Source organism: Mustela putorius, unplaced genomic scaffold (assembly GCF_011764305.1).
Source record: "Mustela putorius furo isolate JIRA1106 unplaced genomic scaffold, ASM1176430v1.1 tig00000561_pilon_pilon_pilon, whole genome shotgun sequence".
Taxonomy (NCBI): Eukaryota; Metazoa; Chordata; class Mammalia; order Carnivora; family Mustelidae; genus Mustela; species Mustela putorius.
In genome coordinates, this window is record NW_025421415.1 from 391,186 (window position 1) to 505,741 (window position 114,556).

General features: G+C 41.3%; 1 protein-coding gene across 6 annotated transcripts; it reads left to right on the forward strand.

Annotated features, from left to right (window-relative positions):
• Positions 1-43,617: 43,617 nt before the first annotated feature.
• On the forward strand, positions 43,618-101,345 carry LOC101674446 (zinc finger protein 474). 6 transcript variants are annotated; one of them, XM_045081408.1, is made up of 5 exons: positions 43,618-43,802; positions 53,817-53,971; positions 69,726-70,972; positions 96,392-96,572; positions 99,468-101,345. In XM_045081408.1, exons 3-5 carry the CDS (start codon positions 69,938-69,940, stop codon positions 99,617-99,619), a joined length of 1,368 nt encoding a protein of 455 aa, XP_044937343.1. In that variant the 5' UTR covers positions 43,618-43,802; positions 53,817-53,971; positions 69,726-69,937; the 3' UTR covers positions 99,620-101,345. The 6 variants fall into 6 exon arrangements, with proteins under 6 accessions (XP_044937343.1, XP_004761418.1, XP_044937346.1 ...); XM_004761361.3 differs by lacking the exon at positions 53,817-53,971; XM_013060863.2 differs by lacking the exons at positions 43,618-43,802; positions 53,817-53,971 and adding an exon at positions 67,509-67,586.
• The last annotated feature ends 13,211 nt before the right edge of the window (positions 101,346-114,556 follow it).

The following is a 114,556-nucleotide window of genomic DNA, read 5'->3' on the forward strand; positions in this document are numbered from 1 at the left end:
AAAATGTACAGTTTTCAAGTGTATAGTTTGAAGAATCTTTGCAAATGTGTTTGTGCTTTTGAAACCAGCACAATTAAGACTGATCATTTCCATATTATATCATAAAATCCCCATGAGCCTGCTTCACCCCTGCGCCAAGAAACCACAGTTACAATTTTTTTTTCCCAGTTAGACTACTTTTATCTCCTTTAGAAGTTCATGTAAGTGGGAGTTATACAGCGGGTACCCTTTTGTGTCTGGTTTTTTTTTTTTTTTTCTTTTTTGCTCAGCATGTCTGTTAAACTCATATGTATTGTTGCTCAATCAGAGGTTCATTTGTTTTTCTTAGTGAGTAGTATTTCATGCTATGAAATGACGTGTTTTCCAGATGGGGCTATTATGAATAGAGCTGCTACGAGCATTCATCTACAAATTATTTTCTGGTTGTATCCTTCATTTCTTTTTGGTAAATACTTAAGGGCAGATATATGTTTAATTTTCCAAGAAATTATAAAATCTTTTTATTAATAGTTGTATTATTTACCTTTACACCAGCCACATTCAGAGTTCCCGTTGTTCCACATCCTTGCCACCCCCTGGATATTTCAGTCTTTTTTTCCATTTTAGCCATTGGCTGTGAAGTGGTATCTCATTGATGTTTTAATTTGCATTTCTTTAGTGACTAACGATTTTGAGCATTTCTTTCACGTACTGTTTTTCATACGCTACACATATGTGAAATATATATTCTAATCTTTGCCCAATTTTTAATGTCTTATAATATTCTTATTGAGGAGTGAGGGTTTTTTGTACATTCTGGACATAGACTTATTTATGTATGACAAATATTTTTCTCTATCTGTAGGCTTACCTTTTCATTTTCTTAATGATGTCTTTTGAAGAACAGGAGTTTGTAATTTTGATAAAATCCAATTTACCAGTTTGCTTTCTTGTTTGTGTCCTGTCAAAGAAACCGTTTCCTACCCCAGGTTCACAAGATTTTCTTCCACGTTTTCTTCTGAAAGCTTTGTAAGTTAATTTTATCTATACGTCTGTGATCCATTTAAAAATATTTGGAGGGGGGGACACCTGGGTGGCTTAGTGGGTTAAGCCTCTGCCTTCGGCTCAGGTCATGATCTCAGGGTCGGGGATTGAGCCCCGCATCGGGCTCTCTGCTCAGCAGGGAGCCTGCTTCCTCCTCTCTCTCTAACTGTCTCTCTGCCTACTTGTGATCTCTGTCTGTCAAATAAATAAATAAATAAATAAATCTTTAAAAAAAATATTTGGGGGTATAGTGTGAGATAGGAGTTGAGGTTTATTCATTTCCACATGGATATCCAGTTGAAACAGCACGATTTGTTGAAAAGACTATTCTTTCTCTAAGACGCCCCTTGGCAGCTATGCCAAAAATGAGTTTACCTTATATGTGTACATCTCTTTCTGGACTTCCTATTATTTTTCACTAACGTGTTTACTTATTTTCATGCCAGCACGACACTGTCTTGGTTATCGTAGGTAGTCAGTCTTGAAATTAGATAGTGAAAGTCCTTTGATTTTATATTTTTTTACTAAAAATACTTGGATCCTCTTAAGTTCTTTGCATTTCCACGTGCACTTCAAGAATATTTTGTTAATTTCTACCTAAAATACAACTGGGATTTTGACTAAGGTTATATTGAACCTGTAGATCAATTTGGGGACCATTTGCATTTTGTTAATATGAGTTTTCAATCCATGAACATGATATATTACTCCACTTACTCAGATCTTCTTTAATGTCTTTCAGCAATGTTTTATGATGTCCAGTATTATGGGCATCTTTTGTTTTAAATCATTTGTAAGTATTTTATGTGTTTTAAGGTTCTTATAGATGAAAGGTACTTAAAATTAATTTTCATGTTGTTTGTTGCTGGTTTATAGAAATACCACTGATTTTATGAATTTATATCCTCTTAAAATTTTTCTTCATTAAGATTTAAGGAGGAAAATAACAAGAGACCGCAAAAGAGGTATGGTGGTAGATGTAAATAAAAGAAAAATAAATTGAGAAATACCCAGAATGATTTTATGTGAACAATTTTAGAAAACAGGTAATGAAAAAAAATACCATATCAGTTAACTATTGCCATATAACAAACCATCCCAAAACATGGGGCTTAAAAGAACCTAGTGTTATTTCATGATTCTTTCGGTTAGGTGAGTGGTTCTTCTGCTATTTTCACATAGGCTCACTCATACAGATACATCTTTGTCTCAGAAATATATAGGATACATACTTTAGTCTATCTGTGAAAGAATCATTTTATTAGGGGAAATAATTTTGACCATAAAAAAACTATTGCGCCACTGGTGTAGTGGTATCATGCAAGATTCCCATAAAAAAACTATTGAAAAGAACACAAATAATTCATTTCACATACTCACAATATTGGAAATAACCAGATATTTTCAAAACTATTCACTTGCTATTTTATCTCAAATATTAATACTTTTCAACTAATTATGATAATTCATAAAATGCTAAAAGACAAAAATATTATAGGGTATATTATTTACTTTTTAAGTATTTTTAATCCATCACAGAATCAATAAGAGGGTTGCATAAGAGGAGGCAGGAGCAATATTTGTATGTATGAAAGTTGTGTTTAATCCTGTGTAAGAAGGAAATAATTTCTAAATGTATGACCAACAATTCATTAATACATACATATCTATTCCAAAACTTTTAACATATAGGATGTCCAAAACATTATTTTCCAGCACCATAATTTTTTCTTTACTCTCATTCATCTTAGTATAACCATAGTGCCCGCTGGCTAGTCCAGAAATGGGAAAGTCAACCTTCAGGTTGTTCAGTCCTTTAACTCAGTATCCAACCCACCAAATGGTCCATTGGAGCTGCTTTAAGGTTTTAGGCATTTCTACTTCTCCCCATTTTCATTTCAAACACCCTGTCACCAATTATCTCTCTCTTAGGCAGTAACTTCCTAACAGCTTCCCCCATATTCATCCATGCCCACCATTTGCAAATTCCACAGCCAGGATAATTTCATTACAGACATACTTCTGACCATGCCATTCCTGTCATTAAAACAATTTAGGAGATTTTCACTGCCCTTAAGATAAAGAAGAAAACCCATGCTATGGCCTAATGGACGCTGCTCTTGCCTACCTCCGCAGATTCAATGGCACCCCCAACCCCTTCTCCTCACAGACCTAGTTCCTTTACACTACTACTGTTTGTGCAGTTTCCAGACCAAACTGTCATGCCCTCTCCCATCAGGGTCTTTTTTACATGAACCACTTTCCTCTTCTCTCTTGTTAGCCAACTTTATCTATCTCTTCAGATCTCAGTTCAAAGGTCATTTCTTTCTGGAGACTTTCCCTTAACCCCAAGACAAGGTCAGCTCCTTGTCTTTTGCACATACGTAGTATACTCCACTTCTTTGTAAAGCGGGCCTTGCCCATAATTACGTGTTCAATGTTTGTCTTTCCAAATGAACTATCATTTCCATAAGGGTCTAAATTTCATCAGTATATTCATCCAAACTGTTTATTTCCATCTGTAGAAATGATGACTTTCTTTATGTATTGTGTGTAGACCAAGTACAGTATCTGTTAGTAAGTATTAATCATAAAAATACTTTATTCCAGCCTGGTGTGGTTTTAACAAACATGTATTACACTCCCAGAATCAGTGTGCCAAAAGAAAACTCACTTCAGTTGCTTCAGAATGGGAACCGAAGTATTTACTCACTTGGGAGAGAAATGGGCATAATATAACCAGAAGAGCAGAAAGTCTGCTTTAGAGGTCCTAGGCTGAAGCAATTGGAACCTTAATCTCACTGAAGTGATAGGGTCTCGGTGAACGAGAAATCTTGCCCAATACTTGACCACACCAAACTAGATTTGCTCAGGCTCTCACATGGACATGTACTAGTATCTACGTGTTTCTTAATTTAAAAAGGATAAGGGTGGGCCGCCAGGGTTGCTCAGTGGGTTGGGCCTCTGTCTTCAGCTTGGGCCTCTGTCTTCTGCTTGGGTCGTGGTCTCAGGGTCCTAGGATTGAGCCCAGCATCAGGTTCCCCACTCAGCAGGGAGCCTGCTTCCCCCCACCCCTCTCTCTGCTTGCCTCTCTGCCTACTTGTGATCTCTCTGTCAAATAAATAAATAAATATTTTTTTTTTTAAAAAAGGGTAAGGATAACTTAATTATAAACAAAGCAGTTTTCTGATAGACTAAAGAATTTTAGAGTTATCCTATCGAAATTTTCATCTATAAATCAAGTAATTCGTTCAACTGAGCTTCTTCTTAGAACTCTGGATATTTTACACATTGCCCTTTGTTGAGAATGGTGTTTGGGCAGCTCAACAGTAACTGTGTGGCGGACTGTGAATGAGATGAGGAGAAGGAACTTTACGATGATCTAACAATAAGTTGCAAAGCTTATGTGGCAAAATGCATGCATGAGTGCTGAGATAGGGTTCCTAAAAATACTGTGACTTGTCCTGGGAAATAACAGAGGCCTGCTAAGAGCAACTCCAGCTGCATTCCATATGGTGATCTTTTCATATGTGAATGCTACATGATCATTTAGTGATCTTTTAAACCGACCACAGAGGAAATCCACAAATTACCATGGTAGATTTTGTTTGTGTTGACACTTATGTACACAATCAAATAGGCTTTTCCCTAAGTGTCTCCATCAAAGGCTTGATTTCAAAAAAGAAAAATAGCCCCTAGTAGTAGCTGTAAGAACAAATAATAAATGTAAACAGAAATTATTGTTTTCTTTATTAATACGTTTTTACTATATTATAACCTCGTACTTATAATCGGTTTTAAATGAGTGGTTAGTGAGAACAAGTTGACACATTTTACTCATTTCCTTATAAATAAATGGGTATTATCAAGTTGATTATTTCTGGAAAGAAATAATGTGCTTTCCTGATGCTACGAAGGTACCACTAAATAAAATACTGCTATAATGAGCAGCATTGTTCTTAATCACCTTTAACGAAAGGTCTTGCCTGGCATGGTGGTACTCCAAGTTAATTTCTGAGAATAGAGATCTGTCTTAAATATTCAAAGTTTATTTGCTATTGGCTAGAGATTGAGACTGTGTGATGTCTTAAGTATGTACCCCCTACTTTGGCATTTTCTAACTGCTTAATTGCTTTTAGGATGATAGACTATTGTTTATTGAATTGACATCCTGCTGACTTGGTATGGAGCCTGTGTTCTGTGTGAGTTACATGTTAAGGACTATTTTCAGAATTCTGAGGCTAGTATATAATAATTGCAAGTACTAAATACTTATCCCATTCCTGCCTGACTATGAACAGAATAGTTATGAAGGAGAAAATAGTCCCAAAACGAGTGCTAGTGGGTTTTAAAGTAATACTGAAAGCCGGTGAAATGTGGAGATGTACTGAAGCAAAATGTCAGTTGGGCCAACAGGATGCTCTTATGGAGAAACTAGATTTATCCAGTATTGTGGTGAGGGAATCTATGGGCTTGTTTTTGTCGTTGTTGTTTTAAGATTTTATTTATTTACTTGACAAACAGAGATCACAAGTAGGCAGAGAGGCAGCCAGAGAGGGAGGGGGAAGAGAGAGCCCAATGAGGGGCTTGATCCTAGGACCCTGGGTTCATGACCTGAGCCACCCAGGCACCCCTATGAGCTTGGTTTTTAATGCATTCTCAACAGACTCTCAATTGTTTGGAATTTTCCTTCCATTTCTTATAACACTTCCTAAAAGAAAAGAAGACAATAGTTGATGTGCTTTTATTATTTTAATGTCTCCACTCACCTTCCAAAAATTTCATGTCCTCAGAACATGGCTTCTATTGGGACACTTGAAGTCAGACAGCTTCTGGATTTACCAATACAGGCTAGTTACTACTAGGAATTTGAGAAATTCTTGGGAGGTGTCTCACCAGGAACCCAAGAAATGGAATTTTAGGTGTGGTTAGCAAATGACTTGAAACTGCTTTAGTAGACCTCCTTGGATTGACAGAAAAATGTTTTCTGTAGGTCTAGTGGGCTCCAAGCCACACAGTACTTTCCTTTCCATAGTGGGCTTCCTCCCTGCTCAAGAATGAGTGTATAGCAGGATGGGGAATGGCTGGAGGTCATATGTCAAGTTCCTAATTGTGAGAGGGTAAGAAACTGCTCGCAGAAAACCATTGAAATGAGTCATCCTCTAGGGGGCAATAGAGTCTGATATAGGCTCCGAATTGCAAGGATTAATTTCCTGAGGGAAAGATTGATTAGGAAGAATTACTAAACCGTCTTAGACTTCAGAATACATTAACCAAACTTCAACTTTACTATAGTTGCTCAGAATCTCCCTGAATTTTTGTGGTTAGTGAAGCTAAGTGGGGCTGATGTGGGCCAAGAGCTTCCCTGCAGGAGCATTACAGATGTATGAGCCTAAACCCCAGATGTAGGGAGGACTTGAAGAAGAAATGAGGCAAGGCTGACTCAGCCTCTCTAAGTGGGTTGCTGTATTTCAAGTGAGGTTTCTGACCTTGAGGCACCCTTGTCTTACCAGGGGAGTGCCAGGTTGGGAAGAGTCCTTCTCATTTAACAGCAGTATAATTTTTCAGCTACCCAATTCCTTCTATTTTATGGTACCTAGAATAGGAGAAAAAGTTTCTGGACCATTTCTGATTCCCAAAATCTTGGTGGGTGGGCGGGCTTGATCCCTCAGTTGTGTTGGTACAGGTCATCTAGGGGTCAGGTGCCCATGTAATGGAAAGAATTCCATGTAATGGAAAGAAATCGCAAACTAAATCGGTGTGCCTAGGTGGCTCAGTTGGTTACGTGTCTGACTTGGTTTCGGCTAAGATCATGATCTTAGGGTTGTGAGATCAAGCCCCACGTCAGGCTCTGTGCTGGGCATGGCGCCTGCTTAAGATTCTCTCTCCCCTTTTCCCTCTTTCCCTCCCCCACCCCCACTCCTGTGTGTGCACCCTCTCTCTATTTCAAAAAGAAGAAGAAGAAAAAGAATTCTGTAAAATCACCTTTATCTTGATGTTACTGAAAATGAGTATCCCGGGTGGGTATTAAAATCCTAATGCTGATACATTTCCTTTCCAATTTTATAGGAGAAATTTAGGTGGACATGAGCATGGTACGCTCTCCACCATACGTGGGGGGAGCCTTTTCACAGTACATAGTGGGAAGCGAAGAAGAGAAGCATGTCAGAGTGTGAGGTGTGGTGGTGGTGAGTTGTACAAACACATATGGCATTCTCCTCAGGGTAGTGTGTATAAAGATCTAATGGGGCCAAAGGTCATGGAGAAAATAGAAAATTACTTTGCAAGTATCCGTGGCCTCCCTGAACCCTTTGTTTTCTTCCAAGGAGAAAAAAGTCTTTCTGGTTGAATCCCATTTTCTGTGCAGAATTCAAGTGATGGGATGATTCTTATAAGAAAAGCAGTCAAAGCCCAGGGTAAAAGTAAACATGGAGGGAAAGTCATGCAGCAGGGAGAGTCTGTAGGCAGCCCGAGCTGTTGGGGAGAGACTGGTAGGAGGGTCCCTCTCTACAAGGAGGCAGATGAGAGAGAGGGTAGAAGAGGGAAGATCACTTTGAGGGGCCAAGTCAAGTTTATAAAGAGACGAGGAGTAAGAAAACGGTCCATTAAAAAGAATGTTAAGTCATGTGGCTTGTATTAACAACACACAATCTGTTTGTAGGCATTTTCCCCCACCAAGAGACTTAGTAAAGATTCCAACTGCTTTTATTTACTATTTGAAAATAGGCCATTTGGGAATAGGGACTCAATTATATCTAGATTCTAATTAAATAACCTATCAATTTGGAATACTTTTATCTACTTATTAGTCTAAATTACTTCTTCTACTACTTTCTTCGTTTTAAATTTTGATAATACACTTTCCTAAGTAGCAATAAATCTGAGAAATATTTCAGAAATGTATTTTTAAATAAAAAAAAAAAATAAAGTTCTAGCCGGGTATTACCAGGCCTCCTGCCAAGTACAGTAATTGTTACTTGTGGAATTTTCTTAGAATGGCCAAGGCATTTGACTCAATAACCATAACTCTGGAACGAGTAGCTGGGTGGAGACATTCGTCTGTTGGAAAGTTGGTGGGCAGGTCAAGCCCATATGCTGGAAGAAGAGATTTATGGATGGATTCACTCAGCACATCCAAGAAATGGGATAGATATTTCCTTCACGTTGAACATTGACTTTCACTTGCCCGTGCTCTTGGTTCTCCCTTTCTCTTAACCAGTTCTTTTTTCTTTTTTCCTCTACTCTTCTTTTCTGTTGTTGTTCTTTATACTGTGGCAGTACGCTGTCTATTAAATTAAACTCTTTGGGATACCTAAGTACAAAGGTCACTCTTCGGTCATGTTAAGAAGGGGCGGTCAGTTCTTTAAGAACACGTGGCGCTGGAAAGAAGCCCAACACTGTGAGGAACTAAGGCAGTGACAAGGACCCTGAGGCCACAGCATCACTGCTCAACCAAAGCACCACCAAATACATAGTTCTCAACCCCAGTGTCCAGACCCAGGCTTCGACATTTTTCTCTCTGAATTTCCTTGCTGTCCTTTCCAGTGTGGCCACGTGTGGAGCAAACCTGAAGAAATGCAGGCTGGAGGTGTAAGCAGCTAAATCGCAAACAGCATGGCCTGAGTGCCAAAGGTGCCTTAAAAAAATTCCTTCGCAAATGGGCTGGTTTATCTCCGAAGTATTAGTTAAGATGTGCCCAAATGTAGAGAACAATTAAAGGACAACTTTGAATTCTTTTTCTTAAAGATTTTATTTATTTTATCGGGCAGGGGGAGAGCGAGCACAGGCAGACAGAATGGCAGGCAGAGGCAGAGGGAGAAGCAGGCTCCTTGCTGAGCAAGGAGCCCAATGTGGGACTCAACCCCAGGACGCTGGGATCATGACCTGAGCCGAAGGCAGCTGCTCAACCAACTGAGCCACCCAGGCGTCCCAGGACAATTTTGAATTTTAAAGGGTTCTTTGCAGTTGCACCTTTGTGGTGTTCTGAACATGATTACAATACCCTTCGTTTCCTCCCCTTGTTTATTTCAGTCCATTGAACAGATCTGTGAACAATTCACTGTTGCTTTTGAAAGTCCAACCATTAACCTAAACAATGAAAAACTATAAAGTTTTTCTCGTTTGATTAGTCCATACTTTAAAAATCCTAAACCACAAGATGTGGTTGTGCACAGGTCTTGGGAGATTTTGCATGTATGTGGCTCCATGTGCAAGGGACCTGGGGTACATGTATGTCGCTCCTTGTGCAAAGGGCCTGGGGCTTCAGCAGGCCTCATCCATTCTTTTTTTCCCCTCCCATGTAAGTCACCTTAATATCCATTATTTTGGAAAATTACTATACCTAATCAGAATATTAGTTGGCTTCTTTGTCCATTAATGTAAATTAAAAAATCACTACATTTTCTAAGAAACAGGTAAACCAACCAAAAAAGAAATGTTCGAGGAGATAATAGTCCTCCCTTCCATCTGTAGTATCTGAAATATTTCCACTCTTCCACTGAGACATATAAAACCTAACCTTCAAAGCTACTTTAAATAAATTTAAACATGATTTAAAAAGGATATTTGGAGAACCTTTCAATTCATGAGTCCCTCAAAGTTGATTTGCTTTGCTTAGAATTCAGCCTTGACCACATCGAGGAGGAAACATAAGCGGTAGGATAGGCCTGACTGAATGGCAGCTAGCTGGGAAAAACATGGTGCTTAAGCCGTTGCTAGACTCAGAGCGGAGCGTATTAACACTGTGTGACTGTGAAGCATCCAAGAACTACATTTATTACAAATCCAAGAATAAATGAGGTCATTTGTTTCAGGCTTGTTAGAATTTTGCTTTGGGATTTTATGGGGGATGTCATTCCCGTTGCAAGCGTTCCTGAACTGCAAAGGTAGGAAAGCTCACATCTCAGAGCGCCCCCCGAAGTTAGGGTTCAAGAATTAGCGTCTGCAATCACATGGGAGGCACATAAACTGAAACGGAGGCCAGGCAAAATTTCTCCTTCTTCCGTTTCTGCTGATGGGGCTGGCAAGTGGGAATATGTGGGAATTGGGGTTGTCTGCAGCAGAGATGGCACGGTCGATTCCGTGGCTCTCTGGGGCTAGGGCTAACACAGAGTCTGGGAAGGGCGAGATGGCTTTGGAGCTAATGGCCGCACCTTCCAGATCCCTGGACTGCAGCTAAGGTAAGGGTTCCCAGAGCAATAGTTCCAGGGAGAGCTTCCAGCTTCCCAGCTTTCCTAAATGTGGTCTAGGTAACAGTTCCTTTGGCGAGCCAGTGTTACAGAATCATTCTGCAGTTACTGCTGGAGGCCAGGCTTGCGTCCAGCTCTCCATCTCTTTCAAGGATTTTATAAAGACCTAATTCCCTGATTTAAGTTACTTCCCGCTTCAGAGAAAGCATTTTCTGTTATCTCCCAACTGCAACCTGATTGATAACAGCATGGGAGACAATCGGTTAGATAGTCAGCCTACTTGGGTTTGAAGGAAATGAGGATGGACTTACCATGAAATGATGGAATAAAAATAATGCACGACCCCTGGAACAAAATGCTTTAGAAGATATACCTCTGAAGGGCACCCAGGTATCTCAGTCGGTTAAGTGTCTGACTCTTGATTTCAGAGCAGGTCATGATCTCAGGGTCGTGGGAGCTCCACTTCAGGCTCCACACTCAGCAGAGAGTCTGGTTAAGATTCTCTCTCCCTCCCCCTCTTCCTTTCCCGCCATTCAAGTGTTCTCTCTCTCTCTTTCAGATAAATGAATAAATAAAATCTTTCCACAAAAGCCACTTAGCCTGGATAACTGAGTGATAAGCGCCATGGCACAGGATAACATGACAAACAGGGGAACACTTGGCTACTGAACACTGCACTGGAGAGATTAAAAAAAGAAATGAGAAATTGAGGGCTTTAAATTTTCCACTCACTACAATGAGGGAACCGGCGAATTTTGAGCCTTAAAAGAATTTTCTTTTGATTTTGTGGGTGGTTGGTAGTCAGAAATCAGTCACAGAGTCTGACCCTATGGTAGCCTATCAAATTACAGCATAGATTGAATTCACGGACTTGCCAGATTCCTTATGTGAAAATGCATCACTTGGGAAAGAGGAAGGCTCAGAGAATTGGAGAGGCGAACCTTGGAAAGATTTGAAAGATTCTCCTTATTTGAAACTAAGGCTACTGACCATCCATGACAGCAAATGTGGCCCCTTCTACCTCGTGTACTAGTCTTTCCCCGCCTTAGAAACCTTTGCTCATGTAGTCCTCTTGCCTGGGGATGCTAATTTGCTTCATGTCCCTTCCTGCCTCCACCATTTCCTCCAGACCCAGAAGCAGAATCTGATCTCAGATACCGCACGGTCCCAGTGACAAAGCCACACCTCAAAGAAAAATGGTGTGCACTTCAAAACACTGCAACATTTTATTAAAGGAGAAGTGTGTTGACACTCACAAGATTTGGAGATCTCACCAGGTACCCCATGGCACAGGAGTTGGCCTCATAGCGAATGAGATGGCTTCTTGAAACCAGCACTTGTGGGGCTAGCTGGAGCTCCACACCTTATGAGTTGGAATCCACATTGAAGAGGAAATCTCTTCCCACCCAGTGACCAATGTGTGTGTGGTCAGGAAGGAGTGCAACCTGGAGTAGCACCATTCATAAGACGTTGAAGACAGTCTTGCAGAACTGTTGCTTTCTCCCTCACAGTGACCAAGGCATGCGAAGCTCTGGCTGGCCAATTCTCAGTTCCATGTCAAACCCTAGTATGAAGTATCATGTCCACGCAAAACAGCTCATTGGAGAATTGGGAAGATAGTAGTTCTCCAGGAGAATATGTGGATATGATTGCTGGAAGAAGGGAAAGGAACGGGTGGCAGAAAAAAAACCTGTTGTGTCATCCGGGAAACCATGGCCCCATGTATCCCGTATGCCATCTGAATGCCTAGAAATCTACCACAAGCAACTCGTTACTGCTATTTAAGATTGGCCCTTTTTAAAAATGGTGAACACTTTCACACTTTCTGCTTAGGGTCTTATCATCATTGTACACATGAGAGGTTAAGTAATCTGTCTAGACTGGTAGAAACGACACTTGTTCTAGAGCCATTTGACCTCAAAGCCCCTACTCTTTAAAGGGAAAGATGAACATAAATGGTGCACAAGCTATGCAATTCAAAAGGCACAGTTAAGGGATACGTAATGAAAAATAAATTTCCCTTACCCTCTTAGTCCTCAGATTACCAGTGTACCTGCCACTCGGGTGACCTGGAGCCTGGGCTGGGTCCTCCTAGGATGCCTGTCCCTGCTGCCTGCTGTCTCTCCTGTTAACACCCCAGGTGCACCCCCAAGGAAGAGGACAGAGCTGGGGTGAATACTTCAGAATGGACTGTGGTAAATTCCCTTTCTCATGGCATTGGAGTACCACGTTTGAAGAGAACAGGTGGATGGGCTGGTGAGAGGGAAAGCCACATCCCACCAGTCCCGACAGCTAAGCTGCCCTCAGGCCAGTCCTGGCTGGGAGCCCAGGACTTCACCAGGCCCACAGAGAGCTCAGGAGACACACAGGAAAAGCCTGTCTCCTGCATCTGCTTCAACATACCAGTTCCTGACCGCAGAGCAGCCACTTACGTGGACTCCTCCAGACACCTGGATTAGGCTGGGGTTGGATTGCCACAACCTGTGGGAGAAGGAAGGAACCAGGGGGCAGCTTGCTGCCGCAGAATTCTATCTTTGTCTTTTCATCCTCTGGGTATTTTTCCCAAGGCTCAGCTGGTCTTGAACACTCCTGCCAAAGGATGGCTTGGGCAGCCAGGAACCACATGAAAAACCTCGCTTGTTGTTTTGACACTGGTGACTCTGAGGAGGATGGTAACTTTGGAAAGGACTGTATGCACTTCTGAGATTTTATGTACCTAATCTCTAAAAAATAGGCTTTGGATTTGCTGAAGCATGGAACATCACCTAGTTTGAACTTGACAAAAATGTATAAAAGCCATTTAAAAAATTGTGTGGTCCTCCAGGCATAAGCACAGGGACAGATTTTGGAGAGAATCTACTTAAACCTCCTGAAATTAAAATTTCATCATAGAGAAGTGTATTATTTTTCAAGGATTTGAGTACTAGATCACTAAGGGCTGTATGTAACAACACATTCTTAAAAATGAAATAAAGAGAAAAAATGCCTTAATATTGATAATAGCAAGATGTCTCAGAAAAATTTACCTAGTATTATATACTCAACCTAGTAATGTAAGTGTACTTTTTTTTTCATAAGAATTCATCATACTTTCTGGATTTTTAGCAGGTGCAATACACAGTTAATTTGTTTTACTGTCCATTTCTTCCCTACATTGAGTAATAATTAGGAAAGTGATTACTGTTGCTATGAATAGGAAATGGCATCTGTGTTTCAATTTCAAATAATAGTATATGCTGTTGAGGAGAAATGAGGGGTGGTAGCCACAGCAAGGCTGAGGAGTCAGACAGGACTGGTGCCATCTCTGCTTCTGCCACTTGTTGCTCCGTTACTTTAGGATACGTATTTGACCTCTCTGAGCCCTTCAGTCTTTCTTCTGTAAAATGGGGACAATAAAAGCTATCTTGGAACATGATTGAGAGGAAAATGACACGTAGCAGCCGCTCACTAAGGGCTTTGCTTATCATGGACATGGACAATACTTGTCAGCCAAGAGCAAAATGTACTTCCTTTGAATGGTAAATAATTGGGTTCCTGAACTAAAGTCGGTTAGAGCAGCTATTATGCAAATTAAGCCATAATCACTTTGGATTATGGGGATTTCTTTATTTTTAGTAGGACAAACACTGCAGAATCTGTAGATGATTTTATAGTGTGAAATCAGTGCCTCACGGACAAGAACCTTACCCCCAAAGTTGGAGCCCGTTGTGCGTCCCTGAGCGAATCCAGCCACCACACTTTGCCACTGTGTTATTATTTCTCAAATACTGGAGATTGGGAGCGCCTTGCAGGCTCAAATTGAAAAGACATAATGGTCTTGTTTTGGGAAAACTGATTCATCAATATTTTTTTTCCATGGCTATAAAAAATTTGAAAATGAAACAAAATAAAGTAGTAAAAAATCTTGGTATGTATTTTTTCCTTGGGTAATGAGGTGCTCATTCAAGTCCTCTTGGAAAAGATTATTTTGTGCTCTGGTCAAGGTGGCCTACTTTCTTTTTCTGTTGAAGGGCTTTGCAATTAGAACTTATTTGTATTTTCCCAGGGAGTGTCCGCTTTGGAAAGAAAGAAAATTATATGCCTGAAGAATATGGTTGGCCCATTTATTGTTGTTTATGTCTGTGCGAGACCTAAAAGGAAATACATAGAATTCAAGTTTCTTTCTTTCTTTCTTTCTTTTTTTTTCTTGGCGGGGTGGGTGATAGGGGGCAGGTATTGCTTCCCATTTTGTTTTATGATAGAATAATATTATTTCCCCCTTTTAGTGTGTTCAGAGGTGAATTCTTTGAGTAAGAATTCTTTGAGCTCCCAGTCTGAACCCAACCACATACGTGTGTAAGAAATGAGAGGGAGAATGAATCAGCAGTCCTTCCATACAGGAAGATTTCAATGAGTATGTTTTCCCTCTTCTGAAAGATTCCTTAAACACATTTTAATTCCTCTAAAATTTTCATTTTGGGAAACTGTCTCCAAAAATAAATTCTTCCCTCTTATTATTTTGCACTCATACAGACTTGTTTCTGTGTCCCGTATGGGGAAATCAGTATCTCAGCCACCTGCTGCATTATAGATTACCAAACTGTCACCAAGAAGAATGTATAACTACAATTTTCCTTAGATCAAAAGACGTTTGCTTTAGGCTCTTTAAATAAATTGATTTGTAAAGTGCAGATAGTAAAGTCCACGAGGACTTTACAAAATTTTTACAAAATCCTGTAGGCAGGATTTTTTCATTCATTTGTGCTAGGTGCCCTCTCCTGGTCACTGAGAGTAACGTTCGGGAGCTTTTTCTTTCTAGATTCTGCTTTGCTCTGAAACTGGACAGGTCCAGATGCACAGGTCCTCCGTGCCTGGCTTTCCATAGGAGGAAAGAAACATGAAGATGAGTGACTTAATTTCACAAGAATTGAGGTCTTCTCTCCATCCTTCACCCCAGTATTTTTGATCACCAAGCAATGTTTGGTTAGCTTTATGTGGTGGGGTCCTACTTCTGTTTGTTACCTGCTGTGCTCTTCTCTTTTTCTCACAACTTCACCGTCCATCTGAGGGGATCCTGCCTATGGCCTGCTTGTACACAACAAGAGGAACATAGGGAACAGGCAACCAACCTCGGTTCTAAGCAGATCAGAAATTGAACATCTTCCTGTCCCCATGCTCACTCATGCCACCACATCTGAGCCGGCCGCAGGAGCTTCAAACCCCAGCGAAAGAGGGGCACCCGAGTCTGATTGCATGTTGAACTTCAGTATCTATGAAATCACTGCATTTTTCTCATTGTGCCGGCATATGTGTGAAGTGCTGGAATCAGGCAGAGTGACGTGCTCAGAACCAGAAATCACGTGAAATTTATTACTGAAAAAGCCTAGCTTTGTACACCTGTTTAAAAACTGTGATTGAATTGGGAACTCTTGTAACCCAACAGGAAAATGCAATTTTCAATCAGAGAACTTAGCATACCAGCATTGGGAGCAAGTGAAGATGTCCTACAGGCCAGTTTCTAGTCGAGGACAGAATCGAACCTCCAGTCTCTTCTGAGAAGATGAGGTAAGTGAATTCCCCCAAAGAACTAGTTTGCTTACTATTTGTTTAAAAAGCAGTGGCTAAGTTAGCTAAGCCCACGACTCTTGATTTTGGCTTGGGTCATGACCTCAGGGTCATGAGATCGAGTCCCACATCAGCACAGCACAGAGTCTCTCCTTCCCCCTGCCCCCCATGGCTTGCAGTATCTCTCTCCCTTTCTCTCAAATACATAAAGAAATAAAACTTTAAAAAAAAAGTAAAATAAATAAAATAATAATAAATAATAAATAAGTAAATAATAAAATAAAAATAAAACAAAAAAAAAAGTGGGATTCTCCCACGTTCACTCTATTTTAGCTATAAGGCAAACTCCCTGTACCATTGAATCCAATGAGCATACTGGGTCATGCTGGGGGACTTGGGGACAGGGGAACCAGTATAACTATGCTGGTGCTCATGCTGCTTGCTGTTCTGTGAATCAAAGAGTCCTGTGTCTGATTCAGGATCTCAAGTTTTCAGCCAGCGCTCATGAAACGGAACAGCAACAGGCTCATTTACTAGTTTGTAAATAGAGTAAAATCAAATCCCAGACCTGACAATAGCTTCCTCACCAAGTTGTAAATATTTGTACATGGTACCATTCTGCTGTTAATATTTTCTTTATGTTAAATAAATGCCAAAAAGCTAATTAATTTACCTTATCGATTTATCCCACTTTGATGAGAAGCTATGTTTGGAAATTAATTTAAAAGTAATGTGAAAACATGTTAATCCTATAAAAAGTGTATTTCCTATTAGAAAGCAAAATGTTGGGAAGTTTTTAATAAGACATTCTGTAGGGACGCCTGGGTGGCTCAGTTGGTTAAGCAGCTGCCTTCGGCTCAGGTCATGATCCCAGCGTCCTGGGATCGAGTCCCACATCGGGATCCTTGCTCCGCAGGGAGCCTGCTTCTCCCTCTGACTCTGCCTTCCACTCTGTCTGCCTGTGCTCGTTCTCGCTCGCTCTCTCTCTGACAAATAAATAAATAAAATCTTAAAAAAAAATAAGACATTCTGTATACCTTGTGCTTCCAAATAGGAAAATAGATAAAAACTGGCCCAGATTTGATAAATATCTGTTTCTCACACTAAGATTTTGAACATGTATCTATTCATTTACCACAGATAACCGAAGTGTCCACCACACTGTTTCTGGTACACAGGAGGTGTTCCATTAATAGTTGTTAAATGAATTTATGAACAGAAATACTCTGAGTTTTGTTAACTCTGTGATAATGAGCCCAAGATAATTTTTCCGATTACCATAAAAATGAATTTATGAATCAATTACAAATAATGACAGGTATGGTTATGGGAAAGGACTCATTCTTCTAAGATTGGTTTCATTGTAACTGGTTACATACAGTTCCAATGACCTTTTCTTTTCCATTTTAAGAAAATGAATTAGAAGCGTAAGTATGAGTATGTCTAAAGTAAAAACCAAAAGATGGAAGAGAAAAACCTTTCTGTTGTGGAAACCTTTAAACATCAATGAAAGTAGAGAGAATAACAGGATGAGCTCCCGTCATCATCTTATGAAATACAGTCAGTGTCACTTCAGTTACAGCCCCACTCCTCTACTGGATGATTTTGAAACCAACTTCTGAGAGCATATCTGTTTATCTTACAAGTACTTGAGAACAAACATACTTTTTAATGAAAAATATAAAATCTGCCAGAAAGGACAAATGGTTATCATGAACTTAATATTTCCATTCAAAGTGAAGCAGATTCGGGAGTGTTATTTCACCCTTGAAAGTACTATTACATCTTGAGTATGATCAGCTCTAACTTCTACTCAAGCAGAGAGAAATTCTAAAGCTCTCCTTGCTTTTTGTTTGTTTGTTTGTTTGTTTTAATTTGTATCACTGAATTTAGAATATACTGATGGTTTCACTAGATCCAGGCTGCTAATGATACCCAAATAAAGCATTTTAAATTTGAAACAGAGTTCTCTCTCAGAAGTAAGAACATGTTCTAGTTACCACCACTTTCAGAATAGAATTGTTCATATTGAACCTCCATGACGCAAAATCTAAAAATAATGATTTTTGTTCTACTAAAATAACCATATTCACTTTTTTTAGACCCCTGATGTTACAGTTTGTTAACAGAAGCAATTTTGGGGAGTGATGTTCGTGCATATATGTATTTGCATGCCTCTGTATACACACAATGGAAGTGCCTTAGAACTGTAAGAAAATTCTGTAATCTGTTAGCTTGTATTCAGTTGGCACATATAAGTTTTGGCTGCAGTTAATAAAATATTAAAAGAACTTGTGGGTACATAGCTGTTGTTCTAAGCCTCCTAACGGTGTTCCTGTTGTATACAGCTCTTGGATGTCCCCATGATCCCAGAATTAAAAGGTTGAAGTGTAGCCCAGCTGAGAACGTGTATGACCCCTGTTACAGCATTAGGCAGTGCCCTGATCTAATGGTTAGGTGCCCCTGCCTGACTGACTGAAAACATTTTGAAAAACTGCTGAAGCTTAGAAAACAGTATAGAGCTGATCCAGGGACTAGGTAAACATGTGGGACAAGCTGTGGCAGGAAGTTGCAGAAAAGCAGGATGGATAACTAGAAAAAAAAAAAAAAAAAAAAAAACCGGGATAACTAGAAAGCCTGGTTAAGGGCTCCCATGTGCATTTAAAAAAAAAAAAAGATGAAAAAAAACCCAAAAAACAAACAAACAAAAAAACGTAACTGGGGAGCCTGGGTGGCTCAGTTGGTCGAGCACCTGCCTTCAGCTCAGATCATGATCCGAGGGTCCTGGAATTGAGTCCCGCATTGGGCTCCTTGCTCAGCGGGCTTCTGGCTCTGCCTGCAGCTCCCCCTGCTTATGCTCTTTCTCTCTCTGACAAATAAATAAATAGAATCTTAGAAAAACCAACCAAGCAACCAACAAACAAACAAAACAGAACTTACTCCTTATTTCAAAGTGAGAAGACCATGTGGGAAATAGATTATAGTAATGATAATCTAAAAAAAAAAAAAAAAGTCATAGTAGGACTATGAAAGAGTACCTGTTTTGAACACTACAAAGCAGGTAAATAAAAGTCCAGTTGACGTTGTGGATAAAGGTTGCTGTTGGTGGGCACTGTAAAAAAAAAAAAAAATTTGCTTGTATGATGCGATATAAATTTGCCAGGAATGGTTTTCTAAGAAACTTTATTAGCTTATGACTACTTCATAACCAGCCTCACTAACCAGTGTTTTATTTTCCTCTGTGTAAAGCACACTCAAGTGCCTATAGCTTACTGAATGTTCACAGATGTCAGGCTTTTCTCCAGTCTACCAAGATCCGAAGAGCCAAGGTAAACTTTTACCCGTAGACGGTAGTTGTGTTCGTTCTCCAGTATGCTTATGTCAGCTGTGCTTTCTAATTTATAAATTACTACATAAATTAGTAAGAGTGAAAAAAGGAAAATTGTTGTTGTTGTTATGAACTTAAGTTGAAAACTTTTAAAACTTTTAAAAGGTTGATAGAGAAGAGTCACTAAAAATTGCAGTTGAATTAATTATATGCAGACAATTAGTGTAAAAATGGGGAGAGGGGAGAATCATTTTACTCTAGAAGGATTTTACACTTAGATTGCTTTACAAGCATATTCAAAATCTCAATCAACTTGGGGTGCCTGGGTGGCTCAGTGGGTTAAAGCCTCTGCCTTCAGCTCAGGTCATGATCTCAGGGTCCTGGGATCGAGCCCCGCATTGGGCTCTCTGCTCAGCGGGAAGCCTACTTCCCCCTCTCTCTTTGCTTGCCTCTCTGCCTATTGGTGATTTCTGTCTGTCAAATAAATAAATAAAATCTTAAAAAAAAAAATCTCAATCAACTTTAAAAAAATAAAAATTAGAAACTATACGTAATGCATGATGAAGTGGTTTATTTAAAAAAAAAATAGAGTGTGTATTCTGTCATTTGACCTACTGGCTATACATCAAAAGACTGTGAATAAATGTGCATGCATTTTCATAAACAGTGAATAAATGTCTATTTTTTTTAAAGATTTTATTTATTTATCAGAGAGAGGGGGGGGGAGAGAGCGAGCACAGGCAGACAGAATGGCAGGCAGAGGCAGAGGAAGAAGCAGGTTCCCCGCTGAGCAAGGAGCCCGATGTGGGACTCGATCCCAGGACGCCGGGATCATGACCCGAGCCGAAGGCAGCTGCTTAACCAACTGAGCACCCAGGTGTCCCAATAAATGTCTATTTTTAATTTGAAATCGAAAGTTAAAGGTAAGTATAATTTTTTATGAATAAATGCTTGAACTGAATTTTTAAATGAACAACCCAGCATGGATCCGTATTACATCAGGATTTCTACTGTATGTGACAGAGTCAACTAAAAGCCAGAAGTTAAGTAAAAATTTTATTTTCATAGATATCCTCTATATAACTATTTATAAGACTGACAGAAGGGGCTAGAGATGTGTATAAATTTTCTTTGTGTCTCTCATGTACACTGTTCATGTTTGAAGAGAAAACGGAGCAAAACTCTTGTTCTTTCGTCCTCTGTTATGTGGGAGAAAGTGCAAGAAGCAAATATAGTGATCCAACAAAGTATCGTGATCTGTGTTTACTTGTTCCAGGAGTTTCTTGTTGTGCACAAGGCAGCCACATCCATTGCTCAGAGAGGGCAGTAGCCCTGGTGCTCCCAGTTCTGGCTCTAGGCTCTGACTTGAGGAGATTGGAGGAATCACCCTAGGGGACCAGGTTTTCTCTGGAGAATTCTGCCCCAGAGATGATCTCGAATATGTAGGAATGTATAATGCAGTGAGGCAAGGGGCTGAAAAGTACTCACCAAGATTCACATCGGCCCCAAGTGTAGTTTCTTTGTTCTTTAAAATTCTCATCTTGCCTTGGCAACCCTATTCCTGCTGATGCCAGAAAAGTAATTGCACTTGCCAATTAAAGGAACGTTATTCTCTTAAAACTCAAAAAATGTTTATCAGGGTTCACGTCCACTTTCAAGACTTTTGTTCCCTTCCTTTCTGCCCACACTGACATCTGGATATAAGGGGAAGCTAGTGCAGCCTTTGAACGTGGGGGAACGCAGTCTTTCTCACTACTGTTGGCTCAGATGCCCTCATCTTGCCTTGTTCCTGGGAGAAGGGTGTCGTGTATGCTGAGTTGTAGCTGGTCTTTTATGGACTTTGCTGGTGGGCACAGGTCAGTGATGGCCCCTGTGTATGATGACCCCTGTGCCACAGGCCTTCTGGGTCTGCGAGTCCCATACATAAACGCCCCACTGGGAGGCTCCAGAACGGTTATCTGCTTTCTGCACCCCTCACGGCAGGGTGCAGGGTCCTGTGACTTTGCCTGAGTCCCCTCCCTCAGTTGATGCTATTCTGCTCATATGAACCATTTTGCTCTCAAAACAAAGTGGCTATCAGGCTTTGCTAAGGCACATCGTCCCCCTGACCCGTTCTATGGACAAGGACTCCATTTCCAATGCTCTTGAGCCATCCCTCGACCGGTTTGATATCGCTCCTCTTCACCCCCTGGACACTGACCATAAGAGGTGAGCTGGAATACTTGGCCATGACCTGTTATCCAACTCTTACCTGTCTTGGTTCTGGCACAGGGCAGCTGGCAGATTCTCCTCCCTATTTCTCTTGGATCGAGGCTCTCCTTAATGCCGTTCTTCCTTCCTTCCTTCCTTTCTTTCTTATTTTTAAGATTTTATTTATTTATTTGACAGACAGAGATCACAAGTAGGCAGAGAGGCAGGCAGAGAGAGAGGGGGAAGCAGACTCCCCACTGAGCAGAGAGCCTGATGTGGGGCTTGATCTCAGGACCCTGAGATCATGACCTGAGCCAAAGGCAGACGCTTAACCCACTGAGCCACCCAGGTGCCCCTCTTTTTTTTTTTTTTATCATGTTTATCATATTTATCACTATAAATGTGCTCAGACTCACATTTTGTTCTTGAGCTATAAAGGGAAGTTTTAGAATTTGCTCTTAAAAACTTCCTGTTTCCACAAGGGCTGGATTTTAGATTCAAATCTCAGCAATGGCCTTTTTGATCTGGGGAATGTCTGCCGACTACTCCTTCTCTGTGACAATAAAACTTTGGGTCTAGCCAGAATGGCCGAAGGGCAACAGTGAAAGGGGCAAAACGGGTTACTGTGAGTGCAATCACATCAATTAGTATTTTTTAAATTCCCATTAGATATATTTTTCCCAGGTAAAATATGACCCCCACCTTCTTTAAGCCCCATTGTTTATAGGCGGATACACATCTGGTCAAAGTCATTCTTTGTTCTGACCCAAGGAGTATCAATAAAAGATCCCTCAGAAGCTGAGTTTCTGGGTGAACTAACTGGATACTGAAGAAGGGAGTAATAAAAATACCACCAAAGGGGTGCCTGGGTGGCTCAGTGGGTTAAGCCGCTGCCTTCGGCTCAGGTCATGATCTCAGGGTCCTGGGATTGAGCCCCGCATCGGGCTCTCTGCTCAGCAGGGAGCCTGCTTCCCCCTCTCTCTCTGCCTGCCTCTCTGCCTACTTGTGATCTCTCTCTGTCAAATAAATAAATAAAATCTTTAAAAAAGAATACCACCAAAAGGTAGGAGGCGTCCAATATCTGATACAACTAGGGGAATCCGATGGAGATACCATTTACTTAAGTCCTCATTTCTGACCCTGAGGAAACAAGGGAACGTAGCTCTTGAACCCAACGTGCCGTTCATATCCCAGCTGACCTCATTCATCTCTATCCCCAAGTAGCTTTAACAATGTCTTCTTGACCTTGGTTACCCATTATACATAAAGGAAACAGTTCCACAGATGGGTGTTTCCTGTTATAATATGATGGTCATTTCCTTCTCTTTTCCAAAGAGAAACTGACAGAAGCCCTGTATTAGCGGATTCTTTTTCCTTTCCAGACCTTCACAGGAGCTCCGCTGTCTTCTTACTTGCATTGTTTCATTAAGAAGCTTGATATAACTCTGGTTTTCCTTCCTAGGTAGGTATGGTTTCTTTTCTTTGTCTGGCTCTCAAAAAAAAAAAAAAAAAAGGTTTATCACAGATTTTTTGCACTTTGGTTATGATTATGATTATGTAGTTTTCATCATGTTTTTTTGTGGTGTGGTTTATTGAGTTTCTTGGAGCTATCAGTTATAATTCTCACCAAATTTGGGATTTTTCAGGCATTATTTGTTAAATATTCTTTGTGTCTTCTGTCTTCCTTTAGGGACTCCAATTATGTGCGTATTAGGCTGCTTGATATTTTCCTCATCTTATGCTCATATTTTATATATATATATATATTAAGATTTTACTTATTTATTTGACAGAGAAAGAGGTATCAAAATTAAGCAGAGCAGCGGGCGGGGCGGGGGGAGCAGGCTCTCTGCTGAGCACAGAGCCCGATGCCGGGCTCGATCCCAGGACACTGACATCATGACCTGAGCCAAAGGCAGAGGCTTTAACCCACTGAGCCACCCAGGCGCCCCTCACTATATATTTTCAAAATTGTTTTTCCCCTGTTTGTTTTATTTTAGATAGTTTCTATTGTTATGTCTTCAAGTTCATTAGTCTTTTCTTCTGAGGCATTTTATATGTACAACTTCTGGCTCTATCTTAGAGGAAACACAGAGTCTGCTGGAGATGCTATCTCCTTCTCCATCTGCCCTTTCCCCCTCCCACTTATGATATCTCTCTCACTCTCTCTCAAATAAATGAATCTTAAAAAAAAATTTTTTTTGCAATATCTTCAGGTAATATGAAATACTTAGGAATAAATCTAGCCACAGATACTCAAGTCCTGAAAACTCTAAAATAATGTTGAGAGAAATTAAAGAAGACTGAAATTAAGATGTTAAGATACTGCAAAGATGTTAAATTCTCCACAAGGGATGTATAGGTTCCACTCAAACTAAAAAAGGAAAAAGAAAAAAAAAAATCCCAGCAGGCAGCCTTGTAGAGAAACAAAGAAGCTAATTCTAGAATTCATATGGAAATGAAAATGGTTTAAAACAGACACAATTTTGAAAAAGAGGAACCAAAGCAGGAGACCAGTACTATCCAATTTGAATATTTATAAAACTGCAGAAAACAAGGCAATATGGTATTGGTTGAAATACAGACTAATTGATCAGTGAAACAGAGTAGAGGGTCCAGAAACAAACCCACACATTTATGGTCAGTTAGTTTTCAAAGGAATACAAACATAATTCAGATTATCTTCTCAACAGATGGTGCTAGAACAAATGGCTATCCATATGCGAACACATTTCGGTGTAAACAAATTTCAATGTATATCTCACATCACATACAAAAATGAATCCAATAGAACTATAAATTTTCCATAAAAAACACTGGAGAAAAAATTTTTTGACCTTGGTTTAGGCAAAGATATCTTAGAGACAACACCAGAAGTAGGGCCTACACACACAGAAAATCAGTGAATTGGACTCTATCAAAATTAAAATCCTTATCTGAAATAGCCAAATTATGGAAACAACACGAATGTCCATCAGCTGATGAATGAAGATGTGGTGTATATCTATATACAGTGGAATATTACTCAGTTATAAAGTAGAATGAAATCTTGCCACTTACGATGACATGGATGGACCTAGAAAGTATTGTGTTAAACAGAATAAGTCAGAGAAAGACAAATACTATAGGATTTCACTCATTTATGGAGTTGAAGAAACAAAACAAATGAACATAAGGTGGAAAAAAATAGGAAATCCAAGAATCTTAACTCTATAGAACTTATATCTTATATAAGAGATATATATAAGATATATATGAGATATATTTAAGAATATATATAAGAGATATATATATAAGATATAAGTTCTATAGAGTTAAGATTCTTGGATATATATATATTTTATATATATATATATATATATATATATCCATATATATCTTATATAGAACTCTGTATCTTAACTCTATAGAACACATTGATGGTCACCAGAGGGGAGGGGGGATGAGGGAAACAGGCGATAGAGATTGAGGAGCTCACTTGTGATATGGACAAGGTGTTGAACGAAAGTGTTGAGTCACTGAATTCTACACCCGAAGCTAATATTACCCTGTATGTTAACTAAGTGGAATTTAAATGAAAATTTTTTTTTAAAAATTAAAAACTTCTTCATAAGTCACTTTTAAGAGAATTAAGACAAGTCAGACTGGGGCAAATTTTATAAGTCATTTGTCTAATAAAGCACCTGTATCTAAAATTCATAAGGAACACTAGAAATTTAATAATGGATGAACAGTCAAACATTTTTAAAGAGGAAAAATACATTAACAGACAATTATGAAATAATCAGTGTCTAACCAGTGGATATTAGAAAGCAGAGAAGAGGGCCTGATTTTTAGCTTGGTGATTAGTGATAAGTGAGGTAGGATGCAATCAAGTACTTGCTGGTTTCAGTAGGCTTCCTCCGGCTAGCACGAGGCAATTGCTCTGACAATTCTCATACATGAGGCAATCAGTTGGCATTATTTGCCCTGTCTTCCTTTACATACTAAGGACTCCTCAATTTTAATAAAAATTAAATAATTAGTTAATTAATAGAATTAATTTCTTTTCCTCTCCTACTACCAGAGGGCTAGACAAATGTCATCTTTCTACCCAAACCAATTTTAGAAGGAGCCAGAAGTTTATGCTGTTTATCTAAACTGCAATTCTAAAATTCTATTTTCAAATCAGCAAAAATACATTAAGGCCTATTAGGTATAATCTCTCACGCTAAGTATTGTTAAGCAAACAAACAAGTATAAAAAGCACCCTTGTCAAGGAGTATGAGATGTAGCTAGAGCTAGGAAGTACAAGTTTTCAAGGAGAGAAATTAAACAGAACACAAGTTTAAAATAACTGTTCAGGGACACCTGGGTGGCTCAGTGGGTTACACTGCCTTCAGCCCAGGTCATGATCTCAGGGTCCTGGGATCAAGCCCCATATCGAGGGCTCTCGGTTCAGCAGGGAGCCTGCTTCCCCACTCTCTCTTTCTCTGCTGGCCTCTCTGCCTACTTGTGGTCTTTCTTTGTCAAATAAATAAATAAAGTCTTAAAAAAAATAAAATAACTGTTCATTACAAAGGGAAGATATACTTCTCATAAGGCCGTGCGTGGTTAAGTGTCCAGCGAACATTCCAGACAATGGATGCCATGAGAAATTTGAGGTTCACTGTTATCCGGGCTGGTTGGGGAAGGTTTTCTTGAAAGAAGTGGGATTGAAGTTGGGTCTTGGAGGGTTTTATAACATGCACCAAATGTTTGGCTAGACCTAGGAAACACACAATTGCTTTTAATAAATTGTTGGGCTGATGTTCTGTGTTCAGAGAGTCAATATGTTCAGGGAAAACATACTGCCAGTAAAAAGTCAGGCCCTTTCGATGCTGCTGCAGACTCCCCTGCCAGCGGATTGCCCTTCTCCCAAGCCAGACACACCACGGGACTGAGGTCTGAAGGGCTCAGTCAGAAATAGCCTGCTGGTCAGAACTGGGATGTGTTTGTGGAAGTACGTGTTGAGGCACCTGTGCCCACCCATGTCTGGACATAGTTATTAGTCCTTCGTTTTCTCCAGTGGGAGACTTGTTCACAGATGTTACTGGAGGGAAGGCAACTGCTCAGTGTTTCTGCAGCAGATCTGCTCTGAAGAAACCATTATGTTCAACTGAGGAAATGCCATAGTTATTTTGGTATTCCTTTAATTTTGGAAGCCTGTATGATTTGCAGGGCTGACCAAAAGGCTTTTTTAAAAAAATCCACAAATAAACATGAAGTTCCTGTTTAATATGGTAGATGTTATTGGTTTTTGAAAAACAAAAGAACAGTCACTCTTGAGCCCAACCGAAAAGCTCAAGGCCTTTCTGGTATTGACCACCCGGAAATCTTATGGCATAAGCCTTATTTCTGAGTTAGAACACCTACCTCAAAAAGTCGGCTCTGCAGCAAGGCCCTTTCTATGCTGACATTTCTGAAACTGGTAGCAAAGAGCAGACAGATAAAGCTAAGAGGAAGTTTACATAAATCAATCTCTCATGGGCAGCCAAGAGATTTTTCCCCCTCGAAACAATGATCTCTAACTATTTTTAATTAAGCCTTTTCTGAGTTTTTCTGAGCTAAATGGAGGAGAATGCATTTGGGTTCTTTATCCATCTTTATGCCTAATAAAAATGTATCGTCTCTCAGAAAATAAACAGTAATTTATAATTTTTTTCATAGATGTGTAAGCTCGGTCTTGATGAATCAAAATAATTCTGGAATCCGTTGGGATCACCCGTGAGAGTTGATGTAACCCCTCTCTGGATATTCTTACTCGGGGCAGGTTGGAGATTACCAGGGGATGATCTCTGATCTTATCTCTGTCTCTGATGAGAGATCTGATTACCTCTGATCTTAAATTCCTATGTCTATTTTTAATTTAATTAATTTAATTCTAAAACTTATTTATTTATTTATTTATTTTTTATTTTTATTTTTATTAATTTTATTTAAATTTAAAAAATTAATATTTAATTTAATTTAATAATTAATTTAATTTATAATCTCCTCTCATCCCACGTGTCGTGTATGACAGCTGACTTTTGCTTCCCTAAAGACAACTGACCCAAGTCTCTGTGTGGAGAAGAATTTCCCAAAGATTTGGAACACACATAAGAGTGGAAGGGGGTAAATGGTAGGTATCTGTGTTTATAAAAACATTCTGGACGTTTCTATGACTAACAGGCCCTCTTTTCTTGAAAGTAAGGACCCAAGCCCCCTCCCCCACAGTGTTGCTTTCACTTTTACTCTTCAGATCTCATTACTCATTCTTTAAAGTTTTACTGGCCCCCAATCCAAGACTCCTGTGAAGTAGTTCCCCTCTCAAACTGGCCCCAGACCAGTGCTATCCAAGAGAACTTTCTGTGACGGAAAATTTCTATAATCTAAGCTATGCAATATGGTAGCCACATGTGGCTATTGAGTGCTTGAAATGAATTAAATGTCACATTTAATTTTAATTAATTTACATTTACATTCACTGGCTACATGTGACTAATGGTTATTATATTGGATAGCACAGCTCGAGAGCATTCAACACTGACCAAGAGGACTCTTTTTCTGAACTGGACAGCTTATTAAAACATGTTTCTCAACACAGATATTTGAAAACAGCAATAGTTAAAAAACGGGAATTTTTTTTTCTTTCCACTGGCTAATTATCTAGTATGGTATGTACCCATGTGCATGCAACTTAGCTATAAAAATATTGAAAAAAAATGGGGGGAAAAAAAACAGGGCTCAGTTTAGCCTTTAGTATGCTGTTGTCCCAGCCTTGTTCTCTCAAGTAAAACTTTTTAAAATATATGTTTATACATTTATCTAATGCCATTGCCCAAATATAAATAGGCAAATCATGATTCTCTGTTGAAGCGCTCAATAAATAATTTCTTAGAGCATCCAAACAATTAAATATATCTAAGCCATGGTTTTTAAATATATAATTTGTGTTTTTTATTTTTAGGATACACTCCAGTTATATAGATATAGATTAAATGTATTTTTTTTCTTTTGTCTGTTACATCTAAGGAGATTTGGCATTCCATACAATGGGAGCACGTGCTTGATTTTTGGTTTACTACACTTCCCTCTCAAAAATTAAATATGCTTCTGCTAATGGACTCTCCTGCATCTAATTGTTATTTCTTTCGGTATAAGGAATGAGTTTTGGAGCCCCTGCAATTCTTCTAAAGGAAGTATTACTTCTCCCAGGAGTGTAGATTTTGTTTCACAATATATATTTGCCTTCCACATTCCTTCCTTTAAAATGTTTATTACAAATGTTAATCTCAAACAGATGGGTTTTGTTTTTGTGATTGACCCTGCATTTAATAGATGCTGTGAACCCTTCACACAAAGACTCTTGCTTCTGAGCCAGGGCCTGGCATGGGAATTCTTTCCTGACTAGCTGCCTTGTTTAGTTATTTGCTTCTTCTGCCTTTACATCTCTTCTGCTTCTTTGGGCACCCAGTCATTCTGGTGAAAGTTTATCATTTCTGTTTAGGAAGATGAGAGAAAACTGACGCATGCCAGAGCATTTCCTCTTGTGACTTGAGTAGCCACCTTCCAGGTGTTTTCCTCTTAGCTTGGGAAGTAAGGGGATTGTCTTCATTCCGTTGGGTGGAATGAAGTCTGTGAAAGGAACGTTTGTTATTGGGCTAGAAATTTATTTTCTATTACTTTATCACATTGAATAAAATCTCTACTTTTATCCAGTCAATAGTAGTTTCCAGTCTTACCATCTTAACTTTTAAACTTCCGGTTATAAGAGTTACTCTTATTTTGTCACCCATTATACCTAAGAGTTGGCACTTAAAGTCCCAAATATCTTTATTGCATACCTTAATTATGAAAGTAACATAAGCAAGTGAATTTAAAATGTGGGCTCAGGAAGAAAATAATCCATGGTCAACCACTCTAATGCAATCATACTTTTATTTCTTTTCACACGCATGTTTTCACTTGGTTAAAATAATGATGTTCATACAGTTTAGTCTCTTACTTTGTAATTAGTTAACATTTTATTGTATGGTTTTTCTAGGATATGACAGTCTCTTCAGCCCTCTTTTCTTATAACCACCCTTTCAGTTGACCACATATTATTCTATTCAGGTTGCCACACTCTGATATACTTAAATAATCCCCTAATGGTGAACATTTGGAATCCATCTAATATTTAGGCCTGATAAACAAGACTCCTACAAACATCTTTGTATTTTTAGCATCTTGCGTATTTTGTTTAACCTAATAGTGGAATTATTTATCTATTTATAGAAAATGTATCAATCTGCTCAGATCCATGTCTAGTAGACTAAATCTATCCATATCTATTATTACTTTAATGAGATAGCTAAATTTTGAAACCCTAACATCTGGCAAGGGTACAACCAGTTAGGATATTGGGGAAGAGACAAATTTCTACAGTGTTATATATAGCAACAAACTTACTCAAAGTATCCTTTTGAGCACTATGTCAAGTATTATTCCCGACATACCAAGAAGACAGCAATGACCAAGGGAAGCACCATTTCTGTCTTGAGGAAGCTTTCTTTAGTGTAAGTGGTATGGACCAGTCTATAGAGTGGAAAATACTTTGAATGGGGAAGTAGATGTCCTATGGAAATACATAGATAGGGCTCTGGCCCTACTCCCAGAGCCTTGTGGCGCTTCCTAGAAGATATAATATTTAAATAGATCCTAAAGAATAAGGAAATAGAAAAAATAAAGTGGCATATGGAAACGAGGTAAGTGTACTTCAAGGAGGGATAATGGCACATTAAAAGACCACTAAGCAAGGGAGCTCATGTGCATAATAAAGGAAAAGAAAGTAGTGTGCCTGGAGGGGGGATTGTGTGCAGAAATATTTGAACATTTCTTTTGCATTTTGCCTAACATTCATCAATAATTGGATTTAATCCTTGATTTATCTTTTGAGTTGATAATCCAAGATTTCCTTCCCACAAAAGTGTTCCTGTCCTAATACAAGGCATTGAATTAGAGGTCAGTTAAACTGCATCTTTGCCAGCATCAGATGGTATCAGTTAGGTTATTTTAACAGCAGAAGAATTTAAAAAGATATTATTTATATTTATTGTTTATAATGATTATTTCAAGATCTATGGAGTGATTTGAGGGAAACCCCCAAGGGAAGTTCTGTTCAAAGAGATGTCCCATAATTCTTTTCCTGAAAACTGAAATTCCTATTGTTTCTTTCTCCTTTGGCTTGAAACTATTGAAAGCTCTTGTTAATTTGTAAATTTATTAGTGGAAAGGATTACACATTCTATTCCTTTCAGCTGTGACACTTTGTAATAAATTATTTTTTCAAAGAGTTGTGTCCTTAAAGAATAAATCACAGTGAAGTTAAATTCTGATTGTGAATTTTGAGATGGAAAAATTTTTAAAAAGGGTTTCTTTTTGGAATGTAAAAACCCAGGTGTGGGTATTAAACTTCTGGAAGCCTTGGGAAGCAGGGGTAGAGCCTGGAAAGAAAATATTAGCTCTGGGGGCCTGGGTGGCTCAGTCAGTTAAGCTTCTGATTCTTAATCTCAACTCAGGTCTTGACCTCATGGTTATGAGTTCAAGCCCCATACTGGGCTGAACACTAGGTGTAGAGCCTCCTTAAAAAAAAGAAGAAGAAGAAGATTATTAGCCCCAAGAGATAATGAAATATTTCCAAGTCATACTCTCTGCACAAATGTTCCTAATCCCAGCCTTGTGCACCATAGCCATTCTAGAGGAAAGTAGACAATAACTTTGTGATTCAACTTCTTTTCAACATAAATGTGAGACCTTTTTTGCCTGCATGGCCCATTACTTCATATCATGCAGACCAACAGAATCATGGCTTCCTTTATGCTCTTTGGCTACCAAGCTCTGTATTAGGAGGCATACCCTGTGTCTTAGAGAGTCACAAAGAGTTGCACTCAATGGGGAGAGTAGTGATTAATGCATTTGCTGACACCAAAATTAGGTGGAGCAATTTAGTTTCAATTTGGTCACAGCATTCATCATAGCTAATATTTCCCATCATATCCTATGGCAGTTGAAGTCTACTGTTTAAGTACTGTGGACCTCATCTGTTTATGAATATCCTGATTCTCCTCTCTCAGGGTATGTTGTAGTGAGTGACTTCACCCTTTGCTTCTTTAAGATGATGACCACTTTGGCCAGTGACATGAGAATGAAAGTGATGTATGTCTCTTTCAGGTGGAAGACTTAACCAATGGAAGAGGGGATCAAATGGGTTTGAAACACATTTAGCAGATTTAGCAGCCATTGAGAAAGGTGGGATTGTGAGGACTATGGAATGAAGAATAAATTTCCCTAAGAGTCAAAGCAAGAATGCAAATGGACGGTTATAGATCAGGATTTTTTCTGGCTATACTCCACTTGTTCTATGGAAAAGCCAGCATCCGCCAAATTCTTCAAAGTCATCCTTAAAGTTCTCAGGAAACTCTTGCCGTGTATTGCAGCCAAGTCGTTTGAGTTCAGTGTGCCATCTGTGATACTCTCTTTTGCTCCAAATCAGTATAGCAATGACAATGAACAAAGAAGCAGCTCTTTGAACGGTGCATATTAGAAGCATTCCTGCCACCGTACTGCGATGGTCGAGCCAAACTGCAATGCCATATGCCCGAGCAGTGGCACCTAAACCAAATTCTGACTGTGGCAGTGAATGTAAATGTGCCCTCTCATTGTTACAAAAGCTTCTAGCATCTATATAGATATGCCATGGACTCCCAAAAATCTCAGTCAAGTTAATTTTTATTCTTTTTTTTATTATAGTCCTGTCTCTCAGTACAAGGTCCTGGTAACTAGACTAGAGTGACAGACAGAAAGGGAGCTATGCTGTGAATCATCCTTACCTCTCTCCTGGCACTGAGTACTCCAGATAAACCAATGCATCTAAAAGGATAATAATTGGGACTATTTTTTTTTTTAACCACTGTTATAGAAGGACAAATCGTCTGAGCCAGCTGACCAATGCGTGTTGTATAGACTCTCCCAAATGTATTCTTCACTTCTCTATTTAGTAGTAAAATTTGAATTGTACCTGGCACACGGACCTTAAAGTCCTACCTGGCTTTTAACGGGAGGAACATCTCTCCCATTTCTTCTTTTCCCTTCACATCTGGTTGGATTGGATTGGAGATTGGAATGGTGGGACTTTGAGCAGCCACCTCAGAATATGAGACAGAGAAATCCCATGAAGATGGTGCAAGAAGCTACAAGAAGCTTGAGTTCCTGACTCTGTGAAACTGCTTCTCTGTCCTGAACCATTTTCACCCAGACTGTTAAATGAGACATGCATCCATTTCAACCATGTGTGAACCTATTGTTCTTTTCTTTTTTATAATGGACCCGTTTACAGCCTAACTACAACAATGAGAAAATGAAGACAAGGAAAAAAAGTCACCAAAGATATGGGGGAGAACTGGAAAGATCAGAGTTCTTTTGGGGTGAAAGATACTTAAGGTAAAGCAAGAAGTTAAAAATCCATTGTCGACCAAGTTATACCACCCTGTGTTTATTCAGTAATGGGAGAAGCAAGTGTGCAGTTTTCCCCAAGAGGATGCACATTAGGTAACTTACTATAATTCTGCAACCCCCTGTCCTCAGTGTGGGTCATCAAAAGATGCTTTCAAGTGCCGAGGGATTTCAATAGCTACCTTCACGTTCTGAGCCCAACCACGGGAAACAACTGATCCTCTCATTCCTCAGAATAGTTTAATTAGAAGACTAAGAGCAGAAGAAATACTTAAGCATCTTTTGTATCTCTGCATTCCCCTATTGCTTCCTTCTGTGCCAGCGGCTAAAAACCAACTTGCTAGTCTTCAGAGTAAATTTCCTTTCTGGCGGCACATGAATGAATGTTCTCTACTCCCAGAAGACTTGCAGCCATCGAATTCCCAGACCCCAAGCCCAGTGGCTCTCCGCAGGCCACGGGCTCCAAAAGATGGGATCTGCCTCTGAGCTGACTGATCGAAGCCCAGTCCTGAATGAATCACCTTAGCACGTATAATAAATAAGAACGGTTTGGTTACCGTTCACAAAAAACTCGACCAATGGTGATGTAAGCCATCATGATATCTAGTATTCCAGTAAAATAAGAAGGCTAGAGATAGGAGCTTCTAAAATTACTGAATTTCAGCAGCATTATGATATCCTCAAATACCTAGATGCTCTCCACTCTTCTCCTTCTCAGCATTGGCTTCCATTCCTCTTCAGCCTAAGATGGCTGACATAGCCCCATACTCACATTCCTCTTCAGTCCCATTGGAAAGCCGGGAGCTGCAGGAAGTACAGGAAGCAGTTTTTCTCCTTGCACTCTTCCGGCCAAATCAAGGAAGAAAATCCTTGCTACTCAGATTGTGGTCCTCAGGTCACAGCGTCATCCCTCACCTGGGAACTCATTAAAATGCAACATCCCAAGCCACATCCTGATTCAGATTCTGTATATTAACAAGATCCTCTGGTGATTCATAGACACAGCAAAATTTGGGAGGCCCTGCCCTAATGAACTTGTTCATATGTCTTTTTAGCCAGAGCTTAATGACATGGCTGTCCCCAGGTAGAAGGGAGGAAGGAAAAGTAATTTTTTCCCCCCCAAGAAATAGGAAAGAGCAAAGGAGATAGAGAATGTCTGTTGATGGGACAGATCCCAGGAACTGCCATGGTATCTCTCCAGGGAGAGGGTGGTGCAGAACGCCGTGCTCCCTTGTAGTTCATCACTACTCACTGTGGCTCTCTGTGTCCGTGTAGCCTTTGAAGCCTGCCCACAGAATGAAGGGCTGGCCCATTTGCAGTATTTTTAACAGCAGGTTGAGACTTGACCCATGTGATTTTGGAAAGGTTTCTTGTTTTTACGATCTTGAGGTTTAAGAGTGCTGTGTAACCCAGGGGAATTCAAAGGGAAAACATTAAGGCCAGTATAATCGGAGGGAAAGTGAAATTGTAAAAGAGCAGATTTTATTTTCGGTCGGTTTAAGATATGTTTTCACTAGAGCAGCTAACAAAATCTATTTTCACATACGTCTTTTTTTCTGCTTTGCATTGTTTTGTTTTTGTTTTTGTTTTTACATTTCAGTAATTTATGATTTGCATATAACAGGGCTCATGATGGCACAGACCCTGTTAATACCCATCACCAGGCTAACCCATCCCCTTAACCCCCTCCCCTCTGAAACCCTCAGATGGTTTCCCAGAATCCATAGTCTCTCATGGATTGTCTCCCCCTCTAATTTCACTCCTTCACTTTTCCCTTCCTTTTCCTGATGTCCTCCATGCTACTCCTTATGTTCCCCATATGAATTCACGTATATGCATTGGTTTTCTGGTGTTACCATAAATTGACCGAAAAGGTATTTGTAAACAGAAAGGAATTGGCTTTGAGGATTTTGGTCTAATTTTAAAGATGAAAATTGTGCTCTTTTAGGGTTGAGCCATTAATAAGCTAAGACTTCTTAAGCATTTCATAAAGTAAAATTCTAGAAAGTTTTTCAGTGATATAAAATAATATGACAAAGGATAAAATGGAACATAGAAAAAAATCAGAAACTAAAGGAATAATGTCGAGGGACTTCTCAATCTTGGGGCAAGGACCTTGTAGATGTCGATCTAGGCCAATTTCTGTTTGACTTCCTGGTGATTATGTGATGATTTACATATGGCAGTGTAAAAATAACAGATGTCTTTTTTGGTCTCCCCATACCTCTGTATTTGAAGCCTCCTAAGTCAGAGTTCTTTCCCCCTGGTGACTTACAGGACATTTTGAGAATGGATTTGGGTGACCTTCCCATCTCTTCCCAACCAAATCTTCATTTGTTTAATTCAATGGAAGAGGTATGCTCCCAATGAACTTATTTTCAGGTTCCCTTGCCTTTTTGATATGATAGAGTACATTGAGTACAACTCCAGAGATAAAGAAATGTTTGCAGGGAAAAACCAGAATAAACATCAATATAGAAGTAACTGTTCAACTTCAGAAATGCTACAGACACACTCAATAGTGTGTCTTTAAAACAAAAGTGCAAACGAATGACTGGTCATATGCAGGCAAGCAAAGAGTTGGAGGACGTGTCACTTCTTACAACATTTGGCATGTTTTAAGTGCACATAGTTCTCATTGAATTGGCTGGGAGGCCCCTACAGAGATCCACTGGCAGACTGTGGTGCCCACTAAAACAACTGTGACTTTCAATAAAAATTCATGCCATGGGTGCCAAAGCAAACTTGTGAAAATTGTCCGCTTTCAGGCAACCCGGACAAAAACCTTAGGAGGGTTGAAGTCACTATTGAGAAGGGTCTCCGTAAGAGCCAAGAGAAATGTATCCCTGATTTATGTGAATACATATTCTTGTAAATGGTAAAGCCACAGCAAGCCAAATTTGCCTTTCGTACCTGGAACCTGGATTTGGCTCCACCTGACCTGATTGGTGAAAACAGTGAGGCTCCTTGGTGCTCATTCTCAGAGATGCTAAATGGAGATGTCAAGAAGGTGGTGAAACTAGACTTTAAATTTAGCAATTTTGTGATAAATTGGGGGTTGGGGAGAGTCCTGTTTTTAATCCTTTCAGATTGACTGTAGTCATTGAACCAAAAGGAAAATAATGTTTTCAGCAAAGCAAGAAAGCAAGTTCAATTATGAAACTGGAAGCCTTAAGAAAATACTGGGATTTTTTTTCTTTTTCTTTCTTTTTTTTTTTTTCTTTTCTTCTTCTTCTTTTTTTTTTTTTGGTGTTTGAGTTCCAGATTCTCCTCAAATGGGAGTTGTGTCCAGTCTGCTCCGTGGTAAATCAGAATGTCACCACTTGACCTTGGCAAAGTTACCTGTTAATGAGGATGAAAGGTGTATGGAACAATTTGTGTCTATCTGAGTCACTGAGTTTTCCTTCAACAGCACAAATGTGTCATCTGTTTTGTCATGGCTCATCTTGAGCAATAGAAGCTGCCGTGGCCATGGAGAGGACTGGGAAGGGCACCCGCCTGTGGGTCATGAACTATGTGACTGTCAATGCATAGGCTTTCTGGAAGGATGCACAAGAAAATGGTGACACAGGTTGCTTCTGGGGTAGGTCCTGGAGTGGGAACCTGGTAAGTCAGAGGTGAGAAAAGAATGTATTTTTTCATGTATGCTCTTTCTTCATTTTTCAGTCTTGTACTTCATATATATATGGAGAGTGTGTTCAAATATATATATATATATGTGTACATATATATATATGAAGCATATATATATATATATACACATCTCCCATTCAAGAAAGCATATACATATTGATGCATATGTATACATACATATACACAAATATATATGTATTGCTCATTGAAAAAAATCAATGTAGTATCAAAAGACAGAGTGAGCAAACAAAGACCATGTTCTTCTTGGCTCTACCTTTTGCTGGATGGATAATTTTCCCCCTCTGAACCTTAAATGACTCTTCTAACATTAAGTGGGATAAATTTAGACTACAGAAAAGGTCAATGTTTGTTAAAGCAGGGACTCCCCCAACCATAGAAAATAAACATACTCATTTTGAGTCTGATATTAGAGAAAAAATGTCTTGTTAACAAGATGAACCCCAAGCAGTATATCTTACTAGCTGAAAAGTTCAAACTTCATTGGTTGTGTTAGAGCAGTTGCTCTAAGAAGGAGCATTCAGGAAGAGGGGGAGAAGTTGTTAGGAGTGGAAGCCGTGGTGGGGGGAGCAGGAGAGCAGAGTGGCGAAAGGCTCGTGGGTGATAACAGATAACTTGGTCACGACCAAGCTCACCAGACTGGGATCATCACCTCTCAAAATCATCTTCCAGTCTGTGCTTTATCTAGGAGTGAATTTTGGTGTGGCTGCCCTTGACCAGCCCAAGTGAACTTGTCTTAATGTTTTCCTGTAACTGGGATTTGGCCTCATTCCTTAGAGTATGCACTTGCCCACACTTTACAGCTCCTAGCTGTATTCCTGCCCACTCTAATTCCATTACAGCTTGAATGGGTGAAGACTCATCTCCCTTCTCTGTCTTTGCACTTTCTCTAACTGGATTTGACATTGCAGAAGTGATTTTACACTTAGTCACATAGGATTGAAAGTCTGCCACCTAGTTGCTTGGGATAGGTGACGTGGAAAAGAGTATAGGCTTTGAAGTCAGGCAGACAGGGCCTGTGTTCACATTTCCGAGGTGTCCTCACTTGTTGGCTGCAGAATTATGACTAAGCTACTTAGACTTTCTATGCCTGCTGCTTCATTTGTAATGTAATCCCTTAGCTATGCACCATGAGTCTGAAAAGAGCCTCTTTTTTTAATTCTGGAAAGAAAGAAAGCATCCTCATTTTAACACAGTCTAGAGCACAAAACTTGGCACTATTGACATTTTGAACCATTTTGAACCACGTAATTCCTTGCTATTGAGGGCTGTGTTGTGCATTGTAAAATGTTTAGCTATATCCCCGACCTCTATCAATAGATGCTGGTAACACTCCCACAACCCCGTATGTGACTGACCAGAAAAACCCTAGACATCACCATATGTCCCTGGGGTGGAGGGAAGAATCACCATCAGTTCAAAAGTAATGATTCAGAGGATGATTCTCCCATCAACTTTTATTTTGGTTCTTATAGTCAGGCTAGGATTGGTATCTGGACCAAGCCTAGTTGTCTTTTCCTGGTGTGCCTTACCATGTACTCTCAATCTAACTTCATTAGGTACCTTGCTAGGGCAATGAGGACATGGTCGGCTGTACTCTGAAAAGAGAGCTTCATCTTAAGGCATGGTCTGCCTCTACCATGAGCCTCTGTAAGACAAACAAACTTGGTGTTGCTGATACGGGTCAATACTTTGGTAAAGCTTTCATGAGTCGCCACTCTAACCAAGTTTCTGTCTTAGCAAAGATCTGTGGGAAATCAGGGAGTGAAGACAGACAGAAAACTCCAACCTATCAGAGCAGAGGGACAACCAAGTTGCATATTGCCTGGCACAAGACATGGTGCACAACAAGAGTGACCTCTCTTCTTTCTTCCTAGGTCTCAGAATATGGCCATCCTTACTGCCATCTGACATGCTGCCATGTCTCTCGTGACTCATCCCAGAACCGTGGGCTGTGACTTAGGCTTTGCACTCCTCACTTCTTGACTGATCGTATTTATATAATCAAGTTGTAAAGGTAACCTGGGGAATGTGTACTTTTTTTTTTTTTTTTTTAATCAATGGGTGGTTAAGAGGAGAAAATTTCTAATGGGTTGGAGGGTGACCATGTTAAATACATCAGAGTCACCGAAGGTGATGGAGGGTGGAAAGATGCCTAGATGGGCTGATTGAGATGCCACTGATGAGATTCTAAGATGATGCTTCAGGGAGAAAAGCAGATAGAAACCAGATAATAGGTGAAGAGGGGATAAAAACTGAAGGAAGCCATGAGAAGGGAGGCAGGAAATTGGACCACTCTTTATGAAAAAGAGAGTAAGTGCAAAAAAAAAAGAGAGAGAGAGAGAGAGAGAAAGTGCATAGATTCTTGTCTCTAAGATAGAGAACACCTGAGACTATCTAAAGTGTGAAGGGAAGAAGCCAGTAGAATAGAAGAAATTTAAGGTGCCAGAGAGAAGGGACTAACCAGGGAAGCCAGTTACTGGAAAAGAAATGTCCCTCCCTCTGAGACCTATAGAAAGAATGAGAATGAGGGAGCCTGGGTGTCTCACTTGGTTAAGCGTCTGCCTTCAGCTCAGGTCTTGGTCTCAAAGTCCTGGAATCGAGCCCCACATCAGACTCCTTGTTCAGTGGGGAGCCTGCTTCCCCTATGTCTGCTGCTCTCCCTGCTTGTGCTCTCTTTCTGTCAAATAAATAAAATCTTAAAAAAAAAATGAGAATAAGAGGGAATCCCTTTATAACCCACAGTTTTCAATTTAGAGTTTGAAATGCCCTTCATAAAATGCACATGGAAAGGTAAAATATGAGACTGTTATCAGCCGTGAGCACTCTAATTTAAACCAGCTTTGGAAATCTGTGGGCAATAAACTAGTGATTAAGTATTTATTAAATATTTATTATTCACATGCCATAAGGCATTGGACTTCTGCCAGTTCTCTGAAAAAGAGGCCAAATTATTTCAAAATGTTTATATTGCATTAAGTAGAAAACTTTAAGGATTAATCTGGCCTTAACATCTTGTGACTTTTAACTACCTTCAACCAAGCTAGTCACATCATCTTTTTTAACAAAGAAAGGTGTGTGCCCAGCTTAGTGGGTAAATATTTGTGGGCACCTAGTATGTACAAGTTCTGTGTTTGGCTGGCTGTGGTGAGTATTGAAAACGGGGAAGGGAAGCTAGATGGAGAGGTGTGTCAGGACATTCTGGAGAGAGCCAGAACTTGTGAAGGGTTGTCCAGATTCACAGCAGATATTTAAAACCGAGAATCATAGGCCTTCAAAAAAGGAGGATTTACAACACAGTATATTACAAAATATTTTATAATCCCCTGGAGCGCCTAGATAAAATCTGAAAAAAACATCCCCCCGTCCATAGGAGGCGAGATCAAAAGAAAAAAAAATCCTTCTCTCTGCCCCGACAGTGTTTTTCATTATGCCAAGGATAAAGCAAGAGAGTCCTTTGACCATTTTCTTTCACTGGAGTCTGAGTTTGAAATCCATGGCACATACACAAATAACTTCATGTCCCCTGCCTCATCAATTTAAAAAAGTCAGGCCAATTATGTACTTTTGCCTGGAGACAGTTGGCTGGACTAGAGGCTATTCTAAAGCCCACTTTAGCTCCAAGAGTTCTGGTTCTATGGTAAACCACTCAAGTGCATAGAAAATATCATACCCTTATTGGCTTCCACCCACAAATCCATTTATCTCTTGAACGCAGCTGAAGGGCAATTTGTTGTCCTTTTTGTTTTGGCAGTTTAGGAAGGTTTCCATGGTTTCTGTGTCCTCTTGGTCACTTTTTCTGTGTCTATCAGAGGTCAACCTTGTCAGCTTTTTGGATGTATGTCCCTCAGGCGTGCATTCCATGGAGTCAGTATAAATCGGCTTCGGGGGTGACATAATTCTAGATAATACATTGGTTCATGGCCCATCATGGGGCCATAATGCATAAACAGATAACAAGTTTATCTGTGCTATTAAAATTTCCTCGTTTGGGGTGATTAGAAAAAAATATATATATAAAATAATTTGGAGAGAGAGCAATAAAAAAAAATGTTGAGGAATACGGTCTTGGGACAAGGCGTTCTCGGGGCCTTAAGATATGTTGAGAAAGACTCTGGTGCATCAAATATACTTTATTTTTTATCTTAAAAAGTCTGTATTTAACTCACTTCCTCTGCCCTTTCTAATCTACCACAGGACACTTTCTGCAAATGTTTACATTGAGACATCTTCAAATTCAATGCAGCACATAAAACTCTTCCCTTGTGACAAAAGGTGTGGCTAGGAGAACAACTGTCTCTCTTGAGATCAGACTGTTCTGGGTGGCAGTCTGGCAGTGAGGTCTTGCAGGAGGCTGTGAAAGGGGTCCTTGGGCACCAGAAGGACACACACCTCAGTCCCTGACTTCCTTTGGGATTAGCCTCGAAACTAAGGGCAAGTTGCTTAAAGCCTCCAATGCCGTTTCCTCATCTGTAGGACAAGGGTCCTGATGCTTCACCTGGTAGGGTGGTGGAAGGGTTTGAGATGATGGACAGTAGCCGTCTCTGAGTGAGACAGAAAGGCAAAGTAAACCATAACCGGGTAGAAGAGAACAAGACAGCCCATGGACCTATTTTACCAAACTTCACAAACATCCTGTTTGAGCTCCTGCTGCTGCCATTAAAAAAAAAAAAAAAATCTTGCACACAGAATGTAGCCCCTGTACTGTATAAAGAATGAAGTATTCAAAAGTATTATAAGTTGCTTTCAGAGGGGGACTTGGGTTTTGCCTCAAGAAAGGGACATCAGAACCATCAGAGAAACCGGCAAGGAGCCGTATTTCTCCCGCTCCATAAAAATCACCATGATTTATTCCTTTAATGAAAAAGTCAGGGGCTCTTGCAGGCACAACAGCTGTGACTTTATGAAGGGAACCTAAGCCAGAATTCCTTGTGGTAGGGCTGTTGCCACAAGGGGTCCGATCTCTATTATTGGTGGAGCCTGGCATTAGCCCACAGAGACACAAAACAGGACTGGGCAGCCAAGAGCTTGAAATAACTCTCAATTGTTGTAGGTGAGAAAAAGCTCATGCAACACCAAACTGGACTAAATCTGTTTAAGGAAGGGCATCCGTGTCTTTGATCCACGGCTGAGCTGAGTATCTGGCGAGGGAAGAGAAAAGGGAACACAGTCCCCTCGCATCTTAGATGGGTTGCTGGTCGTCCACTCAGCACATGCGAGCACTTAAGCTGTTGCCCTGAATCAAGGGCTTTTCTCCTCAATGTTAAATACAGTAAGGGGTAAATATTTTGGATTCATCAGCCTCCAAGTATTCTTCAGATGTTTTGGTTTCGAGCAAACAGAATACATCGTGCTGGGCACATTCTCCCTTGATTGATTTTTTTTTTTTTTAAAGGACCGTGTGTGATTTATGGGAAATGGAATCCATATGTTTCTGCTTCGTTTACACTTAAGTCATCAAAACGTTGTGTTGTAAGAGCTATTTGATGTCCGAGTTGCCTTGTGAGCTTGATCTTTCCGTCGGTTAAATACAAACAGCTCAAAAGCGCTGGTCTCTCTAAAAGGCCGAGAAAGAGAAGACCAAGAAAGACCGAGAGACCTAAGAAGGCCTGTGGGGCCAAGATGAAATAGACTTGAACATCCCGAAGGTCGCTTTAAGCTGAAACTACCACCCCATGAATTTCACATGGGTCCCAAATTTACAAGAAAGCAAAAGCTCCTCGGCAGCCAGTTTCAGAAGCAGCTCTGGTAAAGGCAGGGAAGCTGCTGGCCAGTCAGCCACCCGACCAGGGAGGACAGGGCTCTGAAGGTGCTGTTAGCTGCCCAACAGATTCTTATGGCCGCTCCTGGAGGACCTGTTGTTTTCGGGCTCCCCCTAGAGCAGTCTCTCCAGCCGGGGAAAAGAACCCTTTGCCCCACTGAAGCTCGGCAGTCTCTGCTGTCCGTGTGTTCCCGGGCTGTCCTGCCCTAGGCCAGAGTTCCCTATCTGTTCTTCTGCCATCTGGCCCAAGTGGCTGGCCACTGAACGGAATCCTGTGGGTGCATGTGGGACGGTGATTATTGACTGAGCAGTGTCTTATCTCACTCAGCTCACAATGGGGCCGAGAAATCATGGAGTTCGGGTCAAGTACAAAATAAATTGACTGGGGACCCACAAATTAGGAAAAAGCCCACTGTAAAGCAAAGTTTCCTCGCTCCCACCCTTAGAGCAGCTCTTAAGTCACTTCAAGCGTGCTCTATCTATGGCATTTTAGGAAAGGATTCAGAAGAAAAACAGCCAAATTGGAACTACTTTGGGGATAGTACAATGAAGCATTATTAAATCTCTTTGTATAGTCATCGTTGGAGCATTATAGAAAGTTAGGATGTGAACTTCATCATCCTGCAGGGTCTCTAGACATGAATTCAACAGAATGCACAGTCTTGTGAATCACCCGTATTTCCCAAATCAGTTATCTGGGAGTAAGGAAGCAGCTCCTACTGGAAATATATTGGTGTACAATATACGAGCTATGCACGAGCACGGGCACACATGTGCGCACTTACGCAGGGTTTGATGAGATCAGAGCATTTGCTTGCTTTCGGAGCTTCTCTTCCCACAAAGAGACTGTGGATTTTCCCCACGTTTGTAAACCGTTTGACCTCGGGAGCTTTAGTGCACGCAGAGTATTTCAAAGTAAGAATGTACCACAATTGACTTAACGTCTCAGTATTTTTCAATAGGGGGCTTAGAAAAAGCATTCTTTCAGATACATTTTGAAATGTTGACTGGAGTTCTGAAAGTCATTTGCTGTGACTTGAGACACATTAGAAAATAAACTACCCCTAACGTCCACATCTTCATGGAGAATCTCCCATTTGTCTCCGTAAGAGGCCAAGCTTCCTGACTATAGATGTTGCTTTCTGAAGACCTTAGACAAGATCAGTAAGACAGTAAATCTTCCTTTTTCTTCCTTTGAAAAAGGGGTTCCACTCCATTTCCTCCCTGAAAAGAGCCTTGTGGCTTAAATTCATGCACCTCTCCTCCTTCGGGGTTCAGTCCACTGGAGTCAACTTCCAAGAAAGCTGAGATCCATCCATACCTGTTGTACTATTGGTTTCAGAGTCCCTCCACCCCTTGTTCTGGATTTTTCCGTCCGTCGCTACAGAACTCGGTGCTGTCCCTTTTGTTGACAGGTTGCCAGGATACCTCTCTAGGCGACAAAGGCTGGGGTTTCTCTTCCTGGCAGCCCAACCGTACATACTCAAGAATTCCTGCAAGAGGGCATGTGAATCCTGGAGCTCCCAGCTCTTCTGCTCCTGTTTCTACCAGCCCCCTCCCTGAGGGGCTCATCAGGCCATGACACAAGCTGAAGCAGAAGGGTGAAAACAAACCTTGCCAGGTGAGGCTCTCTTGGAAAGTGTGCTTTTCCTCTGTTGTCTAACTAATCAGTCAGTCTCCAACCTTACCTTTCCACTAATGATAGAGGCTTATGTTAGGCCATCCTGGTCTCCTCCACTTCCATCTCGCTAACATGTCATAAATAGTATCTCACTAGAGAAAAGAAACTTCAGGGCACCTGGGTGGCTCAGTGGGTTAAGCCACTGCCTTCAGCTCAGGTCATGGTCCCAGGGTCCTGGGATCGAGCCCTGCATCAGGCTCTGATCAGCAGGGAGCCTGTTTCCCCCTCTCTCTCTCTGCCTGCCTCTCTGCCTACTTGTGATCTCTTTCTCTCTGTGAAATAAATAAATAAAATATTTTCTTAAAAAAAGAAAGAAAGAAAAGAAAAGAAACCCCAAATAAAATAATGAATCACGAAGTAAAAACCCTTGACTGACAAAGTAACAAGTATCATTTTACTTCACTGGGTGGTGCTGGCAGTAATGGGAACTCTGGAGTCAATGTTTAAGGGGCTAAAAGAGAACCAAATTTCTCTTTGAAGAGATAATTGAAGAGATAATATTGAAGAGATAATATTCCAATTGAAGAGATAATATTATTTAAGGATTTTATTTATTTCTTTTATTTTAGAGAGAAAGAAAGAGTAGGGCAGGGGGAGGGATAGAGGGAGAGAGTATCAAGCAGACGCTGTTCTGAGCACAGAGCCCAAAGCTGGGATCCATCGTACGACCCTGAGGTCATGAATTAAGCCAAAACCAAGAGTCGGTCGCTCAATTGACTGAGCCACCCAGGTGCCCCAAAAATAATACTATTTAAATGTATAATTATTTAAAAATAATTGTCTTCAATGAAAGTAGATGAAATGTTTTTTACATTAACCCAGGATTATATGTTTATTAGCCAAATTATCCTTGAAAAAGAAAGGGGTGAGAAAGGCTAGAGTTACTCAGATGAATCGGCAGATTCTTTATTGAGATAAAATGTATGTGGGGAAATGCAAAGGACCCTAAGTTCTTAAATTCAAGAGCCTAAAATCAGTGAGTTTGACAAATATACATAATGCTGTAAGCCATCACCTTAAGCAAGACATGGACATTTCTATCATCCAGAAAGCTTCCTCATGTCTTTTGTAGTCCATTGTCCCTCCGTGAGCCACCACTGTTCTGATTTCTATCACTAGAGAATAACCGGGCTGTCTGTGAACTTCATAGGAATAGACTCACACTTGTATCTGACTTCTTTGGCTCAGCAGAATGTTTTTGAGATGATCCCATGTTACTGGGTATGTTTCTAACTCAATGCCTTTTATAGGTGAGTATTATTGCATTATAGGATTATCCTGCATTTGTTTCTCTCTCCTCCTGCTCCTTGGTATTTGGCTTGCTTTCAGTTCGTGTCTCCTGTAACTAAAGCTGCTGTAATCACTCTTGCACAAGTCTCTTGGTAAACATATGGTTTCATGTATCTCAGGTTCAGACCTAGCACTGAAATTGATGGTAGATGTATGCTTGACTTTATAATGGGTATGAAATGATATGTCACTGTGTCTACAATTTGCATTCCCCTGACTAATGAAGTTGAGCATTTTTACATGAGCATGTTGGACATCGCTGTCTCGCTTTTATTAACTATCTGGTTACCTTTCTTGTCCATTTTAGATGTTTCCTTTCTTGTTTATATTATCTTCACTGATGTATACGTCACGTCCGGTAAAATGCATATGTTTTAAGTACACAGTTTGATGAGTTTTGACAAAGGATTACATCCATCTACCCACCGGGTGTTATCAATACAAGAACATGTCCATTACCCTTTGTAGTGCATTCTCCACCCACCCAGCCCCCCAACCAGCAATCACGGATCTTCTTTCTCTCCCTTCCAGATTATCTTTGTCTGTTCATAGATAGAATAATTCAGCATATTCTTTGCACCTGACTCTTCATTCAACAAAATATTTTTTTCTTTTTTTTTTAAGATTTTATTTACAAAAAAAAAAAATTTATTTATTTATTTGACAGAGAGAGAGAGAGAGGCAGAGTGGCAGGCAGAGAGAGAGGGGTGGGAAGCAGGGTCACCATTGAGCAGAGAGCCCGATGTGCAACTTGATCCCAGGACCCTGAGATCATGACCTAAGCCAAAGGCAGAGGCTTGACCCACTGAGCCACCCAGGCGCCCCTTAACAAAATATTTTTGAGTAGGATCACTGTATCAGAAGTCTGTTCATTTTTATTGTGGGTACTATTCTATCCCACGAATATCCTTCACTTATGCGTTTACCTGCTGAGATATGCTTGTGTTGTTTCTTAGATTTTTTTCACTATTAAGAGTAAAAGCTTTTGTAAACATTCATATATGTCTTTTGTGGACGTATGTTTTCACTTCTGTTGGGTGATGATTTAGGGATAGAATGCCCATGTTAGTAAGTGGGTGTTGGTTTAAATTTGTGAGATTCTGACAAACTGGTCTCCCAAGTGTTTATATATTTCACACTTCCACCAGGCATGTGTGGGAGTTCCGGTTTTCCCACATCCTCACTAACACTCAGTATTAGCAACCTTTCTAATTTTAGCCATCCTCATGTGTGGTATCTCTGGTTCTAGTTTGCATTTTGCTAATGACTAACAGCTAATGATGTCAAATTTTATTTCATGAACTTATTGACTATTTATACTTTTTCTGTTATGCATAATCTATTCAAAACTTTGGCCCATTTTAAAAAATTGTTTTGTTTGAATTATGACCATCTATATATATAGCTAGATAGATATAGATATATATAATAAATCCTTTCAAATATATGTCTTCTAAACATTTCTTTCCAATCTATGACTTTGGCTTTTAATTTTCTTGATGGTGTTTTGGGTTTTTTTTTAAGATTTTATTTTTTTGTTTATTTGAGAGAGAGAGAAGGAGCAAAGGGAGAGGGACAAGCGGACTCCATGCTGAGTGCGGAGCCTGACTGGGGGCTTGATCTCATGACCCTGAGATCATGACCTAAGCTGAAATCGAGAGTCAGATGCTTTAACTGATTGAGCCACCCATGCACTCCTTGATGGTGTTTTTTGTTTTATGGGTTTTTTTTTAAGACTTTATTTTTTTAAGAGAGAGAGAGATAGCAAGAGACAGTGTTGGGGGGCGCAGAGACAGAAGGAGAAACAGGCTCCCCACTGGGCAGGGAGCCAGAGGTGGGGTTCATCCCAGGATCCTGGGATCATGACCCAAGCAGAAGGCAGTTGCTTAACCAACTGAGTCACCCAGGTGCCCCTTGATGATAGTTTTAAAGAACAGAAGTTTCTAATTAATACAAAGGAAAATTTTAAAATTCTATTTTTTTTAAGTTTAATGCTTTTTTGTGTTTTGTCTAAGAAGTCTTTGTATCTACTGAATTCATAAAGATATTTTTCTTTGCTTTCTTCCTAAAGCTTTATAGTTTTTATACTTGTACATTTTACATATTATAGTTTTTATAATAGTTCTATGATCCACTTTGAATTTTCACATGTGAAAGAAGAGAATTGATATTAACTTTCCCCCTACATGTATTTAGTTGTTACACCATCATTTGTTTAAAAGATTTTATTCCCTCCATTAAATTGTCTTAGCATCTGGGTCAAAAATGAATTGACTGCGTATGTGAACCAACCATATATTTCTGGATTCTATTCTGTTACATGAACCAATTTATCTATCTTTACTGGCATTGTTAATTTTTAATAAAGCAGCTCATCTTGGCTTATAAGTAGTACGGCAAGTATTAAAACAAATATACAAGTGGAGTCCTTCCATGATTTCTTGCCACTGGAACGATGCGTAAGAGTTTGTGTTAAGTTGGACATTTTTTTCTTGCATGTTGAGCAAATTTTTCCCTGGACTTAATCTGATTTTAAGTGATTCTATAACAAACAAAACCCAAAAATGTACAGTCATAAATGTATTCAAGAATGATAATCCCAGCAAACGAGATGCATTTTTCAAATGTATTTATACAGAATGATATGTAAACTTAATTTTCATTTCATCCTTCAGTAATTTTTGAATGTCTACTATATTGCAGGCATGACTTTGGACAAAGCAAGAGGGAAAGGAACTATTTCTTGGCCCATAATTTTTGCAAGGAAACATTACTTATAATCTCTGTTTCCTATTTAACAATGTATTCCTCACAATTATAGAGAAAAAAATCCATATCTGATAAAATAAACATCCGGTTAATTGTCTTCATACATTCCTGTGAATTGACAGAAAATTATTGACACTCAAGTGTTTACTAAGGAACATTTCCTCAGCCTTTCCAAGTTTGCTATCCCTATCAAAAGATACCCATTCCTTCTGAGCCTCAGGATGCAAACTATCATTTCTTTCATTTGCATTTTTCAGATTATTTTAGCATTTGAATTTCATGTATTATTTCTTAGAGCAATTTCTTCACAAACTTGGACTTTAATTTGGCTGTTCCTTCTGGGTGCTTAAATAATTTAAATGAATATGTGATATCATCTTAAATAATTTTCCCAACTTCTCTGGTGAATGAAACATATTCAAGAATACACGCAACTTAACTAAGAACATTTGTATTATACCAAAAAAAAAAAAAAATTAGAGGGATGCCTGGGTGGCTCAGTAGGTTAAAGCCTCTGCCTTCAGCTCAGGTCATGATCTCAGGGTCCTGGGATCGAGCCCCGCATCAGGCTCTCCAGTCAGCGGGGAGCCTGCTTCCTCCTCTCCCCCTGCCTGCCTCTCTGCCTACTTGTGATCTCTCTCTCTCTGTCAAATAAATAAATAAAATCTTAAAAAAAAAAAATACACGCAATTCTTAAAAAAACAAAAAACAAAAGAAAGCAAAAAAAAAAAAAAAAACCATAAATGGTGAAGAATGTGAACTGCTGTGGAACACCCTTCCTGAGGAAGCTGGTGGTGATTCCCGTGGAGTTTTAAAAACACAGCAGCGTATGCAGAACATCATAGCATACAAGTATGGCATCAAGCATAGTGGGCACCAAGTCGGGGCAGCAGGGAGGGAAAACGTACGGGAGGCAAGCTGTTGAGAAATTCAGAGTGACGACAAGCTGCAGAGAATGTCCTGAGTGCAATACAGCAAGAGACTCTGCTTGTTTTGTTGTTGTTTGAGAGAAGTCTCTGTGAGAAGCCTGACTGAGTCCTATGCAAGCAAGACCTGGTAGAATTCTGCTTGCACTGAGCGCTACTTTATAATTCATGTTGATTCGTAATCGGATGTTTCACTGTTAAAATAAAACGGACTCTCCTCTGTACGCTCTAATTCAGGAGTCATCAAACTTTGGCTGTTCAATGCCCAGATGGTAAATAATTGAGGCCTTGTAAGCCATGTGCTCTCCAGTTGTCGGGCAAGAGCAGCCAAAGCTAAACACAGAAACGAGTAAGTGCGACTTGGTCCAGTAAACCCTTATTTACAGAAAGCAGCAGACAGCTGGCCAGATTGGCTAGTGAGCCATGGTTTCCTAACACTTGTCTAATCTTCAGTTCTGTTGAAATAGCTTCCCATCTCACACATGGGCATTTAAAGGGCTGTGGCTACGGATCTCTTTTTTCTCTGAGCACCCAGTCCTTTGGGGTTCTCTTCAAAAGAGATAACACTTCCAAGATTTAAACTTTGAGACTCATCTGCATTCAGAATGCGTGTGACCAAGAGGGACAACGTAAGAATAAGTTCAGCTCAGGAAAGCCAACCTCTTAGATCTTTCTTCAGCTTTCTCTCTAGTCACACAGCACCCACGGCCTGAGCTAGCAAGTTCTGTGTCACCTCTGGTGTGCCTGTCAATTATCCCCATTTTTGGAGGAAGCTCCAGGCCATTGATGTTTGTTGCTTATCACTTGATAAAACTGTCTTTGTCATGAGGGTTTGGTCCAGTACTCAGTCCTTGGATGGATTCTCATTTCTCTCCGATTTGGGGGAGTTACACTTCTAAAGCTAGAATACTAATTCCTAATTTCCGGAGGATTATAAGGAGCAAGGTAAGATGCTCAGAGATCCCCAAGACTTGAGAAGATACTACAAAGCTGGCTGTTAGCCCTTCCTGTCCAAAAGTCCTGTGGTATGCACATGTATTTCTGTGTGCATGTATATGCATGTGTATGCACACATGTACTTCTGCACGTTGGTGCATGTGTGCGTATGTGCATCGGTATGTGTGTGGGAGAGAGAGAGAGAGAAAGTACTGAGAGAAGCGTAGTCAGGATGGCTCTCTTTGAGTTGATGATATGTAAATAGAGAAAATATGAGGAAACTTGGCAAAGAACTGGGGGAAGATTCTAAGCCATGGCATGAGCCTGAGCAAAGCCCTTTCCAGTCCCTTCTCTGACCTACGCTGCAGTGAGAAGGACTTCAGGTTCTTTGAGGACCTGGAAAGTGAACATGGATAAAACGTGAGTGCAAGCAGGGGAGAGTAAAGAGGGACCAGGGCAGAGACTTAAAGAAAGAACCAGGTACAGAGGAACTTTGTGGCTAAGCATTTGGATTTTATTTCAGAGTGGAGGGACAACCATGGAACATTTAACCCAGGGATGTGTAGGACCTGTTTTGGGATTTAAAGAGTTGAATATGCCTACTCCGGAAAAGATTGGCACGCAGGAAGGGTTATTTATTCCCCTGCTACTGCAGAAGCAGCCTGTGGCGGGTGAGGCTGGTCCATTCACCTACCTGGTTGCAAACTCAGGTGGGCAGGCCAAATGTCTAGAAGGAATAACCAGCCGCATCAACGATATGTGTAGTGATGTTTCTTTCTTTCTTTTTTTAAGATTTTATTTATTTATTTGATAGAGAAAGATCACAAGTAGGCAGGCAGAGAGAGAGAGAGAAGCAGACTCCCCACTGAGCAAAGAGCCCGATGCAGGGCTCGATCCCAGGACCTGAGATCATGACCTGAGCCGAAGGCAGCGGCTTAACCCACTGAGCCACCCAGGCGCCCCTGTGGTGATGTTTCTACTTGAATGAATGTATTATCACATGGAGTTACCCAGTATCAAAAGGGTAGGAGGTGGGAAAGAATGTAGGAAAGAAGATGCATGAAGATAAAAATCAGAGAAGACAAGAGATGAGATGGTGAGCAGAAAGAAAGGAGAAGGGGAATGGAGGGGGATATGAGGTTTCCTTCTCTGGCAGATCATTAATAGGTGATCATACAGAAAATGAAGGGTGAAAAGCCAAATGTTCTAGTGTCTACTAGAGCAGTGCCTTTTACCTTTCCTCTTGCTCTCTCCTCCCCACCCCTCCTCTCCCATGCCAGTCCACGCTAGGATCAAGAACCTCGCTGGAGAGCTGGGGCAAAGGAAAACACCCTCATGATCATTTCAGTCTGAACTCACCACCGCTGTGACTTCTTCCCAGTCCAGAGATAGGGTCAGGGGTGGTTTTATGAAAATGACAGTGAAACGAATGAAGAGCAAAATGAGAAGGAATGACGATGGGAGAAGAAAGAAACAATTGCGGGTAGAGTCAGAATTCAGTTTTCAGCCAATGATTGTCCTTATTAGTACCATCTGATTCCAATCCAACATATTGTTACCAAATGAGTGCTAGATGGATCCTGGCATCCATTCTTTGCTAAGTGATGATTATGGCGATGATTCTCAATATATTCTCTGACCTAGAAAGAATATGTGAAGAGATGTGTGTGTGTATTTGTGTCTTTGTCTGTGTGTGTCTGTGTGTTCTGGTGTGTGACCCCCAGTGACATGATAATAAATATAGCTAATAAAAATTCCAGCCTGTTGCTAAGCAACTATATATACACACACACATATATATGTGTGTGTATATATATATGTATAATTTCATTGGAAAGATAGATATACATATATTTAATTTGTGAAAAAAACTGTTATGGATCATTTTGAAGTCATAAATGTGTAAAACAAAATAAGGATTTACATTATTTGAATCAGTTCATGGCATTTCCCTTCAAAAATACAAAATGATTGTGCAACATAAGAATAAGATAAATCTTGGATTACTTTGTCTATTTAGTTCCAAGTGAACCATCTTATATATGAAACACATGACATTTTGAGTAACAAAAATTAAAACCACATTTTCCTCTTCAGTTAGTGTATTTCTTATGTCAAAGACTATGTCAAGTGGCGTTTAATTATTTTAGTTATTAGCATATTTATGGGTGATAAGAAACTTGCAAATGAATTTTTAGCAGAGACTCCCAGGACAAGCTTATTGATAAGCAGCAGTGGAATACTGCTGTAGCTGAAATGAGTTAATTGGACACTATCCATTGGTTTTCTAAATAAAATAGGTCTGAGTGCTTCATGAATAATTTATCTTTTTTTTAAGATTTTTAAAAAATTTATTTATTTGTTAGAGAGAGAGAGAGCGAGCACAGGCAGAGAGGCAGGCAGAGGCAGAGAGAGAAGCAGGCTCCCTGCCGAGCCAGGAGCCCGATGTGGGACTCGATCCCAGGATGCTGGGATCATGACCTGAGCCAAAGGCAGTGGCTGAACCAACTGAGCCACCCAGGCGTCCCTGAATAATTCATCTTTAATGTGATGGCATCTCTTTCAATGTTAATTTTGTAACCGGATTTTACAATTAACCAACAAGGATTGAGTTTGTAGCCTAAAGTCGTCGTTCCTCTGTTCAGTATTTGCAGGATAGATTCTAAATCTATACATCTTCAAATATTGATTCCATAGCGTCTTGAGATACGTCAACCTCTTCTCTCTCTATATATTTTTAAATAGAAACATGGTATATAAGATCTTGGTGTTTGAAAACTAGGAACATGGTGGTATGAACTAATAAATGGAAACCAGCTTAAAACATTTAAATGAAAGCTTCTGTGGGGACAGAACATTGGGGGGTGGGGGGCGGGGAGAAAGTAAAGCACTGAGAAATTGCCAAAGCTTGCTGAAAGCCAATGCAGATTTCACTAAGGGTTTCTCAACTGTAGTTTCCCACCCTGGGATCCAGGGTAACAAAATAGTTCTCAAGACAGAGAGAAAGGGAAATCCTTTTTAGGCAGCTTAGGAGGCACATGAGAAATTTGACATATTTGTCTCCTAGTGGAACATCCTTTTGTAGATAGGGCTTCCCAGCATGAAAACTCAGGAAAAGGAAAGGAAGAGAGAGGAAGAGAGGAAGAGGATGTTTGTGATGCCTTGTATTGGTGTCTCACAGACATAGGTTGATGGGCCAACTGCGAACCATCACAAAAAACCTACAGGAGAAGAGCTTAACTAGACCTTAGGACTGGGGACACTAGGACTGGCCTATCTGCTCTATTGAAAGACAAGAAAATGACATGGTTTAAAAAATACTATGGTACTAGTACAGTAGTTACAACCGTGAGGGAAAAGCCAAGACCATCACTGAAGCACCAGGATTGTTGAGCCTCAGATGACCTCCGGACTTCTTACTTTGATAAAAAGATATGCCTCTATTTCATGAAGAGACAAGAGTAGGGTTTTCTTTATTTGTAGTGATGCAAAATCTTAAGAATACATAATTGAGGTAAACATGTTGTGAAAACGAGCCTGTTAACTCATGGTTGGAAGGGTTGGACTTATGTCCAACCTTACGTCCAATAAGACTTATGTCCAATAATGTGGTGTTGTTTGTGGTGGCGAAGGGAACTCAAAAATTATGTCACAAAATATCTGTTCTGGACTCTACTGCCAGAGGCAGCATTCTGGGATGAATGAATTATTAAATTAATCCAGGCAGGCCTTCTTACCACATTCAAGTACCTCAAACAGTGGGGCATTTATTAGAAGGATACATGCATGGAAATGCAAGGGAATCTAAAAACTAGGCTTCCGGAACCACAAGACCTACCTGCTCCAGGGGACTCCTGAGCCAGAGAGTTGAGTAGACTCTGTTCTCTGGTCCAGACACCAAAATAATTAGTAGGCAGTTTTTCATAAAGTTTCAGAATTCTAGAGGATCGTCAAAGGAACTTCTCAACCAGGTTCTTTCTATTTCTGCTGAATAGAGCATTAATAACCAGATATTACCCCCATTGATTTTCAGACCTATGTTCATCAGGCTCTTTCTTGAATTGTTGAAATATCTGAGGAGAACTAGAGACCACAGCCTGCTTCCCTTTTAAAGAGAAGTGTAGAAACTGGCCTGTCCACAGTCAAGCTCCACGAACCCAACGTGGTCACTGCCTTTCCACCTCTGAGGTGAGTGCTTCCTCTCTCATACCTGACATGATTGGCAGTGATAACATCTTCTCATATCTGGTAGGAATGTCATGTCATGTCTCGTATCTGGTAGGAATGTCATGATGTTCCCGGAGCATGGATATTCTATACACTCAGAGTAAGATGTAAAGACTGTGGAACATCACATGTCTTCTGTCCCCAAGTAACAATGGCAGCTCCAGCTATCCTGTCATTAGCCTGTCATCACCCCCAGCCATTCCTGTGCCCTCTGTTCTGCCTTCCTCCAAGCATCACTTATTTGCTGGGACATGGCAGCTCTCTCTCACTTTCGTCTGGCTTGAGCAACCATTACTATTTTTTTCCCCAAGACAGGAACGTGATTGGGCCAGTTCTTTTCCAGTCAATTCATGTATTGGAGCATTTTTTTCTAGCACCCAGTTCAGATCCAATCTGCCTATATTGGGGAGGGGGAGTTAAGTGATGATTTCATAGTAGTTAGACTTGTTAACTTTAAAAAAGTGCACTCCTTTCTCTCCTAAGTTTCAGTATTTCTTTCCTTTTTTTTTTTAAGATTTTATTTATTTATTTGAGAGTGAGTGAGAGAGAGACCATGAATAGGGAGGAGGAGCAGAGGGACAAGCAGTCTCCCCGCTGAGTGTGGAGCCTCAGAAGGACTCACTCTCAGAACCCTGAGATCATGACCTGAGCCAAAGACTGATGTCTAACCAACTGAACCACCCAGGCACCCCGGAATATCTTTTAATAAAATATGATTTGGGGCACCTGGGGGGCTCAGTCAGTTAAGTGTCTGACTCTGGATTTTGGCTCAGGTCATGATCTCAGGGTGGTGAGACTGAGCCCCAGATGCATCAATAAATTAATAATAATCAATAAAATATTAAAATCTTAAAAACAAAATAAAATATGATTTCAGTTAGCCAACTCAACTTTGAAATTCCTTATAATATTTTAGCAAAAGGAGAATAATTTCAGAAATCTATAGTTAGTCTCGTAATTACATTTCCCACCTGCTGGGTTTGTGAAAATATGGAGAAGCAGACAGACATTAAAGCCATATAGTGACAATGATGATAACACACTTACCACCTACCACACAGCATGCTAACCATTTTCTCTTACGTTTAAGGCTCACAATAACTATGCAAGGTATTATTATCCCACTAAACCTGAGACGAAACTGAGACACCTAGAAGTTACATATCCCAAGATTCCACAACTGATAAGCATTTTGGAGCTAGCATTTCAGTTAGGTCTGAATTTATAGGACTATGCAAAAAGTACTTTGGAATGGAGACTAATGAGAGTATTACTAGAGTCTTTGCTAGAAGCTACTTTTTCTTAGTAAATTAGACCTTACCAGGGGTTTTATGGTTAGCTTGAACTTGGACTTTTTTCCTAGATGTGATGGTATCAAACTTAAGATCTGAGTGACCTAATCCCAGGCCACACAGAAAGGGGAATTAGGAATTGGTTTAGCATCCAAAGGAAAGATGCTTTTAAAATAAATTCTTTCATTTTTAAAAATTCTGTCTAAATACCGCAAAAATCTACAGCAGAGGTTCACTCTCTGGTCCAGAAGTATTTGTCAAGATTTTTAACAAAAATATTTAGACATGTGTCAGCTACTAGTAACATAAGATGGGACATGACGGTGACTGTTTGAAACAACATTCAACAGATTTTGAGAACTGGAAGAAACATATACGTCTGGTTTTGTGTTGTACACATGGTTTCAAGAAGTTAGATACAAATTACATTTTGTAGATCAGGGTGATCTATTTTCCTTCTAAATGTTTGCTTTTAGAGAAAATTCTGTAATGGATCCTTTTAGGAAACTAAAGAACTTCCTTTGTGTAGTCTTTAGATGTGAAATGTTGATATTTGCCAGATTTTATTACTCAAGACATGTTTTCAATCATATGTTGCATGTGTTTAAGAAAAATCTGTAAAGGTTCCTCATTTCCTGTAAGGCAATCAGATTTCCTAAAAGTAGCTATACTGCTTTTGATATTTTGTTTTCAAATTTCTTTCCTTGTTACTTCTCTCTTTTATTCTTCATTCTTTTCCTCTGCCATTTCACCCACATCATACTACCTGTTCTCACACACACACTTATATCTGTTTATCAACTCACATATACACAAACGTTTACACACTCACAACCATCCACTCACACCTATCTATGCATCCCAGTCATACTCATCTAAATACACTTAACTCTATGCATACACATACCACACTTAATAGTTCGTATTGATTCGCACGCTCACGTCTATCTCTCCTTGCCTCACACCCATCTCTTCCTATATCCATACACACACATCTATTCACTCATATTCATGTACAACCCACATTCGTGTACTCATACCCATCTACACACTCACATACATACATTCTCTGTTATATACACTTGTAGACTCATACATATTTCCACCCATAATACAGGCCTACCCATCTACTTGTACTGGTCCTCACATACGGACCAACTCTATCCATCTACATACTTACACTCAGGTATACTCTCACCCATACATACACTCATCAACTTACATCCATCTACTCACATCTCATTACATCCCCATCTGCTTATAGACATACACACACGCAGACCCCTCCTCCACAAACTTTCACATACACACACCTGTCCTTCCTGCCACAAACCAAAGCCCCACAGTTTTTCTAGCACATCATGTTCTTTTAGGTTCCCATTACCTTTGCTTATGGTGCTATCTGTGTCAGCTGTAAATGTCCTTCTCCCTTTGTAACTCCTATTCTTCTTTCACAAACCAGCCCAAATGACATTGCTATTTTACACACAAATGTGTAAAACTTTACTTGTAATAGCCAAACTGTAATCAGCCTGAATGTTCTTGAACAAGTAAAACAAATTTTGATACATGCCTAGCATAGAATAGTACTCGGCCATTAAAAACAGCTAATTATTGAAACAAACAAAAACTAGATATATCAGCAGGGAATTAAGCTGGGAAAAAAGCCAATCCCAAAAGGTGGTTTACTGCCTGATCCTATTTTGAAATGACTAAACATGTATATATAGAAATGGAGGAAAGATTAGTGTGTTTAAGGAATAAGAGACGGGGACTTGGAGGGGGCAGCGGAAGGGAGAGAGGTGGGTGTAAATTGATAACATCAGACATCATATGGTGTTGGATCTGTTCACTCTCTTGACTATAGTGGTGCTTATGTTTGTAGGCAATAAAATTGTACAAAGCTTAATACACACAGACATGAATACAGATCAAAGTGGATTGTGTCAATATCAGTATTCTGATTGAAATACTATATCATAATTTTACACTGTGTTACAATTGAGAGAAATCAGACAAGGGGTTAAGGGATCTCTATATTTTTTTTCTTAGAAATGCATGTGCATCCACAATTATCTTAATAAAAATTGCGACTAAGAATATAATATCATCTCTAGACCTTAGACATTAACATTAATTCTTATTATCTAGATAACAAGACACACTTTAAAGGATCACAGTGTGATAAAAAACAAATGGGATGAGAAGCACCTAGGAAAGCGCAAACTTCTACAATTAGATCTTCTACAGCAGATCACATGGCCACAACTAGGGTTGGGGACACAATGATAAGGCAGACCAAACATTCACCCCAGCTTTAAACAACACACTCTGACATTGAATTGCCAAGTTGTTCTTCTTTGTGAGGAGCACACAGACAGGGAAACATGAAAGGAAGTTCCATATTTTAGGTAGCTACATCATGTTAATGCAGTGACTTATCCAGGGCAACCCTCTTCTACCTATCAGAACTTCCAAATATGACACAGTTACTGATCAAACAGTCACCTCGGTATTAAAATCAAATCTACCTCTTTTTTTCTGAGCACTATAGGCAATATCTCCAATGGTCCTCTACTATTTTTACAGTATATTCCAAATTTCGTTTTTGCTTTTCTCGTATTTATGTACTGCATATACATGGGTATGAAATGGCTGAACTGTAATTGACCATGAACTACTGATGCCATCTAATGGGATTAAACAAAATGACATTGGCACAACATGTTGGGGGATCCTTTTTATCCTAGGGTTCTGTGGAAGAGGAAAAAGTTTCTATACCTTTTTCGGTTCAGTGGTTGGGCCTACAGAATATTGCTAATAAACAATTAACGGGCGCCTGGGTGGCTCAGTGGGTTAAAGCCTCTGCTTTCAGCTCAGGTCATGGTCCCAGGGTCCTGGGATCGAGCCCCGCATCGGGCTCTCTGCTTAGCAGGGAGCTTGCTTCTTCCTCTCTCTGTGCCTGTCTCTCTGCCTATTTGTGATCTTTGGCAAATAAATAAATAAAATCTTTAAAAAAAAAAAAAGAAATCCATTTTTTTAAAAAAGACAGATTAACAAGAGAAAGAGTGTATTAACTGGTGCCTCATACTTACACACAGGATGAGAAACTCTTAGGGTGGTCAGAATTTGATGTTTACATTGCATCTTAACAAAAAACAATAAATTTGTGAAGGAGTAACAAGGCAAAGAGATTTAGGCTTTTAGGGGTGGCAAAATACAGGAAGTAAATATATGGGGGAAACTAATAGAAGATAAGGGCTCTTTAGTGATGTTGTGTGTAGCTTCCTCTTGGTGCTTGGCTCTGAGCTGACAAGAGTAGAGTTGCCTTTGAGTTTCCTTCCTGATTTGGGAAAGAGAGACGTCTTTACAAATTTATGTCTTGCTTTTAGGCAAATAGAGTGAGAGCAGAGAGCTTTTCTGACATCTTCTTCTTCCCAATTGCCTTCAACTCAAAATAATCCTTATGCCAAAGTGGCATATCTGATACCCTACAATCCCAAATAAGAAATTGCTCTACAAAACGGAAATGGCTCTTCAGCTCAGAATCCAAACTGATAATGACCTTTCCACCTAAGAACGGTTTAACCATCCAGCTCCATCATTGGAGAAGACTGTTAGTGGTCCTCACAACACAGTTGAAAAGAGAGAAGGGGACCCTTGTCATGCAGACAGCACAACCCTGAACACAAAATAGAGTCAGTTAGCCATGAGCAGTCAATAAAGACTCTACCTTTTGGAATTATGTAGATGCTAAGACAAAGAATACAGTCAAAGAGGCAAGGGGGATACAAGCTTGACATGTAGACAGGGAAGCTATATAGATCATATTGAGGAGAATGCCAAGTCTGAAAGAATTATTTCCCAAGTCACACTGGATGAGACTCTCCTGTATAATATTATATGAATATTTATGCCTTTGTTACCATAAGGTGAATTGCATTATAATTCTCATTCTAGCAGGCCACCTGATGCCCTGGGATAGAGTCCCCGCAGTGGTGTTTCCAGTGGAGTCTAGAGCTGGGTGACTGTGAACTATTAAAATTCTGGGGTACGGTGTGGCCAAAACTAATTGAGTAACATTTTTGCAGAAGTCTGCATTCACAGTTTGGTCTCTTTCTTTTGGGATGCTTTAGTTGCTATTGTAGCAAAATACAATAACACTAGCAGCTTAAAACGACCCAAATTCATTATCTCATAGTTCTCTGTGTCATAGATCCAACATGGGTCTCTTGAGGCTAAAATCGGTGTCAGCAAAGCTGTGTTCATTTTTAGGAGCCCTTTTTGGAGGCCCCATGTCTCCTTGGTCTTCCCAGCTTCTAGAGGCCATACACATTCCTTAGCATATATAGTTCGTTTCCTCCATCTTCAAGTTAGCCATGGGTGGTTGGGCCCCTTTCTTCTTTGGTTGTCCTACCTCTTTCAGGGAAAGGCTGTCCACTTTTGAGGACTCATATCATTATATTGGGCTTATCATTTCTAATCCTTCTTCTTCCAGAATATAACAGAGTTAAAATTATAAGCCACACTTTTCTAGTGTGAGTGGTCAGCACTGCCTTATGGCTCTAGAGCAAACTGACAGTAGAATCAACCATAGGGTGCCCTTCCTAATGACACCCTCTCTATTGTGTTGGGGTTGTCCTTCCACACCTAAAATGGAGACAGACAGACAGTGGACACAATGAAAGCAAAGCAAGAGAGAACACAGAAGGCGGTAAAACCGTAAGAAAGTGGAAAAATCAATAATCACACCGTTGATTTTAAATTGTGTTCTTCTAATCAGATATCCTGATATTTCCTTTCTTTTTTTTTTTTTGTAAGACAGGTTTCTTTTATTATTTTTTCCTAAACTTGTCTGTTTATTTAAAGTTTCCTGATATTTCTGATCCAAGGTATGACTTAAAATACACATGGATCTTTTTTGTGTTTACTAAGGGAAAACAGAACAAAGCTGTTTGACACTCTGACTGACTTCCTTGCTATCTGATAGTTACCAGGAGTGGGGTGGAAAGAGGCTTTCAGTACATTTTAAACTACTAAGTAGTTGTAAATTTACTAAGTAAATTTAAAAATCAAACTACAAGCTAAGAAGGTTGAAAAATAAAGAGCTCTCACCATATTTCCTATTTGGCCTGGGCTCTGGGGACAGAGGATGGACAGGTTCCCCCAAGATCCCAGAGGACGCCTTCTAGTGGTTTTCTTCAGCAGGGGAAAGCCTATGTAAGATTCCTGAGCAATAAAAGGATGTTGTATGGAGGACTCCGAACCATTAGGGATCTCAGACCATCTGGCCTGTGAAAGAGTGCTTTGTTCATGAGAGTCAGAGATGTCAAATGGAATGACAATAGCTTGTTGATGACTTATTTACATAGGAGGAACCAGAGATGTGGGGAGAAGAGCAACAAAGAACCCACATTCAGAAACAGCCTTCACCCCATGGCCGTACATAAACTCCCAGGTCTCCAGAGCCACCACCAGGGAAGTCATGCGGATCAGACCAGAAAATAGAGGTGCCTTCATTACACACACAGCAGAAGCCCAGCCTCATGGGCTCAGCCCTGTTTTTGACTTTCTTCCCAGGGACTTTCCTGAGAAACAGCTTTGGGTGGAGAGAGCATTCACAAAGGGTGTTGATGTCTGCGATGAATGGTAATGACGATCAATTAACGTGTCAGCCAGGCTCTGGGAGGCTCGGACCTCCCGGAGGTGGGTCGCACTAAGGCACAATTTTGAGGCTGTTGTCTGGTAAGTGGGTGATTGTGGCTAAGAAAAGGTTCCTCCAGGATACAGGGAGGCCCATCTCCCATTGGCCAATCTGTCCCTTCAAAGGCAGCTGTATTCTTCTTTGTGCTTCTTTCCACCTGGACACACGAATCCAGTGATTGTCCTTCTGATACTACCACTCTGTGGTTTGCAAGTCTGTGCCAAAGATATCCCACTGGATAACGTACTGAGATGATAAATCAGGAGCAAGAAGACAGTGGGAACCCTGTGCAAACATATCAGGTGATGGGGGCTAGGAAACACATGCACCTATTTACAGTTTTTAAATTCTGAAACAATATCTATCTTTTCCCCCACTATGTTTTATCATAATACATCAACTTTAGACACTTGATGGATATCTGATACCTCATTCTAGGTTGAGAGGGAATTACTGGCTGTTCTTATACATTTTCAGTTCAAACTAATTTGTAAGTGGTACTTGACAAAATGGCTAGTTTGTCAGAAAGAAAAAGTGCCCCAGATTCTGTAATCTATACAGGGAAGCATAATTCTCTTAGGAAGTATTTCCAGTTCCAGCCCAAATCTTGGAAATCTAGCAATATATTTTTAATGGTTTGTTGATGTTCTTTTGACTGAATGATTCTTTCTTTAGATTAATAACTTAAGCAATGCAACATTCTTCATGTGAGGGATCATTTAATGGTAAATCAAGAACCGTTGGCTTAAGCAGACGAGTAGCTCTTGTTATATCATCGGTAACTAAATAATTATGGGAATGCTTCCAAAAAGTTCAGATGGTCTCCAAACACATTTCTTTTTGTGTTTGTCTTTTTTTCTTTTTTCCTTTCTTTGGTTCTACCATCTCTCTTGTGGCTGATCTAAACACTGGCTGCTTGATTTTTTTTTTTTTTTTCCTCTCTGAAATTAGATGCATCATTTCCTGTGACCTTCCATTAATGTATGAAAATTCCTCCTCAGGTCACTGATTCTTTCTTTTCCCTTCGGATATTTCCTTCCCTCTTAGAAATAAGTCTTTCAGCCTCACTCTGCTGTCATTATGAAGCTTTGTTTCTGAATTTTTACCAATAAATCTGTCATGCTTTTAGTAAATATTTCTCATAGAAAAGCCTTCAACTGGATTCCCAATTAACTGAGGGCAAGTGCTCCTTTAAGTGATATTCAAATATTTAATTGAGGATAAAAATGGGGGAAAGGGACACTTTAAAATGAGGCTATGGTCAGGAACTCATATCCTTTTGAGAATCAAAGATGAATTACAAATAAATAAAGCAAAGGACTGATGAGAAACTTCGGAAGAGTGAAGACTGGCTGTCTGACCCACAGACACAGCCTTTATTCAGTATCAGTCAATGTAGGTTGTTGCCGCATTGGAATGTGGGCTCTGTATGGTCAGCTCTCCCACTTTCTCAAAAGAAACCAAAATCCTGATTTTGTGTGACATCTCCCAACTTTAAAATAATGGCACCTAATTCAGACTTTTGTTAAAGAAAAAAGATAAACTTTTTTATTTTAGATAGAGTAAGTGAGAGTGGGGAAGGGCAGAGGGAGAGAATATTCAAGCAGACTCCCTACTAAACGTGGAACCCGATGTTGGGCTTGATCCCATAACCCCTGAGTTCACGACTTGAATTGAAACCAAGAATCAGATGCTTAAACTACTGAGGCACCCAGGCCTCCCTAAACTTTTTTTTTTAAGTAAGTTCTATGCCCACCGTGAAGCCCAATGTGGGGACTGAACTCACAACCCAAGATCAAGATCAGAGCTGAGATCACGAGTCAGATACCCAACCAAATGAGACGCCCAGGCACCCAAAACCATTTTTAACTCTAGGAAGGTCAAAAAGAACTTATTAACGGGCCAGATTTTGTGTATGACCTACTGCCTTAAAGTCTTACGAAAGAGCTATTTGGAATAGCTATTTTATTCTATTTGGAATAGAGCTATTTTTATTAGGATTTTTGCCCAGGAAAGATGGTTTGTATGCTGGTTTATGATTCAACAGCTTGACTCCCCCACTGTTTTTTGTCTACACTTTGAATTTCTATACACGATAGGATTCTAATGTGATTGTACTGATGGTTTCTATAACCAGTTCTCCACCCCTCCAGATGTCAATGTTACAATTACGTGGTCATACCTGTGTGGCGTTCGTGACTCTAGAGTACTCTGTGATTTGGAAGCTCAATATAGAGTGAAAATTACAGGCTCGATCTAACAACAGCCTTCATAGAGTGGTATTATGAGCTTTAACAACATAAAATGTCCTTACCGAAAGCTCTACTTAGAAGTGTAAAGAGTACATTTCTCCCATTTTCTGTTTGCATGGCTCTCCTAACACCATAGACTATTATGTCTACACACCTGACAATTAGATTGAATGAAGGTGAAGAAACTGACTTCTTGGTTTAAAATTCTTCGCAGTGAAGGAAAGACAAGGAAGGGTAAATTTTCATTAGCTATTCAGAATCAGCCTGGAATTGCCAACAGGGACAGGCAGATTCCCTTGAAGCCATATGCCTCAGGGTCAGTGGCTTTTCTGAACATGTTTCTATTAGTTTACCTTTCAGTGCTGTTCCTGTCTTTCCCAAACCAGTCCACCTCCAGTTCCTAGCTGCTCTCATCTGGTCTTTTGTCACTCCCATTAAAATTTTTGAGACCACAGGTGCTACTGGCCTAGTGGCTATGCAAAGAGGAGTGCAGGGAATCAACCAGAGTGACCTGGACCACTCCCCTTACCCCCCTTTCCCGGTCATCTGTGATCTAGGAATGGGATCACTTTGACTCCCTATATGACAGTGGTGGCCTTATGGCTGGGCAGTCAGCTGCAGAAGACAATTATGTAAAATGAAAGAAAATATGAATATGCTTAAAAAGGTAGATTTCCTCTTTTGGTTTCATTCAATTGGTCACAGAAGGAAAAGTGACATTTTCTAGTTCTCGAAGCATGATGATGATATAAAATTAAAAATTTGTTTTCAGTGGTCTGAAAGTTGAGGATTGAATGTTAAAATAAGCACAATATTTTCTTTTCTTTTTTTTTTTTTTTTAAAGATTTTATTTGTTTATTTGACAGAGAGAGATATATAGGGAGAGGGAACACAAGCAGGGGGCGTGGGAGAGGGAGAAGCAGGCTTTCCACTGAGCAGGGAGCCCAATGTGGTCTTCGATCCCAGGACCCTGGGATCATGACCTGAGCTGAAGGTAGATGCTAATGACTGAGCTACCTGGGTGCTCAGCACCGTATGATTTTCTAAGCTGCTATGGAAGAATTCATTTGAGTTTGTATTTATTGCAATACTGAGGAACTATGCAGCTCGAATATCACAGATTCTTATTACTTATTTTCTGAGGGTGGTTTTATCAGTCATAAGACAAGAAACCATGCCAATTATTTGATTACAATGTCATATAAAGAGTTGTTAACCAGGAAGGAAGTCGTTACATAGATAGTAACTTGCAGGATAAAAAAAGAACACAACTCTATGAAGGAGACAGCAGATATCATTCCTAGGGCTGATGTATCAAAGGGAAGAGGTTAGGATTAATCCTGTCTATTATGGAGCACGTGGAGTCCGAGAGTGAGCATAGGGAAAATGAATACAGAAAAGAGTGTTTGGAATACTCAGATAATGTTAATAATTGTCACAACAGATGAACTCTAGCTCCTTCCAAAGCTTGTGGAAAAAGTAAGTTTTTATTTCCATGAAACAAAATATGTCATTCAAATTTGTTCCCCCAAAACAGAATTCTAGGAAAGGAAGATCATGAATGAATTTCTTAAGGACCATTGGTTCATATTTATAGTTTCAATGTTTGTATTTCTGATTTTCAGGAAAAAGTATATGTTTAGTAAGTCAATTTTGCCCCCAAGGTGTACTATCTCAAAAAAAAAATTTTTTTTCACTTTTCATAAAAGTAGACCCTAAAATTTGAAATATCGCTATTAGAATTCCTTTTATGCTAAGCCAATGGCAGCTATTAAAATACAATGGTGTCTCATTAGATTTAGATTCTAGTTATAGTTTTCATGCAAGGAAAAGACTGTTTAAAAGTGGCTACAATACAGTCAGATATTTATTTCTCTTATGTAAATAAAGGCCAAGGGTGACACTTGAGAGCTTGTATGGTGACTCCACCATTATTAGGGACTCAAGTCCATCCAGGTGTCTACTCCATCATGTTAGGAGTCACATGAATGTAATCTGGTCCATAATGGCTGCTAGATCTCCAGCCATCACGTCCATGTTTTAAGCATCAGTTTGAAGGAAGAAAAGAAGAGTACACTGTAGACACGTCTTATATAATTCTGCAAAGGGGCCTGCGACTTGAAGTTGGGAAATCATGTGCCCAGCTAAAAATTGGGGCTCTCTAAATCTGAGGAAGTTGGGCAAAGTTACTACTGGTGGGGGACTAGTTGTCTTTGCCAGACTGTGGGAGGGATATTACCTCATCAGTCATAAGCCTTGGTGTGAATAAGTCTATCAGCTCCTTTTTGAAAAAGGGAGAGTTCAAAAGTAAGGGAGACTAGCGAGCATATAAGGACACCAGGCAGGAGAGAATGGAGCCTGCTGAATGGGGTGGACGGAGGATATTGAAGACAAACCTCCTCTATTTTATAATTTTGCTCAGAGCCAGCACCAGCCTAACTCCATCTTTCTTAAGTATTCATTTGTCCATTTAAAGAATTTGGATTCTATACTAACAGGGAAGGGGGCATGCATTGCTTACATTCATTTTGTTTCAAAAGACTAAATTTTTAAAAAAGATTTAATCCTTTGATTATGCCCTTCCCCCCCACACACCTTTTTAAATAGGGAAACACCTTCTATGCCAAGATGGGTTTGGATTTCCATGGTTATTATATTCATCCTTGTGAGTGTCTCTCCCTTCTTGTGAACCCCAAAGGGCATGGAAAAATGGCATCATGTTGATAAAATGTGATGCCTTCCAAGACATTCTTTAAATATTCTATGTGCAAATATGGTCAAAATGGATAATTCAGACCAACTGGAGTGAACATTTCTCCACGGTTGCTTGGGGTAGAGCTGGCTGGCTTTGCAAAGTAGTTTTCTTTATAAACTCGCAACGTTGCCTTACGATGTGTCTATGTGGCAAGCCAGTTTCTTAAGTGATCTAACTGTATGTATTTAGTATTTTCCAGTACTTTTGCTTTTAGAACTAACATATAGGGGAGAGTGACTGGCCGTGCTAGGCTTTGCCAGAATCCTGGGTGGAAAGAAACAACACAAGACTCTCCGTTAGATGCTGCAGTTCCCAAAGATTTCACTTCTTCCAGCTACCTCCTCTTTCATATTTTGAAAACTTTAAGCACAGTAAGATAACAATTTTAGGAGGACATTGAAGGAGGAAAGAGATAGTGGAAAAATTTATTAAGATACAGTCAGGAATTTCATGACACTCTCAGGTTTGTTGCAGAGAAAATATGTATAGCAGGAAAATACCTGCACACTGCAAGAACCATCCCTAATTGAAATGATGAAGGGGCGGTGAAGGGAGCAACCGTCTGGCCTCTTGGGGCAGCTTTTGCTTTCACCCTGTGCTCATTATACCACCCCAGATCCCCCTGGCCCATTCCCATGTCTAGGAAATAACACAGACTTCTCCCAGGGATGTTGGTGTGATCGGGAATAGGATCTGTATTGCACAGGCTGCAGATGGCCAACGTCATCGAGAAAACCACTTTCAGCAAACTAAAATGAGCCCTGTTGCTTTGGGGAAGATGCTGTCTCCAGGAACCCCAATCTCGCTTTTCTGCTTTTTCCATCACAGGGGCTTGTTCCCCACACACCCATTCCCCCGCCCACTCCGTGCCCTGTTTTCCTCCTCCCTTTGACACTTCCTTCTCAAGTCTCAAGGGCAGCATAAAGGCTGGTGGGAGCTTAGTTACCTTCCCATGAGACGTATGCATCCTCCATTAAAACCGGGATAAAAACTAAAGAGAAGAAGCACTGTTGGTAGACTCTAAGGCAGAATGAATCATGGAAAGAGCCGACTACTAGAGCCAAAGAGAGCTGGAAGGGGTTCCCAGTTCTGTCACTTACAGACGGACTGGCGTGGGCCAGTTTCTTGTCTTTTCTGACTCATAGTGTCTTCACTTATAAAACTGAAACAATCATACCTGCCTTCTTTTTGAGAATTAACTGAAACATTGTATATAACAAATTTGTACAATATCTGATGCATAGTTGGTATTCAGTAAATACTTGTCCTCTCACCTGATCCTAAGGGAGACAGGAGTTGCTGGGGTGAGTTATGGGGCCTCCCCAGTATTCTGATCTGCTGGGAGCCGTGTGTGTGTGTTCATTTCTGTGTATGTATATGTGTGTGTGTGTGTGAGAGAGAGAGAAACTGTGAGTAAGTTTAGGGGGAGTAAGGTTATGTAATTGCATTGATGTCTCCTGTCTTCTTAAGTTCTTTTGTTATCTGCAGCGTCCTGGTATGAAGGAAAATGGAAAGGAAACCCAGGATCCTTGATAAACAAGATGTCCGAACAAGGAAGCAGAGTGGTTTGGAGGTTATTACCCCCACATGCTGATCAAAACCTCATGAAATCATCTTCCTAGGTTCCTTCTGTTTTTTAGACCCCCTTTTTCCTTTGGATGGTGCCAGGCAGAGGACCCATTTTGTTTCTGTGAGCTTCATTTTCTGTGCTGGCTACCCTGGGGCCAGCATTCTTTTGTCACATGTGTTAATATCACTGTCTTAGGATCTGTCAAAATGAAGAATCGCTTGCTTTCTGTGCCAGAGCTGATCCGATAGTCTGTCTTATTTGCAAAGATCCAGACCTTCCTCGGCACCAAAATACAGAAACGAGGCATAGGTCTTAAAGCTCTTTTTGTCTTTCATCAAACACAATGCCCAGTGTTGTGATATTACCAGCAGCCTGAACTCAGGGGTCTCCTGTGGTCTGTAGGGTCCAGCCTCAGGTCAGGAGCTGATCCCTTTGTGATGGGGGGGGGGGGTCAGTGATACAGAGCCTCTCACCCAGACCCTAATCCCTCTTCAGGAAATGAAGGAGGCCCTAAAACGCCTAATGGTAATCTTTCTTGGACCCTAGAGAATAATATTCACCCTGGGTGAAACTGACTCTTGCCTCTATCCAGGGTAAAAACTCCTTCTGCCCATGATGAGATTTTATCAACCTGCCCTTCTGGTTTTTCAGGGAAAATCATGAGCCATATTTTTACAAAAATAATTTTGAAGATAGATAATATCCATCTTAATATCTAGTATGGAATATAATTATGTATGATTAAACATAATATAGTACATTAATGAATTATTATTGATAATTAACATAATTTAAATTTAAAATAATTTAAAATAATAAATAATAAATATAATGGATACTATAACAATATATAATATATAAATATAAAGTATATTTATAGATAATAGATATTATCTACCTTCCATATTATAGTTATTATATATTATATATGATAATATATTCTGTAATACATAACTATAATATAGAAATAGATAATATTTATCCAATTGTATATTATTTGTGTTATCTAATATTAAAATTAGTATCTATATTATCTATCAGTATAGCTCTAGATACAGATAGAGACAGAGATAATACAAGGAGCTAAGTACAATAGTTACATAAAGAACATCAAGCAAAATCTGAGCATCTTCATCCCCAGGAAAATCTATAGATAATTTACCAGGAAAGGTTGTAGGCCAGGGTTGCATTCTTGGTTTGACATCTATGGCCCCAATTTATTCACACTCCATTCCCATCATAAAGAAAAGTGGATACATGTTAGGTTATAAGAAGTTTACCCCCAGGCGCCTGGGTGGCTCAGTGGGTTAAGCCGCTGCCTTTGGCTCAGGTCATGATCTCGGGGTCCTGGGATCGAGTCCCGCATCCGGCTCTCTGCTCAGCAGGGAGCCTGCTTCCCCATCTCTCTCTCTCTCTCTGGCTGCCTCTCTGTCTACTTGTGATTTCTCTCTGTCAAATTAATAAAATCTTTAAAAAAAAAAAAGAAGTTTACCCCCTCTGTGGGTTTTCCTGATAACATTCATAATATCCACTATTGAATTCCTTTGGCAGGTGTTCTTAAGCTTAGGCTAATGGGCATTCATTAAGTCGGGCCTGTTACCATATCTTGAATAAAATACATATTATGACCAAAGATATTTGATCAATTATTTCAATAAAATTCGTTTCACTTGAGATAGTAAGATCTTTGCCTTTAATACCACAGGCTTCAGAGAACTGTCAAAAGGACCCATGACACTAAAAAGTTAAGAATGCTGAAGAGAGTAGAAAATGACTTTCTACATTATCAGCAGTTTCATTAACTGAGTTGTCACAGGTCTTAGTTCTGTCTTCTGTGGTCTCACCATCATGCCTCTGTTGGATTGTGCTGTGTGTGATTGTTGGTCTTTGGGCAGAATACTACTTTCAATACAGTAACAGTGAGATTCATAGTGGAAATTTTCTTCAAATTTATTTCAGCATTGACTGAACAGCTCTTAGGTGCTAGTTACTATCTAGCCAAAGAGGACACTAGGTCAAAAACATATATATATTACTGCTCTTTACTGACTTATGATCTAAGGGTATGTGTGCGAGTGTGTGTGTGTGTGTGTGTGTGTGTGTGTGTGTGTAATGAATTCTTGATTTATGTTTCCCCCACAGATCTTGGAGGCATCTGAGGTTTAATGAGGACTTTCCAGCATTCCAGACTGCTGCCCTGCAATGAAGCTGTGAGTCAGAGTCTCTGGGTCTAAGAAGTTGGCAACAATGTGGAACCCCAGGACAGCCAACCTGACTAACCTTCAGTCTGAGCAGAATCCCAAAATGAGTCTGGCCTAAAATCAGAGCAAGCCTAGAGAAAGACTTGCTTGTTGATGGAAACAGGAAAGGAGAAAAGGGTCTGCAACAAATTGCAGCAGGCTTTCCACCATTCTAAAGAGCCCACCTTCCTTCTCAGCCAGGCCCTTCTCTGTGGGGACTCCCATTCCAGCCTTTTGCCAGACACAGAGAATGTCAGTCATGCAGGAAAAATAAAGACAGGACCTCAGAAAACGAGACCTGGAACAGTAATACTCTCACAACAGTCCAGTAGGAGAATTATGTCGGAAGGTCAGCCCAGCCCCCCGGTGATCCCACCCCGCAGGCCTGGGTTCCGGGTGTGCTATATCTGTGGCCGAGAATTTGGGTCCCAGTCAATTGCCATTCATGAACCCCAGTGCTTGGAGAAGTGGCGGATTGAAAACAGCAAGTTGCCCAAGAACCTGAGGAGGCCAGAGCCCTCTAAACCTCAGCCTCTCGGGGGCAGCGGGTCCTACGATCTTCAGGCAGTGAACGAGGCAGCGTTCCAAAGTTCCCAGGCTCAGCTGCTGCCCTGCGAATACTGCGGCCGCACGTTCTTGCCAGATCGGCTTCCTGTTCACCAGAGAAGCTGCAAGCCCAAGGATGATGGGACCAGAGCACCAACCCTCAGCAGTTCTGATGATGGTGCTGGTCCCAGGAAGGCTGCTGGTAGCATCCCCGTCCGACCACAGACTCTCACCTGCTATATTTGTGGTAGGGAGTTTGGCACTCTGTCCCTTCCCATTCACGAGCCCAAATGCCTGGAAAAGTGGAAAATAGAAAATGACCGGCTCCCCAGGGAGCTCCGCCGACCACTCCCACAGAAGCTTCAGCCACTTCCCACCGGACAGTCCAACCAAGAGGGGCCAAGTCAAACCCAGCTGGTGCCCTGTCCAAACTGTGGCCGGACCTTTGCCCCAGACCGCCTTCTGGTACACCAGAGGAGCTGTAAAGTTCAACCTAGTGGGCCAAAGATTCAGGATTTAACCTTAGGGAGTAAAGATGCCCTAAAAGAGTCCGCTAAGTCCAAACAGCAAAGGAACATGGCGGCACCCACGGTGACTGATAAGGTAATTCATGCCTCATGAGATGCATTGGGTGGACCCATGGGTACATTGAGAGAAAACTATCCTCAGGGGATATGAAAGAAATGAGAGAATCAGAGAAAACTATCCCCAGCATCAGCTGCCTCAGCCCCTAGGATAGTTTCTTTCAATGTCTTGCCTCTGCCTCAGTGCAGCCTGTCCTGGTTGACCAGTGTCGGACCCTCTATCTTGGTTGGCAAAGTCGATCTAAGAACATCCCTGCCCAGTGGGTTTGTAGTCCTCTTCCACTCTGCCTCCTCAAAGAAAGAGAGATGGACGTCCTTCTTCCCTGATTCCTCATACCAATAATCCTTGGGAGAGACTGTTATTTGAAAATGAGTCATTAATGCTGTGTCTACATTGCAGAGATATAATTCCCATTCCAACAGCCAATATTTATTACCGGTTTATTTTAGTCATCTACCTTAGGAATTCGTTCTTGGCAACGCCGGGTTATGCTGAGTTTATCTTACTAAAATAGAATCTGTGTCAAAAACCCCAAATGACTTTAGCAACAATTAGGCACTGGAGCCCTCACAGAAAGAGACGTGTTCCTCCAATAGCATGTTTTCTTTTAACGTGATTATGATATGCGGGATGTAAGCCCCAGGGCACACCCTGAACTGATGAGGTGTGGGTTCATGGTTCTGGGAAGGGCTCAGTTCCCGCTGCTGCTCTGTGTCCTGTGTTTGGGCTGGCCAGCAGGTACTGCTCCCCACTTGGGGACTTGGGAATAAGCATGATGCCGTGGGTCCCTAACCCGTACGGTGAAGTATTGTTTACCGGAAGGTTCCCCATCAACCATAACTGGGCAAGAATGCTTATGAGGTTGACTCCCCATAAGCCATGGTCCTTGTGCTTTGTCCTGCCATTAAGCCTGGGTGGATGTGACTACACCGTTCTGTGTCATACCTTACAGGATGTCAAATCATGAGAAATAGGTAAAAATCTTTTCTCTATGGTTTGCTACCTAGAACACCTCACCTGTAGGGATGCTCTCTTTTTTTTTTTTTTTTAATGTAGGCTCCACCCCCAGTGTGGGGTCAAACTCATGAGCCCGATATCAAGAGTTACATTCTTTACTGACTGATCCAGCTAGGCACCTCTCTCTTTCTTTCTTTCTTTCTTTCTTTTTTTTTTTTTTTTAAGATTTCATTTATTTATTTGACAGAGAGAGATCACAAGTAGACAGAGAGGCAGGCAAAGGTGGCAGTGGCGGGGGGATGCAGGCTGCTGAGCAGAGAGCCCAATGCAGGACTCGATCCCAGGACCCTGAGATCATGACCTGAGCCGAAGGCAGCGGCTTAACCCACTGAGTCACCCAGGTGCCCAGGCACCCCTTTTAATGGATGGTTTGGGGGAAACAGGTTACCCAAGCTCTTCTAAAAAGATTAAACCAGAAGGACTGGGGGTTGGAGGACAGGAAGCAGCCTTTTGTTTTTTTACTTTTTACTGCAACTTTTCTTCCTTACTTTTGTATTGCATTACATTGGCAGTCTTCTAGTACTTTTCTCTCACTTTCGTGTTTAAAATGAAGTGATTAGAAACTTACTGGTTTAAAAGATTCCAAGACTATGACCATAAAGCCCAAGAGTCAGACTAAGAGAGGCTGGGCGAGTTTTCCGATGAACACTGAAGAAAGAATCGTTAGTTTCTGTACCGAAATCAAAACCCACACTCTTATGTGTGGCATGAGCTGCAGGCTGGTCTCATAAACATGATCTGCTTTTCCCATCTCCTGGCTATTGCTTTTCTTCCAAAATGTGTGGGGTCTGGATTCAGAGAACACAAGAATCCGTGTCTCAGGGCCACGAGTCGGCAAGTCCATTAGCTCTCTGACTCGCAGCCCTGTTTCCTGAGTGCATGCATTTGCTTCACATGTTCTCAGTACAGATCTCGAGATAGGGAAGAGCGTGGTCAGGATTCCTGTGCTCCTTGTTGTAACACATACTTCGTGCCAAGAGGCTGAGCACAGCGTGTTCTCACTCAGTCGAGACTGCTGAAAGAGGCTGGCCCGGGCTCACGGCTTCCCAGGAAGACCCCTCCTGCCTCAGCCAGGCATCTGGGGGGGAGATGTCAGAAGAAGAGGCCACAGCGGTGGCCCTTGGTGACTCAGGCGTTTAGATCAAAGCAGGGGCTGTCCATCAGAACAAAGGCATCTGGAGGACATGGCTGTATCACAGCACCACCAACCCTGCCCCTGGACCTGAGGAGCCGCAGGGCAGCGGGAAGTTGGCGCTCATGGCTGTGAGACGTGTGCTGGCCCGTTTGGGGACCACACAGGCTTTCGTGAAGGGCATAGGAAGGTCATCCAACATAGGGTCCTTTTCGTTGCCAGACTTAAAGCAATCTTGCATGAATTAAAATGGAGAAAACTGGTAGGCTTCAGAGAGGCATAAGATCTCTTGAAGCAACGGACTTGATTTCTTCCCTAGAAGAGGTATTTGCCATTCCACAGTGCTTTTCACCAGGAAACCTCTCCCAGGCAGTGTGGTTTTCTCTTTCAGTTATGATTTGATCTATTGCTGTTTTTCTTCCTTTGTGTCATTGAAAATTTAGAAGTACAATTTCTTTGTATCATTCAAAATTGAAATATGATGGAAAATCATCCATTTCCCCTGAAGATCACTGCCTTGTGCACGATTAGATCTCCATATTTCATCTGCCGGTGACAGCCGACTTTTGGCTTTGGCACAGGCCCTTTCTTGTCACGCTTCCGATGTGCGCTGCTTCTCTTGTCAATCAGATTCTAGAATCCTTGATCTGATGGCGGATCAGCATCAGAGCTTGCCTGGTGCTCCTAGAGGGCTCAGTCTCGTAGAGAATTCCGGTGAGGGAGAATATTTTCAGCACCGTGATAGCGGGGCTTGGAAAACAATTCACTCCGGTCGGGCAACAATACCGTTCCGCTGGCAGAGTGAATTACGCATCTGCTCAGAGTGTTCCTCCAACATAGACTGGCTCAGTTCTTTTATGACACAGGCGCTGCTGTTACCCTTCAATCAAACCCAAACGCAAATAAATACCGCCTGAGACGAGTTCTTCTCCGAGACTTCCGCGGGCATTTTGCTCTAGCTCTGCTTTGCCCGCTAACCACCTCATGAGCTTGAGTTAACCTGTTGTGTCTCCTCCAGAGCACAAGGCTGCATTTACCCTTTCTGATCTCACAGGCGAGCTCTGAAGGACGCTAAGCAGTATGTAAGCGGGATAAAACTCTGAGTGAAGATCTTTATTTCAAAGGTGTGACGGCTCTGGGGTCGCTGCACCTGCATTATTATATGGTTTCATGAGCTGAATCACCCTTTCTTTCTTTCCTCCAAAAACAAATGGAAAGGCTGCATAAGCGATCTCCACCTTAGCAAGATTTTAAAAGTGATGGTACATCCAGATGAAGTTTCGATGCCTAATATGGAAACCGATAGATTATCCTTTTAAATGTTAATATTGCATTTAGTTTGTCTATTAAATTTTGTCTCTTTAGTAAGCCTACTGTCTATTTTAGTAAGCAATTTCCTAAGTGAAGCTGACGGGTACAGTAATAGAGGTCATTACTGCTCTTGATTTTAATATGAATGAATAAATTTTAGTGCTAACATTTTAATATTTGGGGGAAAATGTTGCCCTTTTCTAAAACCCGATCATCTTTCACTCTTTGATTTCAGGCCCTTTCTGGCTAATTGGAACACAGATCAGTAGTTAACTAAATATCACTACAAACCAAAATGAGGCCTTAGTCTCATTATCTTTTATTGGTTAGATAATGCTTGGGGTTATTTTCTTAGAATTCTGCTTGTGACCTGTGAAACATTATTCCTAAAAATCCCATACTATATTATGAAATAAGCGCTCTTTAGGGAAATCATCTCTTTCCGTAAATGATTCTCTCTGAATCTAGTTTTAAGCTACCTTTGTCATCATAGATGTTTAGGTTTGAACTAAGAGCCCATCAGACACATCTCTAGCATCTGGTGCTGCCATCTGGTGTTTTAAAGTAAGGTGTCTGTGCTGTCAAAAATACTATTGTTCTCCTGTTACCTCCAAATATATTAGAGAAGGTGTCCTTATTATAGATGCACATTTGCATCTACTGGGTTAGAAATATTTGGAGTTTAGGTAAAATCACAGAAGAAAGGAAATTGACTTTTTATTGAGTACCTTTATGATCAGCCCTATGTATGCATGGTTTCCTTTGAATTTTACCATAACACAGCTACAGTTTTCCCACTTTCCATCTGGGGAGACGGAGGTGAAACAACCTGTCCAGAGTCACCCAGTGGGTTTGCTAGTGGGTGTCAGAACCAGATCTGATTCCAAAGACCCTATCTTTTCAAGTCTAAGAGACACAGTATGTGTGAGATACAAAAAGGGTATAAGTGTTAAGTCCAACAGAGGATAGAAGTGTGTTTATTCAGCAAATATTTGTTGTTAGGCATTGGGCTGAGTCCTCAACAGAGAGTCCTAAAAAAGACACAGTTGTTGATCTCATGGAATTTTTATTCTTACGGAGGAAATAATAGGAACTAAATATAGAATTCCAAATTGTGATATGACAGTGTCTAATGGTGGGAGGTTGACATACAGAATCTTGGTTAGAGAAATCCTCTGGGAGGAAGTGATACGTCAGCTGCACCATGACAGGTAAGAAAGAAGTAGCCAGAAGTAAAGATGTGGGGAGAAGGGAATAGGGAGAGGAAGAGACATTTTGGCCGAAGCTCATGTGGGCAGAGCTTGATGAGGCATACAAGACGAGGCTGTAGAAGCAGTAAGTCCCTGAAGCTGCCCAGCGAACAGAGGTCATCCGTTGTGTGGCTCTTGAGGGGGTCCAGCTGAGAGAAGATGAAAGCTTGGCCAAGCGCGTTGATAGCCAAGATGGAGATAAGGTGTAATAGACATAATTTGATGGCAGTTGGGATGTTGGAAGTGTTGAGGAAGGGTCAAATGTGGCTCCCAGACTTCTGGTTTGAGTAAATGCTCTGGTGCCATTTTCTAAGATAAGTCTGGAGTCAGGGGAGGATCTTGAAGGTTAAGACCAATAGCTCCTTTCTGGATGCAGCAAACTCAAAGTCCTTGTGAGAAATCTAAGTGGGTAAGTCAGGCTGAATATAGAAGTCTGGACCTCAAAAAGAAAATTGGACTGGGGTATATATTTGTGCATTATTAATATATATTGAAAGTCATCAGAAGGAGTTGTGGTTTGGAAAAGGGAGACGCCAGGCTGAGCGCTGAGGCATTAAATGATGTAGTGGTTAGAGGAGAAGGAGCTGGAGAGTGAGAGCCTGGAGACACTGCAGAAAATGTCACAAACAAGGGTGTGGAAAGCAGTGTGGGATGGAGGCGTAGGATGAGGGCCAAAAAAATACCTGTTCAACTTGGCAATGTGGATTGAGTCTCATAACCTTGGAAAGGACACATTCCGTGTAGTGCTGGGGGTTCCAGAGTGTGTGAATGATAAAGATCATGTCCTTGGGGTATTGTTGCTGTGAGCATCTTTGCCACAGACATCTTTGTCCCAAGTACTATGCTGCAGATATTTTCACCATGTAACGCATGGGCTAAACAGCAATTTGGCCATAAAAGACGAAATAAGTGGTTGACAGTTTGGTTTCATTTCTTCACTGACAAAGTTTCAGTTTTTACATTATATAAATCTTACCTAGCCCTCATAAAGCTCCATCCAGGGACAAACAGACGTCGTGATCTTAAAATAGTGAATAACACCACCATATGCAGACTTGATAGAAAATAGAGTGATAAAACTTACTTGAAGTGTGAACAAAGAGAGTGGGAAGCCAGATTATATACTGTACTCAACCATACAAGAAAATGATAATATGTCAGTGACAATGAAAACCAAGCCCAGCAACACATGCGTTACAGCATGAGCATTTCTTTCACATTTCCCATAGAACTTTGGAACATCTATCGACAGACATGTGACAATATGCCAAGAATGAACAGTGTAGAAGGCTTTCACGATGCAACTCAAAGCTCAGTTTCAAATATGCATCCTTGTATTAGGAAAACTAATACCTCTCTGAAGGAAGAAATGAATACTTTTATTTCTTTTTATGTTTCATTATGTCCTTTTTACTGTCCCTCTTTTATTTTTCATTATTTTATCCTTCATGTCAAAATTGCCTTACCGCCCATTAGGTATGCAGCAAAAATGCTTGCGAAAGATGCTTACATTGAAACTACCTTGAGCCAGTAACAGGAGGGTGCGTTTTGAAACGTTGGCCTTGGAAGACCAATGGGTGGGCTAGAAATAGAGATGGCACATTAAGAGAGGTTTCTATAGGAGATGGGAAACTCTAGAACATATATGAATGTTTAGGATCCTGATTCAGTGGAGAGAGGGGGTTGAAGACGCAGGAGAGGTCATAGGGGCAAGTGTGAACCCTGGGGAAGAAACACGCAGTAGCAGGTGAGATCCTAGCACACCGGGAAGGTAGGGTTTGACAGGAGACAACACTTACTCATGTCCGGAGGAGGTTGGAATGCAGATAAGGCAAGTTTGTAGGCTGCTGGTGGGAAGATGAGGTAACTTGGATCTGTTCACTTCTATCTCATGTTTTCTCAATGAAATACCAGTCAAGCCTATTAAGCCCATCAGATGAGAAAAAGAGGCAGAGGGAGAAAAAGTTTGATTTTAAGAGTCTGCTTAGTCATTTGTCTCTTCATGCCTTCAGTTAGACTGAGTTCCTGAAACCAAGACTAAGGCTATGATTCCCAAACACAAGAATGTCTTGGAAGTCTTCGGAGATGGTAGATGAAACATTCAGCGGGATCCTTCAGGGGATTCTTAGCCTTATAATCCTCTTAAGTGGCCTTAATTCACCACCTCAGCTGTGTTGATGTCATGAAGACCAGCATCGACCTCACAAACTGCCCCTGATGATGCTGAGAGCTGGACCACTAATGTCCAACTCCATGTGCCATTTCTTCATCTTTCCTTGGTGCCAACCATGCCCGCATACCAGGGAAGCCATTCTTGGATCCCATGACTCTCAGGTGTACCAAGCACAACTGTAAGGTAACCAGACCAGTTCTCTTCTGCATTCTTGATTCTAGAAGCCAGCCCAAAGGAATCTGTGCTTGTATATCATGTGTGGACTCTGTGTGTACAGAGGGTGGGGGAGTTACAAATTTCAGAGTAACAGCATCATCCGTGAGATTGAGGTATCACTTCCTAATATGAAAATATGAAGAGTAATGCTCGTCTGTACCAATGACAGTGTAACATAATTATTTTTTAAAATCAGCTTCAAATTATAATTGTACATATGGTAGCAGAGACCCTAACAGGGTTACCTCATCCAGAGCCCAAAGACAAGAAATATTAGGTAGTTATTGCACTGGTATTCCAATATGTGGCTTTCTGCTCTTATATTTGTATAACAAATATACTGACTGTCACCTCTGTGAGAAGAGGGTATCATATAGAATAAATTCTAATATTAGTCAGTCCTAAAATGGACAAATCTACAACACGCTCCAGTCTCAAAACAATTAATCCAGCTTAAATAATTTCATACGTCTTTATGTGCTTGCTTTTCCCAGTCATTTCCGTCTCCCTACTTCCAGCCCCAAGCAGACATCCGTATTTTCTGATTGTCGATACTTAGTAACTTGTTGTGTAATGACTGAATGGATATGCATAGTTCTTAGAAATCCAAATTCCAGGATCAACAACCAACATCTCTCCCAAGATTCTTAGAACTTCACCAAAGGCAATACAACCTTGAAAAAGTTCTTCCTGAAACAGAGGTGATTCTCCTATGAGCAGAATCTCACTGCTAAATCATTAGACAAAAGCTCAGCCTCTGACTTGGGACTCTGTCTCTTGCTTTCTCTTTATATGGTATAATTCACCTCCTTCTTACATCTACTTCCCTTTCAAATATTTACCGCGATGAGGTTGAGTTACTTACTAAGAGATGTCCTAGAAATTGAAGGAGGGCCTAATATTCCCAGGAACTCAAGAAGTTTCCAGTATTTCAATATATCAATATTCTAATATTCCTCTTTGGCCTCTCTCTGAGCTGCAGAGCCTGTTATTATATAAGATGGAGACAAATCAAGCATTGGAAATAACCCAGCTTCCAAGTTCCAGGTCGGATAGTATCTATGATTTGCTTTTTTTCTCTCTAACTGTAAAACCTGGGAAAAACTGAATGGCTTTCTCTGTTTGTGAGTTTTTCCTCCCTTACTCCTGTTGCTCCCTTGATGGTTCATTTTACCTGTGACCTGAAAGTCTTTGAGGGCCACAGGTCAGGTCTTTTGCAAAACAGAGAAGCACCAGAACCAAACACCAGGGACATCTTCCAGCCGTTTACTTCAAGGACAGTCAGTCTTGATAATAATTTGGCAAGAGACTTACTTGATCATACACCTCACCTTCTAACCAACATCCTTCTAAAACATCAGGAGCAAAAACAGTTTTATCTCAAATGTGAGAAGAAAAAGAAGGAGGAAGAGGAGGAGGAGAAGAAATAACTTCAGCCAAGAATCTGTATTCCTTTTAGAAGCAGAGACCAATTCGGAATTTGTTCTTTGACTTACATTTTTCAGCCTTGTATCTCAGGATGAGCACTTAAATAACTAAAATGCTAAGCCTATATTCCAAATACTAGTAGCTTGTTTTTTAAAAAAATCAGTACATGCAGATACTTGAATATTAGCAGCCCTTCCAAATGATTGGCGAAGTCTTTCTTATCATTCAAAGGAGCAAAACAAAACTCCAGATCATAAGTAACAGACTCTAATAGTGGGCCAATACACAGGCTGGGTCGGAAAATTCCTTAACGTGGCATCCAGTGATTTCCAAAAACAATTCTGTTTCAAACAACGATCCTTCCAGATGTGACATTTGGGTAGAATTGTTTGAAAACACCAGAAGGAAATGTGAAATACCAGTGGTTTCTAGACAATCAAATTGCAATTGTTGTGGTTTCAGACGGAGCTATACTGTTTCTCCTATACATTAAAATGCTATTTATACTTTGCATGTGTATGGAGTGCCCGAGGGAACGGAGACTTAATTATACACATTCAGTCTCCATCAGGTTTGTTGGAATTATGCTTTAAATGGCCGCAGGCAAAATTCTGACTTTGGGAATGGAGTCTCTGATGAGCCGGTCTCATATTCTGATCTCATTCTACTTGTTAGCGCCTTGTGTACACTCCCTGTCTCTACCAACCCTCACCTCTAGATATCGTTGGAAGGAGCTTGGGAGAATCCGAGAAAATCCTTCACAGGAAAATCTTTCATAGGATTATCCGCATTTTTGAAAGAGGATCTGGAAGGAGGGCGGTGTTCAACCCAAAGGAAAGAACATTCAAGGTAGTCCAGAGAACAGATGGGGGAATTGTGCTGGTTTCTCTCAAATCCTACCCAGTGGCTGATTCTGCAGACAAATAAGACTGAGCATGATGCTCTGCTAACCTTTGATGACCTTACCTCTACCATGTTTCTAGAAGCAGCTGGAATCAGACAGACCTGGAATCTGCTAATAGATGAACAATGAACTCACAGAACTTTGAACCAATTAATTTCTCCAGCTTCTATTCCCCCACTGTGAGAGGCTGAAATGAAAGCTCTCCCACACAGGACCCAGGATGGTGTCTGACAAATCGTCCCTTGTCATCTCCTTCCTGCCCCTTCGCAGTGGCAGGGGCAGAAGAGCTACTCTCTGAGGGAAAACAAACTTCACTACTTATTAACTACTCTGTGCCTCAGTTTCCTGATCTGTAAAACAGGGCTCTGAGTCCTGCCCAGGGGATTAGAATGAGAACTATTAGAATTAAAGCATGTTAAGTGCTTAGTACAAGTCCTGGAACTGAGAAAGTGTTGGAGCATGATTAGCAGCTACTTGGTCAGATATTCTCAATATTGTAATGTTCCTAAGGATTTCTACAAGAGCTTTTGTCCTTTTCTCCACACAGATGGAGGAGAAAAACTTGCCCTCTTATTTCTCTATCCGAACTTTCTGCCTTTTCTGATACGCTTTGTGCACTTAACCACAGACATTTCAATTATTTGGCCCTGGTGGAAGGAATCAGGAGTGTGGAAAATCTAAAACATCCATGAAGACCCAACTCCTCTATGTTTAATTTTGTTGTGCAGAAAGAGGAACACGGTCAATGGCATGACACCCATCCAGAGAGCCTCAGAGTCCCTCAGCCTCGGGCAGGACGCGCCCTGCTTTTGACAGCCAGTGATCAGGAGTGGGGAAGCAAAATATCCTCCGGCAAGCAGACAACTTGTGGGTCATGCCCAGTTCCCGGGCACATGGTTACTATGTGGTCTTGGAAATCATCCTCAGCCTTTAAAGTAAAAACTTCTTCAGACCTCGGGATGGGTGTCAAGACTCCAGTTGAGTTCTGTTGGAATTGCCTCAGGGCTAAATTCAAAGAAAACAGGGAATTCTTGTTGTGACCATCTGTTAATTTTCACTGCACATGCTTTAAAAACAAATAAACAAACAAAAACAAAAACAAAAACACCTCCCCTGTGACCTGGAGGGTTTTGAATTCCACAGCCTGAGATTCAGTCCTTTGATTCCCAGCTAAAACGCAAAGATTTTATAGATGAATAACAAACCCTCTTTAGCTATTGGCACATGAATGCCCATTAACCACAAGTTCAGGTCATCTCTTAGAAATGAGATAGAAGCCAAATACCTTTGATTGGAGAGAGGTATAGGGAGATAGCTACTCAGGGCCTTCCCCTCCTCAAGTGCTTTCAGGATTTGGGTAGGCTGCCTGGAAGGCAATAGGGAGTGGTGGAGCCTGTGGTATTTTGGAGAGTAAGTCCTCCTCAAAGATATCATATTTAACACTTTTAAGAACCTCATGCTGGTCAAGTACAACAAGACTGTCTGTTGACTGAGATGGTCATTGGTCCATTGGGTTACAGTCAGAGATCCAGAGTATGAAGCAGAGGGAAGGGAGTTCTGGGGGGTAGCCTGGCTAAGATGCTGCGAAGGGGACAGCCTGAGTCGTGAAGGACCCATGAAGGGATGCACGTAGTTGCATGACAGTTGAGAGCAGGAACCGCTGGCATTCCATGCCTGAACACAGGGTAACTTACCACAGCAACCAGCTGTCATTTGGATCACCTGTGGGAGTCCCCAAAACAAGGAGGCTGTTCTTGTGAGTCAAACATCCAGGAGCCAAACCTAAGAATTTTACAGGGCTACAGAAAGTACAGGACCCTAGAGAGATTCCACAATCTGGAGAGTAGTTTTTAGAACTTAGAGTCTGAGTTTAAACATATTAGTGGGTGAAAAGGTTAAAAAATGCTTCCTCCACTCAGTGGGCTCCTTTGTCACCCAGACTCTGCTTTTGACTAACTTCACATGGAGTGGGTCTTGGGCATGCCACAGAGGGACCTGTCCACCTGACCTACTGTCCCGGAGAAAGAGCTCAGGAGAAAGTGAAAATATATTTCCCAAGAAAAGGTAGGGAATGCAGTATGGTTATCCCAACTATTGGGACCAGCATGGTGTCTGGCATCTGGCCTGTAACCAGAAGATTCTTCCTGAGCAACAGTATCTGGGCTACCTCGAATCACCTCCAGACAGACAGCCCATTCCTCCAGATGCATTTCCACATAGGGTAGGTCTCAATCTTCCAAAAGCCTGTGCTTTTAGGAGGTGTCTCTGGGTGCTTTCTGTTCACAGTGCGACTTCGGTATCAATATTTAGAACCTCAATGCTCTCCTGGCTTTTGTAAAGTTGAAAAAAAGCTGATGAAACCCAGATATTGACAGACTAGCCATACTGTGCTCATTTCCAGTCCCACTCCCAGAAACAAAGTACACGTCAACATATAGACTAATGGTCTACGGCCAAGTCTTGAGACAGGCAAGATTGCCATGCTTATCCCTCCCATGGTCATTACTTTTTAATTTTGCATCTTGTAATTTCTACCATTACAGATTAATGATCACAACCAGATGGTTTGAAAACATGTTAAGGCAGGGCACCTTTCTCTAATGTACTTATCAAAGTCCTGGTTTAGACCGATGGAGAGTGTTTCTTTTTTCAGGATGTTCTCACCTCTGGGTTCCTTGATTCCTCTTTGACTCTCAGGTTAATGAACGTCCCCAAATGGACACAGGACATATGGCTGTTTTGATGCAGGGATGTTATGATGCAACCTTAAAAAAAGGACAATAGGGACACCCAGGGCACTCTTAACCTTGGTTAAGAGTCTGCCTTCAGCTCAGGTCATGATCCTCAGGGTCCTGGGATCAAGCCCCACGTTGGGCTCTCTGCTCAATGGGGAGTCTGCCTCTCACTCTTACTCTTCTTTTGTACTCTCCCTCTGTCTCTTCCTTTCTCAAGTAAATAAAATCCTTAAAAAATAAAAATAAAAAAGGGCAATTAAACTTACTGCATTTTTAGTTTCATTTCCAAGTAACGCATGAAGCATGTTCCTTAGAGGAAAAAGGCAGGCATTTTATTTACATACATTTTTGGCCATAAAATGACATCTTTTCCATTTTGATGTGGTTGCTTCGGCACAGCCCCACTTAAATGACCTCCTCAAAAGGAACAGGCCAACAGCTTTCATGATGGCAAAGAAATCCAGCAAACGTCTGCTTCCCAGTGCACGAACGTGGGAGGCTTCGTCTGTTCTCTAGTGGCCTTCTAGAACCAAAGCTCTCAGGACTGTCTCTCTCTCTTTCCTCTTGAGGGGAATGAACCGAGAGATGATAACTGTAGGCTGCAAGGGGGTCAAGGACATAGCCAAAGGAAATGCAAAGGCATGGATAGTTTGAAGCAAAGAACGCCTTTGGATATCCCTGACATCACCTGCGGAAAGTGACTGAACTGACCTGTGTCCTTTGTGCACTCTCTCTCTCTCTGACTCTCTCTTTCTCTCTCTCTCTCTCTCACACACACACACTCATATACTTAAGGACTTCGAAGTTCCTTTTACTAGAAGATAGAAACTGGCATGAGTGATGTTCTCAACAGACCAGATGCCACACATATGGGCACGGGGGAATAGCCCTACTTTCAAACTACTCATCCCTGCCCCAGAGCAAGGGCCTGACAGTCTAGAATTGGACTTTCCTGAATGAAATTATATGTGAATGGGGTTGCTGCTCCCCAGTGCATTGTCCCTCTTAAAAATGTTGATGTTCAGGGTGGGGGGGTACTCAATAAAATGTTTTCTAATTCTCTCTAGTTCTTTTTCTTTTTTCATTTTTCTTCCGTGATATTTTTTTTTCTCTTTTCAAGAATTTCTTGGGAGACAAATTAAAAGCATGCAAACCTAGACATCTTAACAATAGTCTCTAGTGCCCGGCAAACGTCGCTCTAAAATACATCATTTGATTCTGTGATTTCCTCTGATGGGGTGTACTGCTGACTTGAAATTGACTGCAATCCGTGGTCACCACAAAGCAAAGTGCTCCCCCAAACGAGGTCTGCGTGAGTGGTTTTTAACCTTTACTGAGGAATGAAAGACAAACAATAAACTACGTTCATGAAACTCACGCAACTCAATGGGTTTTGACAGTTTTATATACCTGTTACATCACCACCATAATCAAGACACAGAACATTTTCATCACCCCGAAGATTCCTTATACCCTTCATTCTTGCTTCTACCTCCTGGAGACCCCTGATTTGATTTTTAAGCACCACAGCTTCGTGCGGATTTTCTCTCCCTGGAATCCGGCAGCAATGGGCTCTTCATGTCTCATGGCTCATGAGATATCAGCCTCATGGCTCCGAGGGCTATCCACAGTGGTACAAACAACAGTGGTACTTATTGCTAAGTCCATGCCATGGCAGTGTGATACTTTATCTATTTACAGGTGTTTTCAGTTGCCTTATTTTTTTTCTTAAAAAATTTTTTTATTATGTTCAGTTAGCCAGCTTATACTAATACTAATATTAGTATAATAATACTATACTAATATATCATTAGTTTTTGATGTAGTGCTCAATGATTCATTAGCTGCATATAACACCCAGTGCTCATCACAACATGTGCCTTACTGCTTTTATTATCACTTAAGAATGCTTTCTACTTCAGGGAAGGCAAAATCTTTCTGCGTTTTCTCAACAAGAAAGAAATCAAGACGGTTTAATCTGTGACAAGTATCAAATGCCCCAACGTGAGCCATGCCTTCATCTGATTCTGCCTCAAAAGGATGAGGTCCTCATCCTTACACTCAGGTCTCAGTACAATCAAGACACTTTTCATTACTTTTCTCATTGCCCTCCCTCTGTCTGACATCCCAAACAGCACTGTGTCTTAGTTGTGGCTGATGCCACTCAGTTGGCAGAGAAAGTACTGGCTGCAGGTCTCTTCTGTCCAATCATGCCCCAGCGCCTGAGGCGTGGCTAGCTTCTTGTGGCAGGCAGGTGGAGTCTGGGGTCAGGACCAAAGTGGAAAGGTGGCAGGATGCTTTGAAGAGGTGCCAAGCTTTCAGTGTGCCTATTTTGAATAGACTGGTCCTTGCTCTCATACTCTCTCTAATCAGTCTTCATGACCGACTTTAACGTGCTCAAATTAACTGACTACAGTAATATTAAACAGTTGTTGAACAGTTCTACCTATTCAACAGCCCACTTTACTAGCTTCTGGCCAAAACCCTTCCTTCCTTCCTTCCTATGGCAGGCTCCTGTGGGGCTCTGTCTATCATGGCACTTAACCAATTTTTCCTTCTAATTGAACAAGTAGTTGATATGCTAGTCTCCATTACTAAAGAAAGCTAAGGATTGGCACGCCACATAACCTCCAGCACAGGAAGATGCTATCCTCCATTTAAACATTTATTGCTGGAAGGAGCAGATGAGTAAAGTCATGAAGGTAGGAAAAGTTGAGGACTGTTGGCTCTAGCTTCAGGTCTGGTGTTGAGTTTGGTGTGACTAGTAGACCTGTTTCATAGGTCTAAGGTTGGCATGAGTGAAATCAACATGAAATGTTGGCCTTTCTTCTGTAGCCACGGAAAACCACAGAAATTCTGGATACCACATCAGACACACCAAGTCTGCACAAAACATAGTCAAGTGCAGAGACGAGAGTGGGGGACCTGGGAGGCTGAAAATTCTATGTTGATTTGTCAGTCCAGCCACAATTGGACAACAGAGGACCCAGGGGATGGTTCAATCCATCCATCCCCCCAGATTATCTCTTTGGCTGCCACTTTTCAGCATAAGATGGCTAATACCATACGGTCCCACTTAGCTATTTCTGAAATCATACTTTGGCTAACGCTACCAGATCAGACAACCGAGGCTGAAAAAAATGAAAATATCTGGAAGTGCTGTATTTAGATTATCTTAGGTGGAAACAAACTCATGCTAAATTCTGTCTTCAGATTTTTTTTTTCCAGGCCTTTTTATCACTTTTTAAAGTAATGGAGTAAAATTCTAGGGCTTCAATTAAGTTATGTCATATAAACATGTGACTGATGTATGTCCAACTATGAACGGCTGACAAAATAAAATGGTACTATTGGAATAATGTAATTTAAGATACTGTAAATATTTTCATTTTGCATTACAGTTTTATTTTATGCTATGCAAAACTACTCATTTATAACATTAATTCTAGGTCCAGTTACTAACTGATGACAACAACACTAGATTGGATTATATACACAGGCTTGATTATACCATCTTTTATCAGTTATTTAAGGAATGTTCAGAAAGTGTGTTGGACTCCACTTGATTTTTCCATTTAGGACTAATTGGATTACCTAATTCCAACTGAAGTTTTGACCCTGGAGTTGATATTCTTCTTATTTTATTATTCTTATAAAAATGACACATGTTTATTATAAAAAAATTAAAGCCACTAGTAAAGTACAAACGTTGGCATAAAAATTGTTCCAAGCTCCTTTTTGTTTGACCTAAGTGATTATTATTCCAGGAATCTCTCTCTGTGCACAAACATATATAAATAAACAGGCACGCAGATGTTTTCATGGGACTAAGGTAGTCATGACTAAGTTATTAATACAGATATTAGTAAAGGAAAAAATAGAGATACTATATTTAATTTTACTTGATTTTGACAGAAAGAAACCAAAGAGATGGTGATGGTATTGCTGAATTTCAGATAAATATTTCTTCACTAAAGAATATTCATTTTTAGGGTGCCTGGGTGGCTCAGTGGGTTAAAGCCTTTGCTTTCAGCTCAGGTCATGATCTCAGGATCAAGGCCCACATCGGGCTCTTTGCTCAGCAGGGAGCCTGCCTCCCCCCCTCTCTCTGCCTGCCTCTCTACCTACTTGTGATCCCTCTCTCTGTGTCAAATAAATAAATAAAAATCTTTAAAAAAATATTCATTTTTAAAGGACCCACTGCAGTTAAAAAACAAAGATAATACCAGATTTGAAAAAAAACGTGTAACTCTGGGTTTTAATTTTATACTGTTTGAAGTGGCTATTTGTCATGACAGTAAAGAATTTAGTATCGTTAACATCTTGGCCCCTCTCCTTCCTTTCTCAAATTTTGGTAAGTATTTTTATATGTTGAGGAATGTTCTTTTCTTCATTCTCTTCTCAAACCCCCAATTTTCAAGGTCAAAGCCAGTCTTAGAGTCATGGCTTTGAGATTTCTGAGCTTGTTTGGTCATTTCATCTCTTGATTGCTTCTGTTTTATTAAATCATGTTTTCCAAAAGGGATCAGAAGTAGAGTGATTACATAATTTGTTAACCAAATGGGGGCATCTTAGAGAATTCAAGAAGGAGCTATTGTTAATTGTCAAGACAACCGGCATCACAGGGACTGTTTTAGGCAAAGCAGGACTGAAGATCATCCTAAAGCCAGACGTGGTGTATCTCATAAGTTCTTGCTTCAACTCAGCCCTTTTTTGAGGCATTTTGAGGCATTAAATGGTGCCAAATGGTTCCTCACACAAAGAAGCATCTATTGGGGGGAATAAAAAAGGTTTGCTTCGACTAAAGGCCCAAGAGCTCACTTCCTGGGGGTAATGGTTGGGCTTTACAGAGTCCACCAGTTGTTCAAAATCATACCCCTAATTCTTTATCCATGGAAATTATTATTCTGGAGAGATGGCCATATAACTCATTAGATCTTCAAAGGGGTCTATTGCCCCCACGAGCATCACTAATCTCTATTTCACCACAAATCTCCAAAAAGCTACCTTGCTGGGTTGGTTATGTTCCCCTAATGTAGGAATGATATCACACAAATATAATTTCACATTATCATTACTTAGTTTTTGTTGTGGGATTAGCATAAGGAAGGACAAAATGTAGAGTTTTTCTGATCTTTTGCAAAATTGCTAGTAATGACTTTGATTATACTTATCAGTATCTCTTTCGTTACTTACCATTAGGCATATGTCTCCCCCTCAACCAGTTGTTCTACTTCCTTCTACAAGCTCTATTGCAACTGAGTTGTGCTGTTTACTGGGTTTCCTTTCAGCCTGAACTGTCAGGGAGATCACTGGGAGCTGTTGGAAGCTTTTGAAATAGATTTCCTAGTCTAGGATTTTAGGACCTTTTTCCATTCTTCTTCTGTTAATACCTTGTTTCATGCCAAAACACGCGCCTTGTTGGTCCTTGTTCTGTTTCCATCGCTTAGATGGTGGTATTCCACAGCTATTTATATTTTATTTTATTTTAATCTTATTTTAATTCTAGGGTAGTTAACCTACAGTATTACATTAGTTTCAAGTGTACATTATAGAGATTCGGCATTTCCCTACATTACCCAGTGCTCATGATGACAAGAACGCTCTTTAATCCCTATCACCGATTTCATGATGAAATCGATTTCACCCATGCCCTTCCGCTCTGGTAACCATCAATGTGTTCTCTAGGGTTAAGAGTCTGTTTCTTGGCTTGTCTCTGTCTCTTTTTTCCCTTGCTCTTTTGTTTTGTTTCTTAAATTTCACTTATGAGTGAAATCACGGGGTATTTGTCTTTCTCTAACCGACTTCACTGAGTGTTATGATCTCTAGCTCCCTCCATGTCACTGCAAATGGCAAGATTTCATTCTTTGTGATGGCTGAGTAATGTTCTATTGTATATACTATACGAGTTTTTATCCATTTGTCTATTAATGGGCATCTGGGCTTCTTTCATAGTGTGACTACTGTAGATAATGCTGCTAAACATCGGGGTGCATGTACTGAACTAGAGTGTTTGTATTCTTTGGATAAATACCCAGTAGCACAATTTCTGTGCCATAGAGTAGCTCTATTTTTAACTTCTTGAGGAACCTCCATACTGTTTTTCATGGTGGCAGCACCAGTTTGCATTCCCACCAACAGTGTAAGAGGGTTCCCCCTGGGGTTCACTGGGTGGCTTAGTGGGTTAAAGCTTCTGCCTTCAGCTCAGGTCATGATCCCAGGGTCCTGGGGTTGAGCCCCACATCGGGCTCTCTACCTGGCAGGGAGCCTGCTTCCTCCTCTCTCTCTGCCCGCCTCTCTGCCTACTTGTGATCTCTGTCAAATAAATAAAATCTTAAAAAAAAAAAGAGAGAGAGGGTTCCCCTTTCTCTGCATCCTCACCAACATTTGTTGTGATTGCTACTTATTTTAAACTATAAAAGTAATACGTGGATGACCAGTCATTCCCCCACAGTGACTCAGGAAAGTTGTTAAATGTCCACTTTCCTTTGCCATGCACAGTCCTGGCCCGAAAGATGAAACATGAAGTGTTCTCAGTAGAGAAAAGACATAGCAAAAAGAAGAAGAAAAAAAAAAACACTGCATGGAAAATAAAATGATAATGCCAATGGTAGCCAGCAAAATGATTGGAAACATATGAAAGTTAGTGGATTCAAGTTAAAAGAAATACACACATGCGAAAGCTTTCCCTGAAGGGCTTGATGCCCTCTGTCCATCTCCAGCCTTAGTAGACTTTCTCAGGAAATCAGGAAGCAAAAGCAAATTTGTGATGAGCCCTTAATAAACTTCCTCCCTCCTTTCCCCACCATAAAACAATTCCACAGAATCAGGGATTAACTTCTTAAAAAATTCTTTTACCTTAATGTTAAAAAATTAACACCTCACCCCAAGAATATCTGAAATGTTGACAGGAAAATTGTTGATCTAACCATTTGCTCTGCTGGAACTTTTATCGGCTTCCTCTTTGCCTTCCTTTGATTATGGTTTCCTGGAATCCGAGGTCCTGGAAAGACCCCAGGTAGACAACCCCCGAGCTGCGCCCCGGCAAAGCCTCAGTGTGCCTGCCTGCCTTGCTTAGCTGGGCTGTGTCTTGTCCTGGCACACAGACCCTGTGCCCTTTCTTCTTCCCCTGGGGCGCTGACCGCCCCCCTCCGCGCTCCATCGTCCCCCCACCCCCAACCAGCTCAAAACACCAGAGAAAAGAGGCTGAAGAACAAACTGGTGGGGTGGGGGGGTGGCGGGGACCAGGGGATGGAACTTTTTCCACTCTCTTTGTAAGTTTCCAACGGACAATGGTGACATTAATGAAAAGTAAAAGAGGTTCTCTTATCTCCCATTCCACCCCGAGGGGATGCATTTTTCTCTTCAGCTGTGTTCTGGGTTGCTTACACTTCTCTGGAGCAGGCTTAGGAGTAAAATGTTAAAACCTAAGAATATGGAGTGTGTTGCAGGTTCAACTACAGTTCAACCACAAATATAGAGCATGGACCAAGCTTTGGAAAATATAATATAGAACATCTTAGCCTTTTTATGGTATTAATTTTCTCCCACATCCCTTTAAGTTATTTTGTGCATATCATCTGGCCTCTGGATCTGCCTGTTTTCTTCTAATTTTTCCTTCCAAAAGAAACCTGACAATGTGACATGAACGTCTCCATTAATGACCCGTGCCATTTATCCGGCTTGTATGCTTGGTTAAATACTGGATTTGGCTCATACTTTCCATATGGAATATTAATATTCATTATTCGCAAAGTAAAAAGGCGAGCTTCTCATATTAAACTTTAAAAAGCCTGTATTTAATTAATCTTCAAGTAAATGAATCTGTAAAAAATAGTAAGAAACTAATGGATATTTTGAAAATTACTGCTTCTGCTTTAGCCTTTCTCTTAGGTCTCAAATTTGCCAGATATTTTTAAAGTCACTTTTCAGACATTAGATCCTGTTACACAGCAAATAAAAAAGAAGACTAAACGCGATGTAGGCATTTTTTGATGAATGTAGTTTACTGGCATACTTCAGCATAGAATAATAGAAGAAAAATATTCTACTTCAAATAATGTGCTTTTTAAAAAATGATACTTTGGGGGCTCCGGGGAGGCTCAGTCCGTTAAGCATCCGGCTCTTGGTTTTGGCTCAGGTTATGATCTCAGGGTCATGAAATTGAGCCTCAGATTGGGCTCTGCATGGAGCTGAGAGGTTCCTTGTGATTCTCTCTCCCTCTGCCCTTCCCCCCCGTTCTCTTTCTCTCTAATTGATTAATTAATTAATTAATTAATTAAAATATTTTTAAAATTATCCTTTTTTAAATTATCGAAGTCTAGTCAGCATACAATATTATACCATGCTATATTAGTTTCAGGTGTGCAACATAGTGATCGGACAATTCTGTAAATTCCCACTGCTTACCCCAGGCCAGTGTAGTTACTATCTGCCACAATACAATGTTACTACGATATCGCTGACCGTGCTCCCTACCTGTACTTCTCATTCCCATGACTTACGTATTTTATAACTGGGAGTTGGTACCTCCGAATCCCCTTTACCTTATTTCGCTCATCCCTCACCCATCTCCCCTCTAGCAAATAACGTGTATCTTTCAGAAAATGGATCATCTCAGGAGTAACGCCATTTTCCGTTTTGCTTGCTGTGTCTTAGTGGCTTTACTCCTCTAGAATCGTCGTTTCGGTTTGGGTATGCAGAAACCAGAAACGTGTTTTCTTCTTACTGTGATTTTGCTCTGTCTCCTCACGCTGCAGGTGTAACCCCCATTCACCTTTGTAAAAAGCTAGTTGCCTCTCAAACATGCACACATTTTATGGTGTCTTATATCCCCAAAGGAAACCACACCATCAATTTAATTTGTTTCTGCTTTCATGTCACCCCGTGCTGCTTACAAACACTGGAAAATGTCTTTTCATTCCACTGAAGTTTTTTTGCAGCTCAACCTAACTGGGTCTTAGTAGTCTTCCCTAATTGAGTCACTATCAGTATTACATTCTCCATGGTGCCAAGAGAATCTCAGTTTGTTTTTGCAAAAACCCCCATAATTTTTGCTGTTCTGTTTCCCAGAATCTGAATCTGTTCGTTCTCTGAAGATGGTTTGCCTCACGGTTAGAAGACTAAAGTCATCCCATAGGAGCTCCTTCTTGTGCCTCACTTCTTTTTTTTAATATTTTTTCTTATTTGACAGATAGAGATCACAAGTAGGCAGAGAGGCAGGCAGAGAGAGAGGAGGAAGCAGGCTCCCTACTGAGCAGAGAGCCCGATGAGGGGCTCGATCCCAGGACCCTGAGATCATGACCTGAGCCGAAGGCAGAGGCTTTAACCCACTGAGCCACCCAGGCGCCCCTGTGCCTCACTTCTTGACAATCGATCTCTCTCTCTTTTTTCTCCTTGTCATCGGAGGCTAACATCTCTAATTACCTCTGAGGATCACATCTCCTCCTACCTCCTCTGAGACATTCCCATACTTAGCCTTCTTCTCTCAGTCCTAACCTGCTCTCTGCCTGAGATACCTCTACCCCGAAAACAACAACCAAACAGAGCTTTTTTTTTTTTTCTCTTAAGATTTATTTATTTTAGAGAGAAAGAGAGAGCAGGGGAGAGGAGCGGAAAGAGAGAAAGAATCTCAAGCAGATCCTTGCTAAAAGCAGAGCCTGATGTGGGGCTCGATCTCATGATCCTGAGATAAGGTCCTGAACAGAAACTGGGAGTCAGAGGCTTAACTAACTTTGCCACCCAGGTGTCCCCAAAACAGATCTTTCTTCAACTCTACTTATGTCTCAAATTTCCCTTCTGCAAACTTTTTGAAAGTATATTTCTCTTTTCCTTGATCTTAACTTTAAACAGTTTCGTTTTTATCCTTATCCCTCCATTGGAGCTCAACTCTGAAAACTCACTGGTACATAATCTGTCGGCAACCAAATCTAGCGACTTTTCTCAAGACCCCATTACTCCCTGTGGCACTGCACAGAAGCAATGACACCGCCTTTCTGGAAACCAGAAGTGTTTCCAGAATTCTGAACTGAATCTTTTGTCTCCATGCCCTGTTTCTTTAATTACGAACTTGAACCTTTGTCTTTCCAGGCTGTGACTTCCTTTGCCCAATCTCTTTGTTGTAGATATTCTCTCAGGACTTTCCCTCCGTACATACTCTATCTGCTCCTTTTCTGGAAATTTTCATGGTTTTAGACATCGTCTCTGTGTGCATAGCTCTGAAACCCATGAATTCTAAATGACAGGCCTCTATTTGCTGTTTTGGCTGGACTTATGTTTGAGTTCTACTATGATATCAAATGCAACAGGTCCAGAACAGATTCCACTTTTTTCCTCCTTCCCTAACCTGCCTTTCCAGGTTTCCCCTTTTCCTCAAGTGACATCGCCAACTGATGTTCTCTTAGATCCGTGATTTCTGTGGATGCTCAAGTTTTCGTAGATATGCTGCCAGCACAGCCCTTTGAGATACATTATTGCCAAACTAATTTTCGAGAAATGCAATTATAGGTCATTCCCCTGCTGAATAGCTTCCTACCACTTAGAAAACAAATCCAGATCTTAGTATGGCATTCATGGTTGTTGATAACATGCCTGAAGCCAAACTATCTGATGATAGTTCTCAAGACCACACTTATCACTGGGCAACTATTTCTTATTATTAATGTAAGTATTTTATATTGGTTGCTCTTTTCTCTACTCATCGGGTTCCTGTCCCTGAGACTCTGCTCATGCTGCTTCCTGTCTCCAACACCTTTTGTGATCCAAACTCCACGCATTCTTCAAATGCTACTTCCTTCAGGCTTCCCTGATCTTTACAACTGGAAGAAACATTTGCAACCTTTGCATTTCATTTATGTGTTACTAATAGAGCCATACTCACCTTCTTCTGCTTAGTGTTTACATGAAACTTCTTCCCCATCCTACTGCTTGTAATCTGACTGTGTCTTTATTCATACAACATGTTTCTTGTAAACAATATATAGTTGGGTTTTTCATCTATAGCTTTTTCTTTAATCTAGTTTGTCAATCCATACCTTTTAATTATATTCTTTAGTCTGTTTATATTTACTGCAATTATTGATATATTTAAGTGTCAATCTATCACTTTAGTGGTTTTTTTTTAAAGATTTCTTATTTATTTATTTATTTGACAGACAGAGATCACAAGTAGGCAGAGGGGCAAGCACAGAGAGAGAGAGGGAAGCAGGCTCCCTGCTGAGCAGAGAGCCCAATGCGGGGCTCTATCCCAGGACCTTGGGACCATGACCTGAACCAAAGGCAGAGGCTTTAACCCACTGAGCCACCCAGGCATGCCTATCACCTTAGTGTTTTAATTCTATTCCTCTTGTCCTTGTTTGTTGGTTGGTTGGTTGATTCCTTCTTTCCTATCTTTCTCTGACAAGTGGTTAACTTACCTTTTTTTCCCTGATATTCTATGTCCCATGTTGAATTTTTTTTTTTTAAGATTTTATTTATTTATTTGACAGAGAAAAAGAGATCACAACTCTCTTTTTGAGAGGCAGGCGGAGAGGGGGAAGCAGGCTACCCGCCGAGCAGAGAGCCTGATGCAGGGCTCTATCCCAGGACCCTGAGATCATGACCTGAGCCGAAGGGAGAGGCTTAACCCACTGAGCCACCAGGCACCCCCCGCCATGTTGAATTTTTAGTTCTGCCTCTTTGCATGTGCTTGTGGTTTGTGATTACTGTAGAGATTAAAATTTGCACGTTTAACATATCACAGTCTGTGTTTAAAAGATTAGTTTCAGAAAAAAATCTAAGAATTCTGTGACCATCTATTTCCAGTGTTCAGTCCTTGCTTTAGGTAAGCTGAAAGCACTATAGGCTTTAAACTCCCCCAGTGGTAAGACACCCCTGCCTTGTACTTACAAGGCTCTTCCCTGTTCTCCTGCTGCACCCTTGGGCTGCTGCAGACCCTTCATGCACACAACACAGAGGAAGTCGCCCCCACCCCCCACCTTTAGTTCCCACCCTTCCCATCAGCAGTAGATTGTTCTTATCCGGTACCCTGTGCAAGGTCTAATTCTCCAGCTCTACCTTCAGATTTAGGCAGGACCTGCATTCTTGAATTGATGAGGGTCTCTCTGCTTTGTTAGACTGCCACCTCCCACTGCCTTACTGTTCCTGGTGTAAGACATGGTGGGTTGGAGGGCTTATGTAGATAGTTCCTGCATGCCTGCCTTCCCTAGGGTTCTCACTCAGCTGTTCTGCCTTTTCTCTGTGGCAGACACCTGCTGCCTCATACTCACGTAAGGTTACAGCTTGGGAGATATTCTTTTGGTCGGGCTGATGCACTCAAACTCAGGTGGTCCTTCTAGTTCATTGAGGTACTTTGAAACTTTGATTCTCCAACACACTAAGAACTTATAGTTCCAGAAGTTATCTGATTTGTTCTTATTGCTTAGGTGGGAGCAATCTTTTTTTGTCACTTTCTATACCCTGGGCAGAAGCAGAAACTCCCTATTCCATTTTATCCTTCACTCTTCCATAGATTTAGTTCTCTCAGAAACAAATGCTAAGAAAAAAAAACTCGAGTTCAAGCAGTTCATTGGGGAGGTGACCCCAGGAAACCCCAGTAAAGTAGAGGGAGGAAGACAGGGAAGAGAAGGAAGTCTGTATAGGGTGGCAATGAGCAGGGGAGGTGCAGTCCCGCTCTTGGAACACTGCATGGAATCAGCCTGATTGGTGAAGTGGCCATTATCGAGCAACTCCCACTTGTGAAAGATGAGCTGCCCTGCCTGTGGGTGGCGCCTGTTCCAGGTCAAAAAGACCTAGAATCACAGGAAGTTTTTCAGGTGAGGGAATGTGGGACGGTACACAGTGTCTCCTCTAGACTCTCCAATGACACTTATGACTTTACTTCTCAGGAATATTGGCCTACTAGAGCCTGATGTTATTGAAAAGATGATTCATACCTAATTAATTTCCATAGTCTCCTAGCAGGGAGAATGGCCAGAAGATAAGTAAGCAAGAATTATTAAATGAGAAAACACATTTTATAAAGTACCAATCTGTAGAATTCTGGTCATCTCTTTTTAATTTCTTATCGTCCTCCCAAACCCACACCCTCTCCCCCACTCCCAACCACTCAGATGACGTGGTTTATTCTCTTAATCGCCAAAAATATTTCAGTTTCCCTGACTGGTTGGAATTTTAAAAACTGTGATTATCTAGCTAATGTGAATGTATTATAATTTTAAAGTGGTATTTCTACACTTGCACTTTGTCTAACAGATATTTTATATTCCCTGTAGCCAACAATGATAAGGCGTCCACCAACAGTTATCTGCTACATTTGTGGTCGTGAATATGGAACAAAGTCTATCGCCATCCACGAACCACAATGTCTGAAAAAGTGGCATAATGAAAACAACTTGTTACCAAAAGAGTTAAGGAGACCCGAACCTAAAAAACCAGAAGTCAGGACCATTACTGGTAAGTTTTTGAAAAAAAGAGAAAAGAAGAAAAGACTTAAGTGTGTAAGGGAGACTTTTCTCTCCAAACTTATTAGAGGAGAGGTATTCCTTTCTTACTTATTCAAACAACTGAAATCAGCAACATTTACTGTCTTGATTACAACCAAATAGGAAAAACAGTTCTAGAATGCCTGACCAAAGGGCCTCAGACGCTAAGACGTAAAGCCACTATTGTCAAAACTGGGCAAGGAAGGAGACCCACTGGCACTCCCTGTATTTCCCAAAAGCTACTTTCATGTATTATCAAACTTCATACTTAAGAAGCACAAAGCTTAAAAAATCTTAGAGGGCACCTAGAGACACGTTTTCAAATATGACTATGACTTGGTGTTCACAGAGCAGCATAGCAGACTCACAGTTTGCAGGGTCCACCAGCCAGGGTGCAAAATGAATAAATTGGTCCACATGTGACAAAAGAGAGGGTGGGGACCATGGTGAGTGGGAGGATGCTGACTCTCTCTAAAGGAGATCACTGCTACCTGCTTCCTGCTGTTACCTTTAAGAAATTTATTCCCATGTGGGCATATTTTTTTAAAAAGATTTTATTTACTTATTTGACAGAGAGAGATCATAAGCAGGCAGAGAGGCAGGCGGGCCAAGCAGAGAGCCTGACGTCGGGCTCCACCCTAGGACCCTGAGATCACGACCTGAGCCGAAGGCAGAAGCTTACCCCACTGAGCCACGCAGGCGCCCCTCCATGTGGGCATATTTTTGCTAACACAAAGGAAACTGGAAATCCAGAAATTGATATGCAATGCCCAGATCTTCCAAATTTTGCAATTAATACTTTGTACAGCACGGCGTACGCCAAATGAAACCCTGTAAACTGCTGTGTGCGGCCTCTTTATGGAGCCTTTGTTTGCTCGTTTGGGGTGAGAACAAAGTAGTTCAGAAAATGTTTGCCAGACCAACTCAGCCTCGCTCATCTTATTTCTACTGTCATCACTTCCTCAGCAGATCCCCTCAAAGGAAAATCATTCTTGGTTTTAAGAAAGTTACCATTCAATTCATTAATCCTCTTTCTGTAACTGTAGATTTGCCTAACTAGAGGGTACCTCCAAGTCATTCAGTATCAATGAGTCCAGAGCACTCTTGTCAGAAATGTGACACAGAAGAGTTCTCTAACTTCCACAGAGTGGAATCTAGGTTGCCATGATAAAGTTCTAGAGGCTGCCAGGACCTGACTCTTCACAGTCCTTGCCAACAGTAGGAGAACCCATCATTCAGGTGGGAAAAGTGTTCAAGGTGAACACATCCATCCATGAAATGAGAGCATTTGCCCACAAAGACGTGGTTTACCGCACTGAAACTCTCTTCCTAGCAATTCTGTGTGGTGTTAAAAATCTGTTCTCTTCACTTCTGACTTTATCACGTTCTCTGCACAAGTCTAGAAGAGGAGAGAGAAACGACTGGTTTGAAGGCCCTCAGGGGTTCCATAGTCTGTTACTGGCCCCAGATGGAAATGGTGGGACCTATCCCTTACTTCCCTGCAGTCGTCCTCTGGGTGCCATGCTGTTTTTGTTTCTGAAGGTGTCCTTTCCTCTCGAGGCTGAGAGAATTCCCATTCCCACCCTATGGACTTCCTGTGGTCATGGGGTCCAGACAACCCTTCCTCCAGATCCAAAGTCAAAGCCCTACTCAAAAACTTTTAGTAATGCGATGAATCCTCCCCAGTGAGACCCAACGGGTACTCTGGAATTTTTGAATCCATGTTACATCGTATGAGTAAGGAGAAAGTCCGTGCCATTCCCTTTTCAGTAGTTTTCAAAGCTCTCAAAATACACGTTCGTATCCTGCGTGGAAAGAGATACTGGGTTTGTCTGAAGGAGAAAAAACGAAGTTCTGCTGGAGTTTAACTTCCCGTGGAGTAAAATCAAGAACATGAGGAGTAGCGGGATAGGAATCTCAAGTTTGCTATGCTTGTGTGAACCATTAGGAGGGAGTCACAGGAGAATTGCCTGGGCTTTAATGAAGAAATATTTGATGTGAAAATGATAAAAAGAAAAGTATGCAATTTAGGTTTGAGTGCCTGGCTACATACACTTAGGGGGGCCTATTTTGGGCGATTCGAAGACACAGTCAATTTAATGTACTAAAGCCATTCTATTTAAATAAGGTTTATTAAAGCTAAATCCCACACTTTTTCTAAAATAAAGCCATATGCCTTTTCTCCTATGCTCTGCCAATGACAATTATACATCTCTCAGATGTCTTGGTTGTTTTCTTAAGGACACTTCTTTTCGTCAGATTAACTATTCTGTTTGCATTCTTTGCTTTAATTATTTAAAGAGTCTCTGAGTTTATGGCCATGACGAGAAGATACATTTTTAGGATATTATTCATCCTAAATTCACCCCGAACTGTCAGTTTTGGCCTTTCAGAACATTCCACTGAAGGATTACAGAAGAGGAAAACACAAATGCATGTTCTTTTCCCTTTGTAAGTTTATATTTAGAGTCAATTGAAAGAAGGCCAAAAGTTGTATTTACAAGATAATAATGTGTAAGCAAAGATGTTAATAATTAGTGAAGAATGCATATCATAACACATAAAACAATGTCTTCCCCTTTTTAAAATCCAAGGAGTAAAAAGTCTCTGGTTCATAGCTAACTTTTTACTCAACTCTTGAAAGAGGGAGTGGTACTTTTTTTTTTTTTTGGCAAAAGTAGTATGATTTGTCTAAACCCTCAGTCAACAGGTATTTCCTGAAAATATTTTCCATAAAAAGTAGGGTATAGTTGTCCAGAATAAAAACTAATCCATGTTTTACCATTTTTCTTTTTCTTTTCTTTCTGTTCTTATTCTTTCTTTCTTTCTTTTTTTTTTTTTTTTTTTTTCTTCTTTAACTTTCCAGCCAAAGGTTTCTATGATCTTGATGCCTTAAATGAAGCTGCTTGGACCAGTGCCCTGAGCCAGTTGGTTCCCTGTAATATTTGTGGGCGTACCTTCCTGCCAGACAGACTGATTGTTCACCAACGATCCTGTAAACCAAAAGCCGCCAAGTAAAGCCCTCTCCCAGCACAAGTGTTACAGGACTTAGATTCTTCTGAGAGAGATCGGGGTATGGAGAGACGGAGGGAAAGGGGGTAAAGCAAGGAAACAAGAAACCCTGGAGACCACTGGAGGTTGTCTAGAGCGGGAAGCCTGCTCAGGGTTCTTGTGGCAGGAGCGTGACCATGACCGTGACGTGGTGGGCCATCGCTCTGCATTTGCTGAGCAGCTGCGTGCTTGCGCGCAGACACACGGTGGTGAAGGGAAGGGAGGGCTCGTCACACTCCGTGGGGCAGAGTTACAAGTGGGCTGCAACTCCTCAGGGCTGGCATTTTTGTCTCCAGGAAATTTCAGAGCCAACTGTTGCTGTTTTTCTTCCCTTCTCTTCTTCCTGAGCAGGATTTTTGAATTTCACAATAAGGCCTATTATTTTTCAGGGAACAAGAGGGTTCAGGTGGTGATTTCAGGCAACTCCTTGGTCTCCAGAAAAACTGGATTCCTTCCCACCCTTGTGCTCTCTGAAATAAGGTGCCACTCCCTGTTTCCTCCAACCCAGGGAAACGCTCTTAATTGAGCTGTTGATTGGGAATCTTCTTTTCTCTATAAAATCATTGCATAGCAAAGACTTTCAAAAAAGAGCTAAGGGGTTAAAGTACTAGGATCATGTCTAACTCCTACTCCCTTACCAAGAGCGGGAAATGCTACAGAGAAATTTCAGAATTGATGCCAGCCTCATATGTCAGAAAACTGCCACAGTGTGATTCATCACATGGGTGGGTGGAGGTTAGCGCTTCCCTCCTATAGGAGAAGTCCAGAGAGTTCTCTGTGGCCTCAGAGAGGCTTATAGGTGTTTTATTGTTGAGCTCTAAAAGCCTGCCAGGAAGTTCTATGCCTCCCCACCCACTGCCCGGGCAATGGCTTGTGCAACTGCTCTGTATTTTAGACCTTGAATGTGCATTCATAGAGGTGGGGCTCTCCTGGGAGGAGGCCAGGGTCAGGAGGTGCTCTGCCCAGGAAATTCTGCTCCCCTGGACGGCGCTGCATTGCCTGGACTCCTGGCAGTTTTGCTTGTGGTCTTTGTTCATTTTATGGCTGAAGTTCAGAACCATCCAGGATCCACTGGGTTGCTGCAGACCTTGAATTCATGACCTAACACAGCACAGTCAGCTCCAAATTATACAAGCAAAATGTGTTGGACCTAATATTTTAGTCCCACATCTCCAATTAGAAGAGGTTAGGTTATGTTGATTGCACTAATCAGTCGTTATTATTTTGTTTTGTTTTTGTCACAAAGGAAGAAGAGATTAACTTTTAAAATAGTCTTTAGGTACCCTCAAAGAAGATTATCCTCTTGAGAAAGACATAGCATCTAACACCCTGTTGATAGTTTAGTTCTTCATTTCACTAGCACGGTTGACAATATCTAATACCGGAGTTAGTGTACCGTCAATCAGCCTCTGTGCTTAGAGCCCCTTAGACTGCCATGCGAATAAATCTCACATCAGGCTAGGAGGAGAGGTGGCACTAATTATTTTATTCTTTATTTTATGTCTCAGGAATGGTATTTAAATAGATAACAAGCTAACTCGAGGTCACACTGGGCTTGAGTAGAGGGATGGACTAGGGAAGCAAACTCATGACTCCCGGAATCCCAGATTCCCTCAGGTACCCGTGCTATCTGTATGCTACATCTCATCACAGGTTCAATGGACCATGCAAATAAATGATCCGCTACGTGTGATTTTTTTCTTTTTCTTTTTTTTTTGTACCCAGCACTAAGTAACTAAGGCAAGTAGGGATTTTAGGATGCTTGTTGTTTGCCTGCCCGTTAGGGTTTCTCTTAAACAGAAAAGGTGAAAACCCAAGTTTGCACAGTTCTTTCAAAAGCCACCCTGCCTTCCGCAGATGTTGAGCAGTCCAGTGGGGAAATACACTGAAAATGCTGACCTCAACTTTGAAATGGGTTGCCAATTGGGGCCCTAACAAGACATTCTGATAGCCATTCTTTCAAAGCATGACCAAAAAAAAAAAAAAAAAAAATTCCAAGTCAACTACTCCTCTGTAGGCATTACTAGGTCTGTGAGTCCTTGGAGAGGGAAAGGAACGGGTCTTGCAGGAATCGTCACTTCCTCAGGGAATGGTGAATTTCCTGGACACGGGTCACAGGACTGCGGGGGGTGGGGGGGCTAGCTGGCCTGCAAGTGTTGCGTTGAATTACAGTAGGAACGACAACAGTCAGAGAGTTCCTGTCTATCAGCAAAGGTAAGTCCTCAGAACCTCCGCAGGGACAGGAAGGAGCTCGCCTGTTCTCTGCCAGCGGCTCTCCCGCCAATTAATTCACTTCTGTGCCGATATTTGTACCATGAGAAGAAAATAATCTAACAGTCGTTGGCACCTCCGTGAGCCATGAATTTGAACCTAGCCGTGGTCCCGGTAGATACTCTCCTAGATGATGACAGGCAGACCCTAGATGAAGGTACTTGGAGCTCCTAGGCTCCCACGTCCACTCCCAGCCAGGCAGTTTCTGGTGTAGGCTGTGTGATTATTAGAGGCATGGATAACACTGCACTACCCTCCTCCGCGGCTCCACTAACTGGGGCTGCAAGATTCTCCTCTAGAAGGGGAGTGGGGTGGGGAAGGGAGTAACCAGGTGCGGGGTTGCGGGCGCTAATGAGAGCAGATGTGATGAACATTGGGTGTTACAGGCACCTGATGAATCGCTAAACTCTACCTCTGAAACGAATAATACACTCTGTGTTCATTAATGGAATTTAAATTAAGAAATAATAAAAGTTTAGGAATTAAAAAAAAATCCCCTCTAGTTAAGGTTACAGGAAGGGTTTCAGGATTTCTGGATGCTCAGTTGCATCTTCCATTCGCATCACAGTTGGAGGGGGTGTCCTCTCAGCAGGGAACACTGGGGACCCTGACAAGCAAGTCCTATCAGGGGTGTGGAGAGGAGGGATCTCCTGCTGTGAGTCCTGGTGAAGTGCAAATCTGTTAAGAGCTCCGTTAGAGGGACTCTCCACGAAGCCGCCTCAGAATATTTTCTGACACCCAAGTATTTCTGACTGGGGTCTCAGGGCTGGCTTCTGGAAGACATTGCTTTGGCCTGAGGAATCCTGACCCTTGTCTGTTTGTGGAAAAAGAAGCTCTTGTGGCTCTGGACAGGCAGACTCATTTGCAGAGCAGAGGAAAGAGAGAGAGAGAGAGAGAGAGAAAGTGAGAGAGCAGGTATCCAATGTGTCTCCCTCCTGAGAACAGCCCTGGGTCTTTCTGTATTTGTTCCCTTCTGACATTAGTAGCCTTTCTTCTCTGCCCTTATCTGAACTAACTTGTGTGGCTTTAATACTGTATCAGGTCAGGGCTGAAAGTTCAGGCCCATTCTTTCCCACATCCTGAAGGATCCTTTCTTTTCTATGGCGACCGTCCTCCTTCCTTTACCAATTACTACTTTCCTAGTGACCCACCATCGGGCTCATATAAAATGGTGTGTGTCTCCTGCTGGTAGGGCCCGCTGTCTGTGAGCACTGTGATCAGAGCTGAGACAGGAAGTTTTCCTATCCTTGGAGGAAACAGACTCCTTGGAGAAGCAGTCAAGTTTCCAGTGGCGGCCAAACTGGGAGGTAGAGAGAGAATATATCCCAGGACAAATATGCTTTATCGTAAGATGCTATATCTTTATACTTAGGTCTGCTTACATTTTGTTACAAAAATACTTAAATAAACACAACTCATAGGAAAAGTATAATGAAGTCTTATGTTCTCTACACCCAGGAAAACTCTCTTCTTGACATTTCACTGGAGTCAAACTTGAATGGTTTAAATTTTAGCTACTAATTTGGGGGGCAAAAGAACATAGGACAAAACACGGGGCAAAAAGAATATTTTGGGAGCTGTTGAGAACATAGGATTCCAGGGTACCTTTGACAACACCTTTCAGTTCTACTTATGGGAACATGAGATCAAGCAAGCCATGGATATCAACTTCAACTTCAAATGTGATTCAAAAAAAAAAAAAAGTGAAATAAGAAGGGAAGGGGGTTGGTCAAAGAGGCAGCGGCAGAAGAAGGATCCATCATCCCATTGCTGGCAGAGATGTACGTAACTCTGTGTAAGGACCAGAGAGACGTCTTCAGGGGCTAAGTGTGGCCCCAGCCAACAGCCAGCGAGGAAACTGGAACCTCAGTCCTACAAGACACATTCCTGGATTTTATCAGCAACCTCAATGAGCAGGGAAACCAATTCTCCCCAGGAGCTTCCAGGAGAAAATGCTGCCCTGCCCATACTGTGTTTTTATCTGGGGAATCCAGGGTTGAACTCCTGTCCTTAAGAGCCGTAAGAAAACAAAGGTGCAAAAAAAAAAAAAAAAAAAATGCATTGCTCAAGCCAACAAGTTTGCAGTGATTTATTTTGGCAGCCACAGATGACGAATAGAAGTAACCAGGTGGCGTAGGCTAAGACCAGTGTAACTACCAGGAAGAGCCGCAGTGCTCACATCTGTGAGGGACACCAGCCACCACCATGGCTGGCCTCAGGGAGAGGAGAACACAACCAAATTTGGCCAAGGCAGATTGCCCAAGGAAACGGGCTCCAAGATTTACCACCCCTGAATACACAGGTGTTTCACAACATATCATCATCTGGATGCACATTTTTAATGTTCTGTTTCATCACTGTTAATTTTAATGTCCTGTGAATATTTTGGGGGGGGTGAAGACTTTTATATTAGTAACATATAATGTATTTTTTGGTTTCGGGGTACAGGTCTGTGAATCATCAGTCTTGCACAATTCACAGCACTCACCATAGCACCTACCCTCCCCAGTGTCCATCACCCAACCACTCCTTCCCTCCAACCCCAGCCCCCAAGCAATCCTGTTTGTTTCCAGAGATTAAGAATCTCTTATGGTTTGTCTCCCCCTCTGGTTTCATCTTGTTTCATTTTTTTCCTCTCTTCCCCTATGATCCTGTTAATATATTTTTTTAAAGATTTTATTTATTTATTTGACAGAGAGAAATCACAAGTAGATGGAGAGGCAGGCAGAGAGAGAGAGAGAGAGGGAAGCAGGCTCCCTGCTGAGCAGGGAGCCTGATGCGGGACTCGATCCCAGGACCCTGAGATCATGACCTGAGCCAAAGGCAGCGGCTTAACCCACTGAGCCACCCAGGCGCCCGATCCTGTTAATATTTTTAACCATGAAACTGATTGTCATACACACACAGTTGTTTTAAAACTAATCATGTGGATAGATGCCACTGAATTATTGGTCACTGAGTTTGGTGCCCATAACCCCAATGGCCTGGCTCTGCCCACCTGCCTGTCTGTTCCATGAACCAGGGAGAGAAAATAACTTCATCATCTGAAATGGTTGCTCTTGTTAGAGGAATCTCTAAGGAATGTCTTGACTGAAAAACAGCTGAAACATCCAAACCCTGAAAGGGCACGTATGGTCACGTTTGAACAAATCCCAAAGTTCGCTGATGACTTTCCACAGGGCTCTCCTGAGAGCTGTGGGCAGGTCTAAAAGGTGGGCTGAGCCATCAAAATCACTCACTTAAAATACAGGGCAAGGGTTGACAACTGATCTGGGAACGGTATTCAGCCAAAATTATTGAGTAAGACGTTTGCCTTCAATGCCTTCCTCTCCCTTCGTTGAAACTTCTGGTTCTCTCTCAAGGCTTCTCCAGGATCTTATTTATGGTCCCACATCCCATCTACTGCCTCCTAGGCTTCTGTGTCCACTGGAGCGAAAAATCAAGGGCTCCATGCTCCAGATATCCCTCAAGCTCTTCTTCAACCATCTGCCCTTCGACTTAACGGCCTGTGTCCCTTCCACAACTTTTCACTAGATGTTTCTGTAGAAAGTTGACAAAGTCATCTCTGCAATGGGCTAATGAAAGGGAATGGTTTTATGTACTCTTTCAGGTGATGTAGTTTTTAAAAAATTTTAATTCCAGTGCAGGTAACATCAGGGGATGTAATTTTTTTTTTTTTAAATATGAAAAAGAGTATTTATTTATTTATTTATTTATTTTAATCTTTTATTTTTTATAAACGTATGTTTTTATCCCCAGGGTACAGGTCTGTGAATCACCAGGTTTACACACTTCACAGCACTCACCAAAGCACATAATGTACTCCCCAATGTCCATAATCCCACCCCCTTCTCCCAAACCCCCTCCCCCCAGCAACCCTCAGTTTGTTTTGTGAGATTAAGAGTCACTTATGGTTTGTCTCCCTCCCAATCCCATCTTGTTTCATTGATTCTTCTCCTACCCACCTACGGCCCATGTTGCATCACCACTCCCTCATATCAGGGAGATCATATGATAGTTGTCTTTCTCTGCTTGACTTATTTCGCTAAGCATGATACACTCTAGTTCCATCCATGTTGTCGCAAATGGCAAGATTTCATTTCTTTTGATGGCTGATGTAATTTTTTTAAAAGAGAATCTTTCTAAGAATATTATGTCTTTATCCAAAGTAATGATATTTGTGTGGTGAGTTTCAGACAGAACGTTGGGATGGAACTCACAAAGATGTGGGGGACAGGCCTCTCCTTGACTCTAAGTGTCCATCTTCATACCATGCAGACCTCCACTAACTCCACATCTCAGCAGGGGCGTCTCTGATGTATCCATTCATAGCTTGTGTTAAGGGGAGGCTAACTGGGGTACTAGACCCAAAACATGATGACTAAAATAATGCCAAAGTTTATTTCTTGCTTTAAAAGGAGCACTGGCCAAGTGGACAATTTAGGGGGTTTCCCGTCTTTGCGAAATCACTCTGGGCCCCAGGCTGATGAAGTCTCTGTAATTTTCAGCATGGACCACTCAAAAGTTGGCCAGGGACAGCCTCTCCTTTCCACCCAGCCACAAGAAGGAAATAGCATGTAGTTAGCAATTTGCCACTTTTGCAGGATCACACCTGGAAGAAATGCTCACCATTCCACTCACACCCATTGGCTACATCTCAGCCACATGGCTGAGCCTAAGTGCAAAGGAGGCTGGGCATTGTTTGGCAAATTAGGGCCAAAACAGATAAAAGTTTGAAAATTTTCGATCAGGAGTGCCTGGCTGGCTCAGTCAGTAAAGCCATGGGACTCTCGATCTGGGGGTGGTGAGTTCAAGCTCCATGTCCGGCATGGAGCCTGCTTATTAAAAAAAAAAAAGTAAATAAAAAAAATTGCAGACATATGCACTATCAGGATACTAGCAGCATCATCTGATATTAGAAGGAAAGACTCTTTTTATTCGAGGAAACTCTTTAAGGGACTTTTTTAATACACAAAGCTTACCCCTGGTTTCAGTTTCATACAGGTGGTTGTCACAAAGAAGAGAGGAACGATTCTGTAAGGGCATGGGAGTGGCCACCTTGACGGAGGACAGAGTTCCAACTTTGGGGAATTACTACTATATTTCATCCTCTGGGACTAGCGCGGGACAAAAACGAAATTGAAGTTTTGGCCTCAGAACTGGGTTCAAGGGGACTCCCACTTTTTTGAGGAGGGACTGAAATCATAGTAACATGTCCACCATACAGAGGGAGGTGAGAGACATTAAGTCGGGGACTCCATACGTTGGGAGACGGCTGCTGGAGGTGGGAGCAAGGGTCCCTGTTACTAAGTTCTGAAGATTCCTGGCACATATTCCCGTTCTTATTATGTATCCTCAGGCGGCCTTGTCTGTGCTGGGGTCGGGGATAGATGTGTACAATAGGAGGGGAGTCGCAGCCTACACAGGGACAAATGGAGCAGCGAGACGCTTGAGCCTGCACTGCGCATGCCCAGCCGTTAGCGCCAGATCAGCCCGGCAGGTGCGTCTCGCAGCTCATCCTCAGTATCCTCTACGCGGGGGGCGGGGATTCGTGACGTCATCTAACGAGGACTCAGAGCTTGGTGGTTTCCGCCAAGCCAAGAGGTATGCAGCCCTGGGGGGCCAGAGAACGCGGCTAGAGGGTTAAACAGGCTCCGAGGAAACGCGTGTGAATAACCCCAGAGCGCGTGTCCTCGTGCCCAATGGTGGTGGACGGGCCCTGAGTCCTGCAGCCAAGGGCGACAGGGCAGCTGACACGATTAGGAAGACTGCGTAGCCGAGGGACGCCTGAGCTGGCCCTGAGAGAATGAACAGGTAGAGGCAGCTGGGGCCCTGAAGGACACCCCAACGGGGACCCCAAGGACACCCCAAGAAGGACACTGCAGGAACTGTGGGCTGCTCCAAGAATTACAGAGTTCGGTATGTTTGGTTTGCATTCAAATCAGCTGGTTTTTCCTTGTTACGGCTTGGGGGCCTGTCCACAGGATTTCCCGACGACGTGATAAGGCAAGGGCTTTGCCTTAATCTGGGGTGCGTTTTCTAGACCCCAGCTTTCTAACCATGTGCCCATTATTGGCCTGCTAGCACATTAATACCTCTGTTCCCCCCCCCCCCCACCCAGGCTGGCGGTGGCCTCTGATCGTGAGCAGCCTCGGTGGGTAACGCCAGTATGCGTGACCCCAGTCAGCATTTCCTAGATGTGCTCTAAAGCAAAACGCGCAGGGGAGATCTGCAGCCTTTGGGTTGGGAAGTAATGTTGCCCCTGATAAAGACCAGAAGGACGGAGGCTTTCGACTGTGGCATCCACTGTAAAAGACGTCGTCAGAATTCACTCTATAGTTACTTGCCCTGGCAGAAGGAACTGTTTCTCTTCTTTCTTTAAACAGGCTTCCTTCCCAGCTTCTATCACCAATGTGGAACCCAGATTCAGCAGGTGGCAAAGCAATTCCATATACCATTTAGCAATGAGGGGAAACCCCTGGTGCCATCCTGGGAAGGCTCCGCAGGGGTTGGGGGCGGGTTCCAAAAGCAGGTCTGCTGCCAGTGGAGGTTTTGGGGACAGGGACAGGGCACAGCAAGTCAGAGGAGCAGGTGAGACAGGAGAAAGGGTGCCTGCGGAGTTTATGTGTGAGGGAGAAGAGGGGCCCTGACAATGGTGCCTTCACTCTTCCAAGCCCTCAGCTTGCAGTAAGCTGCTCAAGCAAAGTCAGAGGAGTTCTAAGATTTGACTGTTTTTCTTCAGGTGGACGTTGGACAAGATCAAGGAGGAGACACGGGGAGTCAGTGAAGGTTAAGGGGGCTGTAGATGGACTTGTCCCATTTTGTTCCCCTGTTTGTCTCATGTGGCTAGTCATTCCTGCGTAGTATTCAGGTCTCTGTTCCCATCTTCCCCAAGCAAGCTCCTGTCTTTCCGCTCCACCAGTAAGCACTCTGGCCAGAAGAGGGCAGCATGTGGAAGCAGTGATTATACATATCCTGACCCTGCAAGACAGGAATGGCCTGGCCAGCGGGCTTCTCTGTTCTTGCTTACTCTAGCAGCAAACCTATAAAAGGGACATGAATTTACAGCTGAAGTCATATCGAGTGACTCCCTCATCTCGTCCCCTTGCCAGCTTTTCAAAGAAATCGTAAATATTTAGGGTATAAATATCAGCTTGGCTTCACAACAGGCCACGTCTTGGCCGGTTCTCTGAGAAAACTTATGCAGAATATAGAATGCAAAGATCCAGATCTCGTGAGTGATTTGCTTAAACTGTGTCTACTCTTATAATGCGGTTGGCAAGTCGAATTTGTATTCTACCCAATTTTTTGTTTTGTTTTGTTTTCAAAAATGATTGCATACATTGCAGATCAACTTTCCCAATACCTTCTTTTTGAGTATCTTTTTGGGGTCCCATACTGGCTGGACAGAGGGGGGTATGCAGATGAGCACAAGGAGAGGTAACAGGTGATGTGGATGGATGGCATGTGTTTGAAAGCAACAGGAGTTTGGGGAAAGGAAGAGAAATTTCTAAAAAGGGAGAGCATGTGGGAATAAAGAGGATGCTTGCCCCATCCCCAGGCACCGTCAAATGTAGGGTATGGGAATCTGGCAGTGTCTTCCGGGGACAGCTAAAAATGAATTAGGGTATGAAGAAGAAGTCTTTTCAACATTTAGAGAAGAAATTGAGGGATGCCTAGGTGGCCTAGTCAGTTGAGCGCCAGCCTTTGGCTTGGGTGATGATCCCAGGGTCCTAGGATTGAGTCCTGTATCAGGCTCCCTGCTCAGTGAGGAGTCTGCTTCTCCCTCTGCCTGCTGCTCCCCCTCCTTGTGCTTGCACTCTCAGTCTCTCTCTGACAAATACATAAATAAAATCTTAAAAAAAAATAGAGAAGAAATTGAGATTACGTTTTGCTGATAACAACTATGAAGCAATAAAGAAAGGGTTTAGGGATGAACACGTGGGTAGTCTACTGAGTGTATCATCTGCACACGGAAGGGACCCATGCTTGCCTTAATGTCTCACTGTCACCATCATAAAATTCCTACTCATTTTTTAAACAGGGACCCCACCTTTTCATTTTGCACTAGATTCTGCGAGTTATTATGGGAATCACAGATATGTGCAAGTTTGGGGAAAGTGGGACTAGGGAATATCCAGATCGGTATGCAGATAAGAGTCTCCATGAGGCCCTGGGAAGCCTGAATTTCTGGATAAAGTGTATTAAGTGAAGGGGTATAATTCCCAACAAGATGAGTGCTGATGGTCTTTTGGAGAATGGCTGTTTCCACTTCCAATTAAGGAGGCAGTGTTCAAGACCACTTCCTGTCATGTGGGTCAGGAAAGGTGGGTCTGACCTGGAGTACGTGGGGCCTCGCTTAGGTTTAAGGGTACTTGGTTCTCAGTCCTTTCCTTTCTGCACTGTAGTGGGAAGTGTGGTGGGAGATGAAAGGGAGCTTTATGGGCTTTCCTTAAATCCCGCAGTAGGCAACGCTGTATCTGGAAGAAAGGCATCTTACCAGGAAGTAGTTAAACATCTGAATGTGGTCAAGTATGTTAGACTTAGGCTTACTGAGTACAATGTCAAGCTTAAAAGGCCTCTCCATTCCCCCGCCCCAAGACTACGCAGACTCTTAAATTTCTCCTCCTTTTCTTTTTTTTAAAGTAGCCTCCATGTCCAACATAGGGCTTGAGCTCCCCTGAGATCTACAGACTCTAGCGACTGACCTACCCAGGTGCCCCGACTCTTCAATTTCTTCTAACAATATTTAGGGGTTTTTTGTTTGGCCCTTAAGTTACCTGCAAGTTTAGGATTCTATGGTATATAGTAGGGCTCTAACTTTTTTCTTCAATAAAGTGTTCCAGGATAGTTTACTTTTTGATCCCATCTATAAATATGACCATTTTTGATGTGCCATTCTGCTCTACTGAGCCACTTGGCTGTCTCTGCAGTGTTATCACACTGACTACCAGCTCTGTCTTTCCAGCATATTCTGATGACATCTAGCAAAAACCTCCTTCTTTTCCACAGTTTTGCCAGGTCTTTTCCTCTTCTAGATGAATTCAGAATCAACCAGGTCAAATCACATAAATAATTTTTTAGGCTATTACTTTGTGTTGAATCAAATTGAAAACATCCCTTCAAGAAGAATCAGCATTTTTTCCCAAAAGGGACTCTTTCCCAGAAACACAGTATGCAATTTATGTTTAAAATCACAAATCCTCAACCCTGAGTTCCATTCACCCACCCGTGCTAATTTGTTTGTTTTGCCGATAACAATCCTTTTGCACATTTTCTGCTTTCTGTGGAACCCCGACATCTTGTTTTTCACAGCCATGTGTTTTTACATAACCGAAGGGCAGAGAGTACACAACAAATTAAGAGTTTGAAGCCAGTAAAAACTGCATACTTAGGAGTTTTCTAACTACTATGAGACTTTGTTCATTTTTAAAATCTGTATTGTAAATTGTTTATTCTCTTAAGCACTGTGGAAAGATTTGGAATGTTTTGCCTTTGAGCCTGAGGACGTCCATATCAACAATCCCTCTATAATCAGATGGTTAAAATATAAATCCAGATGAAATTAAATGCCAAACATTGCAAATGAATATACAGTTGCAAGAGCATTCCCTATATGTAACTCACTATATTTTTCAGAAATCCAAAACCTTCCGCAATACCCATCTTGTCTAATGAGGGTATTCAGAAAGAAGTGAATCATCTTTATTCAGCCAGTCGCTTATTCCACTGTCCAAAGCTAATCAAGGCATGTGATTAATAATATTCCCTTAAAATTGCATCGTGGGAAGTGTTTTCACTTAGGTTTAATGAAAAACACTTGGAAGCAATTGAGCGCTGTGGAGAAGTGGTTAGTGATTATCCTTGTTTATGAATTAGCATGACGCTGAAGCTTAAAGTTTTTAATCTCTTTTTCATAACAGTGTTTCATCGAAACAGAAACAGCAAGATTGACAAATGTCAGAGGGCATCTAGCCTGTGAAAGGAGCCAAAAGCCAGAGATCCAGAGTCTGAGATGGAGGACCGTGTAGCCAGATGGAAACGAGGAACCCAGCAGGGGGCAGTAGAGGTTCTTCTGTCCCCATCCTGGGCAGGCATTTCCAGTTAATCCAGCTTCTGAGCCCATCATTAAAACATACCTAATTCCAATCATCCACGGTCTCCTCGTTGTCATGCAAATGAAGATAGGCGGAGTCAGAGTAGAACAGGAGGAATAAAGGTTTGTACATAGAATCCAAACCCTTGAGAAGGACTTTGTTTTTCCAAACCACAGGAGACTCCTATTCATAAAGAACGGGTAAATTTCTTAGATAGCCTCTGGACATGTTATTGTGAGGATTTTTTTCTTTCTCTTTCAGTTGGGACAGGACAATAAAACTTTAATCAGCAATAGTTTGCAATTTAATAGTGAGGCTCTTGGCAGACTCCTATGGCTTATTAGTTCAAAGGGAGCTCATTGAAATGTTTTAAATACTAATGATGGTTAGAAAAAGCAGAAACTGAAAAATCCCAAGTGTTCTCACACTGAGCCTCAGGAAACAATGTTACTGACAAGAAGGATTAGGAGGAGGGACACTTCAGGAGTAGGTTGGATTAGTATTTGCAAGGCACAGCAGTGTAATTCTCCAGGATAGTTCCCAAGGATCTGTCCTAAAAGGAGAAAGGCCTTTCTTTTAGTCTTTATTGTATTTGTAAAGTATAGTTGGTGGAAACAACATGGACTTTGGAGCTTACAAGGTGAACTGAAGCCCACCTGCACCAATTACTACTACCTGTGGGATTGTGGCTAAATTACTCCTCTTCTTTGTGCCTCAGGTTTTTTTTTAATCTGTAAAAGAATATCAGTATTCACCTCGTAGGGTTGTGTGTAATCAGCATGAAGCACTGTGATGCTGTGATTTATAATAAATATAGATTTGGCCTGTGTCTCTGTTTCCAGCACAGAGGTCTTAAAAACCTTTAGAATTTTACAAAGGGAAATGGGACCACAGAGGAGTCTCTAATTATGTTAATGAGGTGTCTTTTGGAAGCACTTAAGGGAGAGTTCAGTTGCCGGAGAACGAACCAGGTGACTTGAGGGTTGGAACTGTCAGTCCCACCCCGAGGCCTTCTGGGACAGAGAGGGGCTGGATTGAGTTGGTGGCCAATGGCCAACGATTTCATTAATCCTGTTTGTGTAACAAAGTTTCTGTGAAAGCCCAAAAGGACCAGTTCTGAGTGTTTCCTGGTTGGTGAACACAGGGCAGTTTGGGGAGAGAACTATACCTCTCTAGGGCATGGAAGCTCGGAGCCCCTTCCCCATATCTTGCCGTATGCATTTCTTCCATGTGGCTGTTCCTGAGTTCTGTCTTTTTGTTAACAACCAGTAATCTGGTAAGTGAACTATTTCTCTGAGTTCTGTGACCTGCTCTAGCAAAGCTATCTGTCTTAAGAAGTCTTTGGAACTTCCATTATAGCTGATATGGGAAACAAAGGCAAAAGAAAAATTATTAAATTTCCTTACTACAGGTCATTGAAACAGGCAGAGTGACATTTCTCTAGGGACTCAAGTGCCTCGAGGTTAATTCTTTGCTAAGGGCAAAAGGCAATCCAAGCTGAGTTTCTCCCCTGCCTTCCCACCCACCTGCAGGATTCTGTAAGTCTACTTTAACATATAAAATTTCCTTTGGAAACTTCTTTTATCTCAAAACCCCCAAAGATACGTGTTGACAGTCATTCCCCAAGCAAGCATATGACCCACTGATAGACATCTGAAGGGTCCCATGGCTAAGGTTTTATTAGATGGTAATAAATGACCTTGTCCCAACAAAAGCTAACCCCCTCAAGGTCCTGGAAACCTTGTTTCCAAAATTCATTAGAAACTTAGGCTATCCCTAACCCCTCTCCAACTTGAGGGTATATATAATGGGCCACTCCTCATGACCCCAGTGCAGCTCTTTCTGCCCATGGGTCCTGTCCCCGTGCTTTCATAAAACCACCATTTTTCACCAAAGACATCTCAAGAATTCATTCTTGGCTGTCAGCTTCAAACCCTAACGTATTTCCTTAAGCTCAGGTGTCCTGGACTTGGCAATGGCATCTCAGTTAGTGGGGAGGGGGCTGTCTTTTAGGATGGAGCCTTTTACCTGTGGAATTTGGGAAGAGAGTGTCTGAATTGACCAGAATTGTAGAACACCCAGCTGGGGTCTAAGAATGGTTATTGGTATTGAAACTGCTCCCAACCCCCTTGCCCCCCTCCCGGGGAATTGAGTGCGGGACATTTAAGCGCTTAGAACTGTATAGAAGTACTTAACAGACATTGACTCTTGTGGCAGAGACAATTAGTGCTCAATACCGATTTATTTGTTCCACTGCATTTCCCAGCCTCCTCTGCATTGATTTTAAGACCATGTGCCTCATCATAGCCCACGACCAAGAGCAGCAGGACTGAAGCAGTTAAGAGCTGCTGTGCTTTCATGGTCTCTTTCCTGAGGAGGAAAATGTGGAGGTTACATGTTCCCGATAGTATCGCTCCAAGATGGAGGAAAGCCAGCCAACCCCCGTAAAGGTATGATGAGGATGAGAATTGTGTTATGTCCCTGAGATTTCAAGGTTAACTTATTATCACAGCATAAGGAAGACATGAGATTTGAC

What these genes read in the sequence shown, in the direction of transcription:
- LOC101674446 (XM_045081408.1), top strand. Translation starts at nt 69,938, where the DNA reads ATGGAAACAGGAAAGGAGAAAAGGGTCTGCAACAAATTGCAGCAGGCT. An exon ending in CACCCACGGTGACTGATAAG is followed by an intron (nt 70,973 to 96,391) that starts GTAATTCATGCC and finishes TATTCCCTGTAG; the next exon opens with CCAACAATGATAAGGCGTCC. An exon ending in AGAAGTCAGGACCATTACTG is followed by an intron (nt 96,573 to 99,467) that starts GTAAGTTTTTGA and finishes TTAACTTTCCAG; the next exon opens with CCAAAGGTTTCTATGATCTT.